Consider the following 144,179-nt stretch of genomic DNA (forward strand, 5'->3'; position numbering starts at 1 on the left):
CGCGAATCACGGGGGGGTGCCGCGAATTGCGGGGGTGGGTGCCGCGAATCGCGGGAGGGCGGGGTTCACAGGGGTTCCGGTGGGGGGTTGCCGCGAATTGCGGGAGGTGGGGGGTCACGGGGGGTGCCGCGAATCGCGGGAGGGGGGGGTTGCGGGGGGTGTGACGCGAATCGCCACAAGAAAAAATCAACACAGAAAGGGCAACACATGTAAATGTTGACATAAGTGTGCCACTTCATTGGTGTCCATGTCGACACATGACAATGAATATAAAAAAAATAAAAAAATTAAAAATAAATCTTCAAAAACTCATGTCAACCTTTTTCATTGTCGACCATAGCCATGTCAGTGTTTTGCATGTGCCATTTAATCCTGGGGCTGCTGCGAATTGCGGGGGGGGGGGGGGTGCCGCGAATCGCGGGAGGGGGGTCGCAGGGGGGGTGCCGCCAATTGTGCAAGGGGGGGTCGCGGGGGGTTCTTTTTGCCGCAAATCGCGGGAGGGAGGTCGCGGGGGGGGGGTGTTTTTTCTGCGATTCGGGGGGGGGTCACGGGGAGGGTTTGCCGCGATTCGCGGGAGGGGGGGGGTCGCGGGGTGGTGGTTATGCCGCGAATTGCGGGCGGGGTCGTGGGGGGTTTCTTTTTGCAGCGAATCGCGGGAGGGGGGGTCGCGGGGGTGTTTTTGCTGCGAATCGCGGTAGGGGGGGTCGCGGGGGAGCGGGTGTTTTTGCCGCGAATCACGGGAGGGGGGGGCACGCGGGGGGGAAGGTTTTGCCGCAAATCGCGGGAGGGGGGCGCTCACCTGGTGGCTGTGGAGTAGCAGTGCTGGGCAACATGGGAAGGCAGTGGGTGTCTGGCACTCTCTGTGGGCTCACTGGGCTGGTTCTCTGTCACATACCTCCCAACATGACCCTCTCCAGGAGGGACACAATGCTCTGTTTCTAGACTTCCCCTTAATGTATGATTCCCATCACCTGTTTTAAACAGGTTAATTTCTCAGAAAGGTGTTCAGCACAGATGAAGGCAATCACACATTAAGAGGAAAGTCCAGGAACAGAGCGTTATAGACACAGACACCCACTTTGAGTGACAGATGTAGCCAAATATATAGGAGATATATATATATATATATATATATATAATACAAAATTCCCAAATATGTGCTAGTGTTAGAAATACAGGTAGGTCGCTTATAACACTTAGCCTCCTACTAGTGAGGCTACTTCAATCTAACACCACCACAATAGTGTTATCGAGCGCCCTTAGTTCTCTATTAGTCTTTCCTTTCTTTCAAACATCCATAGACCAATATTTTCAATTATAAAACATTTATAAAAAATGTACACTTTTTAAAAAACAAATTTACACTGTTGTTCCTTGTCACAGGATTTTCTTACAAAGTGGATGTAAATAAAAGCCCGACGCATTTCGTCTCACAATGAGACTTCATCAGGGGTGCTTTACAAAAAATCTACAAAAGTAGAACAAATTGGTAAACATTCAATATGACAATAGGAAAGACATAACAATATTGACAATTTTGATTAAACAGGTTATTCTTAAAGGACAGACAAAATATTTTTTGGAGAATTCTTTTGGTAAGTGGAGGATTTAGTAGTTATTCATTTCACCACAAGATTGAAGGAACAGATTTGTCTTTATTACCAGATTGGGAGGAAACTGGGGGGGGGGGGGGGGGAGGAGAGAAGAAACCCCCACCAAGAGAGCTAAATTTATTATATTTGTATGTTTGATCAATATAACGTACCTTCTTAAGTCTTTATAGGATTTTTACTATTTCCTGATTGGTCTAATTTCAATTTTTAATATGCAGAGTTTTTTCTTCACCAGGTGTACTTTCACTATTAATAAATCAACATGTTTGAAACTCAATGGTATTGCGGTCTTGTATGTTTATACACACATACACATATATAAGTAATTTCGATTCATATTACCTTTAAAATATATTAAGTGAATATCCCATATATCTGCTTTGACTTTCACTTTTACTTTTAATATAAGTAGTTCTGAATCCTCTTATAGATGGATGCTTCTCCCCTCTTACAGGGTAGATATCTAATAACATAGTTTTTATAATTATTCATATACAAAGGTGAGTAACTTATTTTTCAAAATAATTATCAGATTTTAATTTCATATACATACCAATCCAATTAGGGCCTTTAAATGGGTATTAATCACAAATTCCCACATGTGCCATGATCCAAACTTTGATAAAAAATTGGGCTTCAGTTTTTACTCTATATAGAGACAAGGACAATAATATTTTGATCCTACCAATAATTTTTAAATACATTTATATATTCTTTCAGCTCATTTTTATTTCTTTATATATTTTTTTTAAAAAAATGTAAATTTTTTTTACATACCTCCAATAAGTGAATAATAATTTGATCCTTTTAAGGATTACTTTCTGAAATCCAACAGAGGCAGATATTCCCTAATGGGTAATATACAAAGTATAGTATTACAATCATAGTAAACAATAGCAAACATCATTCCCTATGAACAATCCCATATATAGTCAATAGAACCTCTTTTACCTGGCTCAACCAGCAGTAGTGAACTCCTCTGTGTCCAAAGTGCAAGTGATTTGTGTGTGCTCTGGTGTCTCTATTTATAGGGAGTGATCTGTGACCTCACTTCCTGTGGTCTCTGAAATGTATTTACTTATAAATAGTCTTTAATGGATAAAATCCTATTATTATTATTATTATTATTATTATTATTATTATTTATCCATATGTACACACAAATGGCTCCATATATTCTGGTGCTTATATAATAATTTAATTGTTTTGGTAAACGTGCATTATTGGCTGTGCGTAAGTGTCCCTAATTATACATATACTTAATCTTTCTAACTTGGTAGGGCCAGTACTAAACTCCTAAATACTATATATAGGTATATGAATTAGTTAGGTATCTAAATATACAGAAAATAGCCTTAATAGGCTGGTTTGCGTTCCACTTGCGGGCTAGTGGAACACACCGCCATTTTTATGACATATAGGTTAATTCCTGATAGGTCCCTCAGCGTTCCACCTTATTTGGTGGACCGCATGATCCCTTTTTGGAAGTACTTACTTCCGCTTAGCGCTCTCCAGCGCCCACATCGGCTCTAGTGTTAGACGTCATGCGTGTCACTCGTTCTTCTAATGGAGCGCACCGCCATCATTACTCCTTTCCGGAAGTACATACTTCCGCTTTGCGGTATCTTGCATCTATGTTAGCTCTTGTGATTGGCGTTATGCGTGTCACTCGTTCGAGTGGAACGCACCACCATCTTCAATATTTTTTCATGCGCCGGGGGTGTAATTCCATTTTTAATATTACTTTCTTTATATATTTTATTTTTATCGGGACTATGTATTCAAATACTTCTTGATGGAGTGTGTTGTTATTTTATTTTTAGTTTAAGTTTTAATGACCTTTTCTTTCGGTATAAAGTAAGTTATATTGTAATAGTGATCGCATCAAGTATATTTTATGTTTCAAATGGTGCCCTTTTCCCATCATAACTATTGTTACTATTTTATGATACTTATCTAAATAAGATAGTATATATAGAATTTACCCACATATATTTATTAAATAAAGCTATATATAGCCTATATATTCCCGATAGATGTTACCTATCATGGGATAATTAATCTGGAATGGTGCTTGCTTTACAAAAAGATTCATTTTTACATCCTTTACAATACATGAGGTTTCAGTTTTATCACATAATGTTCAATATGATTTCCTATAAGTTATTTATCAAGAAATAGCACAATACACTTATTTCATACAAACATATCATTGGTACATTTGTCCTTTTTACAATATATATATATATATACACAAACACATTAAACAATGATACTGATTCCTTATATTATTATTTTGTTCCATTCATGTTAATTCACTCTTAATTACATACATATATATGTGACATAGTGGACTTATTGTAGCACATTGTATGAAACATACTTTCAATATAGATTAACCTTTTTTAACAATTTTTACATAACAAAAGAAGGATATCAACACGGCTGCAGAGGATCTATGTGGGTTTCAGACTACAGGAACGGAGTGATCTCAATCGTCTCGTTCAGGCCCTTTGGGACCATAGTATCTAAGGAATAAATTCAAAACGATTCTCTCATAATTAATAACTTGTCCCTATCTCCTCCTCTTGGATCTTCCTTAATTTGTTCCAGGACGGAGAATTTAAAGGAACTGATTTCAGAATTATGTTTGAGTTCGAAATGCCTTGGTAGGCTATGTGTCTGCACCTTTCTTTTTATATTACGTAAATGCTCCTGAATCCTTATTTTTAAGGTTCTTTTCGTTTTACCCACATAAGATAGATTGCAGCCGCATTTAACAATATATACAACGTATGTGGAATTGCACGTCACAATACTGCTCATTTTAAACTCTCTTTTCAAATTTTCGGGTATGCTAGGGCCCTTCCTTTCTATATGCTTACAACAAATACATCTGTTGCAAGGGTAAAGTCCCTTCCTATCTAGCATAGGTACAGGATCTTTATTCTCAATCTGTTTTAGTCTACTTGGGGCAAGAATGCTTTTTAAGTTTTTTGCCTTCCTGAAGACTATGTCAGGTCTAATGGGGAGGTGAGGGCCTAAGATTGGGTCCATCTTTAACAGATACCAATGTTTCTCAAGGCATTTCTTAATCATCTTGTTTTCTTGGCTGTATTGTGTGATAAAAGGCCTTAGTTTTTTAGGGGGTTCCTTTATCTTTACTTGGATGAGATCTTGTCTATTTAACGTGGAGGCTCTTATCTGGTCTTTTTGGATATTAGATTTTTTATATCCTCTGTCTAAAAAATTCTTTACCAATAAATTAGATTGCTCCCAATAGGTTTCCACATTGCTGCAATTTTTTCGAATTCTAATAAATTGGGCCTAAGGAACATTGTTCTTCCATCTGTCCAGATGGCAGCTATTAGCAGGTATATAGCTATTGGCGTCGGTTTTAAAAAAAAATGTTTTGGTATTGATCTTGTTGTCAGAATCAACTGACAATACTATATCCAAAAAATCTATTTCTACCTCATGTTCCTTATATGTAAATTTCAAGTTGCAACTATTAATTTGTAGACTTTGAATGAAAAGATCCAGGCTTGGTTTATCCCCTTCCCACACAAGGATTAGGTCGTCTATATACCTTCTGTAAAATTTGATGTTATTATTTTTATAGTTTTCTCCATCATACAATGTTTCACACTCCCAATTATTCATAAATATGTTGGCGTAGGCCGGGGCAAACTTTGTGCTCATGGCCATGCCTTGTTTTTGAACATAATGGGTGTTATTAAACTCAAAGTGGTTGTGGGTAAGGACAAATAATATTCCCTCCAGTATGAATGTTCTTTCCTTTTCCGTGATCTCTTTATCTTTAGATAATATATCTTTAACAGCTTCCACTCCTTTTATGTGTGGTATGCAAGTATAAAGGGCCTGAACATCTATCGTGACCCACCTGTAGGTGGACTCTCATGTAATGCTTTCTAACTCTCTAAGGACCTGTGTGGAATCTTTTAAGTATGATTTCTGTACTCTAACATAAGGTTGTAATTTCAAATCGAGGTAGTGAGATAAATTGGCCGTAACTAACTCAACTCCTGCCACTATTGGTCGACCTGGTGGATGGGTTTTATTTTTGTGTATTTTCGGTATATGGTACAGCAATGGTGTTTTGGGTTTTTCGACATATAGGTATTCCCATTCTTTTTTACAGATAACATTTTCTCTCTGTGCTTTATTTAATAGAATAAGGAGTTCATCTTTATAGGACTCAACAGGATTCGTACCTAGTTTTGCATAAGTGGTTGGATCATCTATTAATTTCTGAGCTTCAATAAGATAATTAGTTCGATCCTGTATGACTACAGCTCCTCCCTTATCTGCTATTTTTATAACTAATTCATCATCCAATTTAAGCTCTTTTAATGCTTTATTTTCTTGTGATGAGAGGTTGCTGCACTTTTTGTCGTTTATCTTTAGATTTTTTAGATCTTCTTTTACCAGGTCATAGAATAATTCCATATGATGTCCTTTCGATTCTACGGGGAAAAATTTAGATGGTGGAGCTACAATTGGTTTTGGTGTTGTAGACTGAATGGCTGGATTTTTTAAAAAATGCCTCTCTAATGTCAACCTTCTAATGTATTTATTGAGATCGATAAATAGTTCGAATTTCTTGGAATGTTTATCTGGGGCGAATTTAAGGCCTTTATTTAGTATCTCGATTTGGGATTGTGAAAGGGTCTTCTTAGATAAGTTGACGAGTCCAGTGTATATATATATATATATATATACTTTTATTGCATTTATTTTCAATTTAACTTTATATATTATTTACTCACCAATACATTAGATGATTTAGGTCACCGAAATTCGCTGACCATTGTTTTGTTCATTTACTAGCATTGAATTTATGGCCACAATCTGCACCGCATCACCATAGAGCACAAGGCACTTGCTGTCATTGTGCCTAATGCAGATATGGTCCAGGGTTGCCTAATTCTAGCGGAAGAAGCTACAGGACATATGCAGTGGGGTCATCTGACGTGTGCGAGAGTGTGGCCACCGCGATCGCATCATCATGACCACGATACCCACATTGCAATGCCGGTATTTCAGGCATTGTACAATGACGCGATTCACGTCATCCGACCCGCCGAGGGGAAATTGTGAGAGGCTGGGGCCCGGAGGTGGACCCGATTTCCGGGAGCTTTTTGCCCATTCTGGGAGAGTAGACAACCCTGGTATTTTATGGTCACACAGCAGCTATTGCATGCAATTGGTAATTGTGGTGAGTTCCCCATTTCAATAGCCCTACATTAATCTGGAAATCCACCCCTCTGATGTCTGCTCTAAAGATGTGAGAACAGATTTATATGATTATCATATATATTATTTCTAGATGGTGATTTTTGGTTCGAACCCTTTTTCTCCCTTCATACTTAACCACAATCCATAAATTAGGTAAAAAAAAGTTCTCCGCTTCTGACAAATTGTTAATTTACAATTGCACATTGTATTGTTTGTTTACAAATCAAAGTAGAAAATGTACTAAGATGCATGTGAAATTTTTGCGTGGACCAGCTTGTATAATATAATTATATTATATAATTGAATGCATGTGAGTGGTGTGAGTAGCATATTTATAATAAATCCCATTTTGAATGCATATGTGATTCCTTTCTATTGCCTAAATAATCACAGTGTATATGTACATTTTCATTCAGATTTATCGGCAATAAAAGCACAGCGTGGTAAAGTGCTGCAGGCAGAGAGAAAGTTTAAGCTGGCCGTACATTAGAATGACCTGCATACGATGTAGATGACCAGGTCATATGCAGGTTGTTCTAGTGCTGGGGCAGCCAACTCCAGTCCTCAAGAGCTACCAACAATTAATGTTTTCCAGATCTCCTCACAGAATCCCAAGTGAAGTAATTAGCTCCACCTGTGGCTCTTTGAAAATGTTTCAGCTAGTAATGAGTGCACCTGTGCAGCAGCTAGGTTGTCTGGAAAATGTGAACTGTTGGTAGCTTCCGAGGACCGTGGTTGGCTACCACTGTTCTAGTGTATGGCCAGCTTTTCTGCTTCCTAGCTCAGAGGCTATGCACATTCTGTGCAAGCACAGCCATTGGCTGCACCACTGCAACATGCTTCAGTGGTGACAAAAGAGAAGGATCCAGAGGATCTTCTATTTGATAAAATCCCCATTATAGTAGACCAAAAGCTACAATAGACTAAAATGTCACCTTCAGATGGCTTTATCAGGGTCCAGCTCAGGAATGTGTAGCGTTCCATAGCTTGGTTAATCTGACAGCAAAGCAGCCATCACAGAAAGCTATGGAGGATGCTTTGCAGTCAGTACTGGAGGTGCCACATCATATAAGGAGATATCTTCTGCAAACACATAAATCTATAGGTCACATTTTTAAATACACACCCATAAAACACTCACAGGATGATTCTCATGTGTGACAATGCTCCATTACCATTGGTTCTCTGTTGCTGAGAAACATCTGAGATGATTTGTAACTTCACCATGTTGCGTATGTAGGTGGCGGTGTATGGACGTTTCGCTAAAAATCGCAAGGTGTGGCCATATTAAGATTCCGGTCTATTGATTTCAGCACAATGCTCTTTACTACTTTTTTTTTTTATACGAATCATGCTTAGTATAATCAGGGCCGGTGCTAGGTTTCTTGGCACCCTAGGTAAAACTTCGGACTCCTGCCCCTCCCCCCACCCCCCCACCTTCCCTTCCCTGACACAGTCACATAAATACAATATCCACACTTACCCCCACAGAGTGGAAGAATTCGGAACTGGCACTCAGAGCTTGAAGAAAGTTTTCTTTTATTTTTTCATGGGTGCAGAAGTTAAAGATAACAGCAGCTGTACCCGATTGCTGTTTCAACTGGTGTCAACCAGTTTTCATCAGGGGTTAGAGCATAATGTAGCCAGCATGTCTAAATATACCCCTAAATTGCGCCCACACTGTGCAATTAGCAGCATCATTCTGTGGGTCATTGCAGCCTCTGCCTGGACCCCGTTGGGGCTGAATGACAGGCAGTGCGATCGGCGGGTGTCCCTGTAATGTCATCCGTACAGGGAAACCCGTATGGAGCTGTCAGTGCTGAGCGGCAGCGCAGGGAGTGTAATGAGAGGGATAAAAGCGTGTGGTTGGCACTCCTGGATAAGCGCTGGCCGGCACTTGTTCTGGGGGGGAGAAGAGGGACAATTAATATGCAAAAAATAAGCTGGCGTGAGGACGGGCGGCTGCTGTATGTGGTGACTGCACCATAAATTGGGACCCACTGAAGGAAGAGCGCCCTCCGGCAGCCAGTGCCCTAGGCAGCTGCCTAAAGCTGCCTAGTGGTAGCTCCGGCCCTGAGTATAATGCAAGAATACATAACTGTGCTAAAATATATGGAAACATTTATATAGTCACTTCTTTTATTTTAAATAACTGAAAATATTTCAAACTGTCCTTTTTACTCTGCAGTTTGATCGAATCTCCCGCATGTACCAAGCCTCTGAAGTTTACATTATGCAAATCGTTGAATCCGGATCACGTGTTGGAATTGTCAGTTTTTCCAGTGATGCAACAATTTTGACCCCACTAGTAAAGATTGTTGACACCTTTCAGCGTGAGAAGCTTAAACAGTTTCTTCCAAAGGCAGCTGATGGTGGTACAAACATATGTGCTGGAGTTCGCAAAGGATTTGAGGTATTTATCAATAAAATGTTTTAGCAAACTTTTTAATGCCGTACCATAGTGCCAATGCCTGCAACTGATAACATTTTATAATAGCACTTGCTCAAAAGGACTGTTAAGTAAATAAAATAGAAAGTTTGTAGTGTAGCTCTAAACAGTTACAACAAAAAAAATAAAAACAAAACCTATCAGCAGGACCAAAACCTGCTTAAATGAAAGAGACATTTGTTAAGACCAAGGCACAACACTGATAGGGCACTTATAATTTTATCCTATTCACTGCTTCACATTCATTAAAATGTCACTGTTATTGTGTTACTTAGAACAAGTGAGGGCCAAATAGGCAAGAGAGGAATATAGAATCCCAGATTTTTCTATAATGTCACGTGACAAGCTTGTCACTGGGGCAGAACTGGTTATGTGGTCCTGCCAGTCAATTGGGTTAGCCAATCCCTGTCAGGAGAGGTAACATTGGACTGAGGTATAAATTGCTGGTCCCAGAGGTACATGGCCTCTGGGGAAGTTATTTTTAAGAGTCCCACCCGCTCGCCCAAAACCTGTTTTTTGTTTTTCATATATTGTCATTGCTTTATTGTGTGTGGAGGCACAGCAGGGTGGGGGAACGCTGCATTTTTTGTGGCTTTGAGGATGCATATGATTATTCTGGGGCACCTGCCTTCAAATCATTGGCGAGTTTGTCCTGCTCTGTGCGATGTTACTTGTACGGATAACGATCGGTCTGGTCCATGAGGGTCCATGAGGGTTAGGTGAGCCCCCTGATGATAGGTGTGCCAATTTGGGGAGGACGTTTTAGTCGTCCTCCAAGGCATGGCCTAAGTAAGTAAAGCTAGAACAGGAATGCAGCGTCCCCTGTCCACCTTTACCTCGTTAGGGTGATTACCAATTGGTATAAAAAGCTGTGACCTTTTTAAGCCTATAAGGCCTATAATGGATTAAGCTATGTGTTTTGTTGCTGAGGAGAGGTAATTACTGTAGCAAGTACAATGTGATTATTTACCAAATTATAACAGATGCCATGATCAACATCAGTAGAAAGCCATTGACCAACCAGCAATCACTTTGAGATTCCTTACCCTATGGTAGCCATTTTTCCTATAAAGCTGTATATGTATTATCAATACTTGGATACTCCCAGGTCTTTAACTACAAATTCTAACTTATTAGCGCAGGGTATTGCATAATGACTTATATATTGGCCATAACACTGGTAAGGTGTAGTGTATAGTGGACACATTAGGTGCATCCATGACACTGCTGGACTGAGGATAAAGGGTAGAATAGCACATACTGAGGTTATGTACTAATAGCAGGCAAGAATAGTGTGTACTCAAGGTCAGCGCTGCTGGTACACAAGCAAAGTCAAAGTACAAAACAGGGTCAGGGCAGAAACAAAGGGAGGGTGATCCAATACTAGCCGAGGTTAGGACACAAGGAAATTATATAAATTGGTGTTCCAGTTGATTACCTTGGATTTTATTGAAATTTTATTGAAATCTAATAACAATCCAACGTAACCAACTGGAGCACAGATATTCAATAATTGGGTAATAAATAGAGCTGTGCAGTTCGGATTTATTCAGTTATGTTCGGATCTGAATAAATCTGTAGAACCCTGTACTTACACTAATGTGGAGAAAAGACATGAGTAAATCGGAACCCGCTCATCTCTAGTAATACGGAAATGTAAAAAAGGACGTTATTTATATTATTACTATGAAAGACCAGCCCCCTCCCGCTGCACAGCTGTACTGTAAACTCTCCCTTTCACATCGCAATAATAACCCAGGTCAATCCCAGGTTGGTGCTGTGTCGACCAGAGTCTCTGTTCGATCTGAAAGGGCATTTTCAAATTTCCCAGGTCCAGCAACCAGCCATTCTGACCAGAGTTAAAAGAAGGGTTAATCCCAGGTTGGACCCGGGTTGCTGTGCGTTGTGAGCGAGAAACCAGGGTTCTGTTCGGAGCATCAGCATCACCTCCTAGCTCTTCCCCTCCCATGATGCCCTGCTGCTCCGCCCCTGTCTGATGTTAGTGATCCGGCAAATGCTGGTTCACTGTTCGGAGATGAACTTTGCAAATGCCGGGCTGTTTCTCTGGTGGAGCCGTGTCCAATCCTGGGTGCGACACGGCATTTGCGAAGTGAAAGGGGTATCAGTATCCTAGCAAACAGTAATGTAATTTGATGGACAGGTTGAGCTGAAATAGAGAAAATTGTTGGCTATTGCTGACTGACAGCAGGCTCTGATTTACTCTGATTTCACAGCAGGATCTTATTGGCTATCCCAAATCACATGACAGTTGTTGACAGTTGATAGCCAATAAGATCCTGCTCTGAAATCAGAGTAAATCAGAGTGAGCCTGCACATCTCTAATCAGAACACCCCAAACCATGTATTCTTTGCAGCAAAGCCTAAAAGGGAAAATGTAGCATTTGATAATGTATGTTGACATTTAGACAACTGATGGCACAGAGGTTTCATAAACCACTGAAGGGTTCTGGAGATGCTGTCACTTTAAGTAGCTAGTGTTAGTTTACTGTGAGATCTGATGATGGAGCATTGGCCAATGGGGTGCAAAAGGGGAGGAGTGGGCAGTTAGAAAGTGAAAGGAAGTGATATAACAGCCCTCTTTGTGTGTTTTCCCAGATGTTATGTTTTATGTTCCCCTTATTATGTTTTATGTTTTATATTGGGTGGCGATAAAGAACGGTCGCTTGTTATATGTATTAGTTTTAAGTAGCTAGTGAGTGCGTTCTCCCGACATTGCTATATGTCATTAAACCCTTCGTCCTGGACGGGAGATGGGTTACACCACCTGCACGGGTGAGTTGCCAGTTTAGAGTTGCCAGTTCAAAAGTGGCTGTTTGGTATGTGTGTGTTTGTTACCCTTGACTGTTCTTTAGTGCCGCCACCACAGTCAGATCTATTAGTCAACTTGTCAATCAATGCATTTGACATTACTTTGAAACGCCTGGGTTTAAAGTGTCAAGTTATTTTGAAGTGTTATGCATGAAAGATACCCGATGTTGAGTTTAATATTGTTTGTGCAGGTAAACAAAGCTAGTGATGGAAACACATATGGCACAGAAATTGTATTGTTAACAGATGGTGAGGACAGTGGTATTAGCAGCTGTTTGGATGAAGTAAAGAAGAGTGGGGCGATTATTCACACTCTCGCTCTTGGAAACAGTGCAGATCAAGCACTGGAACAGTTATCAAGCATGACAGGTGGGTTATATGACTGTCTAATTAGGTACACCTTTATCTATGGTGGCAGCTGATGGAACCAATGTAAATGTATTACATAGCAGTGGACACTTTCTAGGTTTATTGCATTAGATCAGAGTCATGAAATTACAATGGCAAGCCACATTTGCCGAATCCTGGGAGAGCGGGTTACCTACCTTATCTGGTCCCCTTCCTAGCTAAACTGAAATAATTTGATAATGTATAAATACATGATATATATAATGCAAATTAATTTAAAATAATGGTGCGGCTGGTAGAGACAATGTTTAACATTTATTAAAATATTGTTTGAAATTGAAAAATGCTCCAGATGGAAACCTCAATAATTGAAAACTGATAAATTCATGTTCATACGCACAATATTATATAGGCAGGCATTTCCAATCTGGAAAGAAATAATATTGAAGGCGCTTGACTCCGAAGATAGTGAATTCGATGGGGGAAAGAATATATAGGACAAATTGTCAGTGAATTCTTGTTCAGAACCGTAACTATGTCAATCCATAAGACAAGTGATAAGGATGCGTACTTTTTACTCACAATCGGAGTGGTATGTATCCTCCTATCTGGGTTTCTTTATGGCAGGACATGTGATTAAAGCGTGTCCTTGCGTGTCCCTGTCACAGTGTCCCTCGTTGTGGGTATCGTGCAGGTTAAATAGAAAAAAGAACCGTAAGTAGATGGTCTGTATTGGAAATCAGCTATATAGAGGATAGCGGGAACCAGTCTTGCGTACCAGACTTACTAAGAAACATGTAGTCACGTGTGTATAAAGGTTTCTTTTTTATGGGATCACCAAGGTCGTGAAGATCTATCAGTAATATGTATGCGTACCGTACTTACGGTGCATAACACGGTGATACTCCTATCTAGGTATCTTTTAACACGATCCCCTCTGTGAGTTCTCAGCAACTGACATTGGTCTCAAACAGTGCATGCAAACAGAGGATGGAGACCGTCTTAATGTAGGATAGTGCTTTTATTGCTAAAAAAGCCAATTTAAACACAAGTGAAAAGAGTAAAAATTTAAAGTACCTGAAAGATGACCTTATAACAATAAGGACATAAAGAATGGTGGGGCTCAGTCACTCTGCTTTCCAACGCGTTTCGACAGTCTCAGCTGTCTTTTTCAAAGCCTTGAAAAAGACAGCTGAGACTGTCGAAACGCGTTGGAAAGCAGAGTGACTGAGCCCCACCATTCTTTATGTCCTTATTGTTATAAGGTCATCTTTCAGGTACTTTAAATTTGTACTCTTTTCACTTGTGTTTAAATTGGCTTTTTTAGCAATAAAAGCACTATCCTACATTAAGACGGTCTCCATCCTCTGTTTGCATGCACTGTTTGAGACCAAAGTCAGTTGCTGAGAACTCACAGAGGGGATCGTGTTAAAAGATACCTAGATAGGAGTATCACCGTGTTATGCCCCGTAAGTACGGTACGCATACATATTACTGATAGATCTTCACGACCTTGGTGATCCCATAAAAAAGAAACCTTTATACACACGTGACTACATGTTTCTTAGTAAGTCTGGTACGCAAGACTGGTTCCCGCTATCCTCTATATAGCTGATTTCCAATACAGACCATCTACTTACGGTTCTTTTTTCTATTTAACCTGCACGATACCCACAACGAGGGACACTGTGACAGGGACACGCAAGGACACGCTTTAATCACATGTCCTGCCATAAAGAAACCCAGATAGGAGGATACATACCACTCCGATTGTGAGTAAAAAGTACGCATCCTTATCACTTGTCTTATGGATTGACATAGTTACGGTTCTGAACAAGAATTCACTGACAATTTGTCCTATATATTCTTTCCCCCATCGAATTCACTATCTTCGGAGTCAAGCGCCTTCAATATTATTTCTTTCCAAATTGACCAAAGGAGAAAACTGCAGTGAATCTCCATCAATATTGTGGCAGCAGGGACTCCGTGACTGCGCCTTGGGACTTTTCTATACCTTTTCTTTCGAGGCATTTCCAATCTGATGAATTTACTCATGTACATTATACTTGCCTACCTGACCCTCTCCACGAGGGAGAAAATGCTCTGTTCCTGGACTTCCCTGGTAATGTATGATTGCCATCACCTGTGGGGAGCGAGGTAATTGATAAGAAAGGTGTTTTACCACATTTGCTGGCAATCATACATTACCAGGGAAGGGCAGGAACAGAGCATTTTCTCCCTGAAGAAGAGGGTCAGGTAGGCACGTATGATGTACATACAGTATACTGCTGAAATTCCAAATATATGCTATAAGTCCATACATGCCTACCTTTAAAAAAGCATTTCAAGGAGACAGACTATGACACCTAGAAGCGCATGTACTGCTACATCAGAGAGGCTTGTTATAAAATGACTATATCCAAATGTAGATGAGCACCAAAGCAGTTAGTGAGATCTACTGTACTTGTTAAAGTAAAGACACTGATACGTGTCAGCGCTTATTCATGTATTGTGTTGTATAATTAGTTCCAAATAAGTGGCAATGAGAAATCTTATTTAACCCCTTGAGTGGTGGGGTTTTGTCCCCAAAATATGTAACAGCTGCATAATTAGGTGAAATCATGGTGATTGCCAAACTCTTCAGGGAGACAGGGAGATTATTACTCTTATGCTGTGTACACACGGGGCCGATTTTGTATATCGCGGGAAATATGGTCGCTAAGCGATTATATTGCCCACGATGGGAGTGTGCACCGACAATATATCGCCGGGTGCGTGCTCCACTTTTTACCCCTGTAGTGATCGCTGGTCGCAGGAACATGCTCCTGCGACCAGCTGATTACCACTGCCGGGCACCCCCGGCATTTTCTTTTTCATCAGCGACCATCTCTGGTCGCTGATGAAAAGGAGAAACTGAGCAATATATTGCTCAGCCATATATTGCTCAGCAATATATGGCTGAGCAATATATCTCCCCCGTGTGTACGGGGCTTTTCAGGGAGTCTTAGGCCACCAGGTACAATATAAGTCCCATTAAGCCATTTCCCAATAGGGATAATTACCAGTCCATAAATAATGTAGATTCTTACAGTCCTTAAGCAGACTGACTTGTAATACTATCACTGTGGATCTGTGACTGGATAGATGCAGGTGGCTGAGGCTGATAAACCTGTACAAATGCATTGTGTTCGGGAATCCAGAGGAAAACACTGCAGCATTGGTGTAAAGATGTAAGTACCAAATAGAAGGCAATTTGCTGCGTACGTGGATTGTCAGCCTCCGCCATCTTACATGTATCCTGCCACATTACATCAACGATTCAATCACAAGCCACAATATCTTCTTACAGTCTCAAACCTAAAGCATTATTTATTGCTTTTCCATATATGTGTGTGTGTGTGTGTGTGTGTGTGTGTGTGTGTGTGTGTGTGTGTGTGTGTGTGTGTGTGTTATACTGTATTAGCATACTGTACATTTTCATCATTTATTTAACCATGATTTTCATTGAACTAATTTCATAATGTGCACAGGTGGCTTACAACTTTATGCATCAGATCAAGTTGATGCAAATGGTTTGATTGACTCCTTCAGTGGGATCAAATCCAGCAGTGGAGATGATATACAACAGTCTATTCAGGTATGTCGTTCCATATAATTAACATTTAGCAATAAAAAAATAAAGCTGTGAATTCACTTAGGGTGAGACCCCATTTTTCACATAAGCATTGGGCCACATGTACTAAGCTGGAAAAGTGATAAAATTGAGAGTGAAAAATCACCAGCCAATCAGCGCTCCTAACTGTTATGTTACAGGTTGGGTTTGAAAAATAACAGGTAGGAGCTGATTGACTGGTGGTTTATCACGCTCCATTTTATTACTTTTTCAGGCTTAGTACATTTCTCCCAGAACGTTCTCTTAGTACTTGGCATCTCCATGACACATGTACAGATATGTCCTCATACATCTTTGCTGCAGTCACACCAAAGAGCTACTCTTGGCAGGCAAGGTCACGTGACAATCTTACTCGTGTTGGTAGAGTGTGACTTGATGGAAATGTTAATCCACACAACAGTGCTTATTCAGAACGTTGGCTTATTTTGCACACAGAATTAACAGCTTGTAAATGATAGAAGAGGTTCTGCAGCAGCAGGAACTTATGCACAGACAGCAAGGAGTTACAGTAGTTACGTGGCAGCTATAACTAAGCTAGAGTCACTGCTAGAGGTTGTAGACTGCACGCCTGTGCAGTCTTACTCTCTCTGGTAAGAGAAGGGAGATACACCAGACTCCACTTTGTCCTGCTCAGACAGGGCGACACAAACAGGAACTCTGTCACCTGACCCCTCCTCCAGCACTGGCTAACACTAGGGGGACACTAGAGCATTCGCACTGATTCTAATGTAAAGTGGAGACAGACCACTGAGTTCTCTATTCCCCAATAAATCACAATGCAATATGACTAGGACACATCAGGAGACTGTGGTGATAAATGTGACATGGGACACTTGCATATCTGTCTGTACACAAAGGGCCTAATTCAGTAACACGCACTAAGCAGCCCCCCCCCCCCCCCCCCCCATTGCAGAATCCCCCTGGTAGCATGTGAGGGGATCTACACAAACACATCTCTTCGCATGAGGCCAAAGGGGAGAGAAATCATTCGATGACCATCAAATAATTACTGTCCCCCTTGGAAAGGAATGTCAGATGTCAGTCTAAACTGGCTTTTATTTCAGTCAGTCCGCCAAAGAGGGGGTGGGCGCTGAAGTCATGTTCCCCTCTAAGCGTCCCCTATCTGCCCCCTCCCTCCCGCACAGGGGGTCTGCACATGCACAAATACCGTACGTGCACAGACCCCTCACCACCGTTTTCTTGTTCATTATAGTTGCACCACATTGCGACGAAAATACATTTTGCGACTTCTCTGAGGGGATGCGATTCTCCTTGAACTGCTCAGCAGGTTCCCAGGTGGCAGGATCACACACACTCTATGCCGTTCTTTTGCATACGATGTATCATATGCAATCCAAGCAAGGGCTGCAGGAACCGATAAATCCTTAGTGCAACACTTGCTATCTCTGACTCCGATCTGATGCACACAGGACCACATATCGGATCAGAATCGGAAGTGAAACACATGATTTGAGACTTTTCACCCGATTTCTCGGTCCGATGCGTCAAAATCTGGTAAAAAAAAAAAGGGCCTAGATCGCATAAGTGTATGGCCAGCTTAAGATACAGAGCTGCACCTGACCTAACGGCTCATTCACGCCAGGCATCTCACGCTGAATGCTGAGGCTAGGTCACACCTGTATAGCCATGCATCCTTATACAGCATGTTATGTATTTATGACCTATGCCTCTGTGTGTAATAAGGTGAAACAATAGCAAATAAACTTGTCACACTGGGCCGGTACACCTGTCAAACTGTAACGCAGGTGTCCTAAGGCGAGCTCAGAGAGGACAGAGACCTCCCGTCAGGGCCGGCGCTATGCGCTTCTGCTACTATCCACGCTGCGCCTGTCAGTGTCAGCCTGTATGACAGCGCAGAGCAGGCAGCCGGTTAGAGTGGCTCCCCCTTTCTGTCACTGACTGCACCATCCCTGCCTACTCTTTCTCTCTATCTTGCGCCTAGTTCCTGACTCCTATGTGAGCAGCAGCCTCTCTCCCTCCACCCACTTCCTACATAGTGTCCTAGGCCCAGCCCCCACCTCCTCCTTCCCTCCCTACGTGTGCCTCCCTACCAGGCAGGCGCTGAAACAAGAAACCTTCTACCGCTGTTTCCCCTCAGCCTGGGTGCACTCAGGTAGGCACCCATGTCACTATTTACTAAACACACACATTTTGTGATGAGCCTTGCCGTTTTAATGGGCAAACTCGCTGTATCCACCTTGCTGAAAACAACCAGCGAGGTGGAAATGGAGGGAGGTAGTTGAACTCTGACGGTGGGCTGTGATGGTGAGCTATCAGCACTGCTCACCATCATAGCTCGCCGTCAGGGCATTGAATATGCCTCCATGGCTATTAATGGTAGTGTAAAATAAAAAAAAGCCATCCCTCTAAAGCCTTCCCTCCATCTTTTTCGAATCCCCTCAAAAATAAATAAATACAGCTACAACACTCACTGGGTAAAGTAAGAATCCATGGTTTCTCCCAGCTCACTGAATGGAATTAGTAACCAGTCTAGAACACTATATATATTTATGATAATAGAATTCAGAGATCTTGGTTACATATATTTGAGCAAATTTATGTGTATACCCCCAAGCTGTTGTCAAGGCTTCTCTGTATATTAGGGGTCTAGGTGCAGGGTGCGGCACCCCCAAAAAAATCAGCATAAGCTAGAAAGCCCAGAGCAGCACACCATTGAAAATACTATAGTGTTAACAGATATTAGTAGATGCCAAAGCTACAGTATATGTTAATAGAATGTAAAGGTGTGACACTAGAGCCACCCAGCTCTACCAGTCCAGGGGCACAGCACCCCACACCACCATTACCCTAAATTGGGTCTACGATTATCCAGCAAGGAGCCACATGATAATGGCTCCTTACTTAAATATATCTAAACTAAGAGCTGCCTACCTTGGAGCAACCCCATAATACTCCATGTGTCATATCAGAACCTGTATCTCCTCCTAATGCTGACTCCTTTCTGCCTCTCACATCATACATATAGATAGTTACAGGTGATCAATATGTTTAGTAATACCATTCAGGTGCATGGAAAGGAGCGGTAATACTGAGTAAGCAAAAATCCATGGTTTCTCCCAGCTCACTGAATGGTAATAGTAACCAGTCTAAGGATAATGGATGTTAGCAGGTGACAGAGCCTCTGGCCATGCCCCCACAGTGGCAAAATGGGGAAGTGGCCTCATGGGAGAGACACGGTTTATAGCACACGCCCCCTTGCCCCCTTGCCACCAGGCCACACCCCAAATTTCGGCTGCACGCCTACAATGCACACAATCGCTGGACATTATTTGAAAGTTGTGAGGTATGTCTAACAGCATAACTTTATGACAGGATGATTGGGTAAGCTAAAATAAATTAAACTCAAAGTGTTGGATCCCCCTGTTTCAATGTAACTATTCTATATTATTCACATACATATAAGGGATATTCTCTAATGTTGCCACTTTCCATCTATTTGCAAGAAAACATATCAGCAAGGAGGAGAGATGTGCAACTCAGACTCACAAATTCTTATTTTTCAGTGTGTGCGCACCCGCGTCACTGGGTGATTTCCATGGGAATGCCCAGCGTTTTCATGGGAACGCCAATGAAATGCTGGGTGTTCCCATAGGCAAATCCTTTTTTGCTGTATATTATCAAGATCTAAGCTTGTTAGTATGATCTTCTTCACTTTTGAAATCCTTTACAGGGGTGGTAAGAATAGTTTTAGATCATGATAAAGTTGTTTTTCTTTCTTGAACAGATTGAGAGTACAGCATCAACAATACAGCAAAATAAATGTCTGACTGGCAAAGTGACCATCGACAATACCGTAGGAAATTACACTTTCTTTTTGGTGACATGGACCAGTACAATTCCAAATATCAAGCTAACAGGTCCAAATGGGAAAGTCTATATAACTGACCAGTTTGTCAGTGATACGATCTCAAAGTCGGCTCGTCTAATGATCCCGGGCACTGCAATGGTATGGCACAAAATTCAAAGTAAAAATATAATGAATTAGCAAAATTCCTTTATCTATCTTCAACAAAACCATATTTCCCAATATTTTATTTTTCATGAGAAGCCCGTAGGCATAAAGAAAGTGAATGTGATGGGGATGGGCGGCTGGACCGGTCATGCAATTAGGCTGCACCCCCTAACAGTAGAACTCTGCGCTTCACACAGGTTTGAATAAGGGGTGGGGGTAAAATGAAGCAGTTACAATAGAATTGTGTCATTAGGCCCCTTGCTACATACTATGGAATCAATTCATTTATCTCCCTGATACTGCCTACTTCCCTAAGAAGTGGGTGTGATGCGGAAGGGTTGACCTCTCTCCCAGAGGACCATCAGAAAAACAGTTGTCTCCTGCATAACCTGGGAGAGTAGGGGAGTATGAACTAAAACCTATAAATATAGTTTAAATCACAGAGGAATCTTTGTCTTGCCTTTATATATTGATTTACAAACTATTTTGAGCTGCAATATAACATGGAAGCTGCTCAAACAATCAAGTAATACTTTTCAGGTGTATGAAAGGGAGGGGTTATTCTAACTACTTAGAGCTGCCATATTGTTTTTTTTCTTCATCCGTATTAAAATTGACATATACCTATAGGTTCTGAGTCGGATGCATCTGTGAACATGGGAACATCTCCTATCTCTGACCCACCTGCACATGCCTCTCAATCTCAAAACAGGGTGTGCACATGCGCCTTACGATGTGTCCAAAGTTGCATGTAGGCTAGCTCATGCAGGACAGAATCCTCCCATCGACCAGAAGGGAGGTCTTGTGCGAACAGAGACAAGGACGAAGTAGGCATTTCTAGGTGGCTATTGGGTGATGTGCAGAATTGCTATTTCTGATGGGAGTGTTTTAGGTGTGGACCATTGCTCAAATTGTGCCAGTATACACTGATATGAAATACCTGCACTTAACTTTTCTTATTTTCCCCTGCAGCCAGGTCCCGGTCACTGTGGCCAACAGTAATTAGGTAGCGTGGCAACAAGGGCCATCTCTTCCCCAACACTTCCACCAGACCAAACAACTGCTGCAGGTGATATGGCCCAGCAGGCTTCCCCTGACACCAGAAGCAGAACTACCATTGATGTAGCAGATGCATTGAACTGGGGCCCTAAGAGCTAAGGGGCTCATAGCTGCCCAGTCAAGCAGCTTGTACCCTTTGTTTTCACACACTGGTTTGTGTAATGTTCATATGCTTGTAATTCCAATCATTATAACACAGAGGCAAGTTCTGTGCTCTTTTTGTTACGTTGTTAGCTCCAAACACACTGCACACTGCACTACACCCACTTCCCAGCATTCACCACGGTCCTAGGGACCATCACTGAAGATGCAGGCTTACACATACAAGTAAGGGAGTGTCTGCAAATATAAAGCATTCTAATGCAATAACATCACATCAGAAGATAAGGGTGCCGGACGGCTCCCCGACAGTCGGGATTCCGACAGTCATTCCTCCGACGTCGGAATCCCGACTGCTCCCTCGTGGGGGTCCAGCGAGCCCGCAAGGGGCTTCATTGCGCTCCCCACGCTGTGCAGTCGGGATTCCGACGTCTGACTAATCACTGTCGGAATCCCGACTGTCGGGCTACTATACCACACCCGAAGATAAGACCTATATCCTTAGTGTAACAATGCTACAATGTAATATTACAAGCATCATCTAACATGTTTCAATGAGTCTCTCAGGTTTGCATATTTCTCTTTTAGGTTATTCATACACAGCCTGTATTTTGACAACCATGTTGGACCTTTCTAGAATCGTGGTTTGTCAAGCTCGTCATACATGTCAGATGAAGAGTATTCTTCAGTCATGTTGTCATCATTATGGTTAGGTTGAGATCTTAAGTCCATCTGATTTCTTCTTATTTACGCCTATCATGGAACAGTTTCTGTGTCACCTGTTGACGTTCCTTACTCAGTATGACCAACTTTGAGTCATGCGTATTAAGCAGTTCATTAGGTATTATAAGATTTGCTCTAATCCTCATTCCCATTATCATTTGGGCAGTAGAAAGTCCATTCTGTAAAGATGCACTGCGGTAGATTAAAATACTTTTTTTTTTAAGTCTTCTTTACCTTCCTGAGCCTTTTTCATGAAACTCTTAACAGTTTTCCCTGAACTTTCCACCTACCCATTGGACCGTGGATAGTGGGGACTTGATGTACAGTAGTATAGACAAATTCCCACTCATCAGCATATCTAAATTTAGCACTGGACCAATGTCAGTGAACACTGACATTGGTCCAGTGCTAAATCCAAGAACTGATTGCAATAATAACAATGGATTAACTTAATATTGTGGCTATTACAGAGTCATGGTGCAATGAAAATCATGACTGGGGCATAGCTATACCAGTATATACAGTACTTTATTTAGGAAGGACAGAATGGGAAGAATAGGAGAAAGGGTTGTAATATATGTGAAAAAAAGCATAAAGAATAATATCTTAATACAAAGTATTGAAGAAAAAACTGAAGCCCTTTGGATGACCACAGAAACAGGGGAGAAGGCGATTCTTCTTATAGGGGTGATCTACAGACCACCAGGTCATAAAGAGGAACTTGACAAGAGCCTATTGCAGGACATTGGTAAAATGGCATTAAAAGCAGAGGTAATTATCATGGGAGACTTTGATCTACCTGATGTAAACCGGAAGGAGTCTGTTGCAAGTTCCACCAGAAGTAGGGACATTCTGAATTCCTTTCAAGGAGCATCTCTCCAGCAATTTTTGAGGAAGCTCCCTCATAATATTAAACTTAATACTTACAAATGGTGACAGAATAACTGACATAAATGTGGGTGAAAACCTGGGATCCAGTGACCATCAAGCAGTATGGTTCATAATAAAGACAGAAACCAACTCATCGCAAACAAAAACAAAGGTGCTTTGCAATTTACCGAGCAGATCAGAATCAAGCATTATATACGTAAGATATAATTCCCATGTAGCTGTTATCTGTGCTATGTCTTGGTTCTTTCGTGGCCAATACATAACTTCACATGTTCTCTGCTTACATATTTCTTCTCTTAAGTGGTCTTCATGTATCTTGCACAGCATAGTTTTTCTTAGTCATGCAGGTGTGACAAACCTATTGCCATTGTAAATAATACCATCAACAACTGTAAGATCACTGCAGTACATCCAATAATCATGAATAAGCAAAGGGCATGCATTTTTTTTCTGCTGGCCATCCTTTCAGAATGACGTCTTTTAACACTTTCATTGTGTCATCTGTCTCAGTTTCATTTATAATTTGTTCTTGTCTTGCAAGAGACACTGGCAGAGAAGCTATGATCAAATTAACATATGCTTCTATGTTTTTATCCATCAGACTTCTGGAACCTTCACTTTTGTCCACAGCACAAGAAAGTGTGTCACCAATGTACTTACCAGGACAGTACAGGAATTCCTATAGTCTGATAAGCATTCTTTGATTTCTCATGGGATAGTCATGTATCAATTTAGTCATTATAGCTACCAATGGTTTGTGGTCAGTCCAGGGGTGTAACTAGATATTTGTGGGCCCCATAGCAAAAGTTTGTAAGGGCCCCCTATTTAGCAACTGATGCGATAAATGTATGTAAAACATATTACTTAGACAGTAAAGATGGGCCCCCTTCAGCTCTGTGCCCCATAGCAGCTGCACCCCATGAACCTATGGTAGTTGGGTCAATCTCCACTGTAAATGCTTGACTATACACAAATTGATGAAATTATTCACATGCATATGTGATCGCTAGAAGTTCTTTTTGTGTCTGAGCGTACCTCAGTTTCAGCACTTGTCAGTGCTCTTGATGCATAGATTACTGGTTGCCATGTATCTTCATGCTCTTGTAATACTGAGCCGAGGCCAAATTGTGAATTATTATTTTTGTAGGATCAAAGAATCTTAGCACTGGTTGCTCTGTAATGATCTGTTTCATGTTTTGCCAACTGTCTTCTTGTTCATGTGGGGTGTGTATAGTGCCTATAGCATAAGATGCTAGGTATTATTAGAGGCGCAACTGTGTCCAGTATATTCATTCAATCAATACAAATCTTTATACAATGTATATACATTTATTAAAAGATATTTCATAAAATGACATTATTTGAAGTGCGCTTCATATTAATACATTTAATTTAGACAAAGACAAAACAAACAACATATAACATGTACTGTGGCATAGGCTAATAATGAGAGGCTGAATTAGGCTCGAATCAATAGGAAAACATTTATGAGGCTTTTTCAGAACAATTTAAGGCAGTATCCTTTATATAGTTACCAGTCCCGCATCAGTGTTATATCTCCGGTGGCCGTGTATTATTATGGTGCCCTGGGTTTATGTATATCCTCTTGTTACCAGAGATGCGCTCTGGACGATTTGGATGTGGAGGTCTGTGACCACAAGTAATCCCCAGTCACGGCCAAGGGCTGTAAATCAGCAGCAATGATTATGTGCGGATTACTGGACCATGCAGCTCAAAACGCGTTTCTCCGCCTGTAATAAGGAAGGAGCGGCTTCCTCAGTTGAGCTGAATCAATATCTGCCTCTGTTTTTTTTACACTCCCTGTTCGCAGGGTTTGGGCATGCCGCTTTTGTCTCTCTTCTTTATAACGTATGGCGGCCATCTTTAATTATGCGTTCCAAGCCTCGTTTTGAAGAGTCACGTGACGCGGCCTCCCTGCAGTCATCTTAGATATATAATCAAAGTCTGTTTTACGGGTGTTTTCCCGCGGCCATCTTTATTGTGCTTTCCAAGCCTCTTTTTCAGGTTTATATGTAATATAGTTAGGTTTTCCATGGCCATCTTTAATATGCGTTCCAAGTCACTTTTTACTGACTCTCAGCACTAAAGCCATAATAAATCCTATAGAGCCAAGCCTCTTTTTTGTACTTACAACACTTTATTAGTCCGAGCCTAAATTTGAATATAATTATCCATTTTTGTATTTAGGTTTTTATGATTTAACAATGAATTATGTAGTGTTTATGTAAATTAATACGTTAAGATACATATGTGGCAATGGTGGGTTTTTGGCTCAAATTTTAGGTGGAAAATAGTGGGGACAAATCCCTATAAATAAAGTGGCTAATTATAAAGGAAATATACTTTTCTAAGTAAGTAATTATTTCAAGGATTCTTCTGACGTCATCTTGGTTGTTAGGACATTTCATGTTTTCTATTGCTGATATATTCCTTGGGTCACACCTTGATCTGAGACCAATAAAGATAAGTGTATTCATGCCAAAATCACATTTGTCCTTGTTTACCTTTAGATTCAATTTCTTGACGCATGTCCTAGCGCCGCCACTGCCCGCCCCTGTCCTGCCCCTCCCATGCGAGCGACACACCGACTGTGCAGATTGGTGAAGACACCCGCTCAGAAGCCCAGCACATGCGCATATGAGAATATACGCATACGAAGTACGTCACCATCAGACATCCATGCAAACACGTGGGGGACCAAAAGAATTAGAATCAGGGCCAATATCCCATATGATAGTCAAATAAATCTGTATCGACCCTCTGGTGTATTAAATGTACAAAGCATTGAGCTGGCCTCATCTAGCTTCATTTGCTAGAATCCGGAAGATGCGTCTAATTTACTTTAACCATTTTGCTTCCGCAAATTGCTACATGATTTCATCTTTGGTTTCTAGTTTGAAATGTTCTCGTTTAATAGATTTGTTTCAATCTCTTGTATCTAGACATATTCTGAGTTGTCTATTTTTCTTTTCAATGCTGACTAAGGAGCTCACCCATTCAGTAGGTTCATCAACTTTCTGTTTCACCCCCAAGGCTTCCATTCTATTTAACTCTTGTCATAGTTTTTCTCTCAGCGCAAACTGCACTTTTCTACAGAGGTGTATCACTGGAGATACTTGGTGTCTATATTTATCTTATGCTCTCCAGGCAAACAACCTAGACCTTGAAGCCCATCTCTGTATTCTGTAAACAATGATTTGCAATCATCTTCTACTTGTGATGTCACTCTAAAAACTTTATTAAAGCCAACTTTCTCACAGGAATTTAGAGGTTGATTTATTAAGCTCAGTGAAGTGATAAAGTGTCTGGTTTTTATCACCGGCCAATCAGCTTTTTCAAACCAAGCCTGTAACTTTACAGTTAGGAGCTGATTGGCCGGTGATAAAAACCAGACACTTTATCACTTCACCGAGCTTAATAAATCTGCCCATTAATCCTAGAATCGATTGCACATCTTTATCCACTATCAGTAGAGATGTTTAAACTGTTGTCCTTTAAAATCTGGTTCTGCAACTCCCTGTTTATATATTGTAAACCTGAGCACTCTACTAGCGGTAAGCCACCTGCTGTGCTATGTATGGAGCAAAACTTGCGGTCTCAGGGGGAATCGATAAAATCGGATGTGAGACAAAAGGCACACAACAAACTGTTTTAAACTGTTTATCAGAAACCTACAGTACTTGATCCTTCGACATTGGCCAAGAGGTGCTTGTTCGTGACTACAGGGGGGACAAATGGCAACCGGGCATAATTTCTTCCAAATCTGGGCCACTTGTTGAAGTTGAAGGGAAATTGTGGCATTGCCACATTTATCAAATAATTTTGGCCAGAAGGCAAACAAACATCTGGACATAGCCAAGCTGGTGATGTAGTGGTTTATGTATACCCCTCTGGGTCTGCTACAGAGGCTGTTCCTCACATTGTGGAGACTGTACACTCCTCTGGGTCGACTGCAGAGACTGTTCCCAAGGTTGTTATGGAGTCACCTGAACATGGGAATCCCTTAATGACAACAACTGATCCTGAACCTTCTGGTGTGATTTTGGTAGAGCAAACTGTCACTAGGGAATTTAAATATAATTACCCAGACAGAGTTCGTAAGCCACCACAAAGGCTTGATTTGTAGATGTTTGGGGTGGCATATACCTGGTATAGTGCTACCTCTTTCCTATGTCTGCATTTATCTAAGTTGGAAGGAGTGTGGTGTATATAGTTCCCATTGCTGTTTAAGGTCTATTCCCTGCAGTTATTGAGTTACCAAGCATGCTGAACTTCCTGTGTCCTCTTTCATGAAAGTTTCATGTAAATATAAGTCACAGACTTAACATCTATAATAGTAAAATAAAAGATGATCCTATGGGGTAGATTTATTTAGCTCAGTGAAGTGATAAAGTGTCCGATTTTTTATCACTGGTCATTCAGCTCCTACCTATCATTTTTCAAACCAAGCCTGTAACTTCACAGGTAGGAGCTGATTGGCCGGTGATAAAAAAAAAACAGACACTTTATCACTTCACCGAGCTTAATAAATCTACCTCTAAGCTTTAACTGCAACTTTAAAAAAATGTTAAAGAAAAGGTTCGGTAACAGCAGTTTTTGTTTCTCTTCAGCATAAAACAATACAATATTTTGTTATTTTTTTAAAATCTTATAGTTACAATTCTATCACCACAATAACCACAATGTGTGCATTTCTTTACAGAGAGGTGCTTGGGAATACAGTTTATGTAATGCGCAACCAGACCAAGTTCTTGGTATCACAGTGAATTCCAGAGCAGCTAATCCAGGCGTGTCGCCGATTGCAGCTGAGGCGTATATGAACAGTGACACAAGCCGATACCCCAGTCCACTGATTGTGTACACAACAGTAACCCAGGGCTTTGCCCCAGTTATTGGAGTGAAGGTCACTGCTTTTATTGAAGCACAGAATGGAAAGATGATAACACTGTCGCTTTTAGACAATGGTGCAGGTAAGGATTTTGGTGCTAAAAGCCTTGGAAAGACAAAGTGGAGTAGTTGGCCAAAGCAAATAATCATCTTCTGTAATTTCAAAGACTATAGTGGCCTACACAAGGGGAGATGAGCGTTCTGAGTGATGCTAGATGGCTCAGCTCACAGCGCTGCACAACACTGGCCCTGACCCCGGTGATCAAATTGATCTATCCGTGCTGGATTTAAATGACAGGGGCGTTAGTGACAGGGGGCTGCGCATCGCAATCGTTATTTCCCTACACACGGAGCAATGTTGGGGCATTTTCTAAGCGATCTCCCTAGATCGCTTAGAAAATGGCTGGGGATTACTACGTGTGTAGGCCTCCTATGGGGGGAGATTGATCAAATCTTGGAAACAGAAAAATTGGAGAGATAGCATGCCAACAGATTAGTTCTCTCTCTGAACTTTGACACCTCACATTGATGTTGCAGAAAGTATCAGCAAGTTGACCAGATATGACATACAATTTCTGTATGTGTGGCCATTATTAAAGAATTCACAGCCAAATTCATATTTTTAGATAAAATCCTATTAGAAGGAATCCAGCTAGCCAGGTACAACATTACTGTGTTTATATACTTATTAGGTAACATGGGTTTTCATAATCAAAAGTTTGTGCAATGTACCTATCAGAGGCGTAACTAGGTCTTTGTGGGCCCCATAGCAAAATTTCTAATGCCCCCCCCCCCACCGGTCTTTACCGGTGTCAGTTATTACCATCATCCCTTTGTGGCATTGTGAAAGCGTCCTGCAGGTGCGTCCACACAGGTCCAGGCACGCAGCAGGCAATAGGCAATAGGCAGCCAGTGTCCCCGTTCTGGAAGCAAGTCTCTTCCTAACAGCAGAGCATGCAGCAGCAGCCCAGCGTGCACAGACTCGCGAGATGACGTCATCTCGCGAGTCTCTCTCCCTCACAAGCAGCCGTGCCCAGAGCTATTACCAGCAGAAGCAGCTACTGCTGCTGCAGACCTGTGAGATGATGATGCTACATCTCGCGGGTCAAAAGTCACGTCGGCCGTGTCCCCCCTGCCTGGCTTCTCCCTCGGCCAGCCCAGCACACCCCTGGCCGCTTGTCATCTCGCGAGTCTCTCTCTCCCTCACAAGCAGGACAAGCGGCCGGGCCCAGGGCTATTACCAGCAGCAGCAGCAGCAGCTGCTGCTGTGGCAGACCCGCGAGATGATGACGCTACATCTCGCGGGTCAAAGCCTGGCTTCTCCTTCGGACAGCAAGCACACTGCACAACAGGGCTCTAATAGCGGACAGGCGGCTCTGGCACTGCTAATATATTGGCGGTCATGGATGGTGCAGGGGAGTGCTTGCTTGTTGTCTATGGGGCCCGGGCCCCCCCAGCCGCCGGGCCCCGTAGCAGCTGCATCCCCTGCACCCACGGTAGTTCCGCCACTGGTACCTATTGAGATAATGTGGATGGAGATAAAGTACGAGCCACAGGCTGTGGGACAAATTTAATACCAGCATCATATTTTGCGATACTAACAGATATACATGTGGTATTCAGCATTACTTAATTCTCTGAAGGTCCAGCAATGTCTTCTCCCCTAAGCAGCATCTTTCGTTCTAATGCTGGCAGCCTAACGCTGCCAGTGACTGGTTTCTGAGTAATTTACATGTGCAACAGCCAGTCTGTGCATGTTGCTTTCATCCATTGGGGACAGTATCCGGAAGACTTCACTTGGAAATCTTCCAAGATGGAAAGGCGGCGCCTTGGCTGACATCTAAAAATGGTGAGAGCTGTACAAGGGCAAACAGCGCTAAACTCAGTTTTCTAGTTTGATGAATAGTGAAAGTAGAACATAATCCCTTTAGTGAGTTCTAAATGGGTTATGTATCATTGATAAATGGAGCACTGTGCTTGAAAGATTAGGAGTTGGTTGGCTGGTACTTTTTTTCTCTCCACTTTATTACTCTCTAAGGCTTCCCATATAGACCCCTTATTCTCTATTTATTAGTATTCTTTGTTTATATTGGCAGTATATTATGCAGCATTTTACATAGGGAGACATTTACTAAGATGAGAGTTGTATTTCACATGGGATGTTGCTATGGGACCAATCAGGTACTGTCTATTATCTTCTAGAATGTGCTAAATAAATAAGAAGTGAAATAGAACTCCCATCTTAGTAAATTTCCCCCATAGTGTATATTCTTTCACTTCTGTCTTAGAACTAATAGTTTAATCTACTTTCCCTAACCAAGACAACTGCACACGAAAGGTGCCCATACACGTACCAATTACCCGGTACTTTTTGTGCTAAAATAGCATTGTTGTGCATATGTTGTGCATGGGATGTGATGCTATTTTAGCACAAAAAGTACCGGGTAATTGGTACGTGTATGGGCACCTTTACTCTTAAGGTACACACGGTTCGATACCGATTCGATATCGACCGCTGCCGGGACAAGGCTGGTTGCCAGAATCCAACAGGAGGGAGGGAGTACGGCGAGAGGATGGCATGCTGGGGGAGGGAGGGTGGATGCTGCATAGAGCAGCATGTAACTGCATTCGATCTTCCAGGCAAGTCTATTTCTGCTTCAGATCCAGGTGCCGCAGGGCATTGGGAACAAATCTAGATTGAAGTCAGTTAACACTGTTTGATATAGATTCGATTTCAATTCGATTTAGCTTCTAGAAGCAAAATGAAATTGAAAACGTGTCCGAATCTAATTGTGTGTGAACCATTAGATAGACATCCTATCCAATCCGATATCTATCCAATTTTCCTTAGAATCCAGAACACCCCTGATCATGGCCACACACAGAATGATTAAGAGAAGGATCAGAGGGTTTACTCAATGGTTCGGTGTGGCCATGATCAGGGGTGTTTGGGCTCTCTCAGCCAATCAGCGGAGACCCTATTCATTTGAATCTGAGTTTTGAAATCTGCTGCCCACCTCGCTCTCCATTTGCCAGAAAAAAAATAATTATTACAATTTGAGAGTCCTGTTAAGAACCGTCTATGGGGGGATAGGTACTTTCAATGTAATATGTTTAAGAATATTTCATGATATCTTGAGGAAGAATACATGGTACTTGTGTACTAGCACGGCGCCCATGATATTTGGTCGCACACCATTTCATCGCATCGCATGCCATACACCCGATGCACCCGATGCGATGCAATAAAAAATTGTATAAGCCCTCTATACGATGTTTAATTGTATAAGCACCCAATGTTAAATGCACCCCCACGCCACCCCCAGTATGAACGTGAACCCGAAGCGTGGCGAGCGCAGCGAGCCCGCGAAGGGCGGCGGTACGCATCCTCCAACCTTTTCATACCCCCACTATCCACGTCGGCGTGGAGTTGATTTTTATTGTGTGATGAGCGCAGCGAGCCACCGAGCCCGAAGCGTGGCGAGCGGACGCGTATTACTTTACATGTATTCCGCATCCCCTCGCGGGGCTCACTGCGCTCGCCACGCCTCGGGCTCGGTGGCGAGCGCATATAAAATCAACTCCACGCCGATGTGGATAGTGGGGGTATGAAAAGGTCGCCACGATTCGGGTTCACGTTCATAGTGGGGGTGGCCTGGGGGTGCATTTAACATTGTAAGCCCCCATTAGGGTGCTTATACAATTTAAAATCGCATTGCATCGCATTGTGTGGCATTGTATGCCATATACAATGCTATACAATTTTAACATTGTATGACATCGGGGGACATCTCGTCGCATCGCATACCATTGCATGCCTTATGGTCTGCGATGCGATAGGCGCTGTGATAGTACACAAGTACCGAATACATTTTACATGCTTTAACGTGTGATTTTAAAAGATCATTAATCTCCAGAGATGAAAAATTAATTTTCCAGTTTGCCATATCTGTAGGGTGTAAAGAATAATCCAAAGGTACTTGAAAAAATGTATAGGCAATGGAGATGGCTTTAAAGACTAAAGGTTCTTTCTAGAGTAATTTATCAACAGGATGAGCCAGTCATTATGAGAAAAGTGTCTTATGAGAGATCTAATATAGGGCCGGGCCAATAAAAAGGCGGTCAGGTAAGATCCCACAATTGGATACCTCTCTGCTGCCTCCTGGAATGTAAGCGGACTCTGATTCTGATGGTCAACCAGTTTACCCCCGCCCACCAAATATAAAATGGATAATATGCTCGGCCCTCCTGAAAGTCAGGATTATTGATTACTGGGAGAAATAAGGACCATGTCTCATCCTGGCCCATAGCTTTTTGACAGACCACAACATATGGGTTTTCTTTAATAGAAGTTTGTGCAATGTACCTACAGTATTGAGATAATGTGGATGGAGATAAAGTACCAGCCACAGGCTGTGGGACAAATTTAATACCAGCATTATACTTTCATCCATTGGGGACAGTATCCGGAAGACTTCACTTGGAAGTCTTCCAAGATGGAAAGGTGGCGCCTTGGCTGACATCTAAAAATGGTGAGAGCTGTACAAGGGCAAACAGCGCTAAACTCAGTTTTCTAGTTTGATGAATAGTGAAAGTAGAACATAATCCCTTTAGTGAGTTCTAAATGGGTTATGTATCATTGATAAATGGAGCACTGTGCTTGAAAGATTAGGAGTTGGTTGGCTGGTACTTTTTTTCTCTCCACTTTATTACTCTCTAAGGCTTCCCATATAGACCCCTTATTCTCTATTTATTAGTATTCTTTGTTTATATTGGCAGTATATTATGCAGCATTTTACATAGGGAGAAATTTACTAAGATGAGAGTTGTATTTCACATGGGATGTTGCTATGGGACCAATCAGGTACTGTCTATTATCTTCTAGAATGTGCTAAATAAATAAGAAGTGAAATAGAACTCCCATCTTAGTAAATTTCCCCCATAGTGTATATTCTTTCACTTCTGTCTTAGAACTAATAGTTTAATCTACTTTCCCTAACCAAGACAACTGCACACGAAAGGTGCCCATACACGTACCAATTACCCGGTACTTTTTGTGCTAAAATAGCATTGTTGTGCATATGTTGTGCATGGGATGTGATGCTATTTTAGCACAAAAAGTACCGGGTAATTGGTACGTGTATGGGCACCTTTACTCTTAAGGTACACACGGTTCGATACCGATTCGATATCGACCGCTGCCGTGACAAGGCTGGTTGCCAGAATCCAACAGGAGGGAGGGAGTACGGCGAGAGGATGGCATGCTGGGGGAGGGAGGGTGGATGCTGCATAGAGCAGCATGTAACTGCATTCGATCTTCCAGGCAAGTCTATTTCTGCTTCAGATCCAGGTGCCGCAGGGCATTGCGAACAAATCTAGATTGAAGTCAGTTAACACTGTTTGATATAGATTCGATTTCAATTCGATTTAGCTTCTAGAAGCAAAATGAAATTGAAAACGTGTCCGAATCTAATTGTGTGTGAACCATTAGATAGACATCCTATCCAATCCGATATCTATCCAATTTTCCTTAGAATCCAGAACACCCCTGATCATGGCCACACACAGAATGATTAAGAGAAGGATCAGAGGGTTTACTCAATGGTTCGGTGTGGCCATGATCAGGGGTGTTTGGGCTCTCTCAGCCAATCAGCGGAGACCCTATTCATTTGAATCTGAGTTTTGAAATCTGCTGCCCACCTCGCTCTCCATTTGCCAGAAAAAAAATAATTATTACAATTTGAGAGTCCTGTTAAGAACCGTCTATGGGGGGATAGGTACTTTCAATGTAATATGTTTAAGAATATTTCATGATATCTTGAGGAAGAATACATGGTACTTGTGTACTAGCACGGCGCCCATGATATTTGGTCGCACACCATTTCATCGCATCGCATGCCATACACCCGATGCACCCGATGCGATGCAATAAAAAATTGTATAAGCCCTCTATACGATGTTTAATTGTATAAGCACCCAATGTTAAATGCACCCCCACGCCACCCCCAGTATGAACGTGAACCCGAAGCGTGGCGAGCGCAGCGAGCCCGCGAAGGGGGGCGGTACGCATCCTCCAACCTTTTCATACCCCCACTATCCACGTCGGCGTGGAGTTGATTTTTATTGTGTGATGAGCGCAGCGAGCCACCGAGCCCGAAGCGTGGCGAGCGGACGCGTATTACTTTACATGTATTCCGCATCCCCTCGCGGGGCTCACTGCGCTCGCCACGCCTCGGGCTTGGTGGCGAGCGCATATAAAATCAACTCCACGCCGATGTGGATAGTGGGGGTATGAAAAGGTCGCCACGATTCGGGTTCACGTTCATAGTGGGGGTGGCCTGGGGGTGCATTTAACATTGTAAGCCCCCATTAGGGTGCTTATACAATTTAAAATCGCATCGCATCGCATTGTGTGGCATTGTATGCCATATACAATGCTATACAATTTTAACATTGTATGACATCGGGGGACATCTCGTCGCATCGCATACAATTGCATGCCTTATGGTCTGCGATGCGATAGGCGCTGTGATAGTACACAAGTACCGAATACATTTTACATGCTTTAACGTGTGATTTTAAAAGATCATTAATCTCCAGAGATGAAAAATTAATTTTCCAGTTTGCCATATCTGTAGGGTGTAAAGAATAATCCAAAGGTACTTGAAAAAATGTATAGGCAATGGAGATGGCTTTAAAGACTAAAGGTTCTTTCTAGAGTAATTTATCAACAGGATGAGCCAGTCATTATGAGAAAAGTGTCTTATGAGAGATCTAATATAGGGCCGGGCCAATAAAAAGGCGGTCAGGTAAGATCCCACAATTGGATACCTCTCTGCTGCCTCCTGGAATGTAAGCGGACTCTGATTCTGATGGTCAACCAGTTTACCCCCGCCCACCAAATATAAAATGGATAATATGCTCGGCCCTCCTGAAAGTCAGGATTATTGATTACTGGGAGAAATAAGGACCATGTCTCATCCTGGCCCATAGCTTTTTGACAGACCACAACATATGGGTTTTCTTTAATAGAAGAGGGGATCTCTTCTATATGCAAAAGTAGGAATGAGGTTAGATCTCCTCCTTCAAGAAACCTTCTTTCTAGGTCTGTATTGGCATAATTCTCTTGGTTATGTAACCAGTCTTCGAGAAATCTCAGTTGTGATGCTTGAGAGTACCATAAAACATTTTGGAAATTCGGACCCCCATTATTCACGGTTTGTTGGAGTTTTATTAGTTTGCTTTTTTCCTGTTTCAGATAACCTGTCGAATGAGAAAATTTAGATGTTCCATCTAGAAAATCATCTTAATTAAATTTGCTCTCCCCAAGTATGATAGTTTTAGAGGTTTCAGCTTCAAATTCTGTAGCTATTTTTAGAATTAAGGGGGTAGAATTAAGTTTTTATATATACAATTTGGCTTCCTGGGTACTTGAATTCCCAAGTAAGTAATAAAGTCAGTTCTCCAAGACAATGGAAGGCCTTCCAATCCTTTTTTAATATAGTCACCAGGGCCCAATTGTAGCGGAATTTATTTAAACCAGTTAACACAGGAGCCCGAGAAATGGCCAAATGTTTGTAAAAGTTGGAATATATGGATTAATGATTCTTTAGGATTAGAAATATATAGTAGTATGTCGTTGGCAAAGGCCGTTAATTTAATTGTTCTTTGACTAATTTTGATCCCTTGAAACTGGGTGTCATTTTGCAAAAGACGTAAGAGGGGGTCAATGGCTAAATTGAAAAGAAGGGGGGAAGGGGACAGCCCTGACAAATTCCACAATGCATGGTAATAGGTTCACTACAATAACCATTAACTAGTCATAGGAAAATGTTGGCACAGACAGGAAGAGTGCTTGATAAGAATAGATTGGAACCACAGCAGGGACAGGAGCTAAAGAGAGGACACAAGGGGACACGCACTTACTGGAAGTGTATGTTTTCTGAACCTAGGGGCTACAGGATGCCGACCCTCTAGAACAGTGTTGCCTAACCCTGGTCCTCAAGTACCTCCAACAGTGCATATTTTCCTGGTCACACAGCAGGTGCACAGGTGTACTCATAATTCAGATACATTTTAAAGATCCACAGGTGGAGCTAATTATTTCACTTGTGATTCTTGAAAACGTGCACTGTTGAGGGTACTTGAGAACCAGAGTTGGGAATCACTGCCCTAGACCACAAGACCACTACCTGCTACATTCCAATCTATTCTTATCAAGCACTCAGTCAGAACCCCCTTCCTTCAGTGACCTGTACATGGTCCTTTATTTTAACTTTTGAAATGTTTGGTCTTGCATCCTGCAACGCCATCCTTATAACTACTCAGGACAACTGTGACTAACTGTGACTGCATGCAGTATAAATCTAGTCATCACCACTGTTCTCTCAGTTGAGAACACTGGCCGTGACAGTTCGCTCAGCGCACTGCTCCCGACGCCCCATGTGTGCGGGGCATTAGTTTTACATTACAACCTGTATCCATCATCTGTGCACTGACTTTGCTTGATACTTGATACTGTGTAGAATTGCATACCTAATGTCATACACATGCATTGTGACTCTAATATAATAAAAGTTTTAATATATCCTACTCACATTTAAATATAATGTATTACAAGTGCTGACCCACATTCGATGTTTGGTCGATTTATTGTAAATAGGGACTTTGGGTAACCTTATGGTCCAACTGCTACCATCCTAATTTCCATTGTAGTGAAGCCCATAGTTTTTCCTCCCAGCTATATAACAATTTACAGTATGTGTTTAATTTACATTCTGCTTTCCTTTAAGGTGCGGATATTTTCAAGAATGACGGAATTTATTCCAGATACTTCATCGGCTACCAAGGAAATGGCAGATACAACTTGAAAGTTCGCGTTGAGAATAAAGACAAAGATGAAAAAGTTGCCATACCAAAGAGTGGAGCACTATACCGACCTGGTTATGTTGAGAATGGTAATAATGTAGTATTTCTTTTTATCCATTTCGAGTGTTTGAGAGCAAATGATAATCTACCAACCAGGCAGATGATCTGCAGATAATTGTAGAGTATATGCCCAGCTTTAGTAATAGAGATCAAGGACCTGATTCTGAGGCTGGAGTAAAGCAAAAAAAGAGCAGTACACCTGGACAAACCATGCAACAATGCAAGTTATTGTAAGCATTTTGTATACAGGGTAAATACTGGCTGTGTTTGCATGTAGCCCTCAAATACTGAAATCTGCCCTAATTGTAGCGCAACATGGTTTTGTCAAAGTGCAAAATTACTATTTCCCATCTAAGAGACAACACCCCCCCCCCCCCCCATCATTAACAGTCCGCTCCCTCTTCTGAATGATATCGCTCAGCAGCACCAAAATGAGCGATGTCACTCATTATATTGCCTAGTGTGTACAGGACTTTATACTGATTGGAATTGATTGTCAAAATTTGTATTCAAAATATTTTTTCTTGGTAATTTCATAAGACTGAAATAGTGAAAAAAAAATGATGTATAACATTTATATAAACCAGGGGTGATCAGAAAGAAAAAACATGAATGGTTTCCTTTGTAACAAATGATAAAGGTGAAACAGCATTTACATTTATTAGGGCATTTGCCTTTTCTTACAACCTATACAGTCTCTGGCACTTCATCTTCTAAAGACGGAAAATAAAACAATCCTCATTTCTCTTACTAGGTACAATAATCAGCAACCCACCAAGGCCAAAACCTACCTCTGAAACTCAGAATTTTGGAAATTTCAGCCGTACATCTTCAGGAGGTGCCTTTGTTGTAACAGATGTACCGGACATTAAAGTAGATGTCTTTAAACCTAGTAAAATCATTGACCTGGAAGCAGTATTTAAAGACCAACAATTCATATTGTTTTGGACAGCAACTGGGGATGACCTGGATCAGGGAAATGGTATGTGCGAACTATCATTATTTACCTAAATTCATTTTCTTGAGTGAGCTTTGAAGATGACCCCTTCAGTAATTTGTAGCTAAGAACAGATACTTGGAAGCATATGTAACAATTTACAAAGTTGCCGGGCCCTTTGCGGGCCACGGGCATGGGGCGGCAGACTCATGTAGCGCCCATGGGAATACCCAGGGTTTCATGGGCGTCCCCATGAAAATGCTGGGCATTCCCATGGGATTATGGGTGAAACGAGGTGTGTCGGGGGCGGGCTGCTGACATCACATGACTTCAGCCATTCGGTAGGCTGCGAGTTTCACAGCTTAGCCAGTCAACCAAAATCACTCCCTCAAAGTATTAAAACTGTGACAAGATGACATTTACACTGGAACCTGGCGAAGACCCAGATTCCAGTGTAAGAACCATCTCCAGCCCAATAACTGGCCATAATAGGTTAAAAAAATAGTTGTTTCTTTCTGGAATCATTCATAATCTGTATAGAATTATTGTAACTCTGACTGTTGGCCATTCTGTCTATCATCAGTTTCCCAATATCACAGTGTTTGGTACCACAACTAGCAAGACCACATTACAGCTGATCAGATGGCAGGTTGGACAGTGCATTGGGAAGGTTACCACCAGTCACCTGTTATTACAGTAACCCCTTAGCCAAAATACCAGGCCACAAATGACCAAGCCTTTTAGCCTTAGCGACAGATTTCATCAAGTTATGTGTGAGGAGATAAATGTCGGAATAAAAGAAGATTATAATGAACTACTGTACATATGCGTTGGGAAATTATATGACCATTTGTGTTCTGTTTTTAAATACAGCTTTAAGTTATGATCTACGAATGGCTTTCAGCAGCCAGGTGTTAATAGACAACTTTGAAAAGGGCACCGTTGTCAATATCTCCAGTCTTACACCACTGCCAGCCGGCTACAGAGAACAGTTCAGCTTTACTCCAAAGAATATTACTATTCAAAATGGGACAGTCTTTTATTTTTCTTTGGTTGCTATTGATAAGAGCAATCAGAAGTCAAAATCATCTAATTTGGCACGTGCAGCGCTGTTCCTGCCACCAACACCAGGCAATTCAGGCAATGGCGTTCTGCATTCAGTGAGCACACTGCTTTTGACTCTTATTGCAGCATTCATTGCCTCCCATGATTGATATATAATTAGACAGTAATGAAACAAAAAGAGAATGCTACTTAAGGGCTATGTATTTGCATACTGGGAAAATATATATTATAAACCGTATACTATACTAAGTGCTTGTAAAAGGCTAATGTTGTAGCTGTGGAAGTGCTTTATAAAACAAGAAAACAAACAAAAAAAAGACAGTTAATGTACCAAAAGCACTACTTAAAAAGAAAGTGAAAAATTGAATTATGTATAAGGTAAAACTTGCTGTAAATGTGGGAGGAGTTAATGTTGATACTCAGCTATATATATAGCTACTATTCATTGTCATTAACAACATCTTTCTGGCACTTATATTGCTTCATAGCCAGTAATGGAGCTCCCAACAGATTTATAGTTTTGTGATAATTTACTTATAATTATATTTTGCATTGTGACTACTAGTTGTGAGTTAGGTATCACTAGTCATGATCAAATATCTAATCATGTCATTTTTACGGTTCTGGTGGCTAATGCCAAAGAATGCCGCATTTTTTCTACAGTGGCACAATATTTTGTATAATATAATGCTCATGTGTAATTAAAGCATGTAAGGGATGCTTATTATGGGAAGCTTGTGCTGTGTTTATTTTAAACCTATTTTAACCTGTGTGGTAGCTATCATGATCCCTGTCGTTGTTCTCAGCTAGTCCGTGACCAATTGCTAGTAGAGTATCATGTACAAAGCGGTTTGTGGAAACTATTGTGTATCTACTCTATACCTATATATTATCTATATATACCTGTATATGTCTAGTGTCTGTGTGTCACCGAAACACTGCCATCTGTTGGCTGCAAGTGAAACTACATTTAGCTTTTGAAGTATTTGCTTCGTGCTGGCTTAATAGTACTATATTTAATATAATGCTCATTGCTCCTATAATGTTAAATTGTTGATTTAAAAAAAAAAAAAAACAGCTCAATCCATGCTCTTAGTTTTTCTTTAGACTTCTGGGACTTCTGGGACAACTCAATTCAACTGTAATTAGGGTGGTACAACATGTGCCAACACATATGGTGCAGCACAGCACCTGCCAATTTTCTGGTTTAGGCAATCTCATCTGCAAAATTATCCTCTTTAATCCAAAAATGGTGATAAATATAAAGTGTTCTCTAATTAGTTAGAAGTCAGAACTAGGTTAATTTAGCATTAACCAAATTATATCAGTTTATTGGATACATTTTTTTTTTTACATAAAAAGATTCTGTAGTAGGTGATGTCAAGTAGGTAAACCACATAACAATTTTTATTGCTTTTCAATTAGATCAGTGTTTTTCATCCACTGCCGTGGCACCCTAGTGTGCCTTGAGCTGTTCTCAAGTGTGCCCCCAGATCTAGAGATGCCCATACCAGTTTACAGCCACCACCAGTTCAACTGTTATTTACTGGTCTCTTCTTTTCATGTAAACTGCCAATGTATCTTATTTGTGTTACCTGTGGGGACCAGTGTGAATGTTTGTTGTATGGGAGCCAATAGGTTTGTTTTTTTTTCCTGTGGGGGCCAATGTGTTTTGCCCTGTGGGGATCTCATGGTGTGCCTTGGCAATTTTAAAATCTTATTTAGTGTGCCGGAAGGTAAAAAGGTTGAAAATCACTGAATTAGATTGTCATTAATAGAACTATTGCATTACAATTTGAAAACATGGGAAGCAGATACAGAGACTGTTTAGCTTAAAGTTATTGCTAAGGGTATATTACAAAAGTTTAGTTGTCGTCCATAGCAACACATTAGCAAATAAATGTACAAAATAAATTAATCTGATTGGTTGCTGAATTTACCACCTCATATACATTCTACACTAGGACAATTAGCTCGGACTAGTGGGTTGGGCTTGAAGGGTTAACTCATGTAAACGCAATTATAATATTAGACACTACTAATAAAATACATAGGATCATCTATAGTTTATGGCAGTAAATTACTGTATTATAAAACCTAACGTTTTCGTTTTTTGTTTTATTTTTGTTAAATCTGTTTTATATTTTCAGTTCACACAAATCTGTTTCAATATGTCTGTTCCTATAATAAATAAAAAAAATTATAACATATACTGTGTATAATTCTTTAATTTTCTTATTTGGCCCACTTTTGTATGTTACACTAGTGCAGTTATTCTCAAACGTGGTCCTCACGTTTTCCAGGTCACCTGACAGGCGCACTCATTACTGACTGACACATTTTAAAAGATCAATGGAAGAGTTGGAAGTATCCGCACAAACATTTATTATCTCTTGGATATCATATTAGTCCATTCCAGATTACCCATAAAATGCGTCAGTTATTAGGTTTTGGAGGTGCACCCAGGAATAATTGTTACTAGTACAATTCAAACAGAAGAGAAAAAAAGTATTCCCAATTTGGGGCACTCACTGGACTAATATATTGTATAATTTATGCTGTACAGTGTCCACAGAAAAATACAATTCATTTAAAACATAACTTTTATTATTGTTATTATTCTTAAAATAGCTGAAAGCCAGCGAAGTATGAGTTAACAAAAATAGTGCAGAAATAAAAGTGATTAAAATAAGTGTACTGTGTTTGTGTTTCAATCAATTCTGTCCTCAATGTATATAAATATGGTCACAATGAAATTTGATGCTCATCCAGAAAGACTTTATTTGGTACTCTTTACCTAGCACGGCGCCCATCGCGGCCATCAAATGCACTAAAAAACGGATGCGACGCGATGCCCGCGATTTCCCATAGGGAACAATGTTAAAAGTGTGATTGGACCCGATTTTACTGTTTAATGCCTCAATGCCCGCGATTTTTCCATAGGAAACAATGTTAAATGGGCCACAGAGCCCAAATAGTCCCCCTGAAGTCTGAAATGGCCCCCACAATCCGACCTTTTCATACCCCCACTATCCACGTCGGCGTGGAGTTGAGAATAGAATAGTGTGGCGAGCGCAGCGAGCCACCGAGCCCGAAGCGTGGCGCGCCCCGCGAGGGGACGCGGATACCTTCACAGGTAAACGCGTCCCTTCGCGGGCTTCACAGGTATCCGCGTCCCCGCGCGGGGCTCGCTGCGCTCGCCACGCTTCGGGCTCGCCACACTATTCTATTCTCAACTCCACGCCGACGTGGATAGTGGGGGTATGAAAAGGTCGGAGGACGCGTACCGCCGCCCCAGTGCTCGCCATGCTTCGGGTTCACGTTGATCGTGGCGTGGCGTTAACAATTGTGGGGGCCATTTAAGACTTCAGGGGGACTATTAGGGCTCTGTGGCCGATTTAACATTGTTTCCTATGGAAAAATCGCAGGCATTGAACACTAAAATCGCGTCCAATCACACTTTTAACATTGATCCCCCTGAAGTCTGAAATGGCCCCCACAATCCGACCTTTTCATACCCCCACTATCCACGTCGGCGTGGAGTTGAGAATAGAATAGTGTGGCGATAGTGAGCCCAAATGTGGCGAGCGCAGCGAGCCCCGCGAGGGCACGCGGATACCTTCACAGGTAAACGCGTCCCTTCGCGGGCTTCACAGGTATCCGCGTCCCCTCGCGGGGCTCGCTGCGCTCGCCACGCTTCGGGCTCGGTGGCTCGCTGCGCTCGCCACACTATTCTATTCTCAACTCCACGCCGACGTGGATAGTGGGGGTATGAAAAGGTCGGAGGACGCGTACCGCCGCCCCTCGCGGGCTCGCAGCGCTCGCCACGCTTCGGGTTCACGTTGATCGTGGGGTGGCGTTAACAATTGTGGGGGCCATTTAAGACTTCAGGGGGACTATTAGGGCTCTGTGGCCCATTTAACATTGTTTCCTATGGAAAAATCGCAGGCATTGAGGCATTGAACACTAAAATCGCGTCCAATCACACTTTTAACATTGATCCCTATGGGAAATCACGTTTTTTTTAGTGCATGCGATGGCCGCGATTTTTTACACCCGATGACCGCGATGGACATCGTGGGCACCGTTCTAGGTAAAGAGTACCCTTTATTTTTCTATCTTTCAGTACAGGTGGCCGTTGGTTTCCAACAGGGTTCTTATAAAGAGAACCCTGTTGGAAACCAACGGCATCCTGTAATGGTATTTGTCGGTGGACACTCTCTACAGGATAAATTATACAATATATTGGTCCAGTGAGTGCCCTGAATTGGGAATACTTTTTTTTTCTCTTCTGTTTGAATTGTACATTTTAATAGATCCACAGGTGGAGCTAATTGTTTGACTTGATTCTGTAAAGAGACCTGAAATACATGCACAGTGTGGGGTCCTGAGGACTGATTTTGAGAACCTGTGCACTAGTGCATAATTAGCTTATCTTCCCCCCACACACACCCCCACGGCCATAACCAGCCCTAGGCTCAAAGAGACAATCCTGGTTTTAAAAAATCAGGGAACAAACCGAGTAGGGGTTCCCTGCATTTATTAAAACCAGCACCAGGCCCAAGGGCCAGTCCTGGTTCCCAAAATATAGGGGGAAAAATTAATAGGGGTTCCCCGTATTTTGTGAACCAGGCCCAGCCAGCCAGCAGGGTAATGCCACAGCTGGGGGGGCAGACTTTTTATACAAGTCCCCCCCAGCCAAAGCATTAACCTCCTGACCGGTCAGCCTGGGCAGGTATCCTGGGGAAGTGGGGACCCCCCATTGAAGGATTTATCTGCCCAGTCTGAAGCCAGGGGCTGTCCCCAGTACCCATGGGCTTTGGCCACCGGGCTGATGGTAGTATAAAAAATTCAAAAATCTGTTGTGAATTGTTGTGGAACTACAAGTCCCAGGTCCCAACAACGGTACAAATAATTATATAAAAACACACACCTGTAAAGTATAACTTTATTACATCCAGAGCCCACACATACTGATACTTACCTACCTTGACATGTAGGTAGATATCCTCCGTCTGCTTACACAAGACACTGCAAACACTCTAATCCTTGCACTCATTATCTCATACATTGATTATTGCAATAGCCTCCTTACCGGTCATCCTAAGAAAAGACTCTCACCACTACAATCCATTTTGAATGTAGCTGTGAGGCTGATCTTCCTGGCTAGACGTTCAATGTCTGCTGATCCACTCTATCAGTCCCTCCATTGTTTTCCTGTATTTTACCGTACTCATTATAAAATACTTCTACTCACATTCAAGGCCATTAACCTGATTACACCAACATATATCTCAGACTTTGCTTATCTTAAAATATATCCCTCTCCGCTCTGCGCAAGATCTGCATCCACACTCATTACTAGATCCCATTCACAATTGGCAACACCCATCTTTTCTAGCTTCCAAACTTTCAAGTGTTCCCTGAAAACTCACCTCTTCAGGCAAGCTTATCATTTTCCAAAACCCCCACATAACCTCCAGTACCAGTCACATCTAATCCCATTAGGACTGTCTTGCTACAGTATTTGGTGGGACTGTTAGAATCTTATCCTTATGTATAGCTCCTGTTATCCCTATAGATTGAAAGCCAAAGCATTAACCTCCTACCTCTATGTCGGTTTGTTACTACCCAGTTTGTTTTTTCATTGTTTCCGTGTTAACCACGGGATTCAATTACTGCACCATCCGTTTTTTTTTTATACACCTGATGGCCGTCAGGAGTACTCCAGAAATAGCTGAATAAGCACCAGCAGCTGGGAGCCAGTTGCCAGTGATTGATATTTAAATAAATTAACATAATTAATGTGTAAATTTGTCTAGCGCAGTTTTCTTTTTCTTTTTTGTATTCTCCCTGATTACACCTTAACCCAGTGGTTCCCAAACTGTGTGCTGTGACCTCCTGTGTTGTCTTGGGACACTTGCAAGGGTGTCTTGGGTTGGGAGTGTCCAAACCAATTTGGGCTAACCAAAGTGAATTGTGGGGGTTATTATTCTTTAAAGGGGCAGTTACTTACAAGGCATGATTTTGAAGTAACTGACTGCCCCCATAAAAAACGATCATTGGGTGACAATACATCCGGTCCATGATTTCTCATGGCATCACACATCCCAGTGATACTGCACACATAGTTGTTGCTACACAATCTCAATTAAATGCTTTATCAAAAGTGCACAATAACTGTAGATATAACATGTGTAAACTGATTCCCTAGCTTTCTAGATAACTTTTATTTGTCTGTCTTATTTATGGGTACTTCCTGGGAGGGACATTACTAAGGTTAATAGTTACCTAGATCGTTTCTTCAGAACAAAACTGAAAGGAAAAAAAATATTTTTTCTTCCTGTCTGTAGCTAGAGAACCAAAGAACGCAAGGTTATCCAAAGAGACATTCTGATTTTATTTAAACAGGTTTTTTTCTCAAACGTAGAAACATAAACCAGGGAGGCAGCTAAACAACAATGAAGTTCCTTCTAATTTACGCTCTAATATCTACATTTCAAGTTTCTTATCCAGCTGCAGGCTCTATGGTGCAGTTAAAAGACAATGGATATGAAGATATTGTGATTGCAATAAATCCAAGCATACCTGAAAATGCTATGATTATTGAGAAAATAAAGGTAAGTTTATATTTTTGCTTAACGCAAATTGTTATCTACCATATCATGCAATAAACCACATAATGAAACTTAACATTGCCAATGCTGCTAATACAAATGATAATCTATATGGGAATATTGTAAAACCTGTATCAGTTAATTTTTTACTTCTGTTTTTATGTCTGCATACCTTCCAACTGTCCTGTTTTGTCTGGCGGTGGGTGGGTGTGTGTGTGTGGAGGGGGGGTAGTTGGAAGGGGATGCAGTGTAAATCCCGGCGTTCAAAATCCCAACCGCCGAAATCCCAACACTTTCTCCCTCCGGAGGGAGAATAAATGAGTGTGCCGAGCGCAGCGAGGCACCGGGCGCGCTGAATGGCGAGCGCAGCGAGCCCACAAGGGGGGTAATCCACGTCCCCCCTTGTCGGGATTTCGGCTTTCAGGATTCCGGCGTCGGGATTTTGAACGCCGGGATCCCGACCGCTGGGATTTAATACTGAATCCGTTGAAAGTCCCCCCAGCCTGAAGGGAATAGACGCTGTTCATTTAGCATTGCAGAAGGGCGGGAAACGGGGCGTGGCCTGAGGGTGCATCACCACATGAGGCCACACTCCTTTTCATAAGCCACGCGATTGTGTCCCGTCTTCAAAATGACATATGTTGGGAGGTATGTGTCTGTATTATATTGTTCTATTTCATGATACATGTTTTCTGCTCTGCAGGAACAAGCACAGCAAGAAATACATAACTATGGGGTTTATTCTAGTTCATTTTTTTCTGACAAAACCATGTGCACTGCAGGGGGGCAGATGTAACATGTGCAGATAGAATTAGATTTGGGTGAGTTATTTTGTTTCTGTGCAGGGAAAATACTGACTGCTTTATTTTACACTGCAATATAGATCTCACTTTGAAGAAAAACCCCACCCAAATCTAATTCTCTCTGCACAAGTTACATCTGCCCCACCCGCAGTGCACATGGTTTTGTCCATCTAAGAAGGATTTTGTCAGAAAGAATGAACTAGAATAACCCCCTGTATTATTACCTTTTGAAGTTACATACAGTTATTAATGTCTTGTATATTATTTTGAATCACCAGCAATAAGCTTCATACCATAATGTAAGTACAGCATGGCAGAATCACCTTTCACTTCTCCATGCAAATGTCTTGTGCAGCTTCTTTCCCCTGGCCCCTGCTGCAGTTAACCAGGTGCAGATTAAGCCTTTGGATGGTCCAGGGTACTTAAAACAGGGGGGCCTTCCCTCTTGTCAGGTTGCACCCCATGTCTGTGCCAGATGTTCTGCAAGGTAAATTCAGGCGCAGTGTGTGCTGAGGGGCTCCACAAAATCCAGCCCTGGCCCACATGCAATCCGTTCACAGAGGAGCCGTGTGATGCGACATTGGGTCTATTCAGCACAAGCATTGTAGCTGTGAGGGCCCGCCGATGCTGCTCAAGCCATCCAGTGCCACTTCTGCAGCTTTCCACCCTGCAGACAACAGCTGCTAGCTGGGTCATCTCTGCCATTTCAATACCCAGTAATAGTTAGGTGTATTACATTTTAATAGGTGTTCATGCTCTCTAAAGACTCTGGGTGATCCTAATGCAGACACTGAACTGTCACATTAGGTGCTAGTTCAGTGTGGCAATATATTTTGTATGTACAGTATACATAATGTGTGTGGCAATGCGATGACACCTGCATCTATCGATTTTTGACAACTGCAGGTGTCATTGCCCATTCCGTTCACAGCAGCAGGCACAGCTTTGTCGGAGGCTGGGGAAGCTGACAGCTCTGGCGGGTTATTTAGTAAGAATCTCAAAAGCAAAATCTTCCTCTAATGGACAAAACCATGTGCACTGCAGGTGGGGCAAATTATACTGGGCGAGATTTAATGAGGTCCGATATTGTGACTTTTGTGATATATCGTAAAAAATGGCCGAAATCACACTTTTTCCGAAAACGTACATTTTATAGGATGCGAATTGCGGGGAAAATCATACTTTTTTGGCACAAATTCGTAAATACTGACTTGGCAATTCTTAGTCACACTTCAATTCGCATCCAGATGTTTTCCCATTATAAAGTATACAACATAACCAGCCCCAGGCTTATTGAGTCAGACCTGGTTCCAAAAATATGGGGGACAAAAAAACTGGGGGCCCTTCGTATTTTGGAACCAGCACCGGGCTCCAACAGACCATAGTATCATGCCACAGCCGGGGGACACTTTTTACATAAGGTCCCTTGGCCATTTCATGCTCACTGTGGCAGGTCAACCCTGGACGGGGTACCTGAGAGAGTGGGGACACCCAATAAAGGGGTATCCCCCCAGGCCTCACCCATCCAGGGCTGAAGCCCAGGGCTGTCCCCGGCGTACATGGGCTGTGGACGCCGGGCTGATACGTGTAAAAGTGTAATAAAAAACATTGCTTTTTACAGGTGAACTACAAGTCCCAGCTGGCCTCACCCCCATGCTGGGACTTGGCGAACCACAAGTCCCAGCATGCGGGGCATTAGTGGGCTCCCTTGGACTAGTAGTCCTCCTGTAAAAAGAATGTTATAAAAAACCACAGACACAGAGAACAGTAAAACTTTATTATGCACACACTAATTTTACAGCTATACTCACAAACCCAGGCCCTTGAGCCTGGTGCTGGTTTTAAAAAATCTGCGGATCCCATATTTCGTTTTGCCCGTGATATTTTAAACCAGAACTGGCTTTTTGAGCCCGGGGCTGGTTACTTCTATGGGGGGGGACCCCACACCGTTTTTCAAAATTATTTATTTAATTTAACTTTTTTTTTGTACACTGAAGCCTGCATGGATCTGACTGATGTGTGCAGGCTGCTGACTTTGTATTTAATGGCCGTATATACGGCCGCTAAATACAAATACGGCAGCATACAACCACCTACGCCATCATGTGAATACGAATCAGTAAATACGACCGATCACTAAATCTGCCCTATTTAAGATTCATATTTTCCGCTAAATTCAGTTGTGTTAAGAATACGGGGGTAGTACCGTCAGGCACTTACGTGTACACAGAGGAAACAATTGATACAAATTGCAATTTATTTAAACAGCATTAATATTAATAATTGCATGCATGCAATAAATAAACTGTTAAGAATACGAATACGACTGAGTCGTATTCATATTCTCAGTAAATTTCCCCCTATATTCGATATTTCTTCTTTTTTATATATACAGTACTAAACAACAATCACGTGGAGAAAAGGAGAAGTGACCTGGGCTTATTCTCGTATGTGACAAAGAGATTAACTCCAGTAGAATTTGTGAACTTTACCAATCCATAGGAGCACCGTGTACACATAAAGACTTTTTGTGCATATTTGTAATATAAGGTTGGGCGACCTTTTCTTTATTGTGTACATACAGCTGCTCAAGAGTACACGATCAAGGGTAACAATCCTTTGTGTCTAGACAAATTCAAATGTGGACAGATCACAAAGATATCGCCATGAATCTAGAAAGCAATCACCAGCTGCACATGCATACACATGCATACAGAGATTGAAAATGTGGATGGATCTATCCATGTGCTGATGAATCACTCTGATCATGAAATATATGCTTGTGAGCAGCAACTAAGCAAGTACTTTTGGATGGGTGTCAAGGACATGTAGGCAGACTTCTGTACTGGTTTGTGGCATCTGGATGGATATTGGACAGTTTCAGGTGGATTGTTTGCACCCTGCATGGGGCGGGTGTGGTTCCCAATACTAATAATGATGGCTGTTTATGTGGATGCAAATGAAAGTGTATATCCTGCTGGTGCTCGCCGCGCACATCTTAAGACGCCTATGGCACAGGATACAGCATGAGCAGCATCAGCCCCATGATGTTCTCTCTTCAGTTTGCTATGGTGTTCCAGTGGCTGTGTTCTCACATGTCATTTGAATGATAACACACCTCAAAGTCGTGTTTAAACATTTGGTATTAAATATCAAGTTTTGTGTATCTTTTGTTAATAACTAACTTGAGATAGTGAAGTGTGTAGGATTGGACGAATGTACATCTAAACCTCAAGGGCAACATTCTGGTTTGTTTTACTGCATACACATCTCCAGGTATTATAGGGAGATGAATCTTAAGGTGCATACACACAGAACCATTTGATACACTTCACAAAAGATTGGTCACTGTTCTTCCTGCATGGAAGATCATAGACCAATCATAACGATCAGCGGGTACACGCATCATTAACAATACACGGAAGTTGTTGCAATCGAACAGGAACGCCTCAAATCATTCAGTGTGTACACACCATAAGGAAGACTAAAGTGCTGGCGATGACCTTGCCATTGTCGACATAATGCTTGTGTCAACCTTCCAACCCTGTCGACCATAGCCATGTTGACCTATTTCACGTGTCAACCTCAGCCTTGTTGACCTTCTGTGGTTGACCCAATGCATGTCAATCTAAATAGTGTTGACCTGGCGACCACATGAAGGTTTTAAAATGCAGTATATTAGATTTCATTTGAGGATATTCACATCCAAAATTAGTACTGGGGGAAAAAAATAATTAGAGAATTGTCTCAAAGGCTGTTTCCTGGACAGGTCTTGGCTATTCCTTTGTTTTTTGTAATCACCAAATAAGCAAGCAAAAGGTTTTTCAGTGGTTTCAAGTGTGGCATATGCATCATCAAAGCTGTTGCTGTGAACACACAACATGTGATCAAAGGAGAACATGTGATCAAAGGCCAGATGTATCAAGCTTCAAAAAGTGATAAAGTGTAGAGCAGTTCTGGTGCAAACCCTGTCTGTGCCCCTGGCAATCCCCCCCCCCCCCCCACCGCTGCCCAAACCCCCCCCCCCCCCCTCCGCTCCCCCTCTCCCCTCTGGGGGGGGGGGGGGATTTCAGCAGGCACTACATGCGCTCCAGGAGGGGGGGGAGGGTGCGGACAATACTGCGACACTGCGGCGGGTGCCCGCACCCCCCGTGTCCAGAGGGAGGGCAGCGTTGATTCAAGGGCGGGATCTAGGCAGGGGGATGCTCACTAACTTACCTGCTCCCCACTCCCTGCTTTCTATGGTGCCTCTCATTGGTACCTCTCCTCAGCGCCGACTCAGTACCGCCCTCCAGTGGCCGGCGCCCCCTAGGTAAATGCCTAGACCTGCCTAGTGTTGGCGCCGGCCCTGGTGTAGAGGGATAAACAACGTGCCAATCAACTCCTACCTATCAATTATTAAACCAAGTCTGTAACATGCGACGTAGGAGCTGATTGGCTGGCTGTTTATCACTCTCCCTTTTATCACTTTTTGAAGCTTTACACATCTGGCCCTAAAGGGCACGTTTATCATGTATCAATGTGATCTGGGCGAATCCATCAGGAAGATAGAAGAAACCTTTGTAATGCACAGTTTGGTACATTTGGAGCAGGGGTGCTGGAACGATTTTAGGTTGGGGGGGGCAAGATATAATCTCATTTTGGCGCCCCCTAAATTGCTATATGTTACCCCCTGATAGCAGCAGCCATCCATGTGGGCGGGCGGCAGGGGCTGGCTGGCAAGCCAAGTAATCGGCCCACCACCACCACCACTCCCTCTCATGTACCCCCCCCCAAAAAAAAATAGCCGCCGGAAGCCTCCTCCAGTATCACAGAGGCAGTGACGCGATGCGGGTGAATTCATGACCCCGCCTCCCCACCCCCCATGAATCTAACTTGCCTAGTTACTAGAAAATAATGTCTAATTGGATGAAGTACCTTTAACAACAGGTGTACAATATAACTGTTATTACATACTATCCCCCCTCCAATACATTAGCAGATGAATCCCAACAAATGTTTACATCCCCAGTAGTTACACACAGTGCACATTTATTTGATCTAATGGGCACACTGTCAGATCATACACAAATTAAATATAATGCTGTGCTTGGCTCTCTTACCAGACACAGGACAGTCCCCTGGATTCCTACCCCGAGTCCACTTCAACCACACAGACTGCTGCGGCTCCCACCCACTTTCCTGCGCCACAGCTGCCAGCGCACAGGACCTCTGCCGTCCGGCTCTTCCATGTGACGTCAGACGCACGGGCAGGCGTCGTCATGATCATCCACTTGCCCGTGCTTCACTGCCCACTCTGTCTGAGACTGCAGGTGGGGTGGGGGCAGCGGTGTAGCTAGGTGCCATGGTGCCCGGAGCAAGGTCATATTTCGTGCCCCCCCCCCCCCGGGGTAATGAATTGGGGGCGTGGCTAACATGTGTTGGCATGTTACATTTGAAATATGTGGCAGAATCTGCTGCGCTATATAAGACGCTGTAACGGAATCTGCTGCGCTATGTAAGACACTGTAACGGAATCTGCTGCGCTATATAAGACATTGTAACGGAATCTGCTGCACTATATAAGAACGCTGTAACGGAATCTGCTGCGCTATATAAGACGCTGTAACGGAATCTGCTGCGCTATATAAGACACTAACGGAATCTGCTGCGCTATATAAGACACTAACGGAATCTGCTACGCTATATAAGACGCTGTAACGGAATCTGCTGCGCTATATAAGACGCTGTAACCGAATCTGCTGCGCTATATAAGACACTGTAACGGAATCTGCTGCGCTATATAAGACGCTGTAACGGAATCTGCTGCGCTATGTAAGACACTGTAACGGAATCTGCTGCGCTATATAAGACATTGTAACGGAATCTGCTGCACTATATAAGAACGCTGTAACGGAATCTGCTGCGCTATATAAGACGCTGTAACGGAATCTGCTGCGCTATATAAGACACTAACGGAATCTGCTGCGCTATATAAGACACTAACGGAATCTGCTACGCTATATAAGACGCTGTAACGGAATCTGCTGCGCTATATAAGACGCTGTAACCGAATCTGCTGCGCTATATAAGACACTGTAACGGAATCTGCGGCGCTATATAAGACGCTGTAACGGAATCTGCTGCGCTATATAAGACACTGTAACGGAATCTGCTGCGCTATACAAGACGCTGTAACGGAATCTGCTGCGCTATACAAGACGCTGTAACGGAATCTGCTGCGCTATATAAGACGCTGTAACGGAATCTGCTGCGCTATGTAAGACACTGTAACGGAATCTGCTGCGCTATATAAGACATTGTAACGGAATCTGCTGCACTATATAAGAACGCTGTAACGGAATCTGCTGCGCTATATAAGACGCTGTAACGGAATCTGCTGCGCTATATAAGACACTGTAACGGAATCTGCTGCGCTATATAAGACACTAACGGAATCTGCTACGCTATATAAGACGCTGTAACGGAATCTGCTGCGCTATATAAGACGCTGTAACCGAATCTGCTGCGCTATATAAGACACATATGAGAGATTCACCCCCCCCCTCTCCCCCACAAATCCCCCAAACCCCATGATCATTCCCATTATTTATGTTTAGTTAAAAACTAAAATCCACCTTGAGAAGAGCAGGGTGGCAGCAGAAACCAGAGTGATTCCCCCCCCCCCCCCCCCCCCCGGACCCCACCAAACCCCCAGACCAGACCCCATGATTATTTCCTTCATTCTTTATCTTTATAAAAAATAAAAAATAAACGGAAAAAAAAATCTACCTTGAGGAGCACAGTCATTCTGTGTAGACGAGGCAGGGGACTTCCTTATTTCTGCTGCTCAGCGCTGCCCGGGAGCCGGCCCGAGCAGCAGCAGCTTGATTAGGGACTGGAGCAGGGAGTCACGTGACGTGACCCCATCGTTTTCGCGGCGGCAGGACCAGGTGAGCAGGGCAGACAGGGGCAGGCGCCGGGCATGGCAGCCGCCGGCGCACGCTGCCCTGCGTGTGTGAGAAATTAATTATTGCAGGGACTCCACTTCATTTGCGGAGGGGGGGCGGCGCCCTTCGCCCAAACTGCGCCCTCCCTACGCCTCTGGGTGGGGGACTCCCGGCAGGTACGCGCACGGGATGCTGCTTCCAGAGCATCCTAAGCACCTGACCCCCGCCCGCCATGATTCTTCTTGCTCGGCGCCGGCGGGCGGGAGGCTGCGATTAATCAGTAATATAGGCGGACGGGTGGGAGGCTGAATCAAGCTTAATCAGCCCACCGCCCGCCTGCCTATATTACTGATTAATCAGCCGCCCGCCCGCCGGCGCCGAGCAGGAATCCGATAGCGCCGCCTCAGTAATTTTGGGGGGGGCAAGCTGCCCCCTCGCCCCCCCCGTTCCGGCGCCACTGATTTGGAGAAAAAAAAAGATTGCATTAGTGAGCCCAACAAAACAAAAAGGCCTATAAATCCATGGAAGACAACAGTGGTGGATGATTGCAGGATCCTTTCCATTGTAAAGAAAAACTTGACATTATCCAGCCAAGTGAAAAACACTATCCTGGAGGCAGGGATCTATTTAAGTCAACCATAAAGAGAAGGCATCACAAAAGCAAATACAGAGGGTTCAGCACCCATCCATTCATAAGCATATTGCAACCTTTGCGTAAAATAGGATTGACCCCTTATATGGGAATCCAATTAAGGGCGAAGAAATTTGTATGGCTGAATATGCTGCACTTTATGGCAGTGGGATCTCGCACTACTACAGAGCAGTGTGCACTTTTATGCAAATCAGACATTTAGCTGGCTTGAATTCCCAAATGTGTATAAATGATTCTTAGACGCCGGACAGCGCATCTACAGTCCCCCAGGTCTTTCCCAAGCTCTGGCGGTGCAGACCGCGCAGGAGGCTTGGGTGTCACTAACTTTAGTGTTCGCCGCCACTCTCTGCCAGTCCCCCCAAGCTCCGGCAGTGCTGCTGGCACCGGAGGCTTGGGGAAGGTAGTGGGCAGCGGCCATGATCTTCTGTGCAAAGTCCCAGTGCAGGGGCATCGGGGATGTTGCTAGGCAACATCCTAAGCCTCGTTTCTGGGTTCCCCGGCGTCACCAATTACTGGGCGGGCTATTTCAAATAAAATCCGTCCAGAGCATCCTGTTCCTCTTCCCAGCCTGCCTGCCTGCAAGTCAGCTGTGTATCTCCTGTGCTGGTCTTTCGGTTATCTTCACAAACAAGTCAGTGGATACCTGCTTTTGTCTTTATTATTATTTTCAGTGTCATCTTTGTGCATTGTTGCATTTACTGTTGTTTATTAACATTAACCATCTTGTGTATTGTTACATATGTTAGTATTTACAGGCATCATCTTCCTGCATTCCTGGGAGTCCTGTTTAGGTTTGCTCCCAGACTCCTCCCGAAAAAGGGAAAATCCGCACACCAGCACATACTGTAAGGTGTCTCAGTACCAGAACTGTACTTGTGAACCCCATATAATTGTAGTAATAGACGGAATCCTGGCATTTCAATAGTTTCTGGACTCCTGGCTGCCTGTCAAGGCTGCAATCCAGAACCATGGATGCAGTATGCTCTCCAGGCACCACTGCTACCCAGGAACAAATGCAGGACCTAATTCTAATTTAGGAGCAAGTAACGGTGAAAACTTGGCATTTCCACTAGGACAGCTTATAGTGTTACAGAGAAAGTACAGTACTTAAGTCGGCGTTTGCAATTTGAAGCATTAATATTAATACCCAAGGAATAAAACCTTTTTAAATTAATTTACTGGTCCATTAATGCAGAATGTAGAATCCAAGGTGAAGGTACTCATAAAATGATATGATATGTGCAGCTAATAAGCACCAGAGCAACTTGAATTATATAATCTGAATCACTCCTCTAGCAAATACTAGTTTTCTGTTTAATAACTTTCTGGCTTACCCTTCCCCAATTATACCAATTATACTCCATGGAAGCGTTGATTTTCAGAAATAAAGAGAGACCCTTGTATCTTATAATGGCACACACAGAAATGTCCCTTAGATCATATTATGCTCCAATCAGTAATACCCCTTACATCTTGTTATGCCCCACACAGCAATGCCCTTGCATCATATTATGCCCCACACAGTAAATCCCCTTGCACCATATTATGCCCCACACAGTAATGCCCCTTGCACCAGAATATATGCCCCACACAGAAATGTCTCTTGCACCATATTATACCCCATAAAGTAATGCACCTGGCATAAAATTATGCAGCATGCATCACATAATAATGTCCCTTCCAATTGCCTCTACCTGCTTGTTGTCAGGGGTTTCTTCATGCAGCTCCCACTGCTCCTCCTGCTGCCATTTGCCGACGTTGTTTTAGCCCTGCCTCTTCTGTCTAGAAAATGTCCCTTCCAAAACTGCTGCCTCCTCCTTTGGGAGCCTACAAAAGTGTCTATTCTGAAGCATCGTTTCAAAAGGAAGGTTATTAACAAAGAAAGCGCAGACAAACAAGATACAGCAGCTCCTGATATACACCACTGTCCTGTCAAACGAACACTCAATATTGGGATAATCTTATTCGTAGGTGAAATAGGTGAAACCATACAGCACTACCCTTGTATGTTTAATAAAGAGATGTAACATAACTTATGGTGAAGTAATGGTCGAATGGCATTCAAGGTTGTTTGATACCTAAAATGACACAAATCATATCCCCTTTTCCCAATTTAATGGGGTTTGGGAGGTCGGGGTATATCAACAAAGAAAGATCATTGTGCAGTATCCAAGTATAACACTATTTTTATTCTGTACAGGGAACTCACAATGATACATGATAAAAAGCATATAATCACATGTCCATTGGCAAAGCTGCAAACGGCCCCATCCACTCCGATCCAGGACTCTGTTGTTCTAAGGAGGTTCCAGGCACGGTATCCCAAGTCCTCTGAAGTCCGGAAAGAATAGGAGGTCACCGCTCAGCCAAGCAAAAATAAACAGCATGTACCACACTTAGGGCCTTATTCTGGTTGGAGCGGCCGGGCCGTACGCGGACGTCCCGGGATTTTTAATGATCTGCGCATGCGTACATTCGCTAATGCGCAGGCGAACACTCCACAACGCTTACGGACGGGTCTCTACGTGCGAAAAAACCTATACGCGAGTGTACGGGCATTGGGGGCGGCATAGGGGCGTGATGAGGGGAGCGGCCGAATTAATGAGGGAAAATGGGCGTAAATATGGGCGTACACGAGGGTGTGCACCAAAAATGAGCGGTGCTACTACCGCACGATCGACTACAGCACCGTTCATTTCGGACACAAAACAGGCGGCCGCCAACCGCCATCTCAAACCACCCCTACAGATACCGCATGCCAGCGTGCGCCTGGGTTTGCTAATTTACGCTGCTTACTACCAAACACATACACCTGAATGTAATAAGCAATGCTGCAGTCTATTAAGTCAAAACCATGATTTCACTACCTGCAAGCCACACACAGCACTCAAACACATTGTAAGCTTATCTTTCTATACTTCTCTACATTTAAAGGTTTGTTTAATTTAAGGTAAGAATCTTTTTAAGACCTGCTTATATATGCTAAGGTAGGTATTTGTTAAACAGTTATACACATTCACTACGTGCTTTCATAGACTTTACACAGTAGCACACTCAATCTACACAAGTCGACATGTGTCAACGTGTTCACTCTAATACAAACATAGGTTTTGTATTTATGATACAGTAACATAAACCACATCTAACACCTACAAAGGATGTTTCAGCAATGTTTTAAGCCCATGGGCACTATTTTGCCCATTAATTAATTCAATCAATTAATTAATTTTCATAATTATAGTTGAAAGGCAAGATTTGCAGGTCCATATATGTGAAGGGTATGCCAGCGTACACGGACGTACGCTCACTCTCACGAGCGGTGACATAAGCGGAGTTTTCTATTGAAAACAATAGGGACCCGTCCGTGCAAGCTGGCGTACGCTCAGATTTCCGCAAGAAGTCGGCGGGAAGACAGACGAGAGACGTCCGTAAACGGTGGCGTACGCTCAGTTGTACGCCAGTTGTCGGAGTGTAAGGGCTGGCCCGTCCGTGTACGTTGGCGTACGCTCAATTGTACGCCACTCCCCTTTGACGTTGTTTCTGGCCGTACGTATGCGGCTGAGTTGTGGGTGGACTTAACCCCAACGGCCGCGTGCGGCTAGCGTACGTTAATAGCGAACATACGCTCGTTTGGCCGCTACGATCAGAATAACCCCCTTAATGCATTTCGGACACCTTGTCCTTCATCAGAAGTGTGGGGCATACTGATAATGGAAGTCCTTATATCCTAAGTCAAATTACTAAATCTTAAAGCCCATTGGTGGTTAGAAATGAAATCATATGTCCTCACTAATTACACACAGAGCACTGTACCGCGGTGTCCTCGCCGCGTTAACCGGAAGTTCCGCCGGAAGCAAATCAAATGTTTGAAAAATAACAAGAGTTGATTGGCTGGTGCGTTATCACCTTACACTTTTTCTCCACTTTATCTTTTCAACAGGCTTAATACATCTGCCCCACTGGCTCCCCTGGCACTAGAAACGGCCCTGATTGGGGTTGCCTTCACCTCTCTGCCAGGGAAGATAAAGCACCCCTGTTGCAGGGTATGCTATGGTTTGAACTTAACCCATCCATCAGACAACACAATGCATTGATGTTCAATCCATATCCTGTCTGTTAACACTTTAATAGTCAATTAAATAAATCCACAGATGTGCACCCATAATTAAATGTACTGTATAATTTTAGTAGTAAACCACATTACTCTACTGGAGTAAATGTATTAAGGCAGGGGTGTCAAACACAAGGCCCGCGGGCCAAATCCGGCCCGCCAGACCTCTTCATGTGGCCCACGCAGCCGCCGCCAGCCTTCACCTTTTATTCTCGATTTTTTTTTTTTAAACAAGAGAGCCGCCTCTTCAGCGCATGCGCGGTAGCCTACAAGCCAGAGAACGTCTGCCCTCTAGCGCAGTGCCGCCGGTCATCAACCCCTCCTCCGCTCCCACCTGCTGTATAGGAGCCAGAAAGAGGAAAGAGCAGGTCCGTTGTGGTGAATGGTGCTGCTGCTGCTGTGCGCTCCAGGTCACTTACTGCTGAGTGTGCACTGCACAGTAACCGGGAGCACACTGCCCCCCACTCCTGGATAAATAGTGCAAAGAGCGCTACTCACAGGAGGGAGGGGGAAATGCGCCTGTGTGAGAGCGCAGCTGTGTCCTTGGTGGTGGAGCAGCTCAGACTGGAGTGGACGCATCAGAGCGGGTAATTGTCAAACTCTCTGCCTATGTGTGTGTGTGTGCACTGGCACATTGCAGCCCATCATTAATTGCTGTGTCCCATGATAATAAGCAGGAAATATGCCCTAAGACTGAGTGCTGCCCCCCTGTGCAGGCAGCGTGTGCCCTAATGCACTGCAGTTCACAGCAATAGCCGGAGGGAAATGCTACTGCTGAGTTACAGTGGTATTATTTGGGACATACTTGTATGAAGGACACTATTATGATAATAAAGAGTGGACACATAGTCCTACAGATACAACCGGCCCTTTGAGGATGACCAAACTGCTGATGCGGCCCCCGATGAATTTGAGTTTGACACCCCTGTATTAAGGGATGAATAAAGCACTATAATACACAAGTGTTCCTCATGTCCACTGAAGATAAGACATCAGGGGCCAAATATAATAGGGTGAGAGTTTCAGAAAGTGAGAGATTTTAGGAGATATTTCCCATGTTTTTTAAAGCAGCAATCAACTCCATGGCAAAATCAACCTGGTGTTGCAGTGTAATGGCTGCTTTAAAAAAAGGGGAAAACTCTCCCAAAATCTCTCACTTTCTGAAACTCTCACCCTATTACATTTGGCCCCAGATATCACCATTTATTAGCAGCTTATACAGATACATTTATGCAGATTAGAATATCTACATATATTAATAGCCTTGTGTGTTGAACCATACTGTAGGTAAAACATTCGTGTGCTTTCTTGTACTTGTAGGACATGGTGAATGATGCCTCTAATTATATGTTCCAAGCTACAAAACAAAGACTTTTCATTAGAAGTATAACAATTTTAATACCCAACTCCTGGTCAAGCAGCAAGGAGTACAAAAGACCAAAGAGGGAGTCATATGATAAGGTACTGTCATTGTTTTGATCTTCTTTCCATATATGAAGCCCCTGTCTGTTACAAATGGTAGTGACACTTACAGTCGGGGCCTCATTAAAGGTTCCAGGTGCCCTAGGCTAATACACATGTAGCTCCCCTTGTAATACTACTAAACACACGTGTTATGGGTGACCAGGAACTCCCCATTCATACTGCCCATGTGCATGTAATGAAGGTTAAACAACTGCCATGTGTGATGTAATGCTTGTGGTGTGTGAACAAGACTTTAGGCTGCCTGGCTGGGGCTGTAGCGCGTAACTCTGGGAGGCAATGGAGTCATCTGCCGCCGGGGTCCTGCTCCCAAGGGGGCATCTCTCCTCCCCTGCAATTTTGAATCAGTTACTTGAAAGCCATCCATATCGTTTCTTTGGCTGACTCCCCCTCCTAACATAATTTTTTCAAGTGTCACAACCTGTATTATTTATCTTGCCTCCGGGTAACTGGGACAAACTTACAGTGGCTGTAGCACAATGTACATGGTTCCATCAGTAAGTTACATTGGCACAGCAATCTGGCAGTCACATTAAGAACTTTACCCCCACAGTACATTAGGACTGGTGATAGCTAACGAGCATGGAATAAATTAGACCTTAATTGTATTCCTCGGCTGTCACCTGCAAGGCACCCCCAGTCCTGGCACCCGAGGCTGCTGGCTAATCAGTCTATTGGTTAATCGGGCACTGCTAACCGTATCTGTTCCAGCATCTTAGGTGATTTATTCCTACTTGCTTCTGGCAACATGTATAGCAACAGGACATTCTGGGGCTGAAGCAAGTTGGTTTTCCCTTTATGTCCCTGCACCGCACGTGATCTGGAGTATATGCAAGCACAGGCAATGCAGAGTAACATTTAATTCACTACTTCAGCAATTGTCCCAATATGGGTATAGATTTTCCCTGCTTCACTGCCACTCCTGCCAGCCAAAACCTCTTTCCCAACCCCTCACATGCACACTTGACTTCCTTATACTGTATATGTATTATTTCTTTGTCTGTAATACAAAAAAAAAAACCTGATCACAGGGACAACTGATCAATGTTCAACTCCCAGCAATGCCGGTATGCCGCTGCCAGCATTGAGAAGAATAAGGATGTCTCTTGCACATGGCTAAAGTGGCCCTCAGTGCCAGCACATAAATACATAAACACACAAGTAGCCAAGTCTCCTAGATCCTATGAAACCACCCATGCAGCCCCCATAAACGCCCTGCACAGTGGCGTAACTATACATTTTGCTCCCCCCTGCTAAAAAGTTTTTGGTGCCCTCGCACCCCCCCCCCCTCCAGACTCCACTCCAGCGTGTTTCCCCAGCATGGGGTGATGACATCCCATGCATAACGGAGAAGCTGAAGCAGGAGAGAGGAAGAGAGACCAGCGTACACCGCTGCTTCCCTTGGCTCCGATGCATCCCAGGCCGCCCTAACACACCCATCCGTACACAGTAGCCAATAGCCGTCCCTGTGTACAGTCAACTGAATCAGTGGGGGGATTTGTCATCTCTGCCATGGCCCCACCCGCGCTGTGGCTGAGGCAGTGCTCAGTCAGTGGGCAGCGGCAGGCAGCAGCATGTCAGTGCGTCGAGCGGGTGCCGGCACCCACACAGACCCTGCTGCTGCTTGCTCCCCCAAGCGGCTGCTGGGGCTGCCTTACAGTAGTTACGCCACTGGCCCTGCACCCAAAAGGAGCAGTCTGGGGAAGGTGATGATGTGCCATCGTAGCCCTGACAATAATCTAGGCATTACAGAGCAGGGGACAGGGCTGTGATGAAGCACATGAGTGTCCACCCCCAATCCTCACACCGCCCACCTTGCATCATGCAGAGAGGACAGATAGAATGTTGGTAAGTATGTGGAGTGATACCCTATACACACCAGCCGATGGGCTCTACCACCAATATCATTAATGATATTGGCAGTAAGCCTGGCAAATTACATTGTGCATGCAAACTGAACAATATTGCTACACGATATCGTCAGTAAAGTCACACGCAATATAGTCAACATTGATTATGCAGCACAAATAAAAGGGGAGGGACGGGTCATTAACGTATGGGGATGATGATCACAATTTTTTAAAAAGATATTACTCAGAAAGGCCAAAATTAGTGATAACTGTTTTGTGTATGGGGATTTTAGCCCATAATCCCCTGCTTCCCTACTCCCCAGGTAATTCAATCTCTCTCTCTCTCTCTCTCTCTCACACACACACACCACAGCCACACACACACACACACACAAATAATTCAATTTCTTACCATTTGTATCAATTCTGCCTGACCCTGATCATGGATGGTAGCCCTATGTTTCATGAAAGAAAATATTAATTTTAATAGCCAAATTACCAGATCTCAGCCGTTTATTATAATGAAATTATACCAGTGTAATTAGAACTGATGCTCCATTTTCTCACGACACAGAATTGCACTAATTTCTTATTTTATTTTTGTTCTTATTGGATCATATTTTAACAGTTTTAATCATAGTTATTCTACATATATATATATATATATATATATATATATTTCTTTCAGATTGCTTAAACAATAAAAAGTGTTGTTTGCGGAATAAAATATATGCGCATTGTTACCATTTGCTATATAGCACCATTGTCCACCACTTACTACACTGACTGTAACAATCACCCTAGTTCCTCCCCCATCAATAATAGTAATCGCCATTTTCATAATAAATATATAGACCCTATGGATCTTGTCAGAATCAGACTGGACATGTTCATTGCTGACGTCAGAGACCCACCTGAAAAATGCCTGGACACGCCTGCTTTTTTACAAGCTCACCCAGAAATCGCCATGATTTTGTCCCTGCACGCCAGCTTCATACCGCAGCTACTCCACAACATCTACAGTATGTGTATGGATCATTTTTTGCAATTTGGGCCAGTGCATGTGCTTTTTGAATGATTTACGAATTTTCTGATTAGCGATAAATGATGAATTAGGCCCTCAGTACAGTAGTGCAGGGTGAAAACATGGCACATACAGTATCAAGTCTTGTACATGAAGTTACATGTACTTGCAATGGCTGGATAAGTGTCAGTGTTCTAGCTTTCCACATTCAAATTCTTGATCATGCGCTCTCTCTCTCTCTCTCTCTCTATATATATATATATGTATATATATATATATCCTTGTTTATTCATAGGCCGATGTTATCATAGCTGATCCTTTTATTTTTGGAGATTTTCCATACACCTTACAATATGGTGGTTGTGGGGTAGAAGGAAAATATATACATATTACACCCGGTTATATACTGAATGACAAAGTGCTGGGAATACATGGACCACGAGGTAAGGTGATACATATTCCATTCGTGAAAAATAACAATTATTTTCTAAATTGTTTCCTTCAAGTTTTTAAAATGTTTCACAATTATTTGAACATGAATGTCACTGTTCCCAATATTACAGGACCTGAGAAAGTGTACTGTATGTCATTTTTAGCATTTCCAGAACTGACTTGAATTATTTGATAACAATTGTCATGTAATTTGCATATACACATACCTCCCACCAGTGCCATATACACATACCTGGTACCAGAGTCATATACACATAACTCCCACCAGTGTCGTATACACATACCTCCCACCAGAGTCATATATACACTTAACTCCCACCAGTGTCATATACACATAGCTCTTGCCATTGCCATACACACATACCTCCCACCAGTGTCACATACACATACCTCCCACCAGTGTCATATACACAAACCTCTCACCAGTGTCATATACACCTAGCTCTTGCCAGTGCCATATACATATACCTCCCACCAGTGTCATATACTGTACACATACCTCCCACCAGAGTCATATACACATAGCTCTTGCCATTGCCATATATACATACCTCCCACCAGTGTCATATACACATACCTCCCACCAGAGTCATACACACATACCTCCCACCAGTGTCACATACACATACCTCCCACCAGTGTCATATACACAAACCTCTCACCAGTGTCATATACACCTAGCTCTTGCCAGTGCCATATACACATACCTCCCACCAGTGTCATATACTGTACACATACCTCCACCAATGTCATATACACATACCTCCCACCAGTGTCATATACACATACCTCCCACCAGAGTCATATACACATAACTCCCACCAGTGTCATATACACATAGCTCTTGCCAGTGCCATATACACATACCTCCCACCAGTGTCATATACTGTACACATACCTCCCACCAGTGTCATATACACATAACTTCCACCAGTGTCATATACACATACCTCCCACCAGAGTCATATACACTTAACTCCCACCAGTGTCATATACACATACCTTCAACCAGTGTCATATACACATACCTCTTGCCAGTGCCATATACACATAACTCCCACCAGTGTCATATACACATACCTTCAACCAGTGTCATATACACATACCTCCCACCAGTAACATATACACATACCTCCCACCAGTGTCATATACACATACCTCCCACCGCCGTCATATACACATACCTCCCACTGGTACCATATACACATACCTCCCACCCAGGTTATATACAAATACCTCCCACAGCTGTCATATATACATATCTTCCACCATTGTCATATACACATGCCTCCCACCAGGGTCATATACACACATACATACCACTACCCAACACTACCATTTAAAAGTTTGGGGTCACTTAGAAATTTCCTTATTTTTTTTTCAATGAAGATAACATTAATTTAATCATAAATACACTCTATACATGTGGTAAATGACTATACTAGCTGCAAACGTCTGGTTTTTAAAGGAATATCTACATTGGTGTATAGAGGCCCATTTCCAGCAACCATCACTCCTATGTTCTAATGGTACATTGTGTTTGCTAAGACTAATGGATGATTAGAAAACCCTTAAAACCCCTTGTGCAATTCTATAGCACAGCTGAAAACGGGTTTGCTCATTAGAGAAGCTATAAAACTGTCCTTCCTTTCAGCTAGTTGAGTATTTGGAGCATCACATATGTAAGTTCAATTATACTCTCAAAATTGCCAGAAAATGAGAACTTTCATGTAAAACTTGGCAGTCTATTCTTGTTCTTAGAAATTAAGGCTATTCCATGTGCAAAATTGAACATTTCATACAATGGTGTATACTATTCCCTTCAGAGAACAGCACAAACAATCTCTAACCAGAGTAGAAAGAGAAGTGGGAGGCCCCAGTGCACAACTGAGCAAGAAGACAAGTACATTCCTTAATGTTACAATTCGGGTGTGAACCCCAAGCCGTGACCACTCTTTATAACGGCCATGGTGGACCCTACACTGCCTCTTTTCAATGCTCCAAAAGATGACTAGCACCCATGAGGCTAGGTCTTCACCTCTAATAGCCATGTCTAGAGGGGCAAATTAAGTATGCCCCAACTCCGATGCCACCAGGTCTTACTTGGGACAAAGTGCCAGGGATCCTTAGGAAAAAGACAAGAGGAGAAGCTAGCTTAAAATACCTAACTATACTGGATAAAAAAACTAATGGCTTCCCCATTGTATACAAACAAGGAAGTGAACTCATTTCTAGTCGCAAATCACAGGCGACCTAGTCGCACACATAACAAAATGACACCACACAAGAGCATTAAAAAACACCACATGAAAGCACAAATAAAACCACATGACAAGTATAGAATAATACTGTTTAGGGGTAACCACCCCTATGGTGAAGAACAAAGAATGGCGCAATACTGCGGCAAAGTCTGGAGAACCCAGAGAACACATCCATGGACATTACTAACATGTGGCATATATGTAAGGGGTATAACTGTGTGGCATTATGTGTATAAGGGCATTACTAATGTTTGGCATAATGTGTAAGATGCCATAGGCAAATGCAGGGGGGGTTCCGGTTGCACAGAAACCCCCATCCTCTTGGCAAGTGGTTCAAATTATGACAATAGCAGTGGAATATAATATGATTACTAGACCTGCCGCAACATCATGCAGTATAAGGGACAGAATAGCGCTGATGCACATGCCCAGTGGTAGCAGCTTCTTCTACTAAAGATTGCTGTGTGTGGATCTGAGTCCTCAATCAGTGCACTGGACCAGAGAGTATCTACCAGGAAGAAGAGACAGGAGACTTTCCATTAGGTGGGAGAATGTGAGCTTTGACAGTGCAGTACTGGTTCTATTATGTTTGTGTATTTATTAATTACAGTATGGTATGTTTAACCTTTTCCTGACAACTTATTTATATTACTGAAAAGTTGATAAAGCCTTAAGCTGTGTACACACGGGGGAGATAGGGGCTGAAATCACTGGAAATATGGTCGCTTGCGACCATATTGCCAGTGATGGGAGTGTGCCCCGGCGATAAATCGCAGGGTGCGCGCTCCCGTTTTCAGCCCCATCTCTGGTCACTGATGAAAAGGAGAAACTGAGCAATAGATAGCTCAGCCATATATTGATAGCAATATATGGCTGAGCAATATATCTCCCCCGTGTGCACGGGGCTTTAGACATATATAGTGATGAATATTATTACTGTATTCCATACATTATGCAGTGTATAAAAGACCAGTGTGTACATTAATGTCCAGGGTTGATACTAGGTTCTTCTTCTGCCCCCCAAACTCCCGCTCTTCTTACAATGTTCCACAGAGTGATAATTTGTGTACCGCATTTGGAAACCCCCTCTAGAAATCCTGCATTTGCCACTGGATGCATAACTGCGTGGCATTATATGTATAAGATGCAATACTGTGTGGTGTACAGTGTGAATAAATAATGTGCAGTGTAAAAAGTAGCAATGCAGTGTGGTGTAATGTGAATAAGGAGCAATGCGTCAGGGGCAGAACTAGTCTTGCATAGGGTATCAAATTAGCTAGGCCTGGCTCTGATTCTACAGAGTTATAGTTTTCAATTAGGTAAACTTGTCATGGGTGTTTACTGTAATATTTTAGTTTATGCTGCTTTGGGTACACATAAGGTTAGAAAACACATAAAAAAAAATCCTAAAATGTGTATACAACATCTTGACCCACAGTTCCAGCTACTAGAAACAATGACACACACTGATGTCAGAAATTGTACATACCTCGCTTATTGCTTTGGATCATTGGGCCTGATTCAGGTCCACTCGCTAAGCAGCGTGTTTTCGCTTAGCGAGTAGGTAAACGCCGTCCACAAGGGGAGCGATCATCCGCCCCACCAACGTGTACACTGACACATCCATTCCCATGTGGACGTAAGGCGAATTTTTTTTATCCCGCTCGCAGATAAAGGTCTGATCTGATATTTATCTGGGGCGGAGATGGCCGTAAAAGGGGGCGGGCACTGATGTCATGTGACGCCAGGCGACCGCCCCATGCAGGCTTCACCACGCCTGCGTTAAATGGGGACGCCCAGGGTTTTTCTGGGCATATCCACCATTTTTGTGGGCAAGCCAAGGAAACACTTGGTGTCCCCATGTGACAGCCCCCTGTCCTCCCACTACCCTTCTTGCCCACTCACAGATCTCATCAGCTGGCAGATGGGGACGCACAAGCGTCTCACTTGCTTGCCCGTCCCTGTCAGCAAGGTGGTGGGAAGTGGGGAAGTGGGGACAGGATGCTTCCCTGCCCATCTCTGCTTCAGGGAGACGGACAGGGAGTGGGGCAGAGGTGGCAGGTGAGCGGGTAGACGGGCAGCTCAACTAGGAGGGCTGCATGGCTTCTGGGAGAATGGGTCTCGTGCGTGCATGCCCCATTCTGTCGGCTGCTGGGGGTGGGCGAATGGCAATAAAATCGCCAGGAGCCATTTGAATGAGAGCGACTCCATCTGTATGTCTCATGTCCATTTGTGTGTCACTGAAACACTGCCATTTGTTGGCAGCGGGTGAAACTACATCTCTTTCCCTCTCACACATGTACAAACACAGAGGCAATCACAAGGTAGCAGACTAACTTTCAAAGCATTTGCTTTGAGCGGCTTACTTGTAGACTATATAAGGGTAGCAGCAGCAATTGAATAACTCAGCTCAGAGCTGCAGCCACGTGGTAAGTACCACACCTACCTCAACCTGCCCTTTTATCTAACAGGACACTATATTCAGGTCAATAGCATTAGTGTATGCACTGGGAAAGAGAAAAGTGTCAACTTCAAAATTCATGATCATGTGATTTCTCTTGACAGGACGATTGTTTATCCATGAATGGGCTCATCTGAGATGGGGAGTTTTTGATGAGTACAACAATGATATTCCTTTCTACCTTAGTAATCAAGGCAATGTGGAGGCAACCAGGTAAAAATGTTTGTCACATCATTTGTACAGATAAAACTTCAGCCAGGACTCAATGCTAGGCTCTTAAAGGAGTCAGGGAGATCATCAACATTTCAGGGAGTCCCTCTGGCATTCAGGGAAATTGAGCAAGTACTGTATGACTATATATATTGGGTACAAAATACTGGCAGTTGGGATCTCGACAGTCAGAAGTCAAAAAGACTGCATACAATGTATTGTACATTATGCAATCCTGCCACCCAGCAGCTGCCAGGAGATTTGGTGGGAATTGCATGTGAGGTACCGCATGCAATACCTCCCTTAGTGGATGGGGGCCTTAAAAGTATAAGCAGGGATGCAATATTTGCCACCACTGTAACCATAAACCACTACTTTCTCTATCAATCCATTGAAGATCAATACAATATCTTGTATAAATTAAAAGAAAAGGCCACTAACTGCACCTGCCCACAGTGGTGTAAGGGAAACTCCCAGTGGGCCCCATTGAATAGGGGACTACCCCCAGGGCTGCCATCAGAAGTTGTGGGGCCTGGGACTAACAAAATAGACAAGACCCCCAGTAGCGGACCCCCACACATAAGGGGCCCCCACACCGGCACTGCTGCTGGTGAGGGGCTCCTGTTGCCCAGTGCTTGGGCAGTGGGGTCGAGCAGTGCAGACGGGCGGCGCAGATGGGTGGCGCAGTGCAGTCAGGGGGTCCCTGCAGCGGTCTGGACGATCAGCCCCAAGGTCCCTGCCATGGATGGGAAGTCAGCAGTGGGGTCCCTGCAGCGGATGGTAACTAGTTGCCAATACCGCTACTAGTTCCCATCTGCTGCAGGGACCCCACCACTGACTTCCCATATGCTGCAGAGACCACAGCGCTGACTGCCTGCGCTGCTCAGGTACCAACCTCCCCGGGGGGTGGGGGTGGTGTCTGGGGGGAGGTGTCTGTGGGTGCCCCCAAATTTTGCTGTCCAGGGCCCCCACAGTCCTTAAGACGCCCCTGAGGACACCCCTTCCCTTTCTCGAACACCTGGCTTGCCTGGGGAGACTGATGTCGGTAGCACTGGCCGCTCTTCCCAACCTCTACATTGCTTCAAAATGTGAACTTTGTTTGGGCCCGGTACTGGAGTCCCCATAGTCCCCCCTGATGGTTGCCCTGCCTACCGCCCTCATAAAAGTGATTGGGTTCCAAACATTATACTGGAATTGTACATTGTATATATATGTTACATTATACTACACAGTACTATGGTGCATTTTCTACATTATCATGCATGTACTAGCAGTATGTACTATATATATATTTATATATACAAGATACAGAGTATTCAGACCAGCACTCTCCATAATAGGATTCAACCTGAGTGCCTCCTGGAGAAATTGTGTAGGTAGATACTTGCAGAAGCATGCATTGGCACTCGGCAGGTCTTTTATAAACAGGGGATTTTAATGTGGTGAACCGACGTTTCGGGGCTATAAGAAACCCCTTTTTTCAAGGTTTGTACACCTTGAAAAAGAGGTTTCTTCTATCCCCGAAACATCGGTTCACCACATTAAAATCGCCTGTTTATAATGGGAAGCGGTCATCATTCAGAACAGACTTAGGGCCTGATTCAGATCCGTTCGGTACTGCGTGCATTCGCATGCAGCAGGTGACCATCGAAAGATGTGGGCGGTTACCCGAGCCATGCGAATGGATGTTTATGCAAAACATCCATTCGCAGCTGTTCGGGCAAAGCCGCACTTTGAGGGGGCGGCAGGGGGGCGGTCATTCTCTGGGCGGGGTTTGGTGGACTTGCAAGGCTGCGAATTTGCAGCCTTGCGAATCAACCTGAATAACCCCCTTATTGTAGGTCTACAGTCATTAGGTCGACCCCGGAAGGTCAACTTGCCCCAAGGTCGACAGGGTTAACGGTCGACATGGGTCAAGGTCGACATGACTTAAGGTCGACATGGGCCAAGGTCGACATGGGTTTAGGTCGACAGTCATTAGGTCGACATGAGTTTTTCACTTTTTTGAGCCGACATGTGCCGACAGGCGGTATTTCATGCCCTACCCATGTCGACCTTAAGTCATGTCGACTTTGACCCATGTTGACCTTTAACCCTGTCAACCTTGGGGCAAGTCAACCTTCTGGGGCCGACCTAATGACTGTAGACCTAAGTCTGTTCTGACAGATGTACATCTTCCTTTATAATAGACCTGCCGAGTGCCACTGCATGCTTCTGCAAGTATCTACCTATATTTATACATATATATATATATATATATATCTATATATATATCTATCTATATATATCTATATATATATCTATATATATATATATATATATGAAAGAGAATAGGGGGTTTCAGAGGGCGCTAGAGTAACAAAACAATTATAGTAAATAAAATTGCGTTTCGTCATTCTCATTCTCATGACTTCATCAGGGGCAACTTCATCAGGAGCAACTCAGCAATTGATAAAGCTATGCAAATCCAAATAAAAAATGAATCTCAGAATTTTCGCATTGATAACCAAGTGTACAATGTCCGACAGTAGCCAAAGTGCGTCAATTTTCTCCAGCAACTACAGGTGATAGGCTCAGCGGAATGAGACCCACAAAAATAGTGATGTCCTAAGGAAGTGTGCATGCAGCTTGGATATATATATATATTTATCAAGGTGCTCAGAACATGTACTCTCTCATGGCCCCCTACAACTGCATTCTGCCAGCAGGCCCTTCATACCAGGGGAAGTAACATAGGGGTCTATTTACTAAGCTTTGGCGAGAGATAAAGCAGAGGGAGAGATAAAGTACCCACCCAGAGCTGGACTGTTGGTACTTCATCTCTCTCCACTTTCTCTCTCTCCAAGTCTTAGTAAAAATACCCCAAAATCTTGCACCACCACATTGACATGCCAATCCATAGACTTACTGTACTTTTGGAGACAGTTACATTCACAAACATGAGGGGAAACAGATGCACACCACAACATAACCTGGAAGTACTCTAAAAAACAACTCTTGTTTATGTCCAACTTCCAGGTGCCAAAATGATAATAGCACCTGTAACCGTTGCCTCTCTATGTTTTCCCAGATGCCCTTTGAGTATTGATGGAACAAGTAAGATTGACATTTGTCTGGGAGCTAAATGTGATAAAGAGAATTGTGAGATAGACCGTACTACCGGAGTCTATGAGGAGGGCTGTGAGTTTTATCCTAACAAGAAGCAGGTTGCTCCAGAATCTATTATGTATAATCAGGCCCTGGACTCAGTAAGTGTTTAAAAATTATAACAGGAACCTAGATCTCTAAATAGGAGAACACGTGCATCATTTTCAGTTCTACTTGCTGATGTTATCTTATTCTTGGAGGCACCTCCCATTAGATTCATGCGTCCTAGTAACATACTGTAGTAGTTTAGGTTAAAAGAAGACTTACGTCCATCAAGTTCAACCTTTTACAGGACAACTTAGAGCAGGCATGTCCAACGTTGGCCCTCCAGATGTTATGAAACTACACATCCCAGCATGCATTGCCACAGTATTGCTATTAGAGAATGCTAAAACTATTGCAAAGCATGCTGGGATGTGTAGTTTCAAAACATCTGGAGGGCCAACGTTGGACATGCCTGACTTAGAGGGTGTTGTCTAGATGTTAAATCCATACACTTTTTACTCTAATTCCACATTGTGCTAAATTATGTTTATAGGTTGTACTCCTGAATTTTAAGCAATAAATGCTTGTCCAACCTTAATTTAAATATATTTATTGTGTTTGCTGACACCACTTCTTCTGGAAGAGAGTTCTATACTTTGACTGCCCTGACCATAAAAAAAAGCCTCTCCTTCGACGGGTACGAAATCTTCTCTCTTTCACTCTAAGTGTCCCAGTCTCAACCCTCAAAGTAAATAGCGTGTCTGACAGTTTGTTCTATTGTCCCCTGATATATTTGCACATTTTAAGCTTGTGTCCCCTAAAACATCTCTTTTCCATCATAAACATTCCAAATTTGGCAAATCTGTCCTTATAGTTTAATGATTTCAACCCTTTTATTAGCTTGGTTGCCCTTCTCTGGACTTTTTCCAGTTCTATGATGTTCTTTTTGTAGTGAAGAGCCCAGAATTGTTCCCCAAATTCTAGATGAGGTCTAACCAGTGCCCTGTACACTGGCATAATGGTGTCACTAGCTTCCATTCCCCTTTTTATACAGGCTAGTATCTTGTTGGCTTTATTGGCTGCTACATGACAATGAGCACTGCACCCCAGTTTGTTGTCAATTTGGACTCCTAAGTTCTTTTCCAAATCTGATTTACCCAATGCCTCCCCATTTAGAATGTACGTAGCACACTGGGTTTGTCTCCAAAGTTGCATAACCATACAATTATCAACCTTGATCATTAATGAATATGTTAAATAGAAGTGGACCTAGGACTTATCCCTGTGGTACACCACTCAGGACAGGTATCCAACCTGAAAATGCACCATTTGCCACCACTCTCTATTCTCTATCCTGCAGCCAATTTCTTACCCAGCTACAAATCTTTAACTCTAGACCCAATTTCCCCATTTTGTTGATCAACCTCTTATGTGGCACAGTATGAAAGCTTTTGCAAAGTTCAGATAGACCACATCTACAGCATACCCCATATCTAGGTTTTTGCTGACTTTCTCATAAAAACTTTTTAGGTTAGTTTGGTAACATTTTTTTACAAAACCATGCTGGTTTCTACTGATAATACTCTGCCCCTCTAAATAATTCATGATATCATCCCTTAAAAATACTGTAACAAATTTGTCCACAATTGATGTTAAACTCACAGGTCTAAAATCCACTGGGTCATCTCTTTTTCCTTTTTTGAATATTGGTACTATTTCCACTATTCTACAGTACTTTGGACTCCACATGAAAATAATTTGTCAAAAATGTACTGCAGAGGATTTGCTAACTCCATCCTAACATGAATCCCATATGGCCCTGGTGATTTATTTGTTTTGACTTTGCAAAGCCTCTTGTGGATTTCATCTATTGTGAAATCTATATTCATTTCTAATGAGCTCCTCCCTATGTGGTGCCTGTAGATACCATTGCCTCTTAGTAAAGACAGATGAAAAAAAAATGTTAACAGTTCATCTTTATCTTTATCCTTAGTAATGCTATTTCCATTAACGTTTGTTAAGGGGTCTATGTTCACTATTATTAATCTGTTTCTATTTGTGTATTTAGAAACTTTATGGAGCTGTATTTTGCTTTCAGTGGCTAATAGCATTTAATATTCCCTTTTAGCTGTTTCAATTTCTCCTTTTTAAAACTTTATTTAATTATTTGTACTTAGTGACCGCCTCCTTGTCCCCGTTAGCCTTGTATATTTTAAACACTCTCCCCTTAATATGTGTTGCTTCCATAACTTTTTGTTTAGCCATGATGGGTTTGTTCTGTTTATATTACTCTTACTGTATTTCCCTTTGAGATAAATTTATTTGTAGTGTGTAGTTTATCCAACAACTTTTTGAAGGTTTCCCACATTTCCTCTGCGTCTTTGCCCTAGAGCATTCCAATGTATTTATTTTAAAGAGTCCCTAAACTATTAGAAATGAGGTTTCCTAAGAAAAAGTATTTAGATGGTCCTTTATATTGTTTACAAGTTCCATGAAAACATGTTGTGGTCACGGTTTCCCAGATGTTCAATGTGTCAATGACAAGGCTGGATTGGCCATAGATCTAACTGGGAAGTTTCCCGGGAGGCCTACGCACCTATGAGGCCACCTGTCCAGAGTTGTGGCCCCCTTCCCCTCCTGTATCCCACACAAACATCCTTTGCCTGTTTACAGAGCAGAGTACCCAACACTGAAAATACTCATCTGGCGCCAATCTATTTCCATTGTGACATCTGTTACAGGGACAGAAATGGGTGCTATCTGGGGTGTAACAATTTCCAGGGTGCTAGCTGGACTGCACTGGGGGAGGGGGATATTTTTGATATTCTGGGAATCATTGTATTGAGTTGATTGTCTGCTTGATGGAAGTTTGGGGGTCTGTGTTCAGTCTCAGTGGGGGAAGTGGAGGTTTGTGGTTTGTCACAGCAGCACATACAATTAATTTTAATTAAGACATTCCTCACTATAGAACTAAAGTAACTATTCAAATGTCTTTAAATGAAGTCACTTACTGTAAATGGCAAATTAACCTATTTCCTGTCTTGGGTTTTGAAGTGTGTTAGATTTTACAGTTCTTTGACAAGTTCTACTGTTTTTGGTTGTTAATATGTAAATATGTACTATATTGTTTGTATTTTACTATTTTCAGGTGAATATGTTTTGCGATAAAACCAACCATAACGCAGAAGCCCCAAATCAGCAAAACAGATTATGTAACTACCAGAGCACATGGGAAATCATTATGAAATCTGAGGACATAACAGGATCTTCTCCAATAAAGAACACAAGTGTTAAGGCTCCTGTATTCTCATTGTTGCAGTATAAAGATAGAGTGGTTACCTTAGTACTTGATGTCTCAACAAGCATGCGGGAGGTATGGATTATTTTTAAAGAAACATATTCATTTTTAAGCAATAACCGATTAGCCAATACTCCTTTTGAAGGCTGAGGAAGTCTGACCCTTAGACTCTTTAATAAATGCAAATTACCTGGCTTATATATGGCTTTCAGCAAAGCAGACAATTTTAGTTTTAAATCTAGTTAAACTTATCAGAGCTCTGTTGCCACCATAACCAAGTTAAAGGGGGGTGGTTTGTCAGAAATGTTTGTTCTAAAGAGAAGGTTGTGCCTCCTTTAGCATACTAAATAACCATCAGCTGTAAGGGGGCGTCCATTTTGCAAGTGACATTCTAACAGGAGGAGTGCTGGGACCTCAGACAGGAGGATATGCTGGCCCCGGCGGGCATCAATGGACCAGGCGGCAGCGGTGAGGAGGGGAAGGGAGCACAGCTGGCAGCAACAGATTCAGCGACGACGGCCCCATTAACCCCCAGCAATAGCTTCCACAGACCCCGCAGCACCCAAACTTACCTGGCGTCTCCAAGCCACGCCCTGTATATAATATATGGATGACTTGTGTTTAATCACTAAACATAGCTTCCACCAATGACAACGGGTGGTGAGCACACAACATTTTTTACACTAGAAAGAGACAGATGACGGTGGGGCAAAGAGACACAGATAGAGAGGAGAGGGGACAAAGATTAAAGAGAGACACTGAATTCCTGGCAAGCTAGCAACCCAGCAAATGAAGGGTCCTTAAATTTAAGTTTGCTATCATTTGATCATTTTCAGTCTGGGTGAAGTACCAACACTGTGTCAACTGAAAGTAAATATGAATTATTATACTATTCACATTTTGAATATTAACCCCTTACCGACGCAGCATGTTTTTGCCTTCCTGACAGAGGCCTTTTTTTCAAATCTGACATGTATCACTTAAGTGGGGATAACTTTTTTTTGCTTTTACTTATCCCAGTGATTTTGAGATTGTTTTCCCGTGACACATTGTACTTTAAATTAGTGGTAAATTTTGGTCGATACAGTTTTTTTTTTTTGGTGAAAAATACCAAAATGTCGTAAAAAAATTGTACATTTTGCTATTTGCAAAATGTAAAATTTTCTGCTTGTGAGACAAATAATCATACCACTCAAAATAGTTAATAACTAACATAGACCATATCTAAACTTTATTTTTAAATCATTATTTCAACCTCCTTTAATTTTTTTGGACACTAGGGGGCAGCAGAGTCTAAATTTTACACATAACACAGTTTAACGCTGCTTTTGGCTGTTCACGTTTGAACAGCCAATCGCAGCGATCGCCCATGACGGGGGGCATCGCTGCCCCCCCTGGGCAATGAGGGAGGATGTCTGCTGTCAGGGACAGCAGACATCGTCCCTCTGTCACCGCGTCTGTAGACGCGGTGGCACTTTGAAGTCATGACGTACATTTACGTCATGTGTCGGGAAGTACATCCCGACCATGACGTAAATGTACGTCAAATGTCGGGAAGGGGTTAGTATATTATCGCTAATCATGTTTATCATCTAAGGTGTTCCCTTTTCTTCTTAATCCCTGCAGCATGATCGAATTAGTCGCATGTACCAAGCCTCAGAAGTATATATCATGCAAATTGTTGAGCCTGGATCTTATGTTGGAATTGTTGTATTCTCCACTAATGCTGCTGTCAAAACTGAATTAGTTAAAATAGTTGATACTTTCGACCGTGAAAAGCTGAAATTGTATCTTCCAAAGACGGCATCTGGTTATACAAACATTTGCGCTGGAGTTCGTATGGGATTTCAGGTACTTTATTAATTTCTTACTACTCTTTTATAATCATAGCCATGATAACATGATACATAGGAGCGCTGGTGAGGCACACACAATCTTATGAACCCTACACGCGGGGCAATGGGAGCTTTGTGCTGAGCAATAGGGTTCTGAGTGATCTGTCACTGCCCATGTTCTCAACTAGAGATGGGTCGTTCGCGAACGAAGCAGATCTTTTGGACGGATCCATTACAAGAATGAGGGAGCCGCAGATCCCAAAATGGTGAACCGTCATTCTTTTACGTTCAATTTAGTTTTTCATTACAATGCATTTGCCTGAGCTCAGCAGTGCCACCTGTGGCAGCTGAGATGTACTAACTCCGGAGACTGAGTACAGTGCTGTGACTGCAAGTGAAAGAAAGAATAACAAGGCTGCTGGTGCTAGGGATGGCCATCAGTGCAGATGCCATCGAACTGTTTAAAAGAAAAAAAAAGTAAAAAAAAAAATGTTGATTTTACCGTTTATGGCAATAAATGATTGTAAAACAAATTATGCTTCGTTATTATCAAATTACCCCTTTTTTCAAAGTGAGCCGATGATCCGTCTTATAAATCTGGATCTTTTCTCAGATTGATTACTTGATCCCAGCTCTTTTTAGTGACCCGTTTTGCCCATCTCTATTCTCAACAGAGACAACACGGGGATGACTAGATTTGTACTACATGCAGTATAATCTAGTCAGGCGATATCAATGTGTTGGGACTCATCATCGCCATTGCTGGGAGTCCTACACACACACACAGCGATTTGTGCTTAATTTCTAAGCAATCTAGTCAAATCTAGTCAGATCGCTTAGGCCAGTAGTTCCCAACCCTGGCCCTCAAGTACCCCCAACAGTGCACATTTTCCAGGTCACCCAGCAGGTGCACTCATTATTCAGACACATTTTAAAATATCCACAGGTGGAGCTAATTATGTCGCTTTTGATTCTGTTTGGAGACCTGGACAATGTGCACTGTTGGGGGTACTTGAGGACCAGGGTTGGGAACCACTGGCTTAGGCAATAACTTATTCTGTCTGTGGCAGTGGTTCCCAAAGTTTTTTAAATCCTGGTGCCCTAGAATTTTATTTAGGGGCACCCCCATGCAAAATGTTTCTTATTGACAAATTTAGAAATAAATATAAAATGTAAGTACATTTTATTTATATGTCATCCTTAGGTTTAATTAAGGGGTTAGAAACAATATTTGCTTCTGTGTGTCCACATTTTATGATTGGCAGCCAATAGTACTGGTTTTGCCTATTACATTGACCATAACTAATTTTAGCATTTTCGGGACTAACCAACCCTAGGCACCCCTGCAAGTGTCCCAATGCACCCCAGTTGCCATGGCAAATAGTTTGGGAACCACTGGAACTATGCCAAGTTCAGAAAAATAAATAAATGTTAAATGTTTCAGATTGGCAATTGGTGCTGACCACCAGGTCATGTTTTGTGGATTTCATTATTCATGCACAGAGGAGGTCCTATATTTTGCTGGATCAGTAATACTCCCACCTGATACCATAGACATGGGACCTTATTCTGGTTCACTCACAAAGGCAAATTCCTTCTCAATTGGACAAAACCATGTGCACTGCAGGTGGGGCTGATGTAACTTGTGCAGAAATAATTAGGGGGTATGGGTTAGGCTGCAGGTCGGAGTGATGTGTTAAGTTGGCGGGAGTTAGGTTAAGGCATTAGCAGGGGGGGTTATAGTCATGCTGTGGGAGGGGGTAAAGAGTTAGGCTGCAGGGAGGGAGGGTTGGGGTTTGGGGGGTTGGTAAATATACTTAATTGATCCCTGTCGAGATTCCCTCCATCGAGTTGGTATTCTGACCACTGGCATCCTGACCACAATTCATCTGTATGTATCTCCTGAGAATATATAACATACAATGGGGCTTCAAACGTGAAAAAATAGAGAGTGATAAACAGCCAGCCAATCAGCTCCATCAAACACAGTCTGTTACATTGCAGGTAGTAGCTAATTTATCACTCTCCATTTTATCACTTTTGAAGCTTACCGAATCTGGCCCAATGACTGTAGATTTGAAAGATTTATACAGCTACATTTTTTTTTTAAATAAAGTAATTTTTATTAAACAATCAGCGTCATATAGACCAACACTACAAATATCCAAAATACATAGAGATGGAGTAATATTCAATACATATACATGGAACTAGAGACAACAAATATACACATCACAAAAGTCAATACAGATATTCAAATAACAGTGAACAACATAGTGGAGGGCAGAAAATCCCAAGCATATAATAGCACATTCATATATTCTGATGGCTCGTACCTAGAACCTGCTGTGGCAAAGTAATAACCGCAGTGCCATACACAAATCAAGTTTATATAAACATCTTATAGAATAAAACTTAACAATCTAGCACTAAAACAAACTAAGCTACTGAAAATAAAATTACATATATAAGAAATGGTACTCCCACAATATCAACTGACCAAGAGAAGTACTGTATTAGAAGAAGAAAAAAAAAGATTGACATATAAAAAACAGAAAGTATGCTATGTGGAATGGTGCGGGGACGCACAGGCCGACTCAGAGGCGGATTGGCCCACCGGGAAACCGGGCTGTTTCCCGGTGGGCCGGACCAGATTTCACTCTGGCTGGGCCGCTTACCTTGATTAAAGCGGCCGCAGCCCAGCCTGGTCATAAACGGCAGCATTGCCCAAAACAAATATGGCCGCCGCATATATGCATATATTAAATGCATATATGCGGCGGCCATATTTGTTTTGGGCTATGCTGAGCAGCTGCGGCCGCTGGATGTCGACAGAAGCGCGGTGAGTAGCTTCTGTCGCTGTCGCTGCCGCCCTACCCCCTACCTCCCCCCCTCCAGCCACCACAGATGGGATCTGCATTGGCCATCCCTACCTGCGGCGCTGACGCCGACGGCAGTGACGGCTTTGATTGTGCAGCTCCACTGAAGGAGGCGGAGACACGGCTGCAGCACCTACGCGGGAGAGTGGACACTGGGCAAGAAGTGTATTTCTTTTCCGCGCCTGCCAGTGCCCGTCACAATGCCTGCAAGGCTGCCACCAGCCGCACCACCAAGCCTCCTGATGCCTGCTGCCCACCCGGCCGCCTGATTAATGTCTGCTGCCTGCATGGCCGCCCAGCTGCCAGATGCCTGCTGCCCAGTTAGGAAAGTTGAGTAAGTTTTGTGGAGCCTTTTTTTTTATGTTTTGAGCTAGTGAAAGGTTGGTGAAGGGGATGGAGAGGTACAGGGGCGAAGGGGGAAGTAGAGATGGGGGGTTGCAGGGAGGTCCAGGGGGGGCAAAGTGGTGCAGGTGTGACAGAGAGGTACAGGAACAACAGAGAGGGACTAAGTAAAAACCGGACCCGGATAAGACACCGGAAGGCCGGACCAGACATCAAACTCTGCATTCCGGAGCTTATAGTGTCTGGTCCGAGGGGTGTCCCATGCGGGGGGTGTCTTGTCCGGGGGGATGCCTGTGATTGCTCACACCAGGGACATGGGGAAGGGGTGATTACAGCCTCCCCGTGTGGTCTGGACCGTTCCAGTTTTTATTACACCCCCGGACCATGCGGTGAGGCTGTATTCTCCCCCCTCTCCTCTCCCAGGTGACCGGTGCGAGAGCAGCCCCATCAGATGGAGCACCCCCGGACAGGACACCCCCGGACCGGATACTACAAGCTCCGGAATGCAGAGTTTGATGTCCAGTCCGGCATTCCGGTGTCTTATCCGATTCCGGATTTTACCCATACCCCAACAGAGAGATGCAGGGCCGATTTGGGGACAGAGATGTGCAAGGGTGGCTATGGGTGCAGTGGTGCCAGGGGGACATGAGGTGATGGATGTACAAATACAGTATATTTGTACTGTATTCTTGTTATTTATTCAATGTTATGCCAAGCTTTGTCTCCCCGTATTGTTCCTTTGTACGGCGCTGCGAAACACTTGTGGCGCCTTATAAATAAAATTATAATAATAATAATAATAATGGATGGGTGCAGGGGGGACAGAGGGGTGCAGGGGGGACAGAGGGGTGCAAGGTGGGACAGAGGGGTGCAAGAGATCAGAGAGGTGCAAGAGTGATGGGGGACAGAGAGGTGGAGAGGTGCAAGAGGAACGGAGAGGTGTAGGACAGCAGGGAGTGAGAAGTGCAGGGTTGACATAAAAGAAATAAAAGATTTCATTGATTTATCATGACTTTAGTTTATTTTAGTTTTTTTAATCTGTAACATGTAGTAGCCGCGATGCCTCCTTGGGCGAAGTTCCTGCGAGTTAGCCTGTATTTTAAAGCAACCTTAATTTAATTTAAACAGCAAATTGACTTGGTTTTACCATTTAAATTGTAGCTGTAGTAAAAATATCACCAGAATGGCACCTCTGTCCGAACCTTGCCGGGATACAGTCGGCATCCCGGCAATCAGGATGCTGGCCTTGAGTTTACCAAAGGCAGTATCCCAACTGCTGTCAGAACACTGGTGCCAGAACTTCGAAACGCATTAGGATGCTAACGATGCATTACAGACATCCGACATACCGAATGTAAGAGGCGGGTTAGGGTCAATCCGTGGAAGTGGGGGTTAGGTTTAGGCACTAGGGTATTCAGGTTTAGGCTGGGAGGGAGTGGAAAGTTAGAGTTCGGCAGAGAGTTCAGCAGGGGGAGAGGGGGTTAGGGCCTTACAATGGAGGTTGAGGATGTGAGGGTTAGATTTTTGAGTGGCGGGGTATGGGGATAGGTTTAGGCAGTAGCTGGGAGGGTTAGGCAGCTGCAAAGGAGGGGTAGGTGGAGAGGGTCAGGCTGCGTATGGAACTAATGTCTGGAGTTTCCGTATCGGCCTTTTAATCAGTGGCATCCTGTCCGCCGGAATGTGGTATGGATCTCCCTTGCAGGACAGTACTTAATGCTCATAAAAGATGATATGTTGACTATTTTGGTGGAAAAGTAAAGCATCACAGAGGTTTGGTGGCAAATAATGCGTTTATACCTACGAGTACTTTCCTGAGTTCTGGGAGAATCATTCTGGAGAGAACAGGCACAACACATATAAAAAACAGATGCCTCTTATAATGTTACAAATCAGCCGAGAAGGTGGACGGGGATTTGCTGCAGGATCAGAGCATGGTACTAACCTCATCTAATAGGAGCTACTGTTGGGAATCCCCATGGCTAGCACATATACTTTTACACTGAATCCACATATGAAGTAAGGTATTTCTGATATCAGGCCCAAAGCTGATCAGATTGTACTCCCCCCCCCCCCCCCCCCCTCACATGCACTCAGGAAGATTAGGAACTCTGGGGTAGATTTATTAAGCTCAGTGAAGTGATAAAGTGTCTGGTTTTTATCACTGGCCAATCAGCTCCTACCTGTCATTTTTCTAACCAAGCCTGTAACTTAACAGTCAGGAGCTGATTGGCCGGTGATAAAGTACCAGCCACATTATCACTTTACCAAGCTTAATAAATCTGCCACCCAGTACAGGCCTGACTCTACTGAAAAACCAAGACAGGGGCACAGACTCAATGGACAGCTTCTTTCTTCCCTTAGTGATTTATTAAAAATGTTATGCTGCTGCTCATTAAGTGGAATCTTATACGGCATATCTGCAAGTCACGTTGGTAGGTTCTTTCTAGGAGATCATATAACTGTTAGATTACATGTAAAATAAAAATTTGTAAATAGTGATGATAATGTGAGACGCATGGTTAGCAAAGCCATCAGCATTACAGACTGAGGTCTTAGGTTTCACTCCCAAGGCTATATCTGTTTGGAGTTTGTATGTCCTTCCTGTATTTACTTGGGGTTCCTCAATGTACTGCTCATTCCAGTTAACCATAGCCGGCTCTAACCAATTTGATGCCCTATGCTAGATTTTGGCTGCTACCATGTAGCGCTAGCACTAGTTCCATCTCTCCGTCTCCATAAGGGCCGTATACACATAAGGCCACACAGTAATGACCCTCACACATTAAGCCTCACACCTCAATACATTAGTAATGTCCTTATACACAAAGCACAGTAATGCCCATTAGACATTATTCCAAAACATATTTCTATTTAACTGGATTAGTCCTGACTATTGTCTTGTGGTAGTGTCGAGCAGGCAGCAATGTGCAGGGGCAGTCTCCTGGACTCCAAAAACACACATGGGAAGAGAAGCTGCTGCAAATGGGCATGCACAAAAGCCCACCTGCCCCCGGCTGTGTGGCACTTTGTGAATTTTGGATCATTCCATGTGTCATAATGTGAATATTGGCTCATACTGTGTGGCATAAGGTGTACAGGTTTTTCGATAGAAAAAAAGGGCCCTCTTGTTATGGTGCATAATGTGTTCAAGGGAGGTGGCCCATACTCAGTGTCCCTCGGCGCAGGGGGGGGGACGGACAGTTGGGAGACCCGCTGTCACCCTCCCCATGTCTCTATCTCCCCAGCCCCACAGGCTGCAGAATAGACCCTGTACGCATGCGCCTATTCTGCAGCCTGAGGGGCTGGGGACAAAGCCAGCAGCTCAGAGAAAATTGGGCGTAGCCTCGTTGAAATAGGCCACACCCCCATATTGATAGGCCACGCCCCCAAAAATCAAGCAGCAACATCCCCTCCCTTTTAGGGCTGCTTCAAGACATTTCCCGGGCTGGTTTTAATTCCCAATCCGCCCCTGGGCCGACTCCAGCCATCTGGTCCATATATGGGGTGGGATGAACTAACCGCATTTTCAAATGTACTAATACCCGGCTGCCGCGTCATCGCAGGGCAGGGTTTCGCCACCTTTGGGTGGCGATAACCTATAGAAGCCTATGGGCTTCTATCGCCATCCACTGCCCGCCGCAGACTCCTACCCCCCTCCCCGTCCTCCGTGCTGCTCCTCCTCTCCCAGCAGCATGTCACAGCCGGGGATTTCCTTCCAGCTGCAGGGGGGAAGAGTTGACGCCGGGTACCACCACGGAGACCCCCGCACACCACATCACAGGTATCGCGGGTATCCGTCACCGCACTGCGATGCTAGCCGCATATGTTAGTACATATGCGGCAGCATCACGGCAGGGGGGGGGGGTGGCAAGGGGTGGCGATGTATGTTTATACATCCCGCCCATGGTCATACAGCTAAATTTTTTATTTGAAGTTTTTATTTCATTTGTGTATGTATTTATTCTGTTTGGAATGGCTGTGCAATCTTGTGAGTTATTATACACAGTAGCTGTTCTTGGATTGGCAATGACCAGCCAACGTAACAAGGCTTTATGCTTTATTTGTGGAAGCAAATGTAGAGCTGCAATCTGCTGAAGCTCAAATCAAATATTTCTGTATTGCTTATTCCATATATGATACAAATGTGATTACTGTATACCGTGAGGCTCAACCTGTTTGGCTCTAGGATAAAAGAGCTTACATGCACCTTACCTAAATGAACTTTGATTAGTACAGGACATGTAGACAAGACATTTTGTAACCTGACAGAGATCTACAGTAACTCTAGTCTATGTGATACTACGTTTATCAGCCATTCATCAAGTGACCGCGTATAGTGATAATTGTGTATGACTTGTTTGTAAATGATTTATGAAAGTAAGATGACTCTATATAATTCAATGTATAATTACTGTGGTACTCTGAGACTAAAGACAAAGGTCTCACCCTGAATATTGTGCCTTGTTCTTAAATAAAAATATCTGGTTATCATCGCAAGGGAAGATGATTTCGCTTTAACAGATCACTGCTGATTGGTTCATCAATGTAGCAAAACTTGTAGCGGAACAGGGGTATACGCAGTTCATCAGCCAGTGACTGGTAAAGCCGGGCACTTGTGTATTATCTGGGCGCCCGATTTTTTCATTGCATGCCACTACTTAAGGCATGCGATGCGATTTTTCATTGTAAAGACCAGATTTTTAATTGAATAGTCACCCATGGGTGATTTCATACCCCCACTATCCAACTATGCATGGAGTTGATTTTATATACGCTTCGGGCTTGGCGGCTCGCTGCGCTAGCCACACTATATAAATTCAACTGCATGCGTAGTTGGATAGTGGGGGTATGAAATCACCCATGGGTGACTATACAATTAAAAATTGGGTCTTTACAATGAAAAATCGCATCGCATGAATTGTATGCCACTATATTGCATGCGATGCGATGCAATACAATGAAAAAATCGGGCGCCCAGATATTACACAAGTACTAAAAGCCGTCTGTGCAAGTTGCGGATCTTAGGCGCTAAGTGGAGAATATTCCTCGTCCGCCTTGTACATAAACAGTGACAAGTTGGTGCTGCGCATGCACAGATTCACTACCGGCGGCACAGTAGCTCAGTCCACTTCAAAGATATTCTACATTTCAGCTATCTCTAATTAACAATTATATTTAAATAAACCATAAAATGTGACTAAAATGTAATATTATTTGTCCGTGACTATGTATACAGGTTAACAAGAAGCTGGATGGGAGCACACATGGAACTGAAATTGTGTTATTAACAGATGGAGAGGACAATGGTATTAGAACATGTTTAGATGAAGTTAGAGATAGCGGGGCGACCGTTCATACCATTGCCCTAGGACTCGATGCAGACCGATGGCTAGAGCAATTATCCAAAATAACAGGTGGGTTATATTTCTGCAAACAAGGCACCATATACATCTAAGGGGATTAAAACAACAACTCTCAGGCTCAGGGCCGTCTTTCCCATTGGGCTGAATGGGCAGTTGCCCAGGGGCCCAAGGATTGTAGGGGCCCAGCCCACTGGGGAAGACGGCACTGCTCTGGGGAATGGCGGTGGGCGGCTGTGATGCCGTCAGCGGCTGTCAGCGGCGACTCAGCGGTGGCGGCGGTGATCCAGGCAGTGGGGGGCTGGGATCTTGATGTAGCAATCTGGGCGGCATATGTCGGGGATGCTCCGGGCAGCAGCTGTCAGCGTTGTCCATACAGGCAGTGGTGACTCAGACCTTGCTGTAGCGCTATTTGCCGCCGGGCGGGAAGCGCTGCTGATTCTGAAAATTCTAACCGGACGTTGATTGGCCGGACGCTCAGCCAATCAGTGTCCGGCCAGTCTTTTCAAAATCTGCAGCGCTTCCTGCCCAGCAGCAAATAGCGCTACATCAAGTTCTGAGCGAGCTGCCTGGACGGACAACGCTGACAGCTGCTGCCTGGATCCCCACCACACACCGCTACATCAATCTCCCAGCCCCCCCCCCCCCGCTGCCTGGATCACCGCCGCCACCGATGAGTCGCCTAGACAGATGCCGCTGACAGCTGCTGCCCGGATCCCCGCCACACAACTCCCAGCCCTCCTCTGCTGCTGCACATAGGTGGGTGGAGGGGGGCCCTAAAAATTATTTTGCCCAGGGGCCCAGTAGATTGTTAAGACGGCCCTGCTCAGGCTTCCTTAATGGCTGGCCCAGCCCCCAATGCTGTTTGTATAACATACTCTTTGGGGTTTTTTCTCATCTTACTTGTATAGGGAATTGATTGGGGTTCCAAACAACACCTCAAATTACTGATACATTGAAATGAATGATTCTGTGACTAATTAAAGGGGTATGGGTCACAGGGTTGACAAGAGCAAGGTTGACAGTCATTAGGTCGACCACTGATGGTCGACATGCATCAAGATTGACATGACTGAAGGACGACATGGGGTTAGGTCAACACAAGCATTAGGTAGACATGCACAAGGTCAACAGTCAAAAGGTCAACATACGGTTTTTCACTTTTGTTGTTCTGAATGTCGACACAATCGACATGGACACCGTAACATTTCACCGCTTCCACTCACATGGCTCGTTGCGCTCGCCATGCTTCGATCACGCTGCTTTGCTATTCTCCCACCACGCCCTAGTAGATGGTAGGGCATGAAATACCACCTGTTGGCACATGTCAGCTAAAAGAAAACTGAAAAAACCCATGTTGACATTTAGACCTAATGCATGTGCCACCCTAATGACCCTGTTGACCTAACCACATGTCGACCTTCAGTCAAGTCGACCTTCATGCAAGTCGACCTAATGACTGTTGACCTTCCTCTTGTCGACCTAGTAACCGTATACCAAATTAAAGCTAGGTACGATACAACTTAAATCCAGTCTACCATTGAACTTGTATATTTGAATAGTTTACATTAAATATATATTTCTGAATATTTAAATGAGAGTTAATTTGATTTAATTTACACAAAATACACTTTTTAATGGGTGAATGTTTGTAATGTGTGCTATGAGAAAGTGGCTTTTGCACCACAGCACACTGATCGCTACTGTACATGAGTAGCTATATCTACAAAGAACTGCTTCTTCATTTACAGGTTGTGGTAAGACAATTTTATGACACATTATCTTATTCTGGTCCATTCGCAATGCCGTGTGCGTTTGCATAGGGCCGATGTTTTCTCTTTGCGCATGCGCAATTCTGAGCATGTGCATGCACTGAGTGTGTGCTGCCATGGTGAACAACCTGTTTGCTGGAATGATCGAGTCCCAATTACGCTCTAATAATAAATTATTACAAAATGGCAGAATTACCTTAAACTAACTTTTGGAGGAAGATATGTACTTGGGTAGTTTCACTGCGGCAGTAACGTAGTTAGCGTAGCATCCCCGTCAGAATCAGCATAGTCTTCCCGCGGCCAGCATAGTCAGCGTCCCTGTCAGAATTAGCGTAGTGTTCCCGCGGCTTGCTTAAGTAGTTAGTGTAGTCAGTCAGGCATCCCTGTCAGTATCAGCGTCGTCTTCCCGCCCGTTTGCGGCTAGCCGGAGCTTACGTAGTTAGCATAGTCAGTCAGCGTTACGCAGTTATCATAGTCAGTCAACACTTATTACATTGTGTGGGAACCATTGACCATTTTAACCTGCCTGACATAAGAGGTGTGAATGTGTTCCTGAAACACCCCCACTATCCACACCAGCCCGAAGCGTGGCGAGCATAGCGACTTGTTCAAACCCTCACTATCTGCGTCGGCGTGGAGTTGATTTTATAAACTGTGGCGAGCGCAGCGAGCCACCAAGCCCGAAGCGTGGTGAGGGGACGTGGAATACACGTCAAGTAGCCCGCGCCCCCTTGCGGGGCCCGCTGCACTTGCCACGCTTTGGGCTCGGTGGCTCGCCACACTTTATATAATCAACTCCTCTCCGATGTGGATAGTGGGGGTATGAAGAAAGTCGGGAGGACGCGTACCGTGGCCGCTCGCCACGCTTCGGGCTGTTGTGGATAGTGTGGGATTGAAATGGAGGCATTTGCCAGTATGTAACATGGAGCACTGGCAAATGCGTCCTTTATTGTGAATGGGACGCACTTGCGCACCACACCCCCCCACTACCGAATCCCTAACCCTGTCCACAGGGTTGCCGTACCCTGCCGCCATCGTTACTGAGACGCATGTGCGTCTGAGACTCTCCAACGGTGCCCGCATGATCCCCTCTCTGCCGGCATCCGCTAGCGCAGGGGATCTAGCGTTAACCGGCGCTGTGTGAGAGGCGCTCATTGGCTTGCCTGGGATGCCATGGACAGAGCTTCAGCTCCCGGGGACAGTATGGTGACTAGCAGCCTGACGGGGATACTACACTGACTACGCAGGGCTGCCACGGAGTCACTACACTGACTACACTAGGCAGCATTTGGACTACGCTGACAATGTAGCTTAGCCTACGCTGAAAACGTAGCGTAGTCTGCCATCGTGAAACTACACAAGTACCAGAAGATCTTGTAATCACAGATGAGGAGATTTTTTCCACTCCTTCTTTTATATTCCTCATATATAAAGTAAATTATATAAAGTAAATACAAACAAACAAAAGAAAACATAGTGTAGTAGTCTTTACTTTCCACAAGATATCAGAAAACTCATAAAGGCATCTTTCACACAGTTTTTCTTCTCCTATGTCGTTTAGAGAAATCAGCTCACATGTATGCTTACTTGTATTAAGCGAGGTCTCCTCCTATAAAGGTTTCTTTTCATCCATATGAAACAATCAAGCAAGATTGTATTGAAGTAAATAAAAAAACTGTTTATTTTTCCATAAAAATACTTTTCATTAAAATTTGTATAGATAAATGAATCACCGGAAGTGACGTAGCACACCATCGTGGAACGCACAGCATCTTTAATAGTGGAACGCATATGTCCATCCTATTACGCTCCCCGCCTCTCAGTTAATGCCACTGCCGGAGGTCTCCCAATCTACGTATTATGGAGTGCTCGTTATACATCCCGGCGAACCCTTCCGGCAGACGTTGTGCGTTCCCACTATTGTGGAACGCACACCGGCAATTTATCTCTATATCGTTTAATTTTACAGATATCACTTTCTTTTTATCACTAGGATGTAGGGGAAAATAATGCCCTTCCCATTATATGCGCCCTTATGCTCTTATATCCAGAATATATTTTATGTGGATTTCTTTCTGGATTTTCGGCCCGTGGATAACCACTCCCTCCTAGACGGAGGTTACTAATCACTAGGGGTATATAAACCCAACCAGGAGAACATGAATTTTATGCCAGGCTGCGAATGGATGTTTTTGTAAAACATCCATTCACAGCCAGTGCAAACATATGCGCATTATGAATGGTGGACTGGCATAACCCCCATAGTCTGTTTTCCAGCATTTGGAAGCAAATGGTCAAATGCTACATGACCTACATCATGAAATTTACCCGGAAAGGATAAAAAATGTCACTATGTATAAGGTATCCATTGATTTATTGTGAATGACCTTTTATAAAATCTTTAAGCTAGCTTATTACTAAAATAAAGACACGGACACCACTGCGTAATTTTATGAGGTCAATAATATTTATTAAATGGAATGACCCTTCTGGTAAGGGATGACAGGAAAGCGCTTGATGAGCTCTAACCAACTAAGAGTTATAAAAAATGCAGCAACTGAAATGCCCCAACTTTACATGGTGGTGATTTAAACGTCCCAACTATATAAAATGGAGGTGACTGAAATACCCCATCTGACTAAAGGCATAACCTGCATTGAGAAGGCATCACAACCCTTTACTATTCCATAGCGTGGACATTTCTGATAGAAATGCCCATTGTCCCCCCCATAAGGACAGAACTCCCCAGCCATCATTGGAAAGGGTAGGTGCCCCAAAAAAACACTCATGTCCCATGTAACTGCTTTCCAAGAGCGCCTTTTCTCCTAAAGTAAAATTGTGAAAATTATATTCGGATAATAAAGCTGAATCACAGGTTGAATAATAAAAATGGAGGACGAATGGGCTTCCGAGCACATAAAAGGAAGTGGAAATTCCAAAACTAGCTATAAATATCCATCTTAAATTACCTCCCAAAAATCTCCTGATAGGCTAAACTGAAAACAACTACCAAATCACTCAAGGGGACTGATCTGCCTAGCAACAGTTCTTCTTTCCTACTAATCACAAAAACAGAAGAATAGTATATGCCTTCATGCCTGTGCAGCCCTTACTTAACCCCTTACCGACGCCGCCTGTTTTTGCCTTCCTGACAGAGCCCTTTTTTTCAAATCTGACATGTATCACTTAAGTGGGGATAACTTTTTTTGCTTTTACTTATCCCAGTGATTTTGAGATTGTTTTCTCGTGACACATTGTACTTCAAGTTAGTGGTAAATTTTGGTCGATACAGTCTGTGTTTTTTTGTGAAAAATACCAAAATGTCGTAAAAAAATTTAAAATTTTGCAATTTGCAAAATGTTAAATTTTCTGCTTGTGAGACAAATAATCATACCACTCAAAATAGTTAATAACTAACATAGACCATATGTATACTTTATGTTTCCATCATTATTTCAACCTCCTTTTAATTTTTTTGGACACTAGGAGGCTTAAAATATGAATAGCAAATTCTAAAATTTTCAAGAAAATTTCAAACACTGATTTTTTTAGGGACCAGTTCAGTTCTGATGTGACTTTGAGGGACTTGTATGTGAGACACCCCCATAAATGATGCCATTTCAAAAACTGCACCCCTCACAGTATTCAAAACAGCATTTTGGAAGTTTGTTAACCCTTTAGGTGTTTCACAGGAATTAAAACAAAGTGTAGGTGAAATTTCAAAATTTAATTTTTTTTGCAGATTTGCAATTTTAATACATTTTTCTAAGGAACACAGTAGATTTTACTAGAGAAATGTGACTAAAAATTGATTCCCCCAATTCTTTTGTTTTCATAAATATCCTATATGTGGCCCTAGTGTGCACGTTGACCAAACCACAGGCTTCATAATAGAAGGAGCACCTACTTGATTTTGGAGCCTCCTTTTTATGAGATTATTTTTTAGGCACCATGTAGGTTTCTAGGCACCATAAGATGCTAAAAGTTAGGAACCCCCCCACAAGTGACCCCATTTTGCAAACTACACCCCTCAGGAAATTCATCTAGGGGTATAGTGTACATTTCAAACCCCCAGGGGTTTCACCAATTGTGGTACAACTGGGCTGTGAAATGAAAAATTATTTTTTTTTACACAAAAATGCAGTTCTGGCTCAAAATTTTTCATTTTCACAAGGAATGAAGGAGACAAAGCACCCCAAAATCTGTGCCGCAATTTCTCCCAAGTACGGCAATGCCTCATATGTGACTAAAAAATACCATTTGGGTGCATGGCAGGACTCAGAAGGGAAGGAGTGATATTTGGATTTTGCAGCACACATTCTGGTGGAATGAATGGTGGGTGCTATGTCGCATTAGCAAGACCCCCGAAGCACCAATACAGTGGAACCCCCCACAAGTGACCCCATTTTGCAAACTACACCCCTCAGGGAATTCATCTAGGGATATAGTGTACATTTCAATCCCCCAGGGGTTTCACCAATTTTGGTACAACTGGGCTGTGAAAATGAAAAATTACATTTTTTACACAAAAATGCAGTTCTGGCTCAAAATTTTTCATTTTCACAAGGAATGAAGGAGACAAAGCACCCCAAAATCTGTGCCGCAATTTCTCCCGAGTACGGCAATGCCTCATATGTGACCAAAAAATACCATTTGGGTGCATGGCAGGACTCAGAAGGGAAGGAGTGATATTTGGATTTTGCAGCACACATTCTGGTGGAATGAATGGTGGGTGCTATGTCGCATTAGCAAGACCCCCGAAAGCACCAATACAGTGGAACCCCCCACAAGTGACCCCATTTTGCAAACTACACCCCTCAGGGAATTCATCTAGGGATATAGTGTACATTTCAAACCCCCAGGGGTTTCACCAATTGTGGTACAACTGGGCTGTGAAAATGAAAAATTACATTTTTTTACACAAAAATGCAGTTCTGGCTCAAAATTTTTCATTTTCACAAGGAATGAAGGAGACAAAGCACCCCAAAATCTGTGCCCCAATTTCTCCCGAGTACCGCAATGCCTCATATGTGACCAAAAAATGGCAGGACTCAGAAGGGAAGGAGTGATATTTGGATTTTGCAGCACACATTCTGGTGGAATGAATGGTGGGTGCTATGTCGCATTAGCAAGACCCCCGAAGCACCAATACAGTGGAACCCCCCCACAAGTGACCCCATTTTGCAAACTACACCCCTCAGGGAATTCATCTAGGGATATAGTGTACATTTCAAACCCCCAGGGGTTTCACCAATTGTGGTACAACTGGGCTGTGAAAATGAAAAATTACATTTTTTTACACAAAAATGCAGTTCTGGCTCAACATTTTTCATTTTCACAAGGAATGAAGGAGACAAAGCACCCCAAAATCTGTGCCCCAATTTCTCCCGAGTACGGCAATGCCTCATATGTGGCCAAAAAATACCATTTGGGTGCATGGCAGGACTCAGAAGGGAAGAAGTGATATTTGGATTTTGCATCACACATTCTGGTGGAATGAATGGTGGGTGCTATGTCGCATTAGCAAGACCCCCGAAGCACGGTGAAATGATGAACCTAATAATCCATAGATGTGTGGTATATTTTAAAGCACTCCTTCATACATAGGCCGATTTTGTCGGGGCAAGTTTCACAGTGGAAAATAGTTTGCTTTCGTATTCCCTTTTTATAGCAAACTTTGCACCTTTTTTGTGTCCTGCCCTTTTTTCCAGTGGAGGGGATTTCGTTAGGAAAATGCTGCCCTGATACAATACGGGTGCCAGTACTAGAAGTACTGGGGCCAGTACTAGAAGTACTGGGGCCCTCTGCCTGCTGGTTCCCAAATATTAGGCCCTTTATGACTTCCTCTTGAAAGTGCATAAATGTCCCCGTCTGGCTGGTAGAACGGAATAGTACGTAAGCGTTATACAGTGCCATCTGGATGATATACACGGCCAGCTTCTTATACCATATTTTTGTTTTCCGCAGGGCACTGTACAGCTTCAGTACCTGATCTGAAAGATCCACTCCGCCCATGTACTTATTGTAATCTAGGATACAAATAGGTTTTGAGATGTGGGTTCTGGTACCTCGTACAGGAACGGAGGTGGTACTGTCTCCGTGAATTGTTGTCAGTATAAGGACATCCCTCTTGTCCTTATATTTGACCAACAACATATTTTCGGTGCATATTCCCCTGCTTTCACCCTTTCTCAGTAATTAGGCAACGTGTGTTTTTGGGAGGCCTCTTTGGTTCTTGCGCACAGTACCGCAAGCTGCTGTACCTCTTGAACCAAGGGCCTTAAACAGGGGGATGCTGGTGTAAAAGTTATCCACATAGAGGTGATAACCCTTATCCAGGAAGGGGTGCACTAAATCCCAGACAATCTTTCCACTAACACCTACGAGGGAGGGGGGGGCATTCTGGTGGTTCAATTCTTGTGTCCTTCCCCTCATATACCCTAAACCTGTGGGTGTACCCTGAGGTACTTTCGCACAGCTTATACATTTTTATGCCATACCTTGCCCTCTTATTGGGAAGGTACTGGCGGAATTTAACCCTTCCTTTAAAATGTATAAGGGACTCGTCAATACAAATGAAATTTTGGGGGATGTACATCTCAGCAAATTTGGCGCTGAAATGATCAATAACCGGCCTGACTTTGAATAGCCCGTCCAAGGTGGGATCATCTCTGGGTGGGCACTGTGCATTATCGTTGTAATGCAAAAATTTAAGGATCGAGTCCGGGTCATGGCCATACGATGAAGTGGGGTGCTGTACAGAACATCTGTACTCCAATATTGCCTAATTTCTGGCTTTTTAACTATGCCCATATGTAACACCAGACCCCAAAACGTCATCATCTCTACTGCATCTACAGGGGTCCACCTAGCAAATGATGACGTGGGGTTTTGGGCAATAAACTGCTGGGCATATAAATTACTTTGGTCCACCATTAAATTTATAAAATCATCAGAGAAAAAGACTTTGAAAAAGTCAATTTCTTTGAGGCCTGTACTATCAAATTGGATTCCTGGGTTGGCCAAAAACTCAGGAACCTGGGGCTCAAAATTGTCTGGTGGTGGGGTCCATACGAGATCAATCATTGGGGGGGGGTCTCAGCTGCTCTACGGGGGCGTCTTTGAGGGGGTCCCTCATCACTAGAGGAGGAAGAGGAGCTTAAGACAAATGCCAATTCATCGCTTACTTCACTGGCTGTGTCAGTGTCAGAGGCAAGAAGGGCATATGCCTCCTCGGCTGAAAACAGTCTTTGCGATGATTGGGACATTTTTATTATTTTTAAGTGTAGTGTTTCAGCAAGTGTATAGTGTAGGGGGGGGGTACAAACTTTATTTCAACACGGTGGGTATGTAGTGTGTATGTAGTGCTTTAACACGTGTAAGTGTAAGAAAAAAAAAAAAGGTCCTGCGCCAAAAATTGAGCACAGATGTTGGTCAGTAACGTCCGTTACTGATCAGCGCTCAGTGGGCACGGGACACCCACAAAAGCACCGTGGGTGTAAAAACAATTTAAAAAAAAAGCCCACAGCGCTCTCCAAAAAAAATAAATAAAAAAAAACTGCTGAAAAAAAATTATATCAACCCTGTGCCAAAAATGCTGTTCAGTGATGTACGTCACTGATCAGCGCTCAGCGGCCACAGGACACCCACAAAAGCACCGTGGGTGTAAAAACAATTTAAAAAAAAAAGCCCACAGCACTCTCCAAAAAAATTAAATAAAAAAAAAATGCTGAAAAAAAATTATATCAACCCTGTGCCAAAAATGCTGTTCAGTGATGTACGTCACTGATCAGCGCTCAGCGGCCACAGGACACCCACAAAATCACCGTGTAAAATTTTTAAAAAAAAAAACCCCACAACACCCTCAAAAAAAAAAATGCTGATCAGTGATGCAACACTGATTAGCAGTGAGGGGCAGCAGGCACACAACTGTGGGTGCAACCTGACAGGGTATATATAAAAAAAACAAAACCCTGCACCCCAAAAAAGGTGCTGATCACTTAGTTTATAGTGATCAGCACAAAAGGGGGGCAGCAGATACAAAATTATAGCACACAATTTAAATCTCTGACACAATGACGCTGCTGCAGCAGCAGCAGCACAAGGAAGTCACACCAGGAGCTGGCAGCACGGATGCCACCAACGCTGATCAGGTCAGTATAGGGCACAGATGGGCACGGAGACCGCTCTGCACGCTGTTCCTGACCGGAATGGCGGCTGCAGGGCTGTCTCCGTTATTTCATCTGAGGTGAAATGGCTGTGATTGGTCCGTCGGTCCGACGGACCAATCACAGCCTTTTGGGGGCAGGTGGGGTGAGGTGGGGTGACACCAGTGTCACCCTTACACCCGGTGGTGATTGGTGCTGTACTTTACAGCACCAATCACCACCGATCCCTGTGTCACCAGCGAACGTTATTCGCCTGTACACAGAAAACGCTGTAATTGGCTGTTCACATTTGAACAGCCAATCACAGCGATCGCCAAAGGGCGGGGGCATCGCTGCCCCCCCTGGGCAATGAGGGAAGATGTCTGCTGTCAGGGACAGCAGACATCGTCCCTCTGTCACCGCGTCTCTAGACGCGGTGACAGTCAAATGGCATGACGTACATTTATGCCATGTGTCGGGAAGTACATCCCGACCATGACGTAAATGTACGTCAAATGTCGGGAAGGGGTTAATCTAGTTGAAGCAGAGAAAGGAAAGATGGAACATGATAGAAACTTTCAAATAAATCACGGATTTTAACAAAGTCCAGGAATGAACCATTTTTCACATGAAAAGAAGTACAGTATTAGAACACGAGGACATGCACTGACACTGGAGGGAAGTAGGTTCAGAGGAGATCTAAGGAAAAATTACTTTACAAAAAGGGTAATGGACAAGTGAAATCACCTCCCATCAGACATGGTAGAAGATAAGACAGTAGAACAATTACAAAAAACAAAAAAGTCTGGGATACACATAATGATATCCTTATGAAGAAGTAAGGAAAAAGGTTTGAGGTAACAATATGTTAAAATAGGGGCAGAATAGTTGGGCCAAATGGTTTTGATCTGCCATCAAATTCTATGTTACTATATATATATATATATGTCATTTGCTTCCATGCATTCCAAATTTTCATTCCAAAACAGCCAGACTGGATAGATAACACTAGGTAAGAAATATATTTTATTTTGTCAGGTACTGAGGAAAATCCAGGTGTTCTTGACTCATTTTGGTGTGCTGATTCCAAATCCAAACTCTAAATTGGGCTATCATGTCAAGCTGCAGAATGTCCATAAAAAAACGCATTTTCTCCATAGTCACCTCAACTTCTTCCCACCCAACCTAGGTGCAGTTAGCAATGAACATGGTGAGAGATTTCATCAAGACATTTCTTTAATGGAAAAAAAATACCAAAAATCTTCTAAGTAGCAAAAATGTTGTTGACCAGTGTGTACCCAGATGTACAGGTGTTGCTTTCACAGTCTTTCTGAAATGCTTTATCCAAATAAGGTAAATATTCTCCATTCTGCTTTGCAAAATAATATTTGATGAAGGATAACCACATACATTTTCAACTACAATACAAACTCTGCTGGTTTGCTGTGGTGGTAATTCACTGGATTACATACTGAAGATGCACCCATCACATTTGTAAGTACAGTACTAGCCATTTTTATGATAACAATAACCTATTTTTTCTTTTCCAGGTGGTTTAAACTATTATGTGTCAGATTATATTGATGCAAACAGTTTCATCGACTCTTTTAGCAAGATCACATCCAGCAGTGGAGATATCACAAAGAAATCTATTCAGGTAAAATACATGATTTCATTGCCATATACACATATTGGGTAAGAATTCATACGACCAGCATCGGTTGTATTTTTTGGATAATACAGTTCATAAACAGGGCAGATTTACTAATCTGCCCTATTTACGGATAAGTATTAGCCCGATGGCGTTGATGCAAGTGCAGGAGTCTGGGGGAATGGTAGAAGAACCTAATAACGACCCTGAACATTGGTCTTTTTATACAATGTCTACTGTATGGAATACGGTACAGTATTAATATTTCGATGGTCTATAGAATAGGCTGTATCAAACATATTTAGATACTAGGTGATTCATCGCACCCTACGGGCGCTCTTCACACCGTCGTAAGGGGCTGCGCCCCCTTAATTTGTGAACATTTGTATATGAAAAAGATGGTTAGAATTGTATGAAAGATGGCCTGTATTGCAACTTGAGTTATAGGTGAAATGTGTTAAATAGAGAGCATATGATGTGGAAGGGGGTGTGTATTGTTTTGTTTAATAAAAAAGCGGGGGTGGGGGTGTGGGTACCGTGAATTGTGGGAGGGTGGGTCACGGGGGCGGGGGGTTGCCACAATGACAGGAGGGGGGGTCAGGGGTGGGGAATCGCGGTAGGGGGGTCGTGGGGGGCACCGTGAACAGCGGGAGGGGGGGCCCGGGGGGTTGCCGCGAATCGCAGGAGGGGGGGTGTCACGGGGTGGGGCCGCGAATCGCGGGAGTCACCGGGGGTGCGGCGAATTGCGGGGGGTGTGCTGCAAATCGTGGGAGGGGGGTCGTGGGGGGTGCCGCGAATTGCCACAAGAAAAAATCAACACAGAAAGGTCAACACATGTAAATGTTGACATAAGTGTGTCATAAATCTTCAAAAACTCATGTCAACCTTTTTCATTGTCGACCATAGCCGTGCCAGTGTTTTGCATGTGCCATTTAATCCTGGGGTTGCCGTGAATCGCGCGCGGGGGTGGGGGGGAGGGAGGAGGTGAGGGGTGTCTGCGAATCACGGGAGGAGGGGTAGTGGGTGGATGCCGTGAATTGAGGCAGGGGGGGTCGCGGGGGGGGGGGGTGGCAGCCGCGAATTGTGGGAGGGGGGGGCGCGGGGGGTTGCAGTGAATCGCGGGAGGGTGGGTCGCGGGGCGGGGGGTTGCCGCAATGACAGGAGGGAGGGTCAGGGGTGGGGAATTGCGGTTGGGGGGGTCGTGGGGGGCACCGTGAACCGCGGGAGGGGGGGCCCGGGGGGTTGGCGCGAATCGCAGGAGGTGGGGTGTCACGGGGTGGGGCCACGAATCGCGGGAGTCACCGGGGGTGTCGCGAATTGCGGGAGGTGTGCTGCAAATTGCGGGAGGGGGGTCGCGGGGGGTGCCGCGAATTGCCACAAGAAAAAATCAACACAGAAAGGTCAACACATGTAAATGTTGACATAAGTGTGGCACTTCATCGGTGTCCATGTCGACACATGAGAATGAATATGAAAACATTGAAAAAGTGAAAAATAAATCTTGTCAACCTTTTTCATTGTCGACCATAGCCATGTCAGTGTTTTGCATGTGCCATTTAATCGTGGGGATGCCGTGAATGGGGGGGGGGGGGAGGGAGGGAGGTGCATACCTCCCAACATGACCCTCTCCAGGAGGGACACATTGCTCTGTTTCAGGACTTTCTTCTTAATTTATGGATTACCATCACCTGTGCTTAAACACCTTTCTTATCAATTACCCTGTTTAAAACAGGTGATGAAAATCATAAATTAAGATGGAAGTCCACAACCCAGCGTTACAGCTCCAGACACACTTTGAGTGACAGATGTAGCCAAATATATAAGAGATTATAAATAAGTGGTCGGGAAAAGTTTAAATATCATAATACAAAAAAATAATAGAACCAATACTGTACTTTCTAAGCACACATTATTCAACATCAGGAACTGTCTCCTGTCTCCTCTCTCTGGTCCAATTCACCGATTGAAGATTCTGCTTTGTCCCTTTAACTGTATTATGTGGCAACAGCTCTAGCAATCATATTGTATACCATTGTTACTGTCATAATTTGAGCCACTTGCCAAGAGGAGGGTGGATTCTTCGCAACTGGACCCCCCCCCCCCCCCTCGTTTGCCTATGCATGGCCTAATTTTAGCCAACAGCCTAACCCTAACCTACCCTTCCTGCAGCCGAACCATAACCATCACCCCCTTTTCCCGCATCCTAACCTTAACCTCCAATTAGTGCCTAACCATAATTCCAGTACTTGCCATCGGGATCCATCGGTATTTGGACCATCGGGATCCTGAGCAAAGAAGTATCAACTACATCCTATTACGTACACTATCCAGTGTATAAGCAAATCAAAGGGTATACAGTGCCGTACAAAGCTACATTGTCTGTCTGCCCATGCCCACAGCCATGCCCATTGCCGATGACGTCATGAAGGTGGTGGGGCCATCGGCATGGGAAAGTGCCGCACTGGATACAGACACAGAATATGACTAAAAGTCTAAATTAGAATGGTAAAAATGACATACAATATGCTCATTTGGTTTTATAACCTAATTATAAAAAAAATATGTTGTTTGTCTTATTACTGTTCTTTTTTGTGTGTGTGACCAGATTGAAAGTACTACAACAACAATCAACCCATTTCAATGCATGACTGGTAAAGTGACCATCGACAACACAGTAGGAAATGAAACTTTCTTTTTGGTGACCTGGAACATTGTGAACCCCACTATCAAGCTAACAGATCCAAAAGGGAAAGTCTATACGAATGATCGGTTTGTCAGTGACACAGTCTCCAAGTCAGCTCGTCTCACAATCCCAGGCACTGCAGAGGTAATGTATCCCCCTGACTGTGACTGATAAAAGAATACAACAAGAAATATAGTATAATTATACAGTGCCACACATTAATATCATTACTTTAATAAAGAGAGTAAAAGAACAAAGGGGAGATGTATCAAACTTACTAATGTGGACAGGTGAAGAAGTTGCCCATAGCACCAATAAGATTATACCAATCTTTTTATAAAATGTACTCGATAATTGATATATAGAATCTGATTGGCTGCTATAGGCAACCTCATTTGTCCTCTTTAGGAGGTTTGATACATCTTCCCAATAGCAAGCTGTCTCTGCAAAGTGCTTATTTCCTTAATATGACCAGCAAGCATGAACTGCTCATGTGCAAGCCGCCATTACTGCAGGTGGATCTGAAAAATCCTACTCTTCTCTGAAAATATGCAATATTTTAGCCTGGTAAAGTGATTAAGCGGTGATAAATGGGAAGGTGATAATGCACCAGCCAATCAATTCCTAACTGTAATATTTCAAACACAGCTGATTGGCTGGTGCATTATCATCTTCCACTATATCACCAGTTTATCCCTTTACCAGGCTTAATACATCTGTCCCAATGTTCATCCCATTGGTGTTTTTTCCACTGTGTCCAGTCTGAGTATAGCCCAGGACTTACCGGCTGGGATAGAAACAGGCTGGTCAGGTCAGAGCTGATGTCACACAACTTCCCCTAAAATATCTGGGCATGCCTGTGTTTTCCCTGACATTCCCACAGAAGGGTAACACCCCCAAACATCAGCTTTCTGTTGATCACTTTGCATATAGCCAGTTGTTGCTGGGAGATCCACTAATGGAATTCTAATAAAGTTGGATTTGTTGCTGATGCAGAGTGGATAATACACTACTGTAGCTTGTGTAGAGTACCTTTTGTATACCTAGAACATAAATTAAGTACACACATATCATATGTGACTTTGCAGACTTGTGTGATTCTGTCACTTACTGTACATTGTCCTGCAATTGTCGGAAAGACAGAGAAAAGATGCAGTAAGGAATAGAAACATAGAATAAGAACCATTTGGCCTATTTAGTCTTCCCCTTTTTTAAACATGTTACCTCAAACCATATTTGATCCTTATTACTTTTTAAGGATATCAATATGCCTATGCCAAGCATGTTTAAATTGTACTACTGTATTTGCGTCTATCACCTCTGGTGGGAGGCTATTTCATTTATCTACTACCCTTTTTGTGAAGTAATTCTTCCTCAAATTTCCCCTGAATCTTCCTCCCTCTAGTTTCAGTGCATGTCCTCGTGTTCTGTTGCTCCTCTTCCTGTGAAGAATGTCTCCCACCTGTACCTTGTTAAAACCCTTGATATATTTGAAAGTTTCTATCATGTCCCCTCTTTCCCTTCTCTGCTCTAAAGTATACATATTAAGATCTTTTAATCTTTCCTGGTACGTTTTGTGACGTAGGCCATGCACCATTTTAGTGAACCTTCTTTGTACAGTCTCTAATGTATTTATATCCTTCTGGAGATATGGCCTCCAGAACTGAACACAATACTCTAGATGAGGTCGTACCAATGACCTATACAGTGGCATTATTACTTCTTTCTTTCTACGGCTGATACCTCTCCCTATGCAACCAAGCATCTGACTTGCCTTCCTCATTGCTTTGTTACATTGCCTACCTGCCTTTAAGTCCCCTGAAATAGTGACACCTAGATCCCTCTCTTCCTCAGTAGTTTCCATTATAGTGCCATTTATACTATATTTAGTCTTTGGATTTCTGAGACCCAAGTGCATGATATTGCATTTTTTGGCATTAAACTGTAGTTGCCATGCTCTTGACCATTCCTCTAATCTACCTAGATCGTCAATCATTTGTTTTACCCCTCCTGGTGTGTCTACCCTGTTGCATACCTTTGTGTCATCTGCAAAAAAAGGCACATTTTACCCTCAATTCCATTTGCAATATCACCAATAAAGATATTAAAGTATTTGTGAACCCAAATATACCATTAACAAGATACATTGGAGAAGAAGTTGTTTGCAGGTGGACTGCGACAGGGGCAAATGTTTAAAAAATCCGCAAATTTTATTTGTGGGATTTTTCTGCCAATTACTTTATACCCATTTTTTGACCAATAGCAGTCCCCTATCATTATATTTGTTATTGAGTCCCAATGTAATATGTGATATGTGTATGTGTAAAAGAGATAACATCATTAGATAACAGTGGGTGCATATTATAAAGGACACTTAGTCCTTAGTCAGCCTGTTCAAGCAAATACCAATTTGATCATTCAAGTATGTAACCTAATTTATGCTGCAGTAAATTTATCTCATTTCAGAAAGGACCCTGGGATTACAGCTTATGCAACAATGAAGTGGCAGATCAAGTTCTGGGTTTAACTGTGACTTCTCGGGCATCTGATCCAAATGTGCCCCCAATTGTTGTTCAGCCATTTCTAAATGCAGACAGAAGTCATTTCCCTATGCCCATAATTGTTTATGCAGTGGTAACTCAAGGGTATTCCCCTGTCCTGGGGGTAAAAGTTACTGCTATAATAGAAGCCCAAAGTGGAACAATTAGAACCATGCAACTTTCTGACAATGGATCAGGTAATTACTGTGAGAATTAAAAATACAGTGGGTAAAATGTATGAAGAAATTTACTAAGAAGGTTGATTACGGCTGATACCTTGTACAAACGAGTATGAACGGGATTGTGCGTAATTGGCCAAAAATACAAACGGAGAATACAGCTAATTTACAAAGCTGTTGTATTCTCCGGACTTGTATTTTCCAATGGTGAAGTGATTCGGATTTGGCTGCCAAATACAGATGAGGCTAAAGCCCCCACAAGCATAACCAGCCTGGAGTTCAATGAGCTGGCCCTGGTTGCGCAAATACAAGGGGAAAATTCAAATGGGGTTGTCACGGACCCACCGGTCGCCTGCTCCGATACGTCAATCTGAGCAGCTCCGGCCGTGAGGTCCTTCTATATTTCTATAACCAGCACCAGGCTCTTGGCCTGGTCCTGGTTCCCAAAATACAAAAGGAGTAGGAGTCCCCCATATTTCAGAAACAGCACCAGGCACTTATAATATAAGGTCCGCAAGCCAAAGCATTAGTCCTGTGGCTGGTCAGCCCAGGGCAAGACCCTGGGGGATTGGTGACCCCCAATAAAGGTGTCCCTCCTCCAGGGGATCCCCAGCCGTGGCTGAAGGCCCGGGAATGTCCCTGGCGTCCTTGTTTGGTGGATGCTAGGCTATTGTGTAAAGAAAAGAGTTAAAGGGCCAGATTCTCTAAGCTTCAAAAGTGATAAAATGGAGAGTGATAAACAGCCAGCCAATCAGCTCCTGCCTGACATTTTTCAAATACAGTCTGTGACATGGCAGGTAGGAGCTGATTGGCTGGCTGTTTATCACGGTACTTGTTTCCTATCTGGGCGCCCGCTAAGTTAGTTGCGCACCATACTATTCTCCGTATAAAAATCGGATCGCATCGCATCGGATACCACAAATACACATACACGATATTGAACGATGCGATGCGATCCGATTCGATTTCCCATAGGAAACAATGTTAAATGGATCAATTTACCCAAATCAGCATAGGGAAGAATGGTAAATGGGCCAGAAACCCCCAAAAAAACCCAGAGCAGTGGAATGTCCCCCCAAAAGTAGTTGACGCCACCCCGCCATCAAAGTGAACCCGAAGCGTGGCGAGCGCAGCGAGCCCGTGAGGGGCGGCGGTACGCGTCCTCCGACCTTTTCATGCCCTACTATCCACTAGGGCGTGGAGTGAGAATAGAATAGTGTGGCGAGCGCAGCGAGCCACCGAGCCCGAAGCGTGGCGAGCGCAGCGAGCCCCGCGAGGGGACGTGGATACCTTCACAGGTAAACGCTTCCCTTCGCGGGCTTCCAAGGTGTCCGCGTCGCCATGGACACCTGGGAAGCCCAGGAGGGGACGCGTATAACTGTGAAGGTATCCGCGTCCCCTCGCGGGGCTCGCTGCGCTCGCCACGCTTCGGGCTCGGTGGCTCGCTGCGCTCGCCACACTATTCTATTCTCACTCCACGCCCTAGTGGATAGTAGGGCATGAAAAGGTCGGAGGACGCGTACCGCCGCCCCTCGCGGGCTCGCTGCGCTCGCCACGCTTCGGGTTCACGTTGATGGCGGGGTGGCGTCAACTACTTTTGGGGGGACATTTCAATGTTCAGGGGTGTTTTTGGCCCATTTACTATTGTTCCTATGATAATTTGGCTAAATTGAGCCATTTCACATTGTTTCCTATGGGAAATCGAATCGGATCGCATCGCATCGTATACCATCGTACATCATCGAGTACCAAATCCGATGCGATGCGATCCGATTTCATTACGGTGCCGTACGTAGAAAACCTGGGCGCCCAGATAGGAAACAAGTACCTTTATCACTCTCCATTTTATCACTTTTGAAGCTTAGAGAATCTTGCCCAAAGTGTTAAAAATAGATATTGGGGTCTGTATTAGAACTACAAGGTTTAGCAAGCTACCCCACGTGCTGGGATTGGAGAACCACAAGTCCCAACATGCGGGGCATTCTTGGGAATGATGGAACTTGTAGTCCCACTACAAAACCAATACCAAAATAAATGAGACCCACACAAAAAAGTATAACTTTATTACACCCTTCACACCTCCATAATTACCTATCTTGTTCACGTAGATCCACTTTTCCATGTAGAATCCAAAAGGGTAGCTGTGAAAATAAATTTATAGTCACCATCCATCCAGTGTAGATCACATTCTCTTCTTTCCCTGTAGGCATTCATGGGTTTAAAAACAATTCCTTCCCCCGAATGCTGGATCCCTGTGTGAGCAACAGGACCACCATGTAATACTATGAGCATTTTATAGATCTCCATACAATACGAAGAGCATTTAAGTTGCCCCCAGAGAATACAGAGAGAATTTTAGTTGCCACCAGACAATATAGAGTGTGATTGCCATACAACAATGAAGACATTTTAGTGACCTCTCCACAATACTAAGAACATTTTTTGACCTTTAAAACGTATCATAAAACCATTAAATAACCTTCCTAAAAAATCATTAATTTCTTCATCAACAATTAGCTAATAATGATTATTTACTCACTCATATCCAACATGCCCCTAAATCAGGCATGTCCAACCTATAGCCCTCCAGCTGTTGTGAAAATACAAGTCCCACAAAGTTTTACTATTTGGGAATGCTAAAACTATGGCAGGGCATACTGGGATGTGTAGTTTCACAACAACTGGAGGGCCACAGTTTGGACATGCCCTAAATTATTCATTAAATGTATAATCATTAAGCAGCTTAAGCCACTCAATGTAGTATAAATAACCAATTAATAACCTCGATATTAAAATATTAAGCGGAATATGCCAAATGAACCCCTTACCCTATAAAAAAACCCACATAGCTTGTACACAATCTCTCCCCTGCTTCTCTCAGCCACACAATCATCTGCTGCTTGTATCTCTTACAATACCCCCTCACTTTGGGCCTTATTCTAGTTCACTCTTAGAGGCAAATTCCTTCTCAGATGGACAAAACCATGTGCACTGCAGGGGGGCAGATGTAACAGGTGCAGATAGAATTAGATTTGGGTGAATTATTTTGTTTCTGTGCAGGGAAAATACTGACTGCTTTATTTTTACACTGCAATATAGATCTCACTTTGAAGAAAAACCCCACCCAAATCTAATTCTCTCTGCACATGTTACATCTGCCCCACCTGCAGTGCACATGGTTTTGTCCAGCTAAGAAGGAATTTGCCTCTAAGAGTGAACTAGAATAAGGCCCTTTGTGACTCTGAGCTTCTTGCATTTTACTCTGTGCCTCACAGCCTACCCACCTTTCTCTATGTGCCTCTTAGCCTACCCACTCTTCAGTGGGGGAACTAGTGTCTAGTAGGCCCAGGGCAAACATATGCATTGGATCCCCACCAACCTGTCTACCACCAACCCCACAAAAGAAAAACAAGGCAGTTAGTACATTGTGGCAATGAGTGCCCATGGCAGCATCTTCACCACATGTCCCCCTGTGTGCCCCAAATGCCCTCAGTGTCTCAATTTTGTGCCCCCTCCACAGCAGCATGTTCCCTACTAAACAACTTTACAGCACTACATCCCCCTTATATTGTGTATTACATTACACACATCACTATACTACATCCCACATATGCTATACTACAGTAGATCATTATACCCTTATATACCCTGCACTATATCCCTACATTTTATTCCCCTTTATGCTACACTACACCTCTACACCCTCCTCCCCATTGCACTACATTAATATACTACATCCACCTAAACCCTGCACTACATCACTACACTGCATACCCTTAAATACTGCACTACACTACATCCCTTTATTCACTGCACAACTCCCCTACACTATATCCACATACTGTGTATATACTGCAATACACCACCCCCCCCCCCCCCCAAAAAAAAAAATACGCTGAACTACACCACTATACTACATTGTATATTCTGTTTCCTTTTAAGGTGCTGATATTCTCAAGAATGACGGAATCTATTCCAAATACTTTACCGACTTTAGCGGGAATGGAAGGTATAATTTGAAAGTGCGTGTTGAGAGCCAAGGGCAAGGAAGCAATTTGGGACTCCCAAAAAATCGAGCAATATACTTACCTGGCTATGTTGAGTATGGTAAGAAAATGACATGAAAAAAAAAAATGTTACTTGTGAACTAAATAGAACTGGTTTTATATTGCTCTGATTCAGCCAGTTGATTGGCTGGTGTGTTATCTCCTTTAATCTTATCTCCACTTTTTATGCACTTTAGCTCTTCACCAGGCTTAATATATCTGCCCCTTTGTGTGAAATCAACTGAAACTGGAAAGCAGCTGGGCAGAAACACTCAAGCTGTACAGTGTTCGGCAGTAGCTGTACAGATTTTGATGTTGGCTATACAGATTCTAGTATTGGCTATACAGATTCTAGTATTGGATATGCAGATTCTAGTATTGGCTATGCAGATTCTAGTATTGGCTATGCAGATTCTAGTATTGGCTATACAGAGTCTAGTGTTGGCTATACAGAGTCTAGTGTTGGCTATACAGAGTCTAGTGTTGGCTATACAGAGTCTAGTGTTGGCTATACAGATTCTAGTATTGGCTATACAGATTCTAGTATTGGCTATATAGAGTCTAGTATTGGCTATACAGATTCTAGTATTGGCTATACAGATTCTAGTATTGGCTATGCAGATTCTAGTATTGGCTATGCAGATTCTAGTATTGGCTATGCAGATTCTAGTATTGGCTATGCAGATTCTAGTATTGGCTATGCAGATTCTAGTATTGGCTATGCAGATTCTAGTATTGGCTATGCAGAGTCTAGTATTGGCTATACAGATTCTAGTATTGGCTATATAGCGTCTAGTATTGGCTATTCAGATTCTAGTATTGGCTATACACAGTCTAGTATTGGCTATACAGAGTCTAGTACTGGCTATACAGAGTCTAGTACTGGCTATACAGAGTCTAGTACTGGCTATACAGATTCAAGTATTGGCTATTTACAGAGAATATTTGAACATTTACATTTGGAACCAATTAACCTACCAGTATATTTTAGGATTGTGGGAGGAAACCAGAGTACCCGGAGTAAACCCATGCAAGCACGGTGGCAAATCATCAAGATATCATTCTAAAGGGGCATACACATGAGGAGAATTTTAACCCCATGTTTTGACACTTCCAGTGGCCCCGGAGTTCCCATCCCTGGCCCCCTGGAGAAGGGGGAGAAGAGGCGGTGGAGAGGAGACCGAGGATGGAGGTGACGACGGAGGGAAGCGGGCAGCCCCCCCCGGCCTGGGAAAGGCGGTGCAACAGGGGGCCCGGAGGACACCCATGGTGCTTCAGCAGGACAGCAGGATCCCCTGGCCACACAAGCACCCTAGGCTCCAACAAGTCCGATCCCCCACCACCACCACCACACACACAGCTCAACTCCAGCCAGGGCCGTGACACGCTGCCATTCCCCCCCCCTGTAGCCTTAGGCTCCATCCAGTGCTGTAGGGGAGATGGCCTGTTGAGCCCTTCTGCTGCTGCCTGTGGTGAGCAGTATGTTCAAGATGGGGCCACTGATGGCTGCCTAGGGACTGTGCCACTCAGCCATATGTACCCCCATGTCTCCCCTGTCTCGTACACTGCATAGCAACCTATAGCCATCCTGTCTCTGCTTAACTGTTGCCTGCCTGGCTGCTGCGGCAACCAGTGGCAATGCTGATGGCTGCCTAGATGCTGTGCAGCTTGGAGGGTATGTGTTCCCTGTGTGATAACTATACTGTTTCTGCCTGGCTGTTGCAGTGAACAGTGGCACTGCTGATGGCTGCCTAGGTGGCTGCCTAGGTGCTGTCATCTGCAGCATGCCGCACAGCCCGGCATTGTGAGTGACCTTAACAGCGCCTGCTGCCCACTGCCTATGGATGTTTAAACATCCTCAGGCAGTGGGCAGCAGGCGTAGGGGCCCCCACGGCATTACATCTTGTGCTCGACGTGACTTAATGACGTCACACCTAGTGCGCTAGTCGAAGGGGGCTGAGGAGCAAGGGCTCCTCCCCGGCTCCCGCACGGCCCTCTCTCTCCTCCTCTCCTATCATCTATGGGACACTGCACTGCGGCTATACACCAGGCAGCCTGTCCCTCACCTGCTCCCCCCTTCTCTCCCAGGGAATCCTAGTTTCCTTCGGCGTACCGCTCACTCTCCACCTATACCTCAGGCAAGTGGAGAGCAGCAGTGTATGTCCAGTGGCAGGGACCCCGCAATCCCACCTCTCACCAACACTTTACCTCTCTCCCTCCTCACCCTAGGGAATTCCTGCACCCACTGGTGTGCTGCTCACTCCCCACCTCTGCTACTGGCAAGTGGTGAGCAGTAGCACACGACCAGTGGACATGACCCCCTACTTTCTGGTGGCGATACCCTACACTGCGGTATCATTTTTGATACATTGGAAAATGCGGTAAAACCGGGGTTTTACCGCATTTTCCATTTGATACATCTGGCCCTCAGACACGCAAAAAAACAGCAGTCCAAGGACCATACTCCCATACATTCGGGCATTATCCTTAATTGTATACCAATTATACATTGTCTTTGGTGACATTTACTAGATATATATACAAATCTAGAAATTAAGGCATATCTGCAGTACGGTACTTATACCGCTAAATCAACATGTATATAATAGCAATCTGTCTCCCTGTCATTATATCCTTAAATTATACCTGCTTTATACGATAATTATAAAGAGCAATTGTTTAATTCAACTAATAATTGATCTAGTAATTTTATGTGTGCTGCTCAGGATATCCAAGTAATCTATTATATGCTTAAGGAACTATGACTGATACAAAACTGCTACAGTGTATGCAAGCATTTAGCAGAAACAATATATACAAAATTGCATATTTAGCCACAAATCTGGACACAAAATGTATTGTTGGGCCAGAAATAACAATCTCAATAATTATCTGTACAAAGAATGACAATTACTGATTGCTTATTGCTGACTAATCGTGAGTAATATAAGGAATATTTTCGCATATATTGCTATTAAATTGTCACCCTAACTATCTATATGAAGATTGATATTCACTATCTGCACAATTTTTGATGGTGGACAATACAAAGAATACTCTTGCATACATTGCTATTGGATATATATTTGAAAGAACATAGATCAGTGCTCTAAGCACCTGATGAGTGTGTAGTATATATTTTTTCAAAAACGCTACACATCATCTTCTTTATGTTACATGTTTGGTATGTTTTAGTATGTCCATTTTATTCTTGTGATTACTTAATAATAAAAGTTAAGTTTAAAAAAATCTTTTTTGAAAGCAGTGCCCCCAGAAAAAGAGAGTATTTCTTCTTTATTCTCTTTCAAGTACGGTAATTACTCTCAGGGGAGCGCCTCCACAGGCTATTATACAAATACAAAAGAGAACAAATTGTTTAAATGGTGGATTCTTATATTTCTGTGTATTGTTACCTTATTTGTGTGAGTAACTTGTGCACCCGTACCCTCCCAGTTCCCCCTTTCCTCTTCATTAACTTATATACCTGTATGTGTTATGTATATCTGTACTGTCACTGTTGAACAGTTCCCTAACCGGATGTTGCACAGCAATCCATATCTAATTCCTAGTATACGCAAATACACCTGGCCAATAAAGCTGATAACGTAACTGGTAGCGTAACAACTCCATGTTCTGGGAGTGCTGAAGCCAGTGGCCTTAGCTGCACTGACTTCAGCAGGTTGAATATCACAGCCATCAGATTACCAATGTTTACGCAGATGATTGATCGTGGGGACAAAACAGCATATCACAGAAGCCAGAAGAATGCTTCTGTGCATATCATACATCTCTGAAACAGGCCAAATATACTTTATAACATTATCTCTGAAAATTTACCAAATAAGAATTTAGTTTTATAAGTTTTGTCTATATGGATATAGTAATTACAAATAGTTACTGTGCCCACTTTATTTAAATGTAGATTTATTTTTTATTTTTTAAGTACGGAAAAAGATTTCTGTTTATCATGGTAAAAAAAATTCTAATTGAAAATTTAAATTTTTCATAGGTACTATAGTCAGTAATCCACCAAGGCCAAAAATGACAATTGATGTCTTAAAAGTGGGTAATTTCACCCGGACAGCATCAGGAGGGGCCTTCGTAGTAGATAATGTGCCATTAGGTTCGCTGCCAGATGTCTTTAAACCTGCAAAAGTCACAGACTTAAGTGCAATCATTCAAGATCAACATATCGTGTTGTCCTGGACAGCAACCGGAGATGATCTCGATCAAGGCAATGGTAAGTGTTAATTGAGCATTTTACTGCTAAGAAACGAAGAAATTATTCGACTAGATGTGTGCATATGTGTGAGACTCTGTTAGGGTGGTCTTGTAGTGAGTAGACGGTCATTGCCTACTCACTACAGAATACCAGAATGGCTGGTATTCTCCAGAAAATTGGGTCCCCCTCCCGGCCCCCCGGAAAGGTGGGCAAGCCTCCTGCATTACGCTGGACACCCCTGCATCTCCCATTGTTGGCATTTAAATACAGCACTTCTCCCTTTTTGGTAGCACGCATCTTTTCAGGGTCGCGCCACACAATTTCAGTATGTTGGGGGTATGATTTCACAAGAACATCATGACTGTGCTTATAATCGGCACCGCAGGAAGAAGCTTGCTACGCTATTAAGACTACACTACTGTAGAGGTTCAAATCGATGGTGTGACACCATACAGGGCACTTTCTGCTTGGTAGTGTCCATAGCAAACAAGCAGAATGGAGGAAGCAGGTTTGATAGTTCCATGTATTGGAGTTTCTGATGCAACTATGCCCTACTATCTTGATTCCACACTCTCAAATGTTGGGCGGTATGGATAGCCTAAGTAATAATAAATGGCTAACACTGCTGCTCACCTCAATGGGGGGAATGCAAGTGTTGTGCGCTGACAATACTGTTATGTTGTGCCATCATTTTGACAGGCTGGTAACGTGTAGGTAAATAAAAGCACATTTGGTTCCCCCAAGCAACGCTGTGTGATATCAGTAACCAGATTTCAATCTATATGGTAATATTATTCAGAGATCTTGGTTACATATATTTGCAAATATATGGGAAGCTCCCAAGCTAATCAGAAATATTTTAGCAAGTCATGTCAGATCTGCTGTAATGTGGGCAGTGGCATTTTTATAAAGGGTTCAGTGTGCGCAGTGCACACGGGCCCCTGAGACCCAGGGGGCCTACACCACACACTACACCCAATTTTTAAATACATACCCTCCAAAATCCAGTGTAGGTAGCAGCAGGGAGGCAGAAATCTGTGCATGTGTAGTTAGGTCGGAGCACTCTAGAGCTCAGACCCTGCTAATCCCAGCAGAGAGGATTGGGCCCAGCTAGAGCATGCTGCACACGGGCCTCCTCCTCTCTTAAAATGCCCCTGAATGTGGCCCATAGTTAGCTATGCTTGATCTGACCTGTCTTCCACTATGGCCTAAAACAAAATACATCATTACCTGTAAATGAAGACAAATAGACAGATTTCTACTTAACGTGAGACACTCCAATAGCTGAGAATTCCTTCAGCTGGAGTAGCCAGGTTGTGACGTCTATGGTAAAATATAGAGTGACCTGTTATGTACTAAACGTTAGTGTCAAATAGCTGCTTCTGCCACTGCTGTACTGGCAATTACATGTACCATGATGTCATTAGGCTTCTGTTGAAGCCATTCCAATTCCTCCACATTAGCCATTACCTGAGGAACAGGTTTAGTATTTCTCCTGTAACTCTTATACATTCTAATGACATACATATGAAGATCTAGCTTAGTCCTGTTTTCTAATTTGTTGATTATGGATCTGGCCATTGGCCTAATTAGTTTGTTTCATACTTGTGCTGTTAATTCCTGAACTTACAATTTATTTTGATTTTGCTCCTAAGCTGCCGGAATCCACCATTGTGGTGGCCATGACCTGTGGGTATCAGCATTATCTTCACCGTTTGGCAAGAACCCATGTTAAGCCCAAGCTTACCATTAGACTTTACCCACAATACCACTAGAGATTGGTGCCGGTTAAATTTTGGTTGACATTTAACCTTGTGACACATGGCAGGCAGAGGCGATGGGCTGCTCTTCCTTTTATGTTCTTCTTTATATCTATTTATAATTCCCACCTACAGTAGATTCATGTCTACCAATGAGGTACTGATTGTTTTACTATCATATATTTCATAGACCTGTGGAAGAAGCTAAGCTATAGTCATTGTTCCCCACTATCTCCTTCTCTTCCCCAATGCTCCCCCCCCCCTTTCTGATCTGTCCTCAACTACTTTCTAGTGTTGTCATTTTTAAAACATTAAATAATGTTTTTAAAATAATATAATTTGGCATTATGCTCACGCGAGTGCCAGATTAAGGTCTAAATGGGCCTGGAGCTGAAAATTATCAAGGGCCTATTATGCGCAATTATAGGGGTTGTGTCCAGCACCTAATAATGTGGGGGGCGTGACCAGTGTTTTGGTTGGGTGGTCTGCTCATGGGTGTGTCTCTATTTGTGTAAATACTTTCAACTAATTATATATGCCTAGAAAAGGCAGGGGGCTGGCAGAGGAAAAAAACAGGGAGATATATTGGCGGGTGCCCTCCAAAGGTGCTCCCGCAGGATGCCGATGTCTTAAGATACTTAGGGTTAGGGGTTAGGCGGCATTCCAGTCATAAAAAAAATACTGAAAGCTGAAACTTGGTAGACAACATTTCAGCACCTTTAATGTGGTCACCTAAGTTTACCACACCATATACCCCTTATGCAAATCATGCAACACAATAGTAACCCCCTTATACTGTACTTGCCTCTTACACATTATGCCACATGGAGGGCGGGATGTATAAACATACATCGCCGCCCCTTGCCACGCCTCAGACGCAATGCCAGCATGCATCTGCGGCCTCCCCGGCTGTGACATTCTGCTGGGGGAGGAGGAGCAGCACAGAGGACAGGGGAGGGGGGTGCAGATGGCAGGTAGCGATAGAAGCCCATAGGCTTCTATAGGGTATCGCCATCCAAAGGTAGCAATACCCTGCCTGCCGAAGACGGTGCGGCCGGGTTTTGGTAAATAAAAAAATGTGATAAAACAGGGGTTTTACCACATTTTCGTCATAGTACATCCCACCCATAATGAGCCAAAATTCACACCGACTGAGTCAAAATTCATACTATGGCACACAGATTGAGTCAAAATTCACGTTATGCCACACGTATTCAGCCAAAATACACTTTATACCAAACAGAGTGAGCAATAATGCACATTATGCTTCATAAACAGTGGCATTGCGTGCCAAAATTTACACCATAATGCCCATTACATGTTAAGCCACACACCATAATGTCCATTACATGTTAAGCCACACACCATAATGTCCATTACTTATTATGTCAAACACCATAATGTTCCATGCTCATTGCCAGGGGTTCCATGCTTGTTGCCATGTGAGATTGCATGCTCATTGCCAAGGGGGAATACATGCTCGCGGTAACTGGGGGACAGCCGGGACTTACCCGGGAATATGGTCCCAGGATCATGCAGGGATATTCCCTGGCCCTTTTACACCAGCCTAGTCCCTGCATTTTCTAGTGTGAGGGGGAGAGAAACTGGCATTGCATCTGAGGTGTGGCAAGGGGCGGCGATGTATGTTTATACATCCCCCTTTTAAACAACCAGCTATATCTTCATAACCAACTGACCCATTTACATGTGGGCTTCGATTGATTTTGGTCCTGTGAAACTGGGACATTTGGATCCAGAGAAATCTATCCTCAAACAACATGAACAGACATGAAATTACATTTCAGAAATGAAAAAAATTGGTTTACCCGCAATATCTCTAGAACCAATGAACCCATATGGACCAGCCTGGTATCAGATTGAAGGCCCAGCTATTATGGTTCAACTTCGAGCTTCTGTAATGCTGCAGGGGGAACTGGCAGTCTTTGGAACCAGGTGGGGGTCGGAATTAGCGGGTCCCATGTTATCCTATGGGGAAAGTGCTTTGCCTGGCTGTATCTCCGGATCCCAGGGGGCTAGTGACACGGGACTGGGCTCGTTGGAAAGCACTGGCCCTCAGGTACAAAATAGGATAGTGGGCCTGGAGCTGTATCTCCATCAGGCCCATTGTTAATCCAGCCCTGGCTCACGCCACCAGGTACACTTTGTAACAAATACTGTAAATACACTTTATATTGAAAAAAAAAATTTCAACTGGAATTACACTTACTATATGACAAATGACAATTGTAACTTGTGTCCGTGTCATTTCTACTTTCCAGTTTCCATGTATGATCTACGAATGAGTTTCAGCAGACAGGAACTGATAGACAACTATGAAAATGCCACCGCTATCGATATCTCCAGTCTTACACCGCTGCCAGCTGGCTCCGTTGAGCAATTCAGCTTTACTCTTCAGAATGTCACAATTAAGAATGGGACCTTCCTTTATTTTGCCTTGGTTGCTAAAGACAAGGCCAATCAAAAGTCTGAGCCCTCTAACGTGGCAACAGCATCACTATTCATAGCAAAGTCCTCAGCCAATGATATATCAAGGTCATATATGAGATTGTTTTGGAATATTATTGCAGCTGTTACAACAGCAGTTACTGTACTTTAATAGTTTTTTTTTAATGGTATTGGCCTCTTAAACAAAACATTTTATTGTAATATGAATAGCCAGCTTGAATTATTGACAGATAGGAGTTTATTTACTAAGAGGGGAGTTCTGTTTCAGATGGAATGTTGCTATGGGCAACTAATCCGAGTCTATTATCTTCTAGAAGGTGCTAAATAAATAGAGTAGTAAGTAAAGTATGTGGCTGCAGAGTCTTATTTCTTGATTCTTTCGGTAAAAACTTATAAAGATACAAACTTTACTGGATGTCAGCTGCCCGCCCTCTTCCCATACCAGGGTGCCGCAAATCTGAGTCACCAGTGAGTGAGAGATTTGCGAGTGCTGTGTAAATTATTTGATGGTCGGCGCCCATCAAATGATTTCTGCCCCGCACGCAAGCTGTGAATGGATGTTTATGCAAAACGTCCATTTGCATGCATGCAGAGAAAATCGGCGTGCGTGCAGCGGGCGGTGTTTAGTTGACTCACAAATTACGCAGCTTTGCGAGTCAACCAGAATTACCCCCTAAATATAGCCAGCAGAGTGTAAAAGGTCCATACACACTGAGTTATTTTCACCCTTCTGAGCAATTTCCCCAAGGCTGGACGACTTTCCATCATTGTTGCCAACCCTCCTGCATTCTGCAGGAGACTCCCTGAAATTAGAGCAATCTCCCTCTCTCCTTGAAGAGTCCAGAAATCTCCCTGATTTCTCCTAAACCACCTTATGCAGCTCTTATTTATTTTTTTTTTTATTTTTTTTTTGGGGGGGGGGGGGGTGTCAGAGATATATACAATCAGATGGGTTTTGCACTTGGAATTTATTGCATAGCATGGCTCTAATTATCATGTATGTTGTGATGAGGGAGAAGAAACTAAATATCATAGCAAATAATTGCAAACAAATAATCCAATATTGCAGGCAGAAATGTTATTATCAATACTTTCTACATTGCCCAAAGTTTATAGTTGCTAATGTTATAAGCATTTCAGCACATATACGTCCATATATGGAACTAACCACGCCCTTTGGGTGGAGCATGACACCAGGGCCGGTGCAAGACATCTAAGTGCCCTAGGCAAACCTACAGGATGCCACCCCTGTTTCCACGGCTGCCATGCCCGCCGATCATAATCCATGGGCTGGGCGGGCTCCCAGGGTGGGTTGGTTGCGGCCGATACCCCCGCCAAAGATGTCTACCAGCGAGGAAAGGGGAAGGTGGGGGCGTATGGCACACTCACCTACTGAATAGCTGGAGACTTGGCAGCTGCTTCAGCTTTCTACTGCTCTCATCGGCGGGAGCTCTGCTGCTGCTCCTCATGCAACGGGGGGCACTGACTGCCGCTCAGTACCCCCCTCCAGTGGCCGGCGCCCTAGGCAAATGCCTAAGGCTGCCTAGTGGTGGCGCCGGCCCTGCATGACACATCCCCTTTACGGCACGCTGTGCAAAATACTGACAGCTATAATCTCCTTGAGACTAATTTTCAAAAGTAGGCAAGTATTCTTTCCATAGCAGGATGGTATAGAAAGCCCGGGAACCCAGCTGCTCATCCGCTGGAGCGACGTCCACCGGCGATGATGTGGGAGGGAGTATCAGCGCTCACCGCTCATCGCTGGCTCATACACACTGGACGGCTTTGAGCTGAAAGCAGCTCAAAGGACAAAAATGATCAACCCTCAGCACAAAACCACCCGGTGTGTAAGGCCCTTAACAGTGACACTGACAGATTTTTACTTTTCCTTCTGTGTTCCTGAATATGCTGCTCACACTTGAAAGCAGATGCAAGAACTGCATAATACTGTAATTGTAATTATAATAATATGTTATAGCAAATGTAAGTACAGTAAGTACATTTTCTAACTAAAAATCAGAAAAGTAATCGGAGACAAGATAATAAATATGCGGTCAGTTAATAAAGTTTTGCTAAATATCTTCTTGCATCCTAGAGTTGATGCCTAAACAACATAGCATATATATATATATATATATATATCGAAGATGTGGGGCGGCGGCACTCAGGCAAATAAAGCACAAACAGGCGGTATTTAAAACCAACGTTTCAAAACCCGAAGGTTTTTTTATCAAGGTGTAGCCTGAGTGCCGCCGCCCCACATCTTCGATATTGCACCGAGAGATCCCACTGGCTCTCCCGGATTTGAAAGGCACTGGAGTTACTGCAATTTTTTATTTATCAAGTCTGCACCAAGCCTGCAAAATAGCTTGGGCTCATTGGAGTGCTAACCTTCTATCTCTACATATATATATATATTTATATATATATATATATATATATATATAATGTGAATATGCCCCCCCCCCCCCACCCTCATCACAACTTCCAATCACACTCCAATTCCCTTAATTCCTCAACTAATTAAAATTGAAAAATTGATGGTTCATCATATATATCATTGTTTCCCAGATACATTTTCTAGAGATGCACTTATATGAATAGTTTGTCCTAACTCTTTTGTTGGACAGCATACCGAGTTATACTTACCCAGGGGCGTAACTAGAATGTCATGGGCCCCATAGCAAAATCTTGATAGGGCCCCCACCAATGTCACTACTATGCCTTTTGGGGGGGAGGGGGGGGGTGTTCCCTGAAAAAGGGAGAGAGAAAGAGGGATAGGGAGAAAGAGAGAGAGAGTGTCAGGGAGAGATAGGGGTAGAAATAGGAGAGTGAGCAGGAGAGACATTGCCAGGACAGTCAGGTAGGATGGATGGACATAGATGTACAGTACAGATTGGGGAAGGGGGGACATGGTTGGACTGAGCACCATATGCTGCATCTATGAATATATGAATGAACTGGGGCAAAGATGGACAAATGGGCAGACAGTATGGGGGATCACACAGGTGGGGCAAGCTGGCACTTGCAAGGGGGTGAAGGCCACACAGGTGGGGCAGGCTGGCACTTGCAGGGGGTGCAGGCCACACAGGTGCATATCTCCCCCCCTCCCCCCCCAAGTCAGATACCTGCTTTGATTGGTTCAGGAGCCATATTGTGCGCATTGTAATGGGTGTGTGCATCCAGCATCCTGCCGAATCTCTCCTGTGCTGCGCGACCACCCCACGCATAGTGCTGAATTATCGGGCATCTGCTCCTCATGTGTGGGAGCAGGCGGGAGCCCACTGGTGCATAATCTCAGCATTCTCCAGGCAATTGAAGAAAACAGCCGCAGAGCCCTCTAGCATGGCGTCCTACGCAGCCTGCCAAGTCTGTACCCCATCCCCACCTCACCACCTATTAGGAAATTGAAGTAGAGCTGCCGGACCTAACTGGATGAGCGGCACTAGTGCACAATGAATGCAATAAAAAGGGGGAAAAAACTCAAAAGGGAGCAGGGGATTGACTGCTAGGTCATTGGGCCCCACCCAGCCACCAGGCCCCATAGCAGCTGCATCCCCTGCACCCCCTGTAGTCACGCCACTGTACTTACCTATTGTACTATGCACGTTTGTATACCTATAATGACTCACAATGTTTGTTTACTTTTCATCTCATGCGTGAACCTTAACAAACATATTTCTAAAAAAAATGTAAATATCCATATGGGAAGGTAAATAATATAGGGTTACCTACACACATTGAGCTTGTCTTGCAACATGAATGCAAAAATACAAATGTAATTTAGTATGTGTCAGAAACCGCGGTGCACGTTCGCATCTGCACATGCGCCCATGTTCCTTACCCGCTCGCTGGTGTGTCTTGCGGTGCCGTCCCCGGGTACTCTCCATGGCAGGATCTGAGTGGCATTATCCTGAACTCTTGTCAGCGTCCCACGCTGGTCCCGGGCAGGGCCCACGCCACAGGGGTGCCACCATGACACCTGCAATCACATGACTGTTCAATAATTTCCCTGTGACCTTGATACTCTGACCTGTGCACTGACCCATGTGACCAAAGGTGTGCACAGGTATCTTCTGGACTTAATTGCTGCTGCAGCTTGCATCCAATCACAGGCCAGCAGGGGGGATATAGCTGAGGCATCTGGCCCATTACCCCTGCCTTGAACAACTTGTCTGATCCCTGTGTGTATCCAGTCCTCAGCATTCCAAGGCTCCAGGATCCCGTCCAAAGTCCCTGTGGTTACCCTGTGCAAAACCCTAAGCAACTTGCTGCTGTCATCTGCTGCTGATATTAAAGCAAGGTTGCCAACCCTCCCGGAATGGCCGGGAGGATCCCGAAAATCGGGTCCCTCTCCCGGCCCCCTGGAAAGGTAGGCCACCCTCCCAGATTCCTGCAAACCCCCTTCCGCCCCTAACGTACCTGGTTATAGAAGCTTGAAATTGCCGCGATTCGCGGCTTTTCGGCAGAAGGGAGTGGGGCTAAATATGCTAATCATGTATATTTAGCCCCGCCCCCTCACCGGAGACCCGCATATTGCGGGATTTGCATTACTGGGGGCAGGGACTGATGATGTCTCCATCAGGCCCCGCCCCCAGAAGTGATGCTGACAGTCTCCTCTCCGGGCTTCTCCCAGAAAGCAGACTGTGAAAGTCGGCAACCCTGTATTAAAGTTCCCTTGCTCTCCTCACCTGCCAGGTTACCTTCCTCGCTGTCTACCATCTCCAGCTCCCAAGGGAAGAGTATAGAGCACTACAGAATCCCTCAGAGTTCGCTACTGCTCTTAAAGGGCTATATCTTCTGCGACTCAGGTGTCAACTCTGTAGTTCCTGTATTCCCCGTGTTGGTTCCCAAGCTGTCAATCCCCATGTTGACTCCCAGGTCGCCAACAGCCGTGTCGGCTCACAGGCCGTCAACTGCCGTGTCAACTCCCAGTTCATCAATACCCCTCCGGCTCCCATGCCGTCGCCTCCCTCCAGCTCCCAGGCCATCTACAGTACCGTGTCGACTCCCAGGTTGTCAACACTCCCTCCGGCTCCCAGGTCATCTACAGTACCGTGTCGACTCCCAGGTCATCAACACTCCCTCTGGCTTCCAGGCCATCAACACTCCGTGCCGGCTCTCAAGCCACTGCTATCTTTCCAGCCTCCCCAGACAGCGCAGACCAAAGTTCCAAGTTCCAAGCTCACTGCCACTAGTCACTATCCATCTCCTGTGACTGGACAGTTAGCTGTGAGGAACTCAGGTCAGAGGGCCGGAGTCCAAACCCTTCTGGTGAAAACCGTTGGTGGTGTTAGACTCCGCGTCTCTGACCAGAGTCTCGTCAACTCCCCTACCTAGCTGTGCTCGCAGTGCTAGTGATAATCCTATGAACTGTCCTTACCTAAAGCCTCCCGTGTTCCAGCTCCCAGCATCCACCACTGGGCCACTGCTGCTACAGCCGGGAACACCAGAGACCCAAGCCCTGACAGTATGGCAGATTACTAGCATTTTTTTTCTGCAAAACCTATTCATAAAATGTTAAACTTATCCAAAATGATTTTATTTATTATTAATAATAATAATAATAATAATAATAATAATAATAACATTTGTAAAATCAGGTTTTCAAACATTGGAACATCACCATTGGAACACTGTAGACTGAAAACCATTGCGATTGTTGCAACTATGGTTTCCCCAGTGCTTGCTGCTCATCTGATACTCACTGGGGGGAATGTGTTTAATACAGCTCCTCTCTGCACCTGTCATGCTTTGCTGACCATTTAGCAGTTATAGGAGCAAGGCAGACAATAGGGATGGTGCAGAGAGACAGAAGGGACCCGGAGGGCCCTCTGTGAGTGGTGGCTGCAGGAAGATTATCGTGCAGCAGCTTGCCACTTTGGGGGAAATTTACTAAGAATACGAATGCAAAAAGTTGCATTCGTATTCTTAATACGAATGAATACGACTGCATACATCGTATGCCAAGTCATGTTCTGGAGGGAGATTTACAAAGCAGTCATATACGACTGCTTTGTAACCCTCCGATGGCGTATTAATTCGTATTAGCTGGCCGTATATACGGCCGCTAATACGAATTAGTGGAGGCAGTCTGCACGGATCAGTCAGATCCGTGCAGGCTGCAAGGTGTAAAAAAAAGGTTAAATAAATAAAAAAACGGTGTGGGGTCCCCCCCACAGTCGCAACCAGCACCAGGCTGAAAGAGCTGGGGCCGGTAATTAAAAATCAGGGAACCCGGCACATAGGGGTTCCCCGATTTTAAACAACCAGCCCCAGGCTCCAGGTCCAGGGCTGGTTCCCAAAATACGGGGGACAAAACGACTAGGGGTCCCCCGTATTTTAGGAACCAGCCCCAGGCCAAACCAGCCAGCAGGGTAATGTCACAGCTGGGGGACACTTATTATATAAGGTCCCGCGGCCAAAACATTAACCCTACCGACCGGTCAGCCTAGGCGGCCAATCAGGAGCCGACTTTCTAAGCTTCAGGGTTGGGTACGCTCGCCAAACTATCTAAAATAAAGTAACTTAAACATGCCAACATGGATAGTTCATACCCCCACTATCCACGTTGGCATGGAGTTGATTGTAGATAGCGTGGCGAGCGTAGCAAGCCACCGAGCCCGCAGCGTGGGCGAGCGAAGCCATGCGCCATGCTGGCGCCGTGAAACTACACAAGTACCATAAATTCTAATGTAAATAAAGTTGATGCAATGTAACAAGATTTATAGAAAAAAATATACATCTATCTACAGATAGATAGATAGATAGATAGATAGATAGAGATATATACTGCATATATATATATATATATATATATATATATATACATACATTTATATAAGGTGGTGTGTGTGTGTGTGTATTTGGGGGTGGGGGTGCACCAATATTTATCTTGCCTCCGGACAACTGAGATGAACTTACGGCTCTGATTTAAATAATTTATGATCTATGTAATAGGCAAAACCAGTGCTGGTGGCTGCCAGGCATACATCATGTGGACAAACAGAAGCAAATCCTGTCCCTCATCAAATAATATATAAAAACTATTTACTTGATTTAATATATTTCTGAATAAAAACTTTAGGCCTAGGGGTGCCGTAAAAATAATTCTAAAAATCCAGGCCGCCTTGATTCAAAAAACTTTGCGAACCGCTGCCATAGATGCTGAAGCACTGGGAAGTTCCTTTGTCTAAAAAAAGACAATTTTTGAGGTCACTTCACTTGCCTAACCTCCCAGAATTGCAAGGAGGCTCCCGAAAATCTGGTCCCTCTCCCGGCCCCCCAGGAAGGTGGTCAATCCTCCTGCGTTGGCCATGCAGCCCCTGCACCCCTGCACCCCCTCCGTGCTGCCCTAAATACCATTTTCCGCAGTGAGGGGTGGGGTTAAAATTACGTGAATTGTGTTATTTTGCGTAATTTTAGCCCCTCTCCCAATCACAAATGCAGTGTTTGCCTGCCATGGGGGCGCGGCTTGATGACGTCCACATATTAGTCAGCAGCGGCTCGTACCTTATTGGGGGAGGGGGCTGCCTCTGGCCGCAGCTGCACTCCATCCCCCCTGTCGCCGCCGCTGCTGCTGCCTCCTCTCCCGTCCCGGCGCCTGTTCTGTGATGAGTGACAGGCGCCGGGACTGGCGCATGCACAGTACACACGTGCATGCAGCCAACTTCTATGGGCTGCTTGGGCAACAGCCCATAGAAGCAATCTTGGTCCTGTACAATGTAAGTTACAGGCACCGGGACCCGCACGTGCACAGTACCTATATAGCCCTCACAAAGGCGTCCTGGAGGGAGGGAACACCTCCCAATGGGACTGCCTTTGTGACTGGCAGGTTGGACTTAGAATTGGAAGTCACTGGCAGTCACAGTGAAGCCAGAGCAGTCTCACAGACTGCGGGGGAGATTCTCTAAGAATCTCCGCCCCCCTTCGCCGCCCATCGCATATTTAATTATCGCATATGCTGTAACATATGCGATAATTAAGGCCCTATTCTGATAGCTGAGGACCCCCTTTTTCCAGGGATACCAGAATTTTGAAAATCGGCCCTGGGGAACTGGAGATATCCAGCTTCAAAGCAGCAGTACACATCCGACCTGTTAATTGCATTTCCCAGTCATATTTCTCAGGTTCTCTCTGACTTAGAGGTTTTCTGAGAGCATATTCCAAAAGCTGGGACTCTCCCCTTTCTGTCGACAATAGCGGCTTGTCTCTATCATGCCCAGAACCAGAGATATCAGCCTTCCAGCAGCCGGTCCCTGCTCCAGCTCCAAACGTCTGGTGTACAGTTTTATATTTTAGTCAATGGATTGCTCTGGCTCCTGATCTCTGATACCCAAGTTCCCAGCACCTCCTGAAAGTTGGGACTCTAGGTTTTTATACTATTGAAGGCTAAGAAATCTATTTCCAGATAATGGTGATATCTGCAGTTAAGCTGCCCTTCCACCGGAAAATGACGAATATTAAGCCCACTCCATTATACAACCCTCCTCTGCGTATAAAACACCCCCTACCTCCCTGGAAGTAATTTACAAGGGACCCTTCATTCAGCTCAGGGCCCCCTTCCACACGTTAGTGTTCTCCCTCCCACCACCTGTGCAGTAAAGGAGTAATAAGCAGAAGTTACTGCTCCTGGTCCTACATGTTGAGTGGAAGATAGAGCACCCCCTGCCACCCGTGGGACATCAAATCTGCTGCTGATAGCACCCCCCACCTCTAGGAGGGGAGAATGGGTAAGGGCCCCAGTGTATTGCTTTGCCCAGGGGCCCACACTGCTGTTAAGACGGCCCTGCAAAGGACAGCTCTTGCGTTAAGAGCTGTCCTTTGCGGTGAGAGTCGCCGGGTCCCAGCTGGTCCCGGCGGCTCTCCCCTCCCTCCCACACCCGGCGCTGCTGCTGCTGCGCCGGGCTCTCCTCCTCCCTGCACCCGGAAGAGGATCAGTGCAGGGAGGAGGTCACAGGTCCGGGCAGCACTGCGCTGTGCTGCCCGGACACAGGTGAGGGTTGCGATAGAAGCCCATTGGCTTCTATGGGGCATCGCCAGATTTTTCTGGCGATGCCCCCCCGCCGCGGTAACCCGGCGGGGGATGCTTACAGCATCCCAAAATGTGGTAAAAACCCCGATAACGGGGTTTTTACCGCATTTTTAGCTTAGAGATTCTCCCCCTGCATCTGGCTTCACTACATAGGTAAAAACCGCCACTTAGCTCTCACACCCCTCGGGGAAGTCACAGGTTACAGCTGTCACAGGTATCTCCAACAGACAGGACACCCCCAGGACAGGCACACCCCTGACCGGACACTACAATTTTTGGAATGGCAGTTTGATGAATAGAGCATGTCCTCTCTGGTGTTTTAGGGTTCGGTACGGTTCCTGTTTCTCACTAGTCCCCTTTTTTTATCCTCATTCTGTTTGCAACTCTCTACAATTAAGATTTCACAAAAAAAAAAAAAAAATACAACTGCACATTAAAACAATTATCAGTGTTCGGGTTAGATGCTCCCTCTGGACCTGACATCTGGGATGACCGTGAGTCCATAGAGTTTGAATGTAAGCATCTACTATGCTTGTTAATATGACATTGCCATTGCTTAGTTACGCATAGCGTGAGGTTGCTGCCCTCTTGTGGACAAATGCATTATCTACCATTGAGCTATTCAGGGCCTTGTTCAGTCAGGCTTAATCTTACTTTGAAACTTTCTGCAGTCTCAGATTGCAATTTTTTTACTTGATGCTCTGCATTCGGTTATCTCCCTCTGATGTACTATTTATTGTAAGCAATGTATTTATTGTACACTTGTCTTGTGACACAAGAAGACAAGCTTTTATTACACTAATTGGATGGAACTGATTCCATGAAAGGTAAATTCCATGATAAACTAAGCCTACATGTGTCAACAATTGTTGCCTGCTTCAATGGAATGTTCTGAAGTTCAGCCGGAACTACTGTGTTATTTGCTAGATGCAGCATACACGTCTTATCGAATAAGGATCAGGAATCTTTGGTACATGTATTATTCCAACTTAATGTTAAACGGACAATGCCTTCAACCATACCTTCGAACTAAAGATTACATCAGGACAGTCCCGCTATTTGGAGACTGTCCAGCTTTCCCTCCCATGGGTGGCAATGTCCCACATGCAGGGGGGGGGGGGGAACCAGTTTGGGTGGAGAACATAATTTTCACGCCTCATCTCTTCAGTCAGGGCCGGTGCTAGGGTGTCCGGCACCCTTTCACATTGCCATTGCAACAAGCTGCAGCCCAATTGTGGGAGCGTATGCAACATGCGATCCTATGGGGGATCTCGGGTGCATGTACATGTATGCATACACCATCTGAGTGCTGTGTCCGCAAAATGTTGCAGGCACTAAAGGTGCCCATACACGCTGTGAGAATCGCATACGTTATGGGCTAGATCACATCACACGGCATGCATGCAATGTGTGTGCAATGCGATCTGAAAGCAGTACAAAAAGTATGTGCAGCACATACTTTTTGGTCTGTGCCCACTGGAGCGCACATCGCATCGCACGCTGATATTGCAACGTGTATGGCCACCTTTAGGCACATAACCCAGCCCATTATTTAAAAAGTGTCCAAATTAATATTAAAATTATTCTAAAATTATATAATCTAAAATTATTACAAAATTTGTTATAAACATGTATAATAAAAGACTCACTATTCTTTTGTTTAACTCTTGTGCAGTCCCTCCTCTTCTATCTGCGTGGGCAGGACGCTGAGGACGCCATTACACCCCTCTCGTGACTGTGGAGGAAAGGAGGGGAGAGAAGGAGATGGAAGAAGAGGGTAGGAGATAGAGGGGGCGGAGTGTTGAGGACTGGCAGTGGCACTGGCACAGCACACTGAGAAGAGGGAAGGAAGGGGAGGCGGCGCTGCTGCCTGTTCGTCATTTGATTGACAGCTGACAGGTGCAGGGAGCAATGGGTAAGGGGCGGATCCGGACATGACATGTCATCCAGGCATTCACAGACAGCGCTACATGCCTCAGCGTAAGTGTCCGTGAGATAGAGGGGGCAGGTCGCAGGAGGAGGACAATGTGTGCGTATTGCAGGGAGCTGCTCAGCCTCTCCATACTGCCGCTCGCTGTCAGACAGGCACTGAGGGCGGCATGCAGGCTGTATGCACTCGCGGTGCAGGGAGGAGCTCTTTATAATACCGCCCGCCTGCTGTCAGACAGGCGCTGCCGGCGGCGTGCAAGAGGCAATGACATTGAAGGCTGAGGCAGCTTTAGCAGAGCAGGGAGGGAGACAGCGCCTTTTCAGCATGGCGCCTCCCTGCTTTGCAGGAGCTGCTGAGTGGGTAGCGCCGGCCCTGTCTTCAGTGCAGGGAAGAGGGAGGGAGGGCAGTGAGGGGACTAGGGGCCATACATGCCTACTTTACACTTCAACACATCAGGGGGGCGGGGCAAGGCTGACATCACTTGGCCCTGCCCCCCATGCCGAAAAACGAATGAATTATTGTCCCGAAAATATTGGTGGCCTGCTTTAAAAAAGGATGTGCAAGAGTATATTGCATCCTGTCCTCATTGTGCCCAACATAAGTCATCTAATCTAGCGCCAATAAGTCCATTGAGGCCACTCTCGATCCCACGGGGACCGTGGACTCATTTGTCGATGGACTTCATCACAGATCTACCATCCTCAGATGGTTATAGTACCATACGGGTGGTTATCGATCGATTCTCGAAAATGGCGCATTTCATACCTCTGAAGGGGTTACCTTCAGCTCCCAAGCTTGCTGATTTGTTTATAAAAGAGATCTTCAGAGTCCATGGACTACCCGAAGAGATTGTGTCCGATCGAGGGGTTTAGTTTGTGGCCAAATTCTGGAGAGCATTGTGTAAAGTCCTCAAGATTCAACTCAACTTTAGTACAGCCTATCATCCACAATCTAATGGCCAAACGGAAAGAGTCAATCAGGATGTAGAAACATTTTTATGTTTATGTGTCCTCTTCTCAAGATGATTGGGTTGAGGTATTGCCATGGGCCGAGTTGGGCCATAACAATCAGTATCACTCGTCTGCTTCTTCTACTCCTTTCTTTATTAACTATGGCTTCCATCCCAAGGTTCCTGATTTCCAGCGGCTTCCTTTGACATCTGTGCCAGCGGTAACCTTGACTCTCCAGCAACTGTGTCACCATTGGAGAAAGGTCAGGAAATCCTTGGTCAGCGCCTCTCAAAGGTACAAAAATTTGCAGATAGAAGAAGAAGAATAGTTCCAAATTTAAAAGTAGGTGATAAGGTATGGCTGTCCACACGGAATCTTCGCCTTCTGGTCCCCTCAATGAAGTTTTCACCACGGTTCATTGGTCCTTTTCCAATCATGCAGATCATCAACCCGGTTGCCTACAAATTAAAATTACCTCATTATTTAAGGGTTCACAACTCTTTTCATGTCTCCTTACTCAAACCATTGATTCTAAACAAATATCATGCAAGTCTCCCCAAATCTCCTAAAGTCTTTAATCACAGGGGCGTGGAATATGAAGTGGCTCGCATCCAGGACTCTCGTATAAGGTACAAGTGACTCCAGTACCTGATCGACTGGAAAGGATATGGCCCAGAAGAGAGATCTTGGACCAATGCCACAGAGGTACACGCACCAAAACTAATCAAAGATTTTCACAGGAAATGTCCAGCTAAGCCTAAGGAGTGTCAAGGGGCCACTCGTAAAGGAGGGGGTGCTGTCAGGACCACCATGTCTGCCACCCATGCCTCCCACACTGAGGCGCCATGATGCTGTGAACTCTGCCTGGGCCTTGCTGGACACGCTGCCTGGAGTGTACTGCACACACTTCCTGGTTCTGAAACCTGTCACCTTCCCTGGCGGCGGCCATCTTGTTGGTTTCTCCAACCAGGCTGCACTACCAATTACCTTCAGCCAACTACAGTGCAGCTCTCCTTTTAAATACTGACCAGCTGGGCCAAACAGGCAGTCAGTACAATGATGTCCTTTCCCTAGGCATCTGACTCCCAGTCCTGCTGAAAGCACTGCAGCCTGTCAGCTTTCTCCAGACTGAATCCACTCCTGCTAGCCTGCTGTGAAGACCATCCACCTGCAGAACCCTGTTGCCGCCTCTACGGTCCGGACAAGGTTAGCCCCCCAAAGGGGATCACCCTTTCCTCACCTGACGGTTACTTCCACTGCAACTCTCCCTGGTCACAGCTACTCAGGCCTGCTGCTATACTTCCCGGATTCATCCTATCAACCATCCAATCTTCCAATCTTCCAACCTTTCAATCATCCAACCATCCAATCACCCAATCGTCCAATCATCCAATCATCCAACCATCCAAACCATCCAATCATTTGTCCAATCATCCAATCATCCAATCATCCAATCATCCAATCACCCAATCATCCAATCGTCCAATCATCCAATCGTTCAACTATTCAATCATCTCTTCAAGTAAATCCTTCAAATAAACTATTCAAGTTTACGTTTATTCTTCAAATCTATACTTCAAGTCATCTTCAGTTTTCAACCTTGTTATCCATCCACTACCAACTTTACAATAAGTTTTATATATCATTGACTCTGGTTATTTCATATCTTCAGTATTACCTTTGTGCCACAGTTCATCTTCTGTATCGCAGTATCTTTATTAAAACTGGTTTTCTTTTATCCAATTGCATCCCTCCCTTCTGTCATCTATGCAAGAACCTTACATCAAGGCACCTAGCCTCCGTTACACTCCAGTTGGTGCTACTGCTAGCATGACAACCAGGAAGTGTGCGTTCCACTCCGGCGCCCGCAGTGCTCTATGTATATGCCGGCTGCGGGGCAAATTTAATTAATAGTGTGCTGCTGCGCTGAATTATTTATGTATGTTGCAATCGTCTTCATCATATTTCTAAACATAAATACTGCATAATTTATAGCCACCTTTTTAACACATCCAAGTGAAAATATTGCATAATTTAAAGTGACCTAGAGCTCATTAGGTTACATAGGTTCACCCGGCGCTTACCGCCACCTAGTGACCAAATATTAAAAAGACATACAAGACAAAAATCCTTTCTAACAACAAAAACTTACTAACATTAAAAAAGGAAAAGTAGACAATTTCATATACACAAAGAGGGCACTGTTATCTATGGTTGCTCAGACCATCACATTCACTACTGACCTTTAGAGGAAAACAGACAAATAATTATTTTCATTAAGGCCACTAGGTGCCACTGTGTCCAATTTATGGATCCACTTAACTTCCTTTCTCAATAGGATCAATTCTCTATTACCTCCTCTCAACAGTGGGGGTACCCAGTAAATCATCATGCAACTTAATGAAGAAATTTGATGTTTAAACTTCAAGAAGTGTGCCGCCACTGGTTTATCCGTTGTTTGATGGGCACAGGCAAGTCGGATAGAAGACTGATGTTGATTCATTCTTTCAACAGCTTCACGTAAAATAGACCACATGGGCATCGCAAGAAATACACCACGTGATCTAATGTGCAAGTAAGATGATGTTGGATATTAATCCTTTGGCCCTTGTGGGGATGGTGGAATGATGGGCCACTAATAAGACTACGACAAGCCGTGCAGCTTGTGCACTTAAAGCACCCTGACTTGGTCACAAGCCACTTCTCAGCAAGATGTCCTTTAAATTTTGTCCCGATCGAGCAGCAATCAATGGTGGTGCCTTTGTTTCTGCGTTGAACACCGGGTCTGTGCCTAAAATGCGCCAGTTGTTTTTGATGGATTTCTCCATTTTGAATTTCGTATCGCATTTAATCACCACTGTCATGCGTTGTGAATTGCACTTTTTCTTGGATACAGGGGAAGTAAAGATCTCTCTTGCTCTTTTCAAACTCTGCTTGATATCAGTCTCACGGTAGCCTTGTGCACGAAATCTCTCGCAACAGTCCAGTATTTGTTGTTCTGCTATTTCTGGTACTGAGTTGTTTCTGAACACCCTTAACAGTTGGGATATAGATAATTTTGATTTTAATTTATCCGGATGGTGGCTAGACACCCACAAAAGCGTGTTCCTATATGTTGGTTTACGGAATAATGTATAATCCAAGTGGGTACCACTTCTTAATACTGTCACGTCCAGAAAATTCATTTTGTCATGGTCCACCATTGAGGTAAATCGAATAGGGCAGTCCAATTCGTTTAAATGTTGTACCATCAAGAAAAAGGAATCTGTTGTACCTCTCCAAATTAAAAACAGATCATCTATAAATCGCTTATAGTGAAGGATGTTTGCACTGTATCTGCCAAGGATGTGGACTGTCTCATAGGCCACCATATATAGATTGGCAAACCATGGCGCCAAATTAGAACCCGTGGCGGTTCCGGATATTTGCATATAGTAAGCACCATGGTACATGAAGTGGTTTTTTTATGAGAACCAATTCTATCAGCTGACAGATAAATTCCACTGGGGGTCCCTCGTAAGGTCCCTTACTGAGGACTTCACGAACCACTTGAATCCCCCCTCATGTGGAATTACGGTATAAAGTGAGGATACGTCAAGGGACGCCAGGATACAATCCTCAGGTAAGTCACATAAATTGCTGAGGTTCTCCAGGAAGTTACCAGTGTCTTTAATATAGCTCATACTAGTCTGCACACACGGCTACAGGTAGTAATCCACAAATTCAGCTAATGGCTGAAGCAATGACCCACACGTGGATATAATTGGTCTTCCTGGAGGGTCCTCAAGCGACTTATGGACTTTAGGCAGAGGGTAGAATATGGGGCATTTAGGATGTTCCACTTAAAGCAGTTTAAAGATAGTATTGTCAATCCAACCCATACTCACAGCGTGGGTCAAAGCCACATCTATTTGTTTTTTAATCACAATCATAGAGTTAGAGGGGATTGAACGGTAGGTATCTGCATCACTCAACTGTCTCCTGACCTCTCGGTCATAGTCAGAAAAGTCTGCATTCCTTATTACCAAAGACCTGTTGTTTTTAAGGTCATTTAAAGCCTTACGCTCTACCTTAGTGAGATTATCAAATCCTTTTTTATCCTGGACATTACACTCCTTTACCTCACTATCCACAATTAACTGAGGGGTGATCAAAAGTACTTGGTTTAGCTGATACAATCGGGGTGATGAATGTATCGGCTAAACCAAGTACTTTTGATCCACCCTCGGTTAAAAGACAAGCAGTGCTGCAAAGTTATATATTCTCTGGGTAAAATTGCTTTATTCTTCCCCAACAACAAGGGTGATGGTTAATGGTTGTGTATCATCGTCCTTCTTCTTCCTTGCCAGGGGCATCAGACAGGGCTGCCTCCTGTCACCTACCTTATTTGCCCTGGCCATAGAACCTTTGGCCTGCTTCATCAGAGCGAATACCAATATTATGGGGTACACCATAGAAACATAGAAACATAGAATTTGACGGCAGATAAGAACCATTTGGCCCATCTAGTCTGCCCCTTTTTTTACCCTTCAGGTAAACTCAACCCTTTTTAATCCTTATTTCTTTGTAAGGATATTCATATGCCTATCCCAAGCATGTTTAAATTGTTCTACTGTCTTAGCCTCTACCACCTCTGATGAGAGGCTATTCCACTTATCCACTACCCTTTCTGTGAAGTAATTCTTTCTAACATTTCCCCTGAACCTACCTCCCTCCAGTTTCAGTGCATGTCCTCGTGTTTTATTACTTCTTTTCCTTTGAAGAAAATTTCCCTCCTGTACTATGTTAAAACCCTTGATATATTTGAAGATTTCGAGCATGTCCCCCCCTTTCCCTTCTCTGCTCCAAACTATACATGTTTAGATCTTTTAGTCTATCCAGGTAAGTTTTGTGATGTAGGCCATGCACCATTTTAGTTGCCCTTCTTTGTACACTCTCCAATGTATTTATATCCTTCTGAAGATATGGCCTCCAGAACTGGACACAGTATTCCAGATGAGGCCGTACCAATGACCTAAAAAGTGGCATTATTACGTCTTTTTTTCTGCTACTGATTCCTCTCGCTATGCAACCAAGCATCTGACTAGCCTTCCTCATTGCTTTGTTACATTGCCTCCCTGCCTTTAAGTCACTTGAAATAGTGACTCCTAGATCCCTTTCCTCCTCAGTAGTTTCCATTATAGTACCCTTGATACTATATTGAGCCTTTAGGTTTTTCAGTCCCAAGTGCATAATTTTGCATTTTTTAGCATTGAACTGTAGTTGCCATTCTCTTGACCAATTCTCAAGTTTACTTAGATCATCAGTCATTTGATTTACCCCTCCTGGTGTGTCTACTCTGTTGCATATCTTTGTGTCATCTGCAAAAAGGCATACTTTCCCTTCAATACCATCTGCAATGTCACTAACAAAGATATTAAAGAGCACTGGTCCAAGTACAGATCCCTGGGGTTCTCCACTGGTAACATGTCCCTCCATAGAATGCACTCCATTTACTACAACTGTCTGTTTCCTATCCTGCAACCAGGTTCTTATCCATTTAATTGTTTTATAATCCAATCCCACACTTTCAAGTTTATTTAGCAGCCTGGTACCTAGTACTGATAAAATTGCCTTGTACCCTGACGATATTCTTCCTTTTATGTCAAGTCTATGGCACATGTACTAGATACTTTTAACAAATTTGACAGTTATTCCGGATTATTAATTAATTGGTACAAATCGTGTATGTTACCTTATAGCAGCCACTGTACTTTCAATCTTCTCCCAACACTCCCATTAGGATGGGTTTTATCATTTAAATACCTAGGGCAGGACAGGCCAACCTGTGGCTCTCCAGATGTTGTGAAACTACAAATATCAGCATGCCTTGCCACAGTTTTATCACTCCCTTAAAGAGCAAAACTGTGGCAAGGCATGATGGGATTTGTAGTTTGACAACATCTGGAGAGCCACAGGTTGGCCAGGCCTGACCTAGGGGTTCGGGTCATTAGTGATCCCTCGGTATATGGATTTAAATATTGTCCCTTAAATTGATTATTTACGTTCCCAAATTAATATATGGGGGAAGCTTCCACTCATGATTACTGGTAGGGTTAGTTTGATTAAAATTACTGCTCAGCCCAAATTACTTTATGTTCTACAACATTCCCCATTGCACAGTATGTGCCACAAAGGATTTTTAAATGTATTGATGGTTTATTGCCTTCCATTATATGGTCTAATGAGAGGGTGATGATTGAATTGTGCACTGACGCAGACACAAATTTCTTGGGGCCTGGCTCTTCCTTTGTGTAGACGGTACTTATGTAATATCTGGGCTCCCGTTTTTCTTATGAGACCGCGTCCCCTCGCGGGGCTCGCTGCGCTCACCACGCTTCGGGCACGGTGGCTCGCTGTGCTCGCCACACTATATAAAATCAACTCCACGCGTAGTTGGATAGTAGGGGTATGAAAAAATGGGGTGCATTTAACATGGGAGCCCAGATAATACATAAGTACCGTGTAGACTGTTCTACCTAGCGGCACAGTTGCCCAATACCTTTACATAATTACTTTGTGCAGCATTTGTATAATTAGTAGGTATACTCAGTGCTATGAAGTGTTCAATACAATCAGCTCAGTGACTCAATAAACACTACACTATTGTTAATATAGAAAACAAAGGCAGCTCAACATTTCATAAGATTAGAAGAGGATGGAAATGCACGGAAGCCTTTAACTCCGGATTTGTGTGTTGTGAAGATTCCAGGGGAAATAAGGGTGTGGCTTATTAGATAGACAGTCAATAGGTCAACATGCAATACGATGACAGGTTTAAAACGTTGACAAAAAATGTTGACATGCAATAGGTCGACATGATCAAAAGGCTGACATGGGTAAGGTCGACACAAGAAAATACTGACATGAGAGGTTTTTTTGGCAGTGTCAACACCAATCAAAATGGACCCCCAATGGGTGTAATGCATACCCTTGCATGGCTCCCCATATTTTTTTGAACTACCACTGTTCTCAGTGGTAGTTCACATGGATGGTAAAGTATAAATGCAGGAGCACGCATTGTTAACGATATTGAGTGTACACACTAGATGATATCTTAAAAGATATGTCTCAGCAGGTGTTTTCTATGCAATATATTTTAAAATATCCTCTAGTTTGTATGGGGCTTTACCCAGCTAACTAGTCAGCCCAGGCAGGGACTTCCAGGGGAAGTGGGGGATCCCCCAATATAATGGCCTCCTACACTCCAGAGCACCCCAAGCCTGGGCTGCAACCTGGGGCTATCGCCTGCACTCCTGGGTCTAGCAATCATGGATAAGTTTGAAAATAATGCACCACCCAATCAACTCCTGACTTTTTTAAACAAAGCTGATTGGCTGGTGCATTATCACTTCTTTTTTATCTCCATTTAATCTTTTCACCAGGCTTAATACTTCTGCCCCACTATTCTTTATAGGAGGACTACAGGTCCCAGCATGCCATCCCCACATGCTTCCACTTGGATAGCACACAAGAACCAGGATGCAGGACATTGAAGGGTCTTATCACACTCACACATGCGTACACTCCAGCAAGGATTCTGATTGACTAGGTAAGCTGCGAAGCACGCAGCTTACCGAGTCCTTGTAACGATTCCCTGGCGATTAAATCCCCCCTCTCGCCACCATATCTCCGTGCAACCATGCGAGGGGATGTGTCACAAATACACATCCCCTAGCATGTGCCCGCAGCCAGAAAAAAAAAACATTTGATGGTCACTGACCATCGAATGATTTCTCCAGGGCTCAAAAATATAAGTCAGTGGAGTCTGACATATTTGAGGGCCCCCAGCACATCGGCATTCCTGCATTCCCATGGGAACGCCCACTATTTTCGTGGGGACACCCAAGAAACGCTGGGCGTTTCCATAGCGACACCTGACCCAACAGCCACACACCCGCAGCAAGCACCTTTCTGTGAGAATGGTCCGGCGTCATTGTAAATCACTATGACCGTTCGCACAGTGGACCTGCATATGTACACAAAATGTGCAGTCCACCAATCATCAGAACAGTGCCGAATTCGGCCCCGTCCAAACAAACCAGAATGACCCTCTCTAATCTATGAGGACTGACTAACAGATCAGAATTCTTGTGTTATCTCAGGATGGAGTAGTATCAGTTACTGGATCGAAATTGGGACTGGATTTATGTTCGGAGCAAATTCTAATGAAAATCAATCAAATATGACTAATTTCATATGTTTTGCTATGTGCAGTAATCACTGTGCTCAAGAGATTATAGATATTCATTTTCTGTGAAGAAATGTATACAATGTATTTTTGGTAACTCTGTTTTCTTACCTTACTAATTATTTTGTTATTCTTTTGTATACTAACACTATCTTGTGCTTGAGCCGTCAGGTATAGCATCACTACTGATGGGCAGCCAGCCGCACAGTTTCACTTCAAACAGAGCTTCACTATCCTGTAAGAATCTGACAGCCAATGGTGTGTGTTCCTATCACATCACAGAGATTCACTTGATTACAGGATCTCTGGTGTATAGGATTGCATCCAATGTGACCACACCTGGCAAGGAGTAAAGTCAGTGATTTCCAAACTCTGTCATCAAGGCACTAGGCAGACCAGGTTTTAAGGATATCCATGCTTAAGCATAGTTGACATAAGGCCTGATTCATAGTTGATCTCCACAAAGCAATTTATTTCTCTAATGGACAAAACCATGTTGCAGGATAAATAACGGCTGCTTTATTTTTACACTGTAATTTAGATTTTACTTTGAACACATCTCACCCAAATCTAACTCTCTCTGCACATGTTAAATTTGCCTCACCTCAGGGGCGTGGCCTGGTGCTTCTGTGAGCCAGACGTGTGTCCCAGGGGCTCCATTCCCCACCATCAGAACTACCCATTACACCTCGCACCCAAACCCCTAAACCCACTCCAGAAGCACTGACTTGCTCACGGGAGCGACCTCTTACCTTTATAGGTGAACATGGACAGTCCTCCCCGTCCGCGCCATACAGAGCCTTCCGGTACGGAAGTGCAGAGGGCGGAAGCTGTCAGAGCCTGTGTGGCGCTGGCACGCTGGTGACCTGCACGTTGTGGGTGGTCATGGCAACCTTCCGGATACAACAGTGTCTTCACCGTTGGCTCTGCCTGACGCGAACAGCACTAGAGGTGCAACAAAGAGAAATGTTTACAAGCGCATCATGGTGACTCATTATGATAAGTGCGTGCATGTCACTACTGGTACAATTTAAAAAAAACATATTACGATTTAAAAAAACATATTATGGTACCCTGTGTGTGGACGCATCAGGGTGCGTGCATTAATAAGACGCTCCTATCCTTCAGTAAGGGGCGACCGCTGTGCAGTACAATAAAGAGGCAGAAGTGGCTGCGTGAGAATTGATTGAAAGTGACATGTGCATATAATGAACTGAATTAAAAAGCGTTTCCAGTACCCATTAGGGGAAAGGGGTTTTACAATCGGGTTATCAGTTACAGTGAGATATGGGACATGTAGTGCGTTTGAGGGACCCAAATTTAACTCTCTCAGCACGTTACATCTGCCCCACCTGCAATGCAGCATTTGTTTTGCCCATTTTGAGAACAAATTTGTACTGCGATTAGGTCTGATTAAGGGCTATTATGCAGTGTTATATTTCACACAGTGTCAATGAAATTCCATTTAGAGTATTTGTGCTTCTTCTATTATAAACACGTTCAGGAGAAAACACACAATATTCACAATTGTGACCATGAAAATGGGTCAATTATTAGGGATTTTTTCTCCCGCCAGTCAGTCACTTTGCACTAGGACAAGCTCGTACTGTTTTTTACTATGCTAAAGTATATTAATGAACCACTCTAAGACATCCTGACATAATTATAACTAGATTGGAGCATCTTCATAGGTTTCATCATTTTCACCTAAAAAGTGAAACTTTAGGCCTCTTGCCAGAACAGAAGATGTTGACTCAGATCAAAATGCTTTTGCACGTTTCTTATTCAGGTCAAGTCACAACTTTCCCACACTAGCCGATTTTGAATTTCTCAATTTCAGTTTTTTCACTCCGCCCTAATATATATATAGTTATTATTATTTATATACCTTTGGTCTATCTGTAATACTTTAACTGACCCAGCATATACTGGGTCACCTGAGTGTCCATCTCCATGCTTTGCTCCGTCCCTCTCTCTGGAAACCCCCTTCTGAAAACCCTGCGTTTGCCCTTGCATACATACATGAATACTGTGCAGCTCTCATACATACATACATACATACATACATACATACATACAGTGCAGCTCACATACATATATACAGACAGACATACATACATACTGTACATTCTGTGCAGCTCACATACATACATATTGTGCAGCTCTTATTTATACTACAACCACTGCCCCCCCCCCCCCCCACACACACACACACACACACACACAGCACCACCACCACTGGCGTTGGAGGAGGGATGGGGAAAGGCTTCCTGTTTCTGCCGCAGGCTCCTCTATGGTGCTGGCGAGGGGCGGATGTTGCTTACCGAAGCCCATCTGATAAATAAAATGAATAGCAGGGTGTAGGGGTGTCCTTTCTGGGTCTGGCGGCCCCCAAAATGACCAGGACCCATAGCAAGTACACCCCCTGCACCCTCTATAGTTACACCACTGGCAAATACCCAGGGGCGGATTGGCCATTATAACTACCGGGAACTTTCCCGGGAGGCCGACACTAGTGAGGCCGCTGTGCATGCGCCGCAAACACTGACAACTATTGAAAGGGGCTGAGGGGCTGCTCAGCCACTCAGCAGCAGGCGGCGTCACTGGAGGTGGGTGGCCGCAGTCAGAGGTAGTGGCCCCGCCTCCTCCCGCCCGCAGTTCTATCTGAGCATCTCTGCTGCCGGGACTCACGTCATCATCTACTCTTCTAGTGACAGCCCCGGCGCGAGATGGAGGAAGGAGCTCGAGATGTGACGCTGCGATTTTGGTGGGGGAGGGGGGGTGCAGGCACAGCAAGGAAGCCCCTGCACCCTTTCCACCACCGCTGCGCCTGGGAAGGTGAGTGCGCCGGGCTTAAGCTGCTGGGAGGATAGGCAGTTGCAACTGCCCTGTTTGTTTCCTGCTGTTCCGGACCCCTCCGCTGCCGCCAGAGGGGACTGCAGCGGCTGCAGGATATATACACAGCCTCTCTGTGCAACCGCTCATAAGGGATGGCCATCGAAGCAGACGCCATCGATGGTTGCCATCGATGGCGATTCTGCACCCAGCCATCGATAGTTGCAAACTATTTGATGGATAACCATCGATAGTTTTAGCTATCGATGGTCAGCCATTATATGTGACTGAATGGCCCGTGGGACAATCAGTACTCGTGGGCGGGACTTCTAGGTGTCGGGGGGGCGGAGCTATGCTCCATGATCCAGGCACCTTGAGAAAAAAAAAAGGAAACATTGTTTCTCCTTTGCCATCGATGTAGGGACACTATATAGTACTCCCACATGGATGGCAAAAGTATTTGACATCGGCCCCATACCATCGATGATTTTAAATCATCGATGGTCGATGGCCATCCCTACCGCTCCTCCCGCAGGCCGAAACAGGAGTGCGTGGCGCTTAGCTAAAACGGCACTGCGATGAGCGGCACCACAGATTCACAAAACCACCGGCAACTACAGAGGAGAGCACCCTCCAGCTACATGGCCCCCGCCGTCAGCAGCTCTAAGGACCCGACATCAGCAGCGGTACAGTAAGTAAGGGGTGGTGTAGGGGATTGGGGCCACTTTCTGCCATAAAACCTATTTGGCGTGGGGTGGGGGGTGGTGTGGTACTGTTTGCCATGGAAATCTGACACTGTGTTCCCCATACATTATAACCCTTTTGGTCATGTCAATGCATATGTAAGTAATGTGAGACCCCATGTCTGACTCTGTGTGTCTCCATATGGTGCTCTGTTGAACCATCTATGCCTGCCCCCTGTCTGACTCTCTCTTTCTTCATGACTCTCTGTCTCTCCTACTCTCCCTCCCCAACACTATCTCTCTCCCTCCTCAACACTGTCTCTCTCTCTGACTTTGTATCTCACTGTCTCTGTCCCTCACTCTCTCATTCTCCTGCTCTTCTTCTCTCGGCCTTAGGGTGGTATTCAAACTCCAGTGAGCATCTCCCGTCGGGCCCTATTCAATGCTGTCTTCCCTGACAGCATTGAGCAGGGTTTCTCGGCAGAACAAGCCCGACTTCACAAGCTGTCGGGCTCGTTCTGCCGAGAACGTCCGCAAGTGGCGAGCTGCCGGCTGCAGCTCGCCTCTTCTCGGCCACGCCCCCTTCTCGCTCACCGGCAGGCGGGACATTGAATCCCGCCTGCAGGTTCTTGGTCAAGCTGACGAGAACGGGACTGGGTCACGGCGGTCGAGCAATCTCGACTGTCATGACCCTCACATTGAATACCCCCCTTATTTTCTTGTGCCCATCTCTTTCTTTCTCTGTCCCTTATGCACTTGAGCCCTCCCTCTCTCCCTTGCTCCTCCCCCCACTCTCTTTGACACCCTCTCTGTTTCCTTGATGTCCTCTCTCTCTCTCTCTACCCCATCTGTCTTTATATTCTCCACCTTTTTCCATGAAATTCCCTCTCACTTCCTGAACCACCCCTTCCCCTTTCTTACTCCTCTATTGCTCTCTCCACCTGATACCATTTTTGTCTCTCACTCCCCTCACTCTCTCTCCTGCCCTGTTTAGCGGCATTGTAATGGGGGGCCCCTTTAAAGATTTTGCTATGTGGCCCTGAATGTTCTAGTTACGCACCTGCCTGCTACTGCCTGCAGCTCCCGCCACCGGACTCGCGGCCTCATCTTCCATTGGACACACCGCCTCAGTCTTTTCCACGTGACCCACTGCTGCTCCCTCCACACAGAACAAGCCGCCACTACCACGGGACCTGCCGCCTCTGCCTCCTCTACAGTCCTGCCACCTCAGCCTCCACAGATGGACCAGTCACCTCAGCCTCCTCTATGGTACCCGCTGTGCCCTGGCCATCGAAACACCTGTTCTTGACCTGCTGCCAGGTACACTATTTGCCTTGTATATTGAAAGTGAAGAAGGAAGGTGTGTGTGTGTGTGTTTGCTTGGTTCTGTACATGGGGGGAGGGGGACACACACACATACCATTTTCAACCCTCTTCCCTCTCTCTCTGCACTCTCCTGGTCTCTCTCTCTGCACTCTCCTGGTCTCTCTCTGCACTCTCTCTCTCTGCGCTCTCCTGGTCTCTCTCTGCACTCTCCTGGTTTCTCTCTCTGCGCTCTCCATGTCTCTCTCTGCGCTCTCCTGGTCTCTCTCTGCGCTCTCCTGGTCTCTCTCTCTACACTCTCCTGGTCTCTCTCTCTCTCTGCACTCTCCTGGTCTCTCTCTCTCTGCACTCTCCTGGTCTCTCTCTCTCTCTCTCTCTGTGCTCTCCTGGTCTCTCTCTCTCTGCAATCTCCTGGTCTCTCTCTTTCTCTCTTCTGGTCTCTCTCTGCGCTCTTCTGGTCTCTCTCTCTGCACTCTCCTGGTCTCTCTCTCTCTCTGCGCTCTTCTGGTCTCTCCCTCTTTCTGCGCTCTTCTGGTCTCTCTCTCTCTGCACTCTCCTGGTCTCTCTCTCTCTCTCTCTGTGCTCTCCTGGTCTCTCTCTCTGCACTCTTCTGGTGTCTCTCTCTCTCTCTGTGCTCTCCTGGTCTCTCTCTCTGCACTCTTCTGGTGTCTCTCTCTCTCTCTGCGCTCTCCTGGTCTCTCTCTCTCTCTGCGCTCTCCTGGTCTCTCTCTCTTTCTCTGCGCTCTCCTGGTCTCTCTCTCTCTCCTGGTCTCTCTCTCTCTCTGTGCTCTCCTGGTCTCTCTCTCTGCGCTCTCCTGGTCTCTCTCTCTCTCTGCGCTCTCCTGGTCTCTCTCTCTCTCTCTGCGCTCTCCTGGTCTCTCTCTCTCTCTCTGCGCTCTCCTGGTCTCTCTCTCTCTCTGCGCTCTCCTGGTCTCTCTCTCTCTGCGCTCTCCAGGTCTCTCTTTCTCTGCGCTCTCCTGGTCTCTCTCTCTCTGCGCTCTCCTGGTCTCTCTCTCTCTGTGCTCTCCTGGTCTCTCTCTCTCTCTGCGCTCTCCTGGTCTCTCTCTCTCTCTCTCTGCGCTCTCCTGGTCTCTCTCTCTCTCTCTGCGCTCTCCTGGTCTCTCTCTCTGCGCTCTCCTGGTCTCTCTCTCTCTGCGCTCTCCTGGTCTCTCTCTCTCTGCGCTCTCCTGGTCTCTCTCTCTCTGCGCTCTCCTGGTCTCTCTCTCTGCGCTCTCCTGGTCTCTCTCTCTCTCTCTGCGCTCTCCTGGTCTCTCTCTCTCTGCACTCTCCTGGTCTCTCTCTCTCTGCGCTCTCCTGGTCTCTCGCTCTCTCTCTCTCTCTCTGCGCTCTCCTGGTCTCTCTCTCTGCGCTCTCCTGGTCTCTCTCTCTGCGCTCTCCTGGTCTCTCTCTCTCTCTCTGCGCTCTCCTGGTCTCTCTCTCTCTCTGCGCTCTCCTGGTCTCTCTCTCTCTCTCTGCGCTCTCCTGGTCTCTCTCTCTCTCTGCGCTCTCCTGGTCTCTCTCTCTCTCTGCACTCTCCTGGTCTCTCTCTTCGCTCTCCTGGTCTCTCTCTCTCTCTCTGCGCTCTCCTGGTCTCTCTCTCTCTGCGCTCTCCTGGTCTCTCTCTCTTTCTCTGCGCTCTCCTGGTCTCTCTCTCTTTCTCTGCGCTCTCCTGGTCTCTCTCTCTCTGCGCTCTCCTGGTCTCTCTCTCTCTCTATCTGCGCTCTCTTGGTCTCTCTCTCTCTCTATCTGCGCTCTCCTGGTCTCTCTCTCTCTCTGCGCTCTCCTGGTCTCTCTCTCTCTCTGCACTCTCCTGGTCTCTCTCTCTGCGCTCTCCTGGTCTCTCTCTCTCTCTGCGCTCTCCTGGTCTCTCTCTGCGCTCTCCTGGTCTCTCTCTCTCTGCGCTCTCCTGGTCTCTCTCTGCGCTCTCCTGGTCTCTGCGCTCTCCTGTCTGTCAACAATGTATCTAAGTATAGTGATGTAATAATCCCGCCTACTGTAATATTGGCTCCGCCCTTTATTGATTTGTCGCCGCCCACATGAGGCCACTTTCAGAAATTTTCCAGGGCCACTTTTAGTCCCCAATCCGCCCCTGCAAATACCCCTTTATTTTTCCTAACCCCTGCCACTGAACAAGTATTAAACCCGCTCATGAGAATGCTAATGCTAAACTAATTGGAAATCCAAGTAGTCAGGTGTCAACATTGACACCGAAAAAGTGAAAAACTGATGTTGACCTTTTCTTGTGTCGACATTTTCCATGTTGAGCTTTTGCTAGTGTCGACTTTGTGCATGTTGACCTTCTGCTGTCCACCAGGACATTGTCAGCTATACCACACCCAAATTTATGCACCTCAAAACTTTATCTTGGCACATTTCTTGTCTTTCTATCCTTTTCTCATTTACTCAATGTTTCCAAAATAAGATCATCTGCATTAACATAATGATATGATATATGTTGCCAACATTCTGAAATTATTTCCAGAGACACATTGATTCATCTCATCATGCAGTGTACTGTCTAGACGAGCCTTGGTGCACTTAAATCCCATGATGTTAGTTGGTTACTAAGTCATTTTAAATTACCCATTTATACTCCCCAGATAATAATACTTGGTAGTACAGTAAGTAGATAACATTAAATATGCAGTGTTGAAAAATAGAGAAATGTCCAGACATAAACCTCAACCACTCTACTGGCAAATGTTTTTTTTTCTCCAAAAACTGATTCAAAATGATCAGTTTTTTTATCATTTAATTAGGTCAAGAATAGATAATTAAAACTCATCTCAAACATTTTTATAGAAATAATAACATTTGTAAAATATTGGATTTTTAAAGCCATTACTATTGGAATATTCAGGAACATTGCAGCCAATGTAACTGAATCCACCAGGTACAGTATACAATAGCAGACGGGGGGGGGGGTTGGAGCTGCTCTGTGCAACCACCCGGTAGGGGGTCCTGCTATGCTGACCAATCAGCAGTGATCAGCAAACTGGCAGATGAAGGGTACAGGCATTCAGAAGGCCCAGAAATTGTCAGCTGCCGGAAGATTATCTCTTGTCAGCAAGTCACTATGGGATAAACTTACTAACATGCATTTTGCAGCTTTGCGTGTGGATTAAACGCCACCCGCCGCCCGCACTACCTGCCGCCGCCCCCCCCCCCCCCCCCCCTGCATGCCGTCCCCCCTTGCATGCCGAATATACATCCATTTGCAGGCTTTCACACGAAGCATTTGCACATGTTCATAAATGCGCAGATGTTAAACATCGATTCCCTATGAAAAAGCGCAGGGAAGCAATGAAATCAGAATAACCCCATAGTAACATAGTTGTTGTGATTGAAAAACAACATAAGTCCATTAAGTTTAACCTACTGTATAAGATTTCCTGAGGTGTAAATGACCTACATTAGGTTACCGCCTATCATGTACAAGCCAGAATCTCTGACAACCCCAAAACAGTTATCCTATTTACTGCTGAGTACACAGTAGTACCTTATGAATTATGGTTATAACCCTGTGTACGTTATTTTGCTAGAAATTTCTCTAACCCTTTTTTAAACGTATCCATTCAGTCTGCCCTCACAACTTTTTCAGGCAAAGTATTCCATAACTTTACTGCCTTTACTGTGAATAAACCATTTGCTGGGTGCAAAACATATTTTCCTCCAATCTCTATGGGTGACCATGTGTCCTCAGATCTCATGGTAAACAGACCACATCATAGCTCTATGTATTGATCATTTATATATTTATATATATTGATCATATCCCCTCTTATTGTTATGTTTTGCCGTGACCGCTGTTTAGGATGGCCAGGGTGAGTCCTACTTTGATTCTGTGGCCTAAACACAGAAATGGCTGGTACCTCAAGGGCTAGATGTTCACCTATAATAGCCAATTGGGGGGGCAAATTATGTCCGCCCCAACTCCGGTGCCACCAGGTGTTGCGAGTGATAAAAGTACCAGCGATCATTGTGCAAGAGACAAGAGGTAAACTAACTAAGGGACCTAACTGAACAGTTAAACTGAAACTGAATGGCAACTTGCCATAACTGACTAACGCAGCTAAAGGCGCCAGCGACCCAGTCACCAAACCACTGGCACCAAGTCGCATCCACAAGAAAAATAACACCATACCAATAGCCGAACACAAAATGGTACAACCCACATGGAAAGCACAAAGAACCACCATTAAGCGTACAGTATCCTAACGGCAGCAAATAAAAGGACCAGGAAAGGACCCAGACAAACAGGAACCAGGAACAAGCTGACCAGAGGCAGGTGGATAACTGTAGCAGAAACTATCACCAGCGGGGCTGTGCTGGACTGCACATTGGGTGCTTAAAAAATGGTGGTCGTAGGGCGGCGGAGTAGGGCAGCACTGTGAAGGTGCACTATAGGGTGATAGCAGTCATTGTGGCTGCAGAATTTAAAAACAAAATTTAAAACACTGGCCGGCCCTCTGATTGGCTGAGCTCTCTACATTATTAATAAAGCGCACACATATAGCACTTTACAGAGAATATTTGAACATTCACATCAGTCCCTATCCTGGTAGAGCTTACAGTCTATAGTCGATACCTCATGTACATGCACACATATTCATTATAGGCTTAATTTTGTTGGGAGCCAATTAACCTACCAGAATATTTTTGGGTTGTGGGTGAAAACCGGAGTACCCAGAGGAAACCCACGCAAGCACAGAGGGCCTTATTTTGGTTCATTCTTTCTGACAAAATCCTTCTTAGATGGACAAAACCATGTGCACTGCAGGGGGGCAGATGTAACATGTGCAGAGAGAATTAGATTTGGGTGAGTTATTTTGTTTCTGTGCAGGTAAAATACTGGCTGCTTTATTTTTACACTGCAATATAGATCTCACTTTGAAGTAAAACCCCACCCAAATCTAATTCTCTCTGCACAAGTAACACCTGCCCCACCTGCAGTGCACATGGTTTTGCCCATCTAAGAAGGATTTTGTCAGAAAGAATGAACCAAAATAAGGCCCAGAGAGACTATACAAACTCCGGACAGTTAGGGTCTTAGTGGGAATCGAACCCATGAGGCAATAATGCTAACCATTACACCGGCCATGATTTATAATGTTCATGTTTTCTTGCGGCTACCTATGACCAACTTATCAACAAGTGATGTCATTAAAAATAGCTATTAACTAGAGATTTGTTATAATTTATCAAGCACACCCTGTATTTAAGAGTCTAGAAAGTACTATTAGTGCAAAGTGTT

At 44.0% G+C, this 144,179-nt stretch overlaps 1 protein-coding gene across 2 annotated transcripts; it reads left to right on the plus strand.

The window, feature by feature from the left end:
• Nucleotides 1-9,063: 9,063 nt before the first annotated feature.
• LOC146026401 (calcium-activated chloride channel regulator 1-like) lies at nt 9,064-114,265 on the plus strand. 2 transcript variants are annotated; one of them, XM_083157045.1, is made up of 21 exons: nt 9,064-9,285; nt 12,342-12,519; nt 16,029-16,135; nt 19,938-20,159; nt 27,661-27,928; nt 36,638-36,802; nt 37,528-37,755; nt 45,292-45,395; nt 59,208-59,348; nt 62,539-62,686; nt 67,523-67,631; nt 70,699-70,876; nt 73,909-74,133; nt 75,685-75,909; nt 84,351-84,528; nt 95,944-96,050; nt 98,650-98,871; nt 101,194-101,464; nt 105,389-105,553; nt 109,502-109,732; nt 113,754-114,265. In XM_083157045.1, the coding sequence occupies exons 1-21, from the start codon at nt 9,079-9,081 to the stop codon at nt 114,089-114,091; spliced, it is 4,017 nt and encodes a 1,338-aa protein (XP_083013171.1). In that variant the 5' UTR covers nt 9,064-9,078; the 3' UTR covers nt 114,092-114,265. The 2 variants fall into 2 exon arrangements, with proteins under 2 accessions (XP_083013171.1, XP_083013172.1); XM_083157046.1 differs by lacking the exon at nt 19,938-20,159.
• Nucleotides 114,266-144,179: the final 29,914 nt, after the last annotated feature.

This window comes from Crinia signifera, chromosome 8, assembly GCF_055691185.1.
Source record: "Crinia signifera chromosome 8, ASM5569118v1, whole genome shotgun sequence".
Lineage (NCBI taxonomy): Eukaryota > Metazoa > Chordata > Amphibia > Anura > Myobatrachidae > Crinia > Crinia signifera.

Excerpts from the sequence above, each read along its gene's own strand:
- LOC146026401 (XM_083157045.1), top strand. The coding sequence starts at position 9,079 with ATGTACCAAGCCTCTGAAGTTTACATTATGCAAATCGTTGAATCCGGA. Across the intron at positions 45,396-59,207 it reads TGATTATTGAGAAAATAAAG|GACATGGTGAATGATGCCTC; the intron begins GTAAGTTTATAT and ends TTGTACTTGTAG. Across the intron at positions 75,910-84,350 it reads GAGTTCGTATGGGATTTCAG|GTTAACAAGAAGCTGGATGG; the intron begins GTACTTTATTAA and ends CTATGTATACAG.